Source organism: Pleurodeles waltl, chromosome 3_1, assembly GCF_031143425.1.
Source record: "Pleurodeles waltl isolate 20211129_DDA chromosome 3_1, aPleWal1.hap1.20221129, whole genome shotgun sequence".
In the NCBI taxonomy this organism is placed as follows: domain Eukaryota; kingdom Metazoa; phylum Chordata; class Amphibia; order Caudata; family Salamandridae; genus Pleurodeles; species Pleurodeles waltl.
Genome location: NC_090440.1, coordinates 975,344,955 through 975,471,690, shown reverse-complemented (window position 1 = coordinate 975,471,690; position 126,736 = coordinate 975,344,955). Strand labels below are relative to the sequence as shown.

At 45.8% G+C, this 126,736-nt stretch overlaps 1 protein-coding gene across 1 annotated transcript; it reads right to left on the bottom strand.

The window, feature by feature from the left end:
- Nucleotides 1–18,562: 18,562 nt before the first annotated feature.
- Nucleotides 18,563–68,252, bottom strand: LOC138284852 (T-box transcription factor T-A-like). Its single transcript, XM_069224056.1, has 8 exons — nt 67,664–68,252; nt 46,974–47,238; nt 41,847–41,981; nt 41,627–41,688; nt 39,150–39,205; nt 36,470–36,652; nt 21,253–21,376; nt 18,563–20,604 (listed from the first exon to the last, which is right to left on the bottom strand). Exons 1-8 carry the CDS (start codon nt 67,846–67,848, stop codon nt 20,352–20,354), a joined length of 1,263 nt encoding a protein of 420 aa, XP_069080157.1. The 5' UTR covers nt 67,849–68,252; the 3' UTR covers nt 18,563–20,351.
- Nucleotides 68,253–126,736: the final 58,484 nt, after the last annotated feature.

Here is a 126,736-nt window from a genome sequence, read left to right as displayed (position 1 = left end):
CTGCTCTGTACAGGTGTTTGAAATGTTGCAAAAAAAATGTTGCAAAGAAATCTTTTAGATTTCTTTGTGCCATTTTTTTGGCCTCCTTGCATACATTATGCTTGGCGCAGGTATAATGTCACGCAAGGGGTTACAAAGTGGCGCAATGCATGCATTACGCCACTTTGTAAATTTGGCACTGCGATTTTGGCCTTGTTGGGCCACATTAGCGTAAAAAACAAATGAGGCTTATGTGGCACAAGGAGGCGCCAGGCCCTCCTTAATCTGGGCCTAAATTTCTCCCATTTAAAAAAATGGTTCTATGTCTGAGTCATACATTTAACGGTGCCACACATGGCAAAAGGTGTGTCCTGTGCCCCAAGTACATACAACACAGATTCTCAGTCACCCATAGACATGGATCCCATTCATACGCACACATGTTCATACATCCCAAAAACTAAACTCTCACTGACACCCATGGCAGCTCTCTCTTATTTCCTCTAGTTAAAGTATTTTTTCAAATTATAGTATCTGGCTCTATGAACATTAGGCTTAAAGTCAATGAAGCTGGGCAAGAAGGTGTCTAGAACCAATGCACAAGTTACTTAACCTTTGGTAGCTCACAATGTCTTTCAGTGATCAGAAGTAGCTCTCATTACAGAAAAGGTTGGATACTCCTGATATACAGTAGCAATGTTATGCTCTCTCCCTGGAATGGTGCATCTTTGGCTACCATGCACCCGTGCACAATTCCTTGTGCCATAGTGCAAGGGTGCCTGCATTGTGTGAAGCGTAGTTTTTGTACTGCAAGGAGCCCCTTCTATTACAAAAACTATGCTTAAAGGTGTTTCCCACTTTGTAAGTGTGCTGTAGAATGTAGCACACATGTAAAGAGGGAAAAACTAAGAGAAATGAAAACATTTATCCTCATTACACCTTCTTCAAGGAGGTGCAGGATTTTGGCACAAATCCCAGTCTACAATTCTTTGTAGACAGGGATGTGCATCAAAACCCATGGGTGATTGCACAGGAACTCCAGTGCACCAGCCGTACAACACCCCCTTGATGCAAAGTAATGTTAGGCAGTGCATTGCAGTTTAGTTCTTTGGCTTACAATCCAATACAAATTGCTTTTTTTGCATTGGATTACAAATCCCACACTACACTTTGCATTGGGTTTGTGTTAGAAGTAGTACAACAAACCTGATGCAGAGTATTTGTAAATCTGGGCCAGGGTGCAATAAAATGCATCCCATTTCACAGGAGGAAGTGACAAAAGGAATGATATGTTGGCAAAGGTGTCCAAAAGCATTGGTGGGCTAGGTAATGTAGTCACAAACTGTGACAGATCAGAATTTACATCAGATTAGAAGGTGACATTTGGGCATTCTTGATGGAGAGTATGAGGAGCTACCAGGACGTAAGCCTTTTTGCCTTGCCTATGATTGAACTCTGCTGGCTAGAGATCTTAAGGTGCTCTTTGCATACCTTGGCATGTGATCTTTACTAGGGATATGTGGCTTGTATATCCCTTGATGGGTCATCATTGCGCCCCTAGGTTCAGTCAGCCTGATCTCACGGATCTGAGGGATTACCTGTGCTTTTCTTAAATACCTCTTCAATTTCGAGCCCTCCCCTCCCCAATCTGACGTCTGCTGTAGTAATTGGAGGCATATTATCTATTGCTGTTCCCAGCATGCATGGACTTGAATTACAACTGTCTTCTTAAATTGCATTTCTTGTGCAAAAGCCCCATATTAAGCCCAATTTTAGGGACAAACTCATAACTGCCCTTAATTATCACACATGGCGAATTCCAAATCTGGGGTATCAGCTTGCCGGGTGCAATAAAGTGCATCAAATCCTTCAGGACACTTATAATCGACTGCAGTTCAGAATCAAGCTAACATGTCCAGCTAGTCTGAGATGGTCACTGACCTCTTACATCTTATATTATTTAACTGAGGTTCAAAGGTCATATTCAAAATAAGAGCCTACTTCAAAGGACCATGTAGAATTCCAGCCTACGACAGAGACCGGTTGACCAATATAAGGGCTGTGGACTGTGAGCTTTCCAGGATTTGCTCCAACACTCTTCCTCCCTTACCTTCATTCCAGGGTCTGTAATGTTACTACTGGTGAGATATTTACTACTGGTGAGATATTGAAGTTGCTAAAGGCTGCATGCGTGTAGACGTTATATCAAGTAGTTGGAGAGTTGTGATGCAAGTTATATTTGCATTCTTCTGGGAGGCCAGGAGCATATTTACAATGCCCCTGTGGCACAATAACGCCGCCAGAGCAGCACTTTTCTGGCACTGTGGCGGGGCAGTGTGCCCGCACATATTTAGAAGGCCATGTAAAGCCACCTCGTGTGGCTTTTCATGGCTTTGTACATATGCCCCCCTTTCACACATAACTCTGCATGAAAGGGGCGTTCCATGGGTGTTGCTTTTGGGGTTCCCATGCAACACCCAAGAAATCTGATGCATTCCCAGATTTAAAGAGGTTTCGTAAACCTGGGAATGTGTCAGATTCCTACACCACACCAGGGGTGGCATAAAAGGGGCGCAACGAGGAGACATATCTTTATTTCTCTCTGTTTTTTGCTCTTTCTATGTGTGCTGCGTAGAAGGAGGAAAACGCCATTAATGATTGTTTATGTGCAGGAAGGTGTCCCTTCCTTCATATAATCAATCATCCCTCCAACGCAGGCACCCTTCCGCCATGGTGCAAGGGTGCCTGCATTGGCTGTAGGCAGCAAATGGTGCACCAGTGCATATTTAAAGCAATACAACGCATCTCTGTACTTTCTAATGGCGCAGTGTGGCACAGCAAGCTGACTTGTCGCACCACGCTGTGTTATTTTCTTGTAAATAAGGGTCCCAGAGTTTGCTACTTCCAGAAGCATGTTACCACTTATGTGAAGAGGGAACAAACAGCACCTGCGAAATCGGACAAAAGGAAGAATACCATGTGTGTTTTTTAAGAACGTCAGTCCTTCTTTATACACCTGCCCCTCTCATGAGCAAAAAAGTTATTTCCAGGTATCCGAAATATTCTTTAATAAAAGTCCCTCCAGTGTAATATATCAGGGGGCATATTTATGAGCCACTAGTGCCACCTTGTTCCACATTTGCAGCATTTATTTTGACGCAAATGTAGCATTAACGTGGCATTTCCCACGTGCCATATTTACAAAGTGGTGCAATGCTGCATTGCACCACTTTGTCAACCATTGCGCCACATTATGCCTGCGCCAGGTATAATGTATGCAAGGGGGGTGCTCCCCGTTAGGGGAGCTGAAAAAATGGTGCAAGGAAATCTATGAGATTTCCTTGTGCCATGTGTTTTCATCACTTTTAACGCCTGCTCAGAGTAGGCGTTAAATGGGGGCTTCAATTATTTATAATGGGCCCCTATGTACATAGCAGGAGTAGCGCCAACATTTTGGTGCTACTCCTGCAGAGTACATCAATAGCGTCACATAGAATTACGCTAGTGCCCCCTACCCTGCGCCATTGTGTGCCATTTTTTAAATACGGCGCACACATGGTGGCAGTAGAGGGGTGCTAAGGGGCGCTGCATTCGGTTCAGCGCCACTATCCATAAATCTTTCCCCAAGTTTAAGGCAGAGATTCTGAAGGCACGGCAGTATTTAAATACCAAGGGATAGATTTACAAAGATTTTGCACTAGGTTAGCATTACAAAAGTGACACTAACCAGCACAAAGGGGCATATTTATACTCAGTTTGCAACAAAACAGCGCCATTTCTTTTTTACGCTAATTCAGCATAAACGTAACCCCATATTCATACTTTGGCGCTAGACAGGTCTAGAGCCAAAGTTATGGAGCTAACGTCATTTTCTGGGCGTGGAAACCTACCTTGCATCAATGAGAAGCAAGGTAGGTGTTCCCGTGCAGAAAACAACGGTATGTCCCTTGCGCCATATTTATACCCCGTGCTAAAATCATGCACAGGGGAATGGGGGCCTTAAATAATGGCACTAAGCTTGCTTAGCACCATTATTTAGGGCCTGGGTATGGGCAGGCGTTAGGGGACCTGTGGGCCTATTTCCATGGTCAGAGACCTTGGAAAGAGCCCACAGGTGCCCTTCCCCGGCCCCAGGGACACCCCTACCCACACCCAGGTAAGTAGAGATAAGTAGAGGTGAGTATATATATATATATATATATATATATATATATATATATATATATATATATATATATATAAAAAATTAAGTGCCAAAGAGGGGCCTAACTTGGTACCCCCTACATGGCACTGTGTCCAAAGGTCATGGCCAGGGTACATAAGTCCCCTGGGCATGGCCATTGGGGTGATGGGCATTACTCCTGTCTTAACTAAGACAGGAGTCATGTCGATGGTGTTTTAACATCAGAAAATTACGCTGGCCTGTTTAGAGGCATTTTTTATGCCTCTGCCCGTACTAGCATCATCCTTAAACCCCCTGTTCCCTCTACGCCTCCCCCACCCAGCTAATGTCCTTTTTTATGATGCTAGTCAGTACTTACCGCCGGCTACCATCATACCATAAATATAACACCCGGCTGGCATCTTGGGATGGCGCTAGACGGCGATATACTTTTTTACGTTAAACTGCGTTAGCGCGGCTTAGCGTCAAAAAGTATAAATATCCCCCCAATTCTATTTACTAATTTACTTTCGCGTGAAAAACTAGTTTTGCGCTGGAAAAAGTACCCTAAAAGTAATGCAAAGCAGGGCATTACATAGCACCAAGGGGGCGTTACATGGATGGTACATGGGCGTTCCCAGACAACCACCCATTTCTTTTGACGCAAAACCCTATTTACAAACAATAGTAGACAGGATTTAGCGCCAAAAGTTAAAGCCATTGGAAAGGAGCGTTAAAAGGAGAAATGTTTTAACTTCTCCTTTCTTTTCCGACTGCATGCATGCACTGTGCAGCACACATACAAAGAACAATCATCAACAAGCCCTTAAGGAGAAAGACCCAGAAACCCTGTGATTAACCAGCATCCTATCACTGAAATGCTCGGTAATTCTATGATATCCAACTTTCCCCAAAGGTGAAAGACCTGAAATAGCTACCTATCTGTAAAAATATTTTTGATTCTTAATTTGTTGGGGAGTCACATGTTCTGCATACTCTAGTGGTTGTTCTGAAAAATACATCTTGTTTAGCGTCATGAAAAATGATGCTTTTGCCCCCTACTCTGCGCCATGGTGCGCCGTATTTTAAATACGGCGCACACATGGTGGCGGTAGAGGGGGTGCTTAGGAGCGCAGGGAAAGTGGTGCTGTACTTGGTGCAGCACCACTTTCCGTATATCTGGCCCTGAGTGTATGAGCTCTATCATCTATGGCCCAGATTTATACTCTGTTTGCGCTGAATTAGCGTCATTTTTTTATGCTAATTCAGCGCAAACTTAACTCAATATTTATATTTGGACGCTAGACTAGTCTAGCGCCAAAATATTAGAGCCATTGAGCTGCAAGGTGGTCGTTGCCATCCAAACAATGACTTTAAGGCCCTAGCGCCCTATTTATCCTCCCATGGAAAAATGGTACATAGGTGGGAGGCAGGCCTAAATAATGGTGCTAAGCCTGCTTAGCGCCATTATTTAACGCCTGGGTCTGGGCAGGTGTTAGGAGACCTGTGGACCCATTTCCATGGTGAAACACCATTGAAAGAGCCCACAGGTGCCCCCCCAAGACCAAGGAACACCCCCACCCACACCAGAGGGACACCACAGGAGGGGGACCCCATCCCAGGTAAGTATAGGTAAGTATTTAAAAAAATAGGGCCCCCCCTACATGGCACAGGGTGCACTCACCATGCCCACGGGACCAGCCTAACATCATTTTTTGGTGCAAAACACCATTCTCCCATACTACCCTCCCCACCCGGCTAACGTAAAAAAATTACACTGGCCCACCCTTTGCGCTGGATTGCGCAATTCCATTAATATGGCACCCGGCTGGCGTCCTGGAATGGCGCAAGCTGGCGCTATAATTTTTGACGCAAAACTGAGCAATCGCAAAATATTTTCTGAAGTAGCTGCTTCCGTTTGTGACATGAATCTGTTATAGATTCAGAAGCTTTGTCTGGAGTAGCTTATACATTGTACAGCAATTCGTATGTCTGATGGAGTCCCAAAGTGCTCTGATTTGTATCGAAACCTTAGGAACCTTTTCAGCAATGTGGTGCAGAAGCAACACAACTGAATAATTAGAGGTATGAAGCCATGCAAGGCTACCTTGCATGACCCTGAGTGGCTTCATAAATTTTGAGTAGTGCAACGCAGTGCAAATGACTGTGTTACATTACTCTGCACCAGGGAGGCTTTTTTATGGGTGTTGCGTGGGTGTTCCCACACAACATCCATGGATTTTGATGCATTCCCCTGCACAATGTTGCAAGGGGGCCTGCATTGGTGCTAGGCTGCCAAAAAGGCACCAGCACAGGGGAAAAGGCAGAAATTGTATGGACTTAAATATGGTGCTTTCCCTCCCTTTCCCTGTTGTGCAGTGCAGCGCAGCAAGGTAACTTGAAGTGCTGTGCTGTGCTGTACTGCGTGACTTCCCCATAAATAGGCACCTAGGTACATGGATTTTGTATTGCTGTGTGTTGGTTCCTTCCATAATCCTTAGCAACCTAGGGGTCTATTTATGAGAATGTGATGAAGTGCAGCACAGCAAGTCACATTGCAGCGCTGCACTGCATCACAGGGAAAGTGCAGGAATGTGCTGTATTTAAGGCAATACAGCGCATTCCTGCCTTTTCCCATACGCTGATACTCTTTTGGCAGCCTAGCGCCAACGCAGGCACCCTTGCACCATTGTGCAAGGGTGCCAGTGTTAAGTGCAGAACTGTTTTTGTGCAGGAAGTAACCCCTTGCTGCACAAAAACAATCCTGGGAAGCATATTCCTCTCTCCATGGGTGCTGCAGAATGCAACACATATATAAAGAGGAAGTAACAAGGAGAAATAACAATATTTCTCCTTATTACATCTCCCCTCAAAGTGTACCACTTCTGGTAAATCTGGGAATGCGTCAAAAACCATGGGAGTTGCAGGGGAACACCCACACAATGCCCATGAAACGTCTTCCCAGAGCAGATTAAGGCAATGCAGCGATTTTGCACTGCGTTGCTTTATTCCAAATTTATAGAGCCACCCAGGCCCATGCAAAGTGGCCTTGCATGGTTGTATAAATCACATGTAAAATTAGCATCACGCATCTACTAAGTTGCGAGGTACATATACGATGCAAACCAACTAATAAATATGCCCTCTAGTGGGTGTCTTCAATTACTGTGTGGCGTGATGGACATCACCTCCAACTATGAGAAACATGGTCCCATATTTACAAGGAGCTTGCGCCTCTGCTGCGTCACTTTTTTTGATGCAGCGGCAGTGCTTTCTATGCTCCATATCTACAAAGTGACGCATTCAGTCAAATTAGTCACTTTTCTCTCCTGTGCGTAATTTTTTACTTGCGCAACAACTGGCTGCATCAGGTTAAGCTTTTCATATGCAAGGTAGGCATTACCTCTTAAAATCCCTTGCAGAACTGGCAAATGTCCAAAATGCGTCAAAATTCCTATGCCTGCTTAACCCAGGTGAGAAAATGATGCATTGGCTTTTTAATAGTGATCTGACCAGCTGAAATCGCTTTACACACTGGAATATGTCTGTATTTCACTTCCCCTCTACTAGTAGCAGGCCCACACATATGCCACTCATGGTGTAGGGCCCCTTGTCCAAGCTGGGACCATGGCACCTATGATTCTGTCATCCTCTGCAGCAAGGCTATGAGACGTTGTGTATTGTTTTCAAAGGACAGGCCAGGATTGACCCATCATGGAGGAAGGGCTCCCCAAGTCCAGGTCTGCATATTCCGAAAGCACAACAAGTAAGAACACACGTAAGGTACGTAATCCATTTATTTCCACTTCACATTCCAACATATACTTGTATTCATCTACATTACACTGTCACTCCCTATGCCACAAATAATCATGTTTCTACATACACATATGTACACTATGCCCACTGTAATGTGACACACACACACTGCATGCATTCCCTCTTGCTTCCAGGGCATTGGTCCTACAACCTTAGGGAACTTGCGTCTTTAAAACTGACTCAGCACCTCTAAATTTTGAGGCATGTTGAAGGTGCATCAGTTCTGAAGCCAACTTTAGTGATGCGCTGCTTTTTGGGTGGAATCATTACATCAAAGTTTCCCCAGATGCGTCAGAATTTCTGACGCAACTTGGGTTCTTGCACCATGGTGCCCCATATTGTAAATATGAAGCAACCATGGCATCGTAACGGATTCCTGCGCATCGCAACCGTATTTGACGCATCGCTACCGCAATGCACCGTGGCGATGCGTCACTTCTTGTTGCCAGTATTGAATGTATGATTCCATGCACTCTGGGGGCTCCTTAGAGGACCCCAAAGATTGCTACTACCAACCTTCTGGGGTTTTCCTTGCAGCCCAAGCTGCTGCCACCCCTCAGACAGGTTTCTGCCCTACTGCTGCTTGAACAGCTCAAGGCCAGGAAGGCAGAACAAAGGATTTCCTTTGGGAGAGGGGGTAACACCCTGTAGGAAAATGGCTCCTTGTTGCAGTTACCCCCATTTTTTGCCTGATATTGATGCTGACTTGACTGAGAAGTGTGATGGGATCCTGCTAACCAGGCCCCAGCATCAGTGTTCTTTCATGTAAAAATGTACTAGTGTTTCCACAATTAGCACAACCCTGGCACACAGATAAGTCCCTTGTAAAAGGTACAAGTGGTACCAAGGGCCCTGTGACCAGGGAAGGTCCCTAAGGGCTGCAGCATGTGTTGTGCCACACTAAGGGACTCCTCACCTAACACATGCACACTGCCATTGCAGATTATGTGTTTGTGGGGAGAAAAAGGCAAAGTCGACATGGAATCCCCCCTCAAGATGCCATGCACACAAAATACTGCCTGTGGCATAGGTAAGTCATCCCTCTAGCAGGCCTTAAAGCCCTAAGGTAGGGTGCACTATACCACAGGTGAGGGCATAGCTGCATGAGCAATATGCCCCTACAGTGTCGAAGTCCATTCTTAGACATTGTAACTACAGTGTGGCCATATTAAGTATATGGTCTGGGAGTTTGTCAAAATGAACTCCACAGCTCCATAATGGCTAGCTACACTGAATACTGGGAAGTTTGGTATCAAACTTCTCAGAATAATAAACCCACACTGATGCCAGTGCTGGATTTATTACAACATGCACACAGAGGGCATCTTAGAGATGCCCCCTGTATTTTACCCAATCCTTCAGTGCAGGACTGACTGGTCTGTGCCAGCCTGCCACTGAGGGACAAGTTTCTGACCTCCTGGGGTGAGAGCCTTTGTGCTCTCGGAGGCCAGAAACAAAGCCTGCACTGGGTGGAGGTGCTTCACACCTCCCCCCTGCAGGAATTGTAACACCCAAGAGTGAGCCTCAAAGACTCAGGCTTTGTGTTACAATGCCCCAGGGCACTCCAGCTAGTGGAGATGCCCGCCTCCCAGACACAGCCCCCACTTTTGGCGGCAAGTCCGGGGAGATAGTGAGAAAAACAAGGAGGAGTCACCCCCTCAGCCAGGTCCACCCCTAAGGGGACCAGAGCTGAAGTGACCCCCTCCTTGGACAATCCTCCATCTTGTTTTGGAGGATTTACCCAATAGGAATAGGGATGTGCCCCCCTCCCCAAAGGGAGGAGGCACAAGGAGGGTGTAGCCACCCTCAAGGACAGTAGCCATTGGCTACTGCCCTCCAGCCCTAACACACCCCTAAATGTAGTATTTAGGGGCGACCCTGGTTCAGGACCCAGGAAATCAGATTCCTGACGACTTAACAAAAAGAAGGACTGCTGACCTGAAAACCCTGCAGAGAAGAAAGAGACGACAACTGCTTTGGCCCCACCCCTACCGGCCTGTCTCCAGATTCAAAGAACCTGCAATAGCGACGCATCGAGCGTGACCAGCGACCTCTGCTGACTCAGAGGACTGCCCTGCAAACCCAAAGGACCAAGAAACTCCTGTGAACAGCGGCTCTGTCCAAAGCAACATGGAAGAATCCATCTTTAAAGGGACTCCCACCTCACTCATGAATTATTAGTCCCCAATACTCTGCACCTGACGCCCCCAGCCCGTGTCCAGAGAAGCCAACACCGCAGAGAGGACCCCAGGTGACTGCCACCACGTGTCCACCCTGAGACAACCTCCCTGGACCCCCACGGTGATGCCTGCAGAGAGAATCCAGAGGATCCCCCTGACCGCGACTGCCTGGTAACAAAGAACCCGACGCCTGGAAGAAGCACTGCACCCCCAGCCCCCAGGCTCGAGAGGAACCAACTACCGGTGCAGGAGTGACAAGCAGGCAGCCCTCATCTTTGCCCAGTTGGTGGCTGGCCCGAGAAGCCCCCCTGTGCCCTGCCTGCATCGCCAGTGACTTCCGGGTCCATCCATTGATTCCAATACAAAACCCGACGCCTTGTTTGCACACTGCATCCAGCCGCCCCTGTGCCGCTGAGGGTGTATTTTGTGTGCCTGGTTGGGACCCCCCCAGTGCTCTACAAACCCCCCTCTGGTCTGTACCCCAAGGACGCAGGTACTTACCTGTTAGCAGACTGGAACCAGAGCACCCCTTGTCTCCATAGGCGCCTATGTTATTTGGGCCCCTCTTTGACCTCTGCACCTGACCGGCCCTGTGTTGCTTGTGCTGGGTGTTTGGGGTTGACTTGAACCTCCAACGGTGGGCTGCCTATGCCCCAGAGACTGAACTTGTAAGTGCTTTACTTACCTGACAAACTAACCTTTACTTACCTCCCCCGGGAACTGTTGAATTTTGCAGTGTCCACTTTTAAAATAGCTTATTGCCATTTTATGCCAAACTGTGTACATCACTGTTTTCATTCAAAGTTTTATATTTACCTATGCCAAGTACCTTACAATTTATGTACTTACTTGAAATCTGAATCCTGTGGTTCTAAAAATAATAAATATTTTTCTATATAAAAGTCTATTGGCCTGGAGTTAAGTAATTGAGTGTGTGTTCTCATTTATTGCCTGTGTGTATACAACAAATGCTTAACACTACCCTCTGATCAGCCTAACTGCTCGACCACACTACTACAAATAGAGCATTAGTATTATCTATTATTGCCACTATCAACCTCTAAGGGTAACCCTTGGACTCTGTGCACACTATCTCTGAGTTTGAGATAGTATATACAGAGTCAGCTTCCTACACACCCTCTCCCTTTGGAAATTGGTGTTACATGGCTTAAAAAAGGGGTAGCCTCCTCAAGCTACTGGTATGCTTTGAAGGGCACATTTGGTGCCCTTCGTGCATAAACCAGTCTACACCAGTTCAGGGACCTCCAGTCCCTGCTCTGGCATGAAACTGGCCAATAGAAAGGGGAGTGACCACTCCCCTGTCCATCACCATCCTTGGGGTGGTACCCAGAGCTCCTCCAGAGGGTCTTGTATTTTCTATCACTTTCTATGCCTATTGCTGATAACAAGTGTATATATTTATGGGCATATTTATGAGCCCCTAGTGCCACAGGATCGTTACTTTTCGTGATACTCCGGTGGTCCTAAGCACTGTGCCGTACTTACAGGGTGGTGTTAAGCCACTTTTTGTGACTTAACGCCACCTTGTAAATACAGTCCCTTCACACACAGCCCTTTGCTTGAAAGAGACGTGCAATGGGTGTTGCTGTGGGTGTGCCACAGCAACACCCATTTAATTTTGACACTGCCTCAAATTTATGAGGTTTTGTAAACCTGAGGCAGCACCACAATCTAAGGCCACTGCAGGAATACTTTTATTCCTCTTAGTTTTTTGCTTTTTCTATGTGTGCTGCATTCTGCAGCACGCATAGAAGGTGCGAAATGCCAGACATGATTGTTTATGTGCGGGAAGGTGTCCCTTCCTGCACACAAATATTCATTTCAAAATGACGTTTTGATACTTCTGTGTGTGCTGCATTCTGCAGCACACACAGAAGTGCCAAATCACCATTAGTGGTTGTTTATATGCAGGAAGGGACACCTTCCCACACATAAACAATCAAACCCTCAGGCAGAAATCCTTGCTCGATGGTGCAAGGGTGCCTGTGTTGGCAGCTCAATTTATCGCCAGCGCTGGGGAGAACACAGGGGTGCGCCGTATTCAATTAAATACAGCGCATCCCTGTGTTGTGAAAATCACGGAGCGCAGCGCTGCCAATTTTGGCACAGTGTCATGCTCTGTCATTTTCAGTTAAATATGGTCACTTGTGTGTTTACTTACCTCCTATTGGAGGGTTGCTTATCTAGTGTTTTGGTACTGTGTTACTGTAATAAAGACCCTTTATTTTCGTAACACTGAGGCCCATGTATATACTTTTTGACATAAAACTGCATTTGCGCAGTTTTTTAAAAAAAAGGTAGCACCGGCTTGCGCCATTCCAGAGCGCCAGCCGGGTGCTAAATTTATGGAATCCCACAAGCCAGCGCACTGGTTGGGCCAGCGTCAGAAACAATTACGTTAGCCAGATAGGGGTGGCGCTACAGGGAAAGGGGGTTTTGCCTCAAAAAATGACACCAATCTGGTTAGAGGCAGAAAAAATGCCTTTAGCCAGGCTAGCGTCATTTCCTGATGCAAAACCATCCATACCACATGACTCCTGTCTTATGAAAGACATCAGTCATGCCCAAGACCCCAATGGCTAGCACAGGGGACAATTGTCCCTTCGGCATGGCCATTGCACCCAGTGCCATGTAGGGGGGCCCACTTCAGGGCCCACAATGGCACTTTTAAAACATTTTTTAAATACTTACTTCTACTTACCCAGGATGGGGTCTCCCATCCTCTGGTGTGGGTGGGGGTGTTCCTGGGGCTTGGATGGGCACCTGTGGGCTCTTTCCATGGTGTGTGACCTTGGAAATGGGTCCACAGGTCCCCTAACACCTGCTCTGACCCCGGCGTTGAATAATGGTGCTAAGCAGGCTTAGTGCCATAATTTAGGCCCGCCTCCCCCATGCACCATTTTTGCACAGAAGGATAAATAAGGCGCTGTGGGCTTTGAGTCATTTTTTGGACAGGAATGCCTACCTTGCATCTCATTGACGCAAGGTGGTTTCACGCATCCAAAAATTACTTAAACTCCAATATTTTGACGTTAGACGGTCTAGTGTCAAAATATAAATATGGAGTTAAGTTTGTACTGAATTTGCGTTACAAAAATGATGCAAATTCAGCACAAACAAGAGTATAAATATGCCCCTGAGTGTTTTCTTTCATGTTTGTAAGTGCTGTTTTGACTACAGTGGTATTGCATGAGCTTTGCATGTCTCCTAGATAAGCCTTGGCTGCTCATCCACAGCTACCCCAAGAGAGCCTGGCTTCTAGACAGTGCCTACACTACACTAAGTGGGGATACCTGGACGTGGTATAAGGTGTAAGTACCTTAGGTACCTACCACACACCAGGCCAGTTTCCTACACTCATCAGTTTCCATTTCTCCATGGCTGGCTATGCCTCGGCTGCCATCTATCTCCTGTGTGCTCATCAGCTTTGCAATTGTGCTCTCTATCCGGTGAGGGATGCATCTCTTGTGATGGTCACGTGGGGGTGTGGGAGGTGTGGCTGGAAAGGTGGTAGATTTGCAATTTCTTGTGCTGTGACATGCAACCCCTTTTTATTTTCCTCTACCTCTGTCCTTTCTTGTTCTGCCTCTGAGTGCTTCTCTGTAGAGGCCGCTTTTAGGGATTTGTTTGGGCTGTGACCTGGTTTGGAGTGTGTGTGGTGGTCTTCTTATGGATGGAAACATTTGTGATGGCTTTCTTAGCTTTAGTGTCAATGCCCTATAGACTGTGCTGTGTCTGTTCCAGTCTTCATCTTTTACAGCTCATCACTCTCTTGAGTTCAAAGAAAATATATACTTTAGTTAGGTCACGGCCTGCATTACATCTTATTATAGTTCGTGGATGACATCTCTCACAGACATTTCTACCTGGTGTAATCAGAGCACGTTGATGCTGTCTGAAACATTAAGGGCCATATTTATGGCCAAGTGATGCAGGGCAGCCACTTGCTGTGCTGTGTCACAGGGAAAGGGCAGGAATGCGCTGTATTTAAAACAATACCCTGAGCTGGCGCCATTTTGGCTGCCGAGCACCAATGCAGGCATCCTTGTGCCGTGGTGCATGCATTGTAAGGATGATTGTTTTTGCACAGGATGGAGCACCTTCCCGCACAAAAACAATTGCCTGAGGCCATTTCCTCTTTGTATGTCTGCTGCAGAGTGCAGCACCCATAGAAAGAGGATAAAAAGGAGGAGAAATAAAGATATTTCTTCTTTTTGCGCCTCATTGGGGAAGCGTAGCAGTTTTGGTGCATTCCCATGTCTGCCACTTATGGTAAATCTGGGAAAGCATCAAAGTTCATGGCTGTTGTGTGGGTATACCCAGTCAACACCCATGGAATCCCTCCCTGGGGCAGAGTAGCGAAACACAGTGATTTCCGCTGCCTTGTTTTACTCCAGATTTATGAAGCCACTCAGGGCCATGCAAGGTGGCCGTGCGTGGCTTCACAAATCGCACTTTGGACTTGCGTAGCGCTTGTACCACGTTGTGTGTTGCAAGAGCAGTACAACCCCCAACATAAATATGCCCCTCTGTCCTTGCTGATTTTGCCTTGTGTTTTTGGAAGCTGAAGTAGTGACTCATGTATGTCGTTCAACTATGCACTGTTGTATCTGGTTAGTGAGGCTGTGGCCTTTGCTCATGTGTTGTATGAAGATATAGCAGCCATTTCTTCCTGGGGCCTTCATTTTCTTGCATTTCGCTTGGACCTGGCATCCTTAGGGTGGTCTTACTCCAGATTGCTAGCCTTTCTCCTCTTATTTTTCTGATCATCTTTTTTCTTGGCCTTCGGACTCCGAGGGGCATATTAATACTTTTTGATGCAAAACTGCACTAATGCAGTTTTGCATCAAAAGGTTTAGCACCAGATTGCGCCATTCCTGAGCACCAGCTGGGCGCCATATTTATGGAATGGCGCAAAGGGTGGGATGGCGTAAAAAAATGAAGTTAGCCGGGTGGGGGTGGCGGTATGGGAAAAGGGGGGTTTGCACCAAAAAATGACGGTAGGCTGGTTAGTGGCAAAAAAAATGCCTCCAGCCAGCCTTGTCATTTTCTGACGCAAAACCACCCATACCACATGACTCCTATCTTAGGAAAGACAGGAGTCATGCCCACCACCCCAATGGGCAGCACAGGGGATCAGTGTCCCCTGGGTATGGCCATTGCACCCTGTGCCATGCAAGTTGGGATCCCGATGGCATTTTAATTTAAAAAAGAAAAATACTTACCTATACTTACCTGGGATGGGGTCCCCCATCCTCTGATGTCCCTCTGGTGTGGGCAGGGGTGTTCCTGGGGCTTGAGGAGGTCACCTGTGGACCCAGTCCATGGTGTTTAATCATGGAAATGGGTCCACAGGTCCCTAACCCCTGGTCTGACCCAGGCGTTAAATAATGGTGCAAGGTAAGCTTTGCACCATTATTTAGCCCCTCATCCCACTCGTGCTTCATTTTAGCATGAGGGATAAATATGGGGGTATAGGGTTAGCACTATTTTTTAGATGGGAATGCTTACCTTGCATCTCAGTGATGCAAGGTAGGTTCATACATCTAAAAAATGGTGCAAACTCCAAGATTTTGACGTTAGACAGGTCTAACGTCAAAATATAAATATGGAGTTAGTTTTGTACTGAATTTGCATTAAAAAAATTACACAGATTTGGTGCAAATGGAGTATAAATATGTCCCTGAGGACTTTATTCATGATTTGAGAAGTAGCTGCATCATGTTTAGTACCATTGGAATGGTAGTAATAAATCCTCTTTACTGGTAAAGTCGGATTTATTATTACTATTTTAGAAAACGCCACTTTTAGAAAGTGAGCATTTCTCTGCACTCACTGCCTTGTGTGCCTACTATCTCCAATACATGTGTGGCTTGGGCTAGGTGACAGCTACACTTGTGCATTACCTTCAGAGACCCACAACACACACTCTGCTGCAAATGCATACTGATGAGTCTTCCTGGGGAGGAGGATGGGAAGGGCTCCCACTTACACCTCAAAGGGTAATGACCAGAGTCAACACAAAACTCCCACTGACAGTCTGAAGCCAAGTGGGATAAGGCGACCAGCATTTAGCAATGCATTACAAATGATTTATCTGCATGTATAAAGTTCAACACTATAACGTTTAAACTTCGAAAGCACCAACCGCCAGGACTGTCTCCCTTTTCCTCGATAGGGGATTGGACTTTAGTACTGCACTTTAGTACATCCTCTGTGAAGGGGGTACTCATGCAACCAGAGCCACTGGTGCCAAAGGAAAGGGGGAAGAGATCTTTGGTGAAGGAAACACTGAAAACTGTAGAACCAACCCACAAAAAGGAAATCACCGCCTTCCTGCAGGTTAGCCCCTTGAAAAGCTCCCAGAAGAGAAAGCAAAGGTGCAAACAAAGAGCAGAAAATACAAAAACAAAAGCAACAGCCTTTCAGAAGTTGAAGAATATGACTTAGAATAATATAATGCCTTCTGTCTCAAAAGAAAAGATTAGAGGGGTTCATACCCACTGGGATTGGTGACTGACATTTTGGCTACCAAAAATGCTTTTGTAGATGCTACAGAGTAATCAGCTTACTACATATGTTTTTAGAACCCTAAGTATTATGGAGCCTCCAACGCCCATTGTGACACCAAAGCTGGCAGCAGAAGACATTTTGGCACGCTCAGACAAGGAAATTATTTGAGGAGGCACTGGATTCGACCTCTTGTGCTACTAACTAAATGACCAGGGACAGTGAGACATCTGGGGCCAGATTTAATAGAAAAGACAGTGTGCGGCACTGCGCCAAATTTGGCAGCATTGCACATCGTCATTTTCAAAACACAGGGATGCACCGTATTTAATTGAATACGCCGCACCCCTGTTTTCCCCCCTGCGTTGGCGCTAAATTTGCTGTTGTGCGCCAACGCAGCAACCCTTGCACCACCGTGCAATGATGGCTGCGTTGAGGGGGGGATTGTTTTTGTGCAGGAAGGAACGCCTTCCTACACAAAAACAATCTTAAATGACTATTTGCTCTTTCTATTTGTGCTGCAGAACAGTAAGAGCAACAAACGAGGAGAAATGAAAGCATTTTCCCTGGGGTGGCATTAGATTATGGCGGTGCTTCGGGTTTACGAAAACTCGTAAATCTGAGGCAGCGTCAAAACGCAATGGGTGTTTCTGTGGTAAGCCCACAGCAACACCAATTGCATGCCCCTTCCACGCAAAGTGCTGCATGTGAAGGGGCCATATTTACAAGGTGGCGTTAAGCCACAAAAAGTGACTTAATGTCACCTTGTAAATGCAGCACCAAGTATATCACCCCTGGAGTGTCACGAAAAGTGACGCTCCGGTGGTGCTAGGGGCTCTTAAATATGCCCTGTAATGGATGGCACTACACCCACAGTACAAGCAAAAGACAGCTTTCATCTGAGAGAATGACAGGAAAACACCTGTGGATTGCCATGTTTATCTCAACCGAAGTTTGAAATTATGAACATTGGGGCATATTTATGAGATTTGTGGTGCAGGGCAGTGCAGCAACTCCCCTTGCTGCGCTACTCTGTGTCATATGGAAAAGGCTGGAATACATTCCTGCCCATTCCTCCTGCACAGGTGCCCTTTTGCCAGCCTAGCAACAATGCAGGCGCCCTTGCACAATGGTGCAAGGGTGCCTGCGTTGCATACAAGATTGTTTTTGTGCAGGAAAGGGCACCGTCCTGCAGTAAAACAATCCTGAGAGGCATTTTCCTCTTTCTATGTGTGCTTCAGAATGCAGCACACATAGAAAGAGGAAAATAGAGGAGAAATAAAATTATTTCCCCTCGTTACGCCTCTCCTGGGGCTCTGCTCTGTGCAGGCGTTAAAAATAGATGCTAAAAATGGCGCAGTGGAATCTCTGAGATTCCACTGCGCCATTTTTGTGATCCCCCTAATGGGAGACTGCCCCCCCCCCTTGCATACATTATCCCTGGCGCAGGCATAATGCAGCGCAAGGGGTTACAATGTGGCACAATGCATGCATTACGCCACTTTGTAAATATGGCACAGCAAATTTTGGCCGCGTTGGGCCACATTAGTGTCATAAAAAATGACACTAATGTGGAGCAAGGAGGCATGAGATCCTCTTAAATCCGGGCCCAAGTTTCCACAACAAACCATACACAGACTTTATCCATCAACATGCATGGAAAAGGCAAGTTGGGGAGCCAGCACCAGCTTCTGTTGAGATGGTAATAAAAAAAAAAAAGAAGCCTCAGCAAAGTCCCCAGTATCAGTGACAAAAAGGCAAATATACAGTCAAGAATCATGGAGGGCTTCACCACCCAATCAGAAATTAAAAACGTGCGCGCTCCACCACCACACCACACCTCTTTGAACTGAAAGAGTGACAGTGAAATTATTTCTCAGCACCAGCAAGGTCATTATTTCTTAATTTAATGGACGGTGACAGAGATGACGTTCCACGATGGCCTCAGTCCAACGTCCTCAAAATGCACTTTTGGGACTTTTAAAACTTTCTTAAATATAAATATGATTCAGACATTGTAGCTGGTGTAAATGTGCATTAGTTAAATTATATACAGGTTTCACTTGTCAAACGTATATAGGTACAGATATTTACAAATGAGGCAGATGCATGGTATAATGCACGAGTCAAATGGCGAGCACGCTAGGAGACTTTAACAAAGGATTCTGAGTAAGGTCCTTACTGCTTAATCAAGGAAATTTATACAAGTCTATACATTGAGGGAATTATGAACATACAACAGCAAACAGTGTTAAGGCATAATTTGCAAGGTGACTGATGAGTTCATGATCGCACTATGTGTAACGCAATACATGACTCCATGAAGCTAGTGTACTAATCTCTGGTTAAGGCAAATAGTGGCCCTGCGGTGCACAGAGCCTTCCAGGGACGACTACTAATATGTCCATGGTATGAAGGCACGTCGGTAAAGGCATTTAGCGAGTTCACAACAGTATGATTAAGGCACTTAGTGAGTTCACACGGATTATGTAACATAACACTACATGTGGGGCATTTAAGAAACTCACAGTGAAAATGTACCAAGACTCTAAGGCTTACACAAAAAATGAGTTTCAAACGACATTATGCCAAGACACTATCAGAAAAGTAGTTAGTGGGTTTATGAATACCAAGTAACCATGAAAAAGTCAGTATGAGAGCTCATAGGGAATCTATAAACGGTGATTGGTAAGTTCACAAGAACACACTGTCAGAGCATCAGGGGTTTAGCAACATTTGAATAAGAAACTAAAGCAAGTCATGGCTTACAAGTTTCCACTTCATTAAGTATTTGAGTTCACAAACACATTACCAAGGCGCATTGAGTAGGACCATTAGTTTGTTCACGAGGAGGATTCATGGCATGCTGCTAAGATGAATACAAAAAGACATCAAATCTAGACATAATGAAGGCAGTCATTGAGCTGAGCAGGGCAGTGTAGCAACACACAGTGGGTAGGTTCTAGGCTCACGAGGACACTGTACCAAGGAAAAAGCAAGGCAGTTTCATTTATATTGTGACCGAGTTCCCTGCACAGTGGTTGATCCTTCTTTGGTCTAGGGATGATTAACCAAATGATCAATGAATGATCCCCGTTTGAGATTGTAGCCTACATCCACAAGGTTATGAGGCTGTTGACTGAAAGTTAGATCAACCGTCTGTGTCCAAACTATTCTGCAAGTCAAAAAAGGCTCAAAATACATCAATGTGTATTTTGGGGGTTGTTTTGTGCTTCCAACCGAGTTCAGCGTCTCTCAAATTGACCACTTCTGCAGTCTCAGATGGATCTTATTAAAACAGAGCCAAAGAAGTAATCTACTTCCTTGCGAGAAAAAAATTGTCAAAACGTTTTGAAGGTTCCATGTAGACGTGCTAGATATCCGCAAGCGAAAACATGCTGAAAGGGTCTTTGCAGAGGGGCTAACCTGGGGCTTAGGTCCAACTTGATTGCAGTAGAAGCTCCTTTCAATAACTCAAGGGAGCATGATGTCTGAGGTATTCCAAGAGCTCAGTTTTCAGAGAAATGTGTTTTGGATATAGTATTTCAAGGTGGGCAAGGGATGCCTCAGACTCAGCATCTTGTGTTCAGAGTTCATTTTTCAGGTCAACATGGGTCACTCTTCCTCCATCCTGACCTGGTGTCTTACTGTTGATGGTGTTTCTCCTCCACTGGGCACCATCAGTAAGTCTGCGTGACAGTAGCCCAACTTGATGCCAGCCTAGCAATGGTGGAGTCGTACTGGCTATCACTGGAGGGCATCTCCGTCAGAGTGCCATCATAGGACGGAGAGGCTGAAGGTGTTTGCATGGTGGAGGCTAGGCTACCGTAAGAAGAGGTGGATCCTCGCAGGAACTGGGAGCCAGGTGGACTTTGAGATGGTGCAGGGCTTGGGGAGTTACTGCTGCCAAGTGACCACAGACCAGTGTACTGACTGAAAGAGACAAGAAATACAGTTGATCCCACTACAAAAAAGCACAGTCACATATTTTAGGACACTGAGCAGATGGTAGATACTAATATTCTTGAAAAGCAGACTGAGTTCACACAGTGAGGTCTATTGCTCATTTACAAACAGGCCAAAGACACTGAAAGGCCGAGGTGGCTGGCTACAGCCTCCATATCAGGTGTAACCTTTCAGAAGCTTCAAACCTCTGGTAAATACACATAGAAGCCACCGACACAGGTGCTGTTGCATACATTCACACGGTAAGGGCTAGATATGTATTTCACACCTATCGATGTTCTGAAAATGTTCGTGGACAGTTTGAATAATCTGATGACTCATTTAAACCAGTGTCTGTGCTATTCTGTTTTAACTATAGAAATGTAGTGATTTTTCAGCAGAAATTTAACTTTGTGTGCACATATTCCATATACCTAGATTAGAGTGAACTTGATTTTTGGTAAAGTCACAGGATTCCACACCTTGTTTTTTTTAATGCCTTTTATGCGTGTGACATATTTTATCAAACATATTTGAATAAGACTCTTGTGTGTGAAGACAGGAGCATCATACCTAGTGCTAAAAGTCACTCTGATACCTTGTGGGACAAGAACTAAATGTAAAGACAGCACAGACCTGGAGGCAGGGGCTGCACCCGATGGAAGGGGCAACACGCCAGTCGATGCAGAGAGTCCCAGACTGGACCAACCATCTGGTGCCGGCAGCATTGAGAAGGCAGCTGAGGTATCCATGTAAGGATCTGGGGGAACATGACAGATTGGAAGTCAGCAGGCACTGGAGACACTAAACAGAGATGGGGTTTGTGTGCAGGCGAGTGGGGGAAAGTGTACATGGAGCCACAAATAGCCAATAACAACCCTAGCACTTTGACAAATACTTCATACAATATACAAATAAAAATTAATAGAGATTTACGTTTTAGATCAGGGGGTTGGCAGAGACTAGCGTTTGAGTGAGGTGGTTCCCATTTTAATTCTAAATCCTTTTAAAATGTGTAAAACCCCTGGTCAGTGTTGTGGGATATGGCACTGCAAGCAGATTGAGAATTGTTTAGGACAGTGCAGTGCAGCAACCAGATTTACTGTGCAAGAGGAAGAAAGCAGAGCCATATTTATCAACAGGCATTGGCAAAGCCAATAGGTCTCACCTATGCAAGCACTATTGGCTCTGCCAATATGATTTAGCCATGTTGTGCAATGGCTTGGCAGCTGTTCAGCATGGCTAAAAGTGGTGTAAAGCAGAGTGGTGTGGAGTGGCGTAGAGTGCCATAGAGTAGAGTGGGCTGTTATGGTGTGGCGTAGAGAGGTGTGGTGTGGTGTGGTGTAGAGTTGAGTAGTTTCGAGTGTCATGGAGTGGCATAGTGTTGTGGAGAAAGTAGAGTGTTATAGAGTGGAAGGGCGTAGAGTGAAGTAGATGGTTGTAAAGTTTGGCATAGAGTGGAGTAGAATGGCGGAGTGGAGTTGAGTGTCATAGAGTGGAGTGGCATAGAATGCTGTTGAGTGGTATAGAGCAGAGTGGAGAGATGGAAAGCGTGTTGCGTAGAGTGGATTAGAGTGGTGTAGAGCAGAGTAGATTGTTGTGGAGTAGAGTGGCATATAGTGGATTGGTGTAGTAGAGTGGAAAGGCATACAGTGGAGAAGAGTGTCATAGAGTGGAGTGGTGTACAGTGGAGTACTGGAGTGGCGCAGAGTGGACTAGTGGAGTAGTGTGTCATATAATAGATTGAAGTAAAGTGGCATGGAATGGCGTAGAGGGATTTGCGTAGAGTGTTGTAGAGTTGAGTAGTGTCGTAGAGTGTCATACAGAGGAGTGGCATAGACTGGAGTAGAGTTTACTGGAGTAGACAGTCATAGAGTGGCCTAGAGTGAAGTTGTGTAAAGTACAGGGGTGCAGTGAAGATTGGCATAGCGTGCAGTGACTTAGAGTACTTTGGTTTTGTGAAGTGGTGTAGAGTGCACTGGCAAAGAGTAAGTAGAGTGATGTAGAGTCATAGTGCAGCGTAGATTGCAGTGGCATAGAATGCAATGGAAAAGAGTGGAGTGCTGCAGGGTGTAGAGTGCTGTACCCTAGAGTGCAGGTACATAGAGTCGATTGTTTCAGAGTAGAGTGAAGTGGTGCAGGATACAGTGCAGCGGTGTTGAGTAGAGTGGATTAGAGTGGAGTTGATTGCAACGGTGCAGAGTAGATTGAAGAAGCATAGAGTATAGTGGCATAGAGTGCAGTGGTGAAGAGATTAGTGGTGCAGAGTAGAGTGCAGTGGCAATAGAGTGCAGTGGTGCAGAGTAACGTAGAGTTCAGTGGTGGAGAGTGCAGTCTGGCAGAGAAGATTATCCTAGAGTGCAGTAGTGTGGAGTGCATTGGCGTAGAGTGCATTAGCATAGACTGCAGTGTCATAGAGTGTTGTAGAGTACTGTAGAGAGAAGTGGCATACAGTACAGTGGTGCAGAGTAGAATAGAGTGGCACAAAGTCCAGTAACAGAGACCTCAATGATGTAGAATGGTGTAGAGTGCAGTGAAAGAGCATTCTGCAGCACACACAGAAGAAGAAAAATGCCATGGAAGGTTGTTTATGCGCAAGAATGTGTCTCTTCCTGCACATAAACAATCATTCCGAAATTACGCTTGGGATTTCTATGTGTGCTGCATTTTGCAGTGGCATTAAGTGGGGTAGAGTGGTACAGTGGGACAGAGTGCAGTGGTGGAGAGTAGAGTGGTGGAGAGTTCAGTTGCCAAGAGTGCAGTGTTGCAGAGTGTTGTAGAGTGCAGTGGCACCGGGTAAAGTAGCATACAATAAAGAGGCATAGAAAGCAGTGGCATAGAGTACAATGGCATAGAGATAGAGGAAATTATATTCTTGTGTCATGTAAAAACAATTGAAACGGAAACTACTTAGCTCACACACAACCTTTACACCAGGTGCTGCCATGTAGGTGTGCCTTCTAGCAATTGATTTGCACTGGAAGTATACCCGTTCAGTACAAAATCCCATGTCTAGAAAGCACTGAAACATTCCACACATTTTATACGTACTCTGCCGTGCAGCACACATGCAATGTGTAAAGTGTTTGGAGAAATGAAAGCATTTATCTTTGTTACTATGTGCTTCAAGGAGGATCTAGTTTTAGGTGCATAGCGCAGTCAGGCTATCTTTGTAGTTTGGGGTTTGTGTCAAAAACTTTGGGAGCTTGCGCAGATCTTCTCAAATAACTCTCAAGTAGGGCCTCCTTGAGGCAAAGTTGCACCAAACACTGCAAAGCACTTTTTGCACTGAGAAAACACTTTTTAGGAGCAACATACTGTAAGGAAATGCCTCCTTGGCATGGTTACCCCCTGACTTTTTGCCTTTGCTGATGCTATGTTTACAATTGAAAGTGTGCTGAGGCCTGCTAACCAGGCCCCAGCACCAGTGTTCTTTCCCTAACCTGTACTTTTGTATCCACAATTGGCAGACCCTGGCATCCAGATAAGTCCCTTGTAACTGGTACTTCTAGTACCAAGGGCCCTGATGCCAAGGAAGGTCTCTAAGGGCTGCAGCATGTCTTATGCCACCCTGGAGACCTCTCACTCAGCACAGACACACTGCTTGCCAGCTTGTGTGTGCTAGTGAGGACAAAACGAGTAAGTCGACATGGCACTCCCCTCAGGGTGCCATGCCAGCCTCTCACTGCCTATGCAGTATAGGTAAGACACCCCTCTAGCAGGCCTTACAGCCCTAAGGCAGGGTGCACTATACCATAGGTGAGGGTACCAGTGCATGAGCATGGTACCCCTACAGTGTCTAAACAAAACCTTAGACATTGTAAGTGCAGGGTAGCCATAAGAGTATATGGTCTGGGAGTTTGTCAAACACGAACTCCACAGCACCATAATGGCTACACTGAAAACTGGGAAGTTTGGTATCAAACTTCTCAACACAATAAATGCACACTGATGCCAGTGTACATTTTATTGTAAAATACACCCCAGAGGGCACCTTAGAGGTGCCCCCTGAAACTTAACCGACTATCTGTGTAGGCTGACTAGTTTTAGCAGCCTGCCACAAACGGAGACATGTTGCTGGCCCCATGGGGAGAGTGCCTTTGTCACTCTGAGGCCAGTAACAAAGCCTGCACTGGGTGGAGATGCTAACACCTCCCCCAGGCAGGAATTGTCACACCTGGCGGTGAGCCTCAAAGGCTCACCTCCTTTGTGCCAACCCAGCAGGACACTCCAGCTAGTGGAGTTGCCCGCCCCCTCCGGCCAGGCCCCACTTTTGGCGGCAAGGCCGGAGAAAATAATGAGAAAAACAAGGAGGAGTCACTGGCCAGTCAGGACAGCCCCTAAGGTGTCCTGAGCTGAGGTGACTCTGACTTTTAGAAATCCTCCATCTTGCAGATGGAGGATTCCCCCAATAGGGTTAGGATTGTGACCCCCTCCCCTTGGGAGGAGGCACAAAGAGGGTGTACCCACCCTCAGGGCTAGTAGCCATTGGCTACTAACCCCCCAGACCTAAACACGCCCTTAAATTTAGTATTTAAGGGCTACCCTGAACCCTAGAAAATTAGATTCCTGCAACTACAAGAAGAAGGACTGCCCAGCTGAAAACCCCTGCAGCGGAAGACCAGAAGACGACAACTGCCTTGGCTCCAGAAACTCACCGGCCTGTCTCCTGCCTTCCAAAGATCCTGCTCCAGCGACGCCTTCCAAAGGGACCAGCGACCTCGACATCCTCTGAGGACTGCCCCTGCTTCGAAAAGACAAGAAACTCCCGAGGACAGCGGACCTGCTCCAAGAAAAGCTGCAACTTTGTTTCCAGCAACTTTAAAGAACCCTGCAAGCTCCCCGCAAGAAGCGTGAGACTTGCAACACTGCACCCGGCGACCCCGACTCGGCTGGTGGCGATCCAACACCTCAGGAGGGACCCCAGGACTACTCTGATACTGTGAGTACCAAAACCTGTCCCCCCTGAGCCCCCACAGCGCCGCCTGCAGAGGGAATCCCGAGGCTTCCCCTGACCGCGACTCTTTGAACCTAAAGTCCCGACGCCTGGGAGAGACCCTGCACCCGCAGCCCCCAGGACCTGAAGGACCGGACTTTCACTGGAGAAGTGACCCCCAGGAGTCCCTCTCCCTTGCCCAAGTGGAGGTTTCCCCGAGGAATCCCCCCCTTGCCTGCCTGCAGCGCTGAAGAGATCCCGAGATCTCTCATAGACTAACATTGCGAACCCGACGCTTGTTTCTACACTGCACCCGGCCGCCCCCGCGCCGCTGAGGGTGAAATTTCTGTGTGGGCTTGTGTCCCCCCCGGTGCCCTACAAAACCCCCCTGGTCTGCCCTCCGAAGACGCGGGTACTTACCTGCAAGCAGACCGGAACCGGGGCACCCCCTTCTCTCCATTCTAGCCTATGCGTTTTGGGCACCACTTTGAACTCTGCACCTGACCGGCCCTGAGCTGCTGGTGTGGTGACTTTGGGGTTGCTCTGAACCCCCAACGGTGGGCTACCTTGGACCAAGAACTAAGCCCTGTAAGTGTCTTACTTACCTGGTTAACCTAACAAATACTTACCTCCCCTAGGAACTGTGAAAATTGCACTGTGTCCACTTTTAAAACAGCTACTTGTGAATAACTTGAAAAGTATACATGCAATTTTGATGATTTGAAGTTCCTAAAGTACTTACCTGCAATACCTTTCGAATGAGATATTACATGTAGAATTTGAACCTGTGGTTCTTAAAATAAACTAAGAAAAGATATTTTTCTATACAAAAACCTATTGGCTGGATTTGTCTCTGAGTGTGTGTACCTCATTTATTGTCTATGTGTATGTACAACAAATGCTTAACACTACTCCTTGGATAAGCCTACTGCTCGACCACACTACCACAAAATAGAGCATTAGTATTATCTCTTTTTGCCACTATCTTACCTCTAAGGGGAACCCTTGGACTCTGTGCATGCTATTCCTTACTTTGAAATAGCACATACAGAGCCAACTTCCTACATTGGTGGCAGCGGTGGGATACAAGACTTTGCATTTGCTGGACTACTCAGCCAATACCTGATCACACGACAAATTCCAAAATTGTCATTAGAAATTGATTTTTGCAATTTGAAAAGTTTTCTAAATTCTTAAAAGACCTGCTAGGGCCTTGTGTTAGATCCTGTTTAGCATTTCTTTTAGAGTTTAAAAGTTTGTAAAAGTTTGAATTAGATTCTAGAACCAGTTGTAGATTCTTAAAAAGTATTCCAACTTTTAGAAGCAAAATGTCTAGCACAGATGTGACTGTGGTGGAACTCGACACCACACCTTACCTCCATCTTAAGATGAGGGAGCTAAGGTCACTCTGTAAAATAAAGAAAATAACAATGGGCCCCAAACCTACCAAAATACAGCTCCAGGAGCTTTTGGCAGAGTTTGAAAAGGCCAACCCCTCTGAGGGTGGCAACTCAGAGGAAGAGGATAGTGACTTGGAGGAAAATTCCCCCCTACCAGTCCTATCTAGGGAGGACAGGGTCCCTCAAACCCTGACTCCTAAAATAATAGTCAGAGATGCTGGTTCCCTCACAGGAGAGACCAACACCTCTGAAATCACTGAGGATAGCCCCAGTGAAGAGGACATCCAGTTAGCCAGGATGGCCAAAAGATTGGCTTTGGAAAGACAGATCCTAGCCATAGAGAGGGAAAGACAAGAGATGGGCCTAGGACCCATCAATGGTGGCAGCAACATAAATAGGGTCAGAGATTCTCCTGACATGTTGAAAATCCCTAAAGGGATTGTAACTAAATATGAAGATGGTGATGACATCACCAAATGGTTCACAGCTTTTGAGAGGGCTTGTGTAACCAGAAAAGTGAACAGATCTCACTGGGGTGCTCTCCTTTGGGAAATGTTCACAGGAAAGTGTAGGGATAGACTCCTCACACTCTCTGGACAAGATGCAGAATCTTATGACCTCATGAAGGGTACCCTGATTGAGGGCTTTGGATTCTCCACTGAGGAGTACAGGATTAGGTTCAGGGGGGCTCAAAAATCCTCGAGCCAGACCTGGGTTGACTTTGTTGACTACTCAGTGAAAACACTAGATGGTTGGATTCAAGGCAGTGGTGTAAGTAATTATGATGGGCTGTACAATTTATTTGTGAAAGAACACCTGTTAAGTAATTGTTTCAATGATAAACTGCATCAGCATCTGGTAGACCTAGGACCAATTTCTCCCCAAGAATTGGGAAAGAAGGCGGACCATTGGGTCAAGACAAGGGTGTCCAAGACTTCAACAGGGGGTGACCAAAAGAAAGGGGTCACAAAGACTCCCCAGGGGAAGGGTGATGAGAAAACCAAAACTAAAAATAGTAAAGAGTCTTCTACAGGCCCCCAAAAACCTGCACAGGAGGGTGGGCCCAGAGCCTCTTCACAAAACAATGGGTACAAGGGTAAAAACTTTGATCCCAAAAAGGCCTGGTGTCATAGCTGTAAACAGCATGGACACCAAACTGGAGACAAGGCCTGTCCCAAGAAAGGTTCCACTCCAAACCCCCATCCAGGTAACACTGGTATGGCTAGTCTCCAAGTGGGATCAACAGTGTGCCCAGAGCAAATCAGGGTCCACACTGAAGCTACTCTAGTTTCTGAGGGTGGGGTGGATTTAGCCACACTAGCTGTCTGGCCGCCTAACATGCAAAAATACAGACAGCAACTCTTAATTAATGGGACTAGAATAGAGGGCCTGAGGGATACAGGTGCCAGTGTCACCATGGTGACAGAGAAACTGGTTTCCCCTGGCCAATACCTGACTGGAAAAACTTACACAGTCACCAACGCTGACAATCAGAGAAAAGTACATCCCATGGCAATGGTTACTTTAGAATGGGGAGGGGTCAATGGCCTGAAACAGGTGGTGGTCTCCTCAAATATCCCAGTGGACTGTCTGCTTGGAAATGACCTGGAGTCCTCAGCATGGGCTGAGGTAGAACTAAAAACCCATGCAGCAATGCTGGGTATCCCTGAACTGGTGTGTGTGAAAACAAGAGCACAGTGCAAGGCACAGGGTGAACAAGTAGAGCTGGAGTCTGGAAGAATGGCCCAGCCTACCAAGAGAACAGGAAAGTCAGTTGGGAAACCAACTGCAACACAGCAAAAGAAAGGGAACCTCTCTTCTCAGGAAGAAGTTCTGCCCTCTGAGGGAACTGAGCCTTTGGAGCTTGAACCTTATCAGGTTGAGCTCTTAGGCCCAGGGGGACCCTCAAGGGAGGAGCTGTGTAAGGGACAAGAAACCTGTCCCTCTCTTGAAGGCCTTAGGCAGCAAGCTGCTGAAGAGTCCAAGGGCAAGAAAAATGGAACACATAGGGTCTATTGGGAAGATGGACTCCTGTACACTGAGGCCAGAGACCCCAAACCTGGTGCCACTAGGAGAGTGGTAGTGCCTCAGCTGTTCAGAGAGTTCATCCTAACATTGGCCCATGACATTCCCCTTGCTGGACATTTGGGACAAACCAAGACGTGGGAGAGGTTAGTCAACCACTTCTACTGGCCCAATATGTCCAACATGGTTAAGGAGTTTTGCCTCTCCTGCCCCACCTGTCAAGCCAGTGGTAAGACAGGTGGGCATCCAAAGGCCCCCCTCATTCCACTTCCAGTGGTGGGGGTTCCCTTTGAAAGAGTGGGTGTGGACATAGTTGGTCCACTAGAACCTCCCACAGCCTCAGGAAATATGTATATCCTGGTAGTAGTGGATCATGCTACCAGGTATCCTGAAGCTATTCCCCTTAGGTCGACTACTGCCCCTGCAGTAGCCAAGGCCCTCATTGGTATCTTTACCAGAGTGGGTTTCCCTAAGGAGGTGGTGTCTGACAGAGGTACCAACTTCATGTCAGCATACCTAAAGCACATGTGGAATGAGTGTGGAGTGACTTATAAATTCACTACACCATACCATCCACAAACTAATGGCTTGGTTGAGAGATTCAACAAGACATTAAAAGGCATGATCATGGGGCTCCCAGAAAAACTCAAAAGGAGATGGGATGTCCTCTTGCCATGCCTGCTTTTCGCTTACAGAGAGGTGCCACAGAAGGGAGTAGGATTCTCACCCTTTGAACTTCTGTTTGGTCATCCTGTAAGGGGACCACTTGCCCTTGTTAAAGAAGGCTGGGAGAGACCTCTCCACGAGCCTAAACAGGACATAGTGGACTATGTACTTGGCCTTCGCTCTAGAATGGCAGAGTACATGGAAAAGGCAACCAAAAACCTTGAGGCCAGCCAACAGCTCCAGAAGTTTTGGTATGACCAAAAGGCTGCACTGGTTGAGTTCCAACCAGGGCAGAAAGTCTGGGTTCTGGAGCCTGTGGCTCCCAGGGCACTCCAGGACAAATGGAGTGGCCCTTACCCAGTACTAGAAAGGAAGAGTCAGGTCACCTACCTGGTGGACCTGGGCACGAGCAGGAGCCCCAAGAGGGTGATCCATGTGAACCGCCTTAAGCTCTTCCATGACAGGGCTGATGTGAATCTGTTGATGGTAACAGATGAGGATCAGGAGGCAGAGAGTGAACCTCTCCCTGATCTTCTGTCATCAGACCCAAAAGATGGCACAGTAGATGGAGTGATCTACTCAGACACCCTCTCTGGCCAACAGCAAGCTGATTGTAGGAGAGTCCTACAACAGTTTCCTGAACTCTTCTCCTTAACCCCTGGTCAGACACACCTGTGTACCCATGATGTGGACACAGGAGACAGCATGCCTGTCAAGAACAAAATCTTTAGACAGTCTGACCATGTTAAGGAAAGCATCAAGGTGGAAGTCCACAAGATGCTGGAATTGGGAGTAATTGAGCGCTCTGACAGCCCCTGGGCTAGCCCAGTGGTCTTAGTCCCCAAACCTCACACCAAAGATGGAAAGAAAGAGATGAGGTTTTGTGTGGACTACAGAGGGCTCAATTCTGTCACCAAAACAGATGCCCATCCAATTCCAAGAGCTGATGAGCTCATTGATAAATTAGGTGCTGCCAAATTTCTAAGTACCTTTGATTTGACAGCAGGGTACTGGCAAATAAAAATGGCACCTGGAGCAAAAGAAAAGACAGCATTCTCCACACCTGATGGGCATTATCAGTTTACTGTTATGCCCTTTGGTTTAAAGAATGCCCCTGCCACCTTCCAAAGGTTGGTGAATCAAGTCCTTGCTGGCTTGGAGTCCTTTAGCACAGCTTATCTTGATGATATTGCTGTCTTTAGCTCCACCTGGCAGGATCACCTGGTCCACCTGAGAAAGGTTTTGAAGGCTCTGCAATCTGCAGGCCTCTCTATCAAGGCATCCAAATGCCAGATAGGGCAGGGAACTGTGGTTTACTTGGGACACCTTGTAGGTGGAGGCCAAGTTCAGCCACTCCAACCCAAGATCCAGACTATTCTGGACTGGGTAGCTCCAAAAACCCAGACTCAAGTCAGGGCATTCCTTGGCTTGACTGGGTACTACAGGAGGTTTGTGAAGGGATATGGATCCATTGTGACAGCCCTCACTGAACTCACCTCCAAGAAAATGCCCAAGAAAGTGAACTGGACTGTGGAATGCCAACAGGCCTTTGACACCCTGAAACAGGCAATGTGCTCAGCACCAGTTCTAAAAGCTCCAGATTATTCTAAGCAGTTCATTGTGCAGACTGATGCCTCTGAACATGGGATAGGGGCAGTTTTGTCCCAAACAAATGATGATGGCCTTGACCAGCCTGTTGCTTTCATTAGCAGGAGGTTACTCCCCAGGGAGCAGCGTTGGAGTGCCATTGAGAGGGAGGCCTTTGCTGTGGTTTGGTCCCTGAAGAAGCTGAGACCATACCTCTTTGGGACTCACTTCCTAGTTCAAACTGACCACAGACCTCTCAAATGGCTGATGCAAATGAAAGGTGAAAATCCTAAACTGTTGAGGTGGTCCATCTCCCTACAGGGAATGGACTTTATAGTGGAACACAGACCTGGGACTGCCCATGCCAATGCAGATGGCCTTTCCAGGTTCTTCCACTTAGAAAATGAAGACTCTCTTGGGAAAGGTTAGTCTCATCCTCTTTCGTTTGGGGGGGGGTTGTGTAAGGAAATGCCTCCTTGGCATGGTTACCCCCTGACTTTTTGCCTTTGCTGATGCTATGTTTACAATTGAAAGTGTGCTGAGGCCTGCTAACCAGGCCCCAGCACCAGTGTTCTTTCCCTAACCTGTACTTTTGTATCCACAATTGGCAGACCCTGGCATCCAGATAAGTCCCTTGTAACTGGTACTTCTAGTACCAAGGGCCCTGATGCCAAGGAAGGTCTCTAAGGGCTGCAGCATGTCTTATGCCACCCTGGAGACCTCTCACTCAGCACAGACACACTGCTTGCCAGCTTGTGTGTGCTAGTGAGGACAAAACGAGTAAGTCGACATGGCACTCCCCTCAGGGTGCCATGCCAGCCTCTCACTGCCTATGCAGTATAGGTAAGACACCCCTCTAGCAGGCCTTACAGCCCTAAGGCAGGGTGCACTATACCATAGGTGAGGGTACCAGTGCATGAGCATGGTACCCCTACAGTGTCTAAACAAAACCTTAGACATTGTAAGTGCAGGGTAGCCATAAGAGTATATGGTCTGGGAGTTTGTCAAACACGAACTCCACAGCACCATAATGGCTACACTGAAAACTGGGAAGTTTGGTATCAAACTTCAACACAATAAATGCACACTGATGCCAGTGTACATTTTATTGTAAAATACACCCCAGAGGGCACCTTAGAGGTGCCCCCTGAAACTTAACCGACTATCTGTGTAGGCTGACTAGTTTTAGCAGCCTGCCACAAACCGAGACATGTTGCTGGCCCCATGGGGAGAGTGCCTTTGTCACTCTGAGGCCAGTAACAAAGCCTGCACTGGGTGGAGATGCTAACACCTCCCCCAGGCAGGAATTGTCACACCTGGCGGTGAGCCTCAAAGGCTCACCTCCTTTGTGCCAACCCAGCAGGACACTCCAGCTAGTGGAGTTGCCCGCCCCCTCCGGCCAGGCCCCACTTTTGGCGGCAAGGCCGGAGAAAATAATGAGAAAAACAAGGAGGAGTCACTGGCCAGTCAGGACAGCCCCTAAGGTGTCCTGAGCTGAGGTGACTCTGACTTTTAGAAATCCTCCATCTTGCAGATGGAGGATTCCCCCAATAGGGTTAGGATTGTGACCCCCTCCCCTTGGGAGGAGGCACAAAGAGGGTGTACCCACCCTCAGGGCTAGTAGCCATTGGCTACTAACCCCCCAGACCTAAACACGCCCTTAAATTTAGTATTTAAGGGCTACCCTGAACCCTAGAAAATTAGATTCCTGCAACTACAAGAAGAAGGACTGCCCAGCTGAAAACCCCTGCAGCGGAAGACCAGAAGACGACAATTGCCTTGGCTCCAGAAACTCACCGGCCTGTCTCCTGCCTTCCAAAGATCCTGCTCCAGCGACGCCTTCCAAAGGGACCAGCGACCTCGACATCCTCTGAGGACTGCCCCTGCTTCGAAAAGACAAGAAACTCCCGAGGACAGCGGACCTGCTCCAAGAAAAGCTGCAACTTTGTTTCCAGCAACTTTAAAGAACCCTGCAAGCTCCCCGCAAGAAGCGTGAGACTTGCAACACTGCACCCGGCGACCCCGACTCGGCTGGTGGCGATCCAACACCTCAGGAGGGACCCCAGGACTACTCTGATACTGTGAGTACCAAAACCTGTCCCCCCTGAGCCCCCACAGCGCCGCCTGCAGAGGGAATCCCGAGGCTTCCCCTGACCGCGACTCTTTGAACCTAAAGTCCCGACGCCTGGGAGAGACCCTGCACCCGCAGCCCCCAGGACCTGAAGGACCGGACTTTCACTGGAGAAGTGACCCCCAGGAGTCCCTCTCCCTTGCCCAAGTGGAGGTTTCCCCGAGGAATCCCCCCCTTGCCTGCCTGCAGCGCTGAAGAGATCCCGAGATCTCTCATAGACTAACATTGCGAACCCGACGCTTGTTTCTACACTGCACCCGGCCGCCCCCGCGCCGCTGAGGGTGAAATTTCTGTGTGGGCTTGTGTCCCCCCCGGTGCCCTACAAAACCCCCCTGGTCTGCCCTCCGAAGACGCGGGTACTTACCTGCAAGCAGACCGAAACCGGGGCACCCCCTTCTCTCCATTCTAGCCTATGCGTTTTGGGCACCACTTTGAACTCTGCACCTGACCGGCCCTGAGCTGCTGGTGTGGTGACTTTGGGGTTGCTCTGAACCCCCAACGGTGGGCTACCTTGGACCAAGAACTAAGCCCTGTAAGTGTCTTACTTACCTGGTTAACCTAACAAATACTTACCTCCCCTAGGAACTGTGAAAATTGCACTGTGTCCACTTTTAAAACAGCTACTTGTGAATAACTTGAAAAGTATACATGCAATTTTGATGATTTGAAGTTCCTAAAGTACTTACCTGCAATACCTTTCGAATGAGATATTACATGTAGAATTTGAACCTGTGGTTCTTAAAATAAACTAAGAAAAGATATTTTTCTATACAAAAACCTATTGGCTGGATTTGTCTCTGAGTGTGTGTACCTCATTTATTGTCTATGTGTATGTACAACAAATGCTTAACACTACTCCTTGGATAAGCCTACTGCTCGACCACACTACCACAAAATAGAGCATTAGTATTATCTCTTTTTGCCACTATCTTACCTCTAAGGGGAACCCTTGGACTCTGTGCATGCTATTCCTTACTTTGAAATAGCACATACAGAGCCAACTTCCTACACATACATTTTGTGTAGAAAAGTAAATACCTTTGCAAGACTTTGCATCACTGTGTGACTTTGAAAAGCCTTTGTAAATCCGGGCCCATGTGTACTGGCTTCCGTTGTTTACGATGGGCCTCAATGTGCTTTGCAGGATTAGCGTCAACATTTTTGATGCTACTCCTGCAAAGCTCCGAACTAGCGTAAAAAATTGTTTTACTCCCGCCATGGTGCGCTGTGTTTTAGATACGGCGCACATATGGTGCCGTTAGGGGGCCCTAACAGGTACAAAAAAAGTGGAGCTGCACTGGGTGGAGTGCCACTTTCCTTAAATAAGGCCCTAAGTTAGACGATTATGGTGCAGCGTGCCCTACAGCCGTAAGGTGCTGAAGCAGAATGTTGCATGAGAAGAACGGTCATTGTAGGGTAGGAGGTAGGCAATATAATCCTGAAACCTTGTGGGGTTGCCACTTTTAAGAAACCTTTTTTTCACTTTTTCATATTTTGTGAAAGGGTCTAAAGCTGGAACCTAAATATTATTTTGTGTGAAACCCTGTGCATTCTTTCCTAACCTGACAATTCTGCATCTTTGGCTTTAATAATCATATAAAAATAGTTGACAACTCTATACTAATTTTGTGTGCTGTTTTAATTTTATTTTTGAAAGTGGTAGAAATATTGTTGCCGATTTTACTGTTCTTTTATTGACCTTAACATCAAAATACAGTCCATGGGCAGCCCAACTCCCATAATGTACTCACCAGATTCGCACGGTTGACTAGTATAATACACAGTACACAGTACAGTGTGGAGGAGGAGGCCAGAAAAAGGCACCTAAGCCACTGAGCTGATGCACTGAAGTTTGTAGAAAGTGCAGAGAGCCCATGATGCTGCTCTGCAGATCTCCACTACTGGCGCGTTCTTAAAGAATACAGTAGCTGATTGGCTCAAGACAGCTAAAGTCCCGGTCACCTCTATTATTCACCGGAACACCTTTTCCCAGCATTAACGACATGCCTAGCCAGGGAAGTACTGTGACCACAGGACCTACCAGATACACCCCAAAGATCCCAGATAGAAACACGTCACAGCACCTCACTTCAGAGATGACGTCACGTTATGTCACCTTGCCTGCTTCTGTGCAGCTCCTGGAATCCTAAGGGGAAGGCGGCTGCCTGTGTGACTACAGCAGGGTACGGGGATCGGTCCTTAAAGTAATCCTACAGTCTACACAACTATTGCTGGTGCTATCGGTGAGGAGTGGGGACAAGTACGATTTGAATGGGTGAAACACCGTTATGTTAAAGTCAGAATGGTGCTCTCACTATCTTTATAACACACTTCACAGCTAGTCCGATGGTCCAGCGTGTGAAACGCTCACGACGGGTCACAAGTTCCGAGCCTTACAGGTGTGACTCAGCTGTTCACACTATGGAGGTCAATTAAATTTAAATTGAGTATATTTTGTGTTCAACGATAGACATGACAAACGTTTGTTAGCAAGCACTGTATAAAAAAGAAAAGTATTACTATTATGAACATCTTCATTATTATTATTGTTATAATATACACTGGGCACCAGCCCTGGTCCCAGATTAACGACTGGAAGTTGTTTGCTGCATAAAAGCATCATCTTTGAGAGCACTAGCGGTGAAACGAGTGTAATAGGACACGGTGGCCCAATTTTATACTTTTTTAGCGCTGCATTTTGACACAAAAGCAACGCAAACTTCCAAAATACAGGCCCGTATTTATACTTTTTTTGCGCTGCATTTGCACCACTTTTGCGTAAAAAAATGACCCAAATGCGACGCTAAAAAGATATAAATAAGGGCCACACTTGTATTTTGTAAGTTTACGATGCTTTTGCATCATATGGGCCGGTATGTCCTAAACGTCCTTGCATGGATATGGATGTGTGTAGCCACTCTCTGGCTATTCTGTATTTCTGCCAGCAGAGGGCACCCCAATGAAGCATATAAATTTATAGGTGAACCACGCCAGCTTTAGGAAGCGCAGAGGAGTGTGGCACCTTCTCTGAGCCTCCTCTTTCTTTACCCATGCCACTGTTCCTCACCAGAAGCCTTCATACCCGGGTTGTTGAAAATGAGTACATACTTGGAGAGGCGTTCCTCTGTCCGTACGGGGAGGGGTAGGGAGCTGCCCGGTGGCTTCGCACACTCGAGTACCTCTCACAGTAGGAGCCGTGCCCTGCAGTCATGGCAGGACTCCCTGTGAAGGACGCACCGGCGCCGGAAGGGCAGAAGGCTCCGGAACCTGCAGGCAGAAACCAGCCACCGACTGCAGACGAGAAGACAGGCATCTTAGAAAACGAGCAATATATGTACTGCATTTAACAAAAACACAACATATACATATATATATATATTTTTTTTTTTAACTTAAAAAAACAAAGGTTACAGGAACGTTATAGTTAGGTTCTGAGTTATTCGCACAAAACCATCAAACAATTCAGCAGTTATAGTTAGAGTTATTTCAAGTTATTTTTAACTTGCGCTCTCGCCATGCAGTGTTTTCTTCAATAATTTGTCTTCTAATGTTTCATTGATATTTTTATTGATGTTATACAAGTTGTCATGAGTGCTGTAATATCTGGGGCAATTAGCAGTGCATGGCCACGACGCAAGTTATAGTTGCCTTAGGCTGTGACTTATAGTTACTTGAAATAACTCTAACTATAATTGCTTAATTTCTATGGTTTTGTATGAGTAAATTCAGAACCTAACTATAATGTCCCTGTAACCTTTGTTTTTTTTAAGTGACTTTCTATGTTTTTTAAATCATATTCCCTAACTATAACGTTCCTGTAACCTTTGTTTTTTTCACTGAATTTCTATGTTTTTTTAACACACGGTTTTTGACACCCCCCCCCCCCCCCCCTTTTCTCTGGTGGTTGAATTGTGTTGAGATGTTAACGTACCTTATTTGACTGTCTGCTTGCTTTCTTCCTCTATGGAACTATTACAAGGCATATTTACTAAAAGGGTGGGAATGCTCAGATCATTTCTGTCTTTTTCCTGCTCTGGTGCACAATTTGCTGCCTAGCACCAACGCAGGTGCATCGGTGTCTCCATCAACTACGGTGCAAGGGTGTCTGAGTTGTAAGTAGGATTGTTTTTGTGCTGGAAGGGACGCCTTTCTACACTAAAACGATCCTCTGAGGCATTTTACTATCTCTATCTGTGATGCAGAACGAGGAGAAATTAACATATCCCCAGGTGAGGCGTAACAAGGAGAAATATGTTTATTTCTCCTCATTACGCCTCACCTGGGGAGGCATAGGATTGTGACGCATGGCAAATCTGTAATGGGAAATCTGGGAATGACCCTATATCCATGGGTGGATACGTGGGAACACTCAACTTCCACCCATTGAACGCCTTCCCAGGGTCGAGTAACGCAAATCAGAGATCTGCGCAGAGTTGCAGTAATCTATATTTGTCAAGCCAGGCAAGGCTACACAAAGTGGCCTTGCGTGGTTTGATAATCTAACTTAAGAGTTGCGTTGCTGTTGCACCCTGTTGCATGGCGCAAGGGTGACGCAGCTCTTTAATAAATGTGCCCCTACATTTCTAAACACGTGAAGTCTCTTCTTGATTCCGACACCCACCAACCACGCACGCAACCTGGGATTCATCCTGGACTCATCGCTATCAGTGACCCAGCATGTCAACGCCATCTCTTCCTCCTGCTTCAAAACCCTCCGCATGCTTCGGAAGATCCACAAATGGATCCCCACTGAAACCAGAAGGATGGTCCCACAAGCCCTCGTAAGCAGCAAACTGGACTACGGCAACGCCCTCTGTGCAGGAACCACGGCCAAGCTCCAGAAAAGACTGCAACGCATACAGAACGCCTCTGCACGCCTCATCCTGGACATCCCCCGCCACAGCCACATCACAGCCCACCTGAGAGACTTGCACTGGCTCCCCATCAACAAGAGAATCATGTTCAAACTCCTCAAGCACGCTCACAAGGCATTACACAACACCGGACCAGAATACCTCAACTCGCGGCTCTCCTTCTACAGCCGACCCGACAGCTTCACTCTGCTGACCTTGCCCTCGGCACCATCCTATGCATCCACAGAACGACTGCCAACAGCAGATCTTTCTCCCACCTCACCGACAAGACATGGAACACTCTTTCCACCCACCTACGACAGACATAGGACCTAGATCCGGCTGTTCGATCAGTGCCTTGAGACCCTCACGGGTGAGTAGTGCGCTTTACAAATGCTTTGATGGATTTACAATCTCTCATCAAAATTTAATTTAAGCATCTCTTTATTTTTGTTATCGAAAATATGGCACTTTAAAAAAATGTACAGGCTTCGTTTGTTGTTTCTAATTTTAGCTTACCTAACCCTTTTTTCAATAACTCTATTTCATTCTGTAGTTTCATAGAATACGTCTTTGCATTTTCCATCAATGATATTATATAACTGAATAATCCTTGCTGATTGTTGCTATTTGATTGGGCACAGATCTGAACTCTGTAGCTGGCCTCTTCTGCTAGCTAGCTGATCTAGGATTGGACAGGGAGGTGTTTATTAATGTGGCAGAGGAATTCTGATTCTAGTCCTTGGTAGCTTCACTTCATTTGGGTGGACAGCTCACATGCGTCTAGTTGGTGTTACTGCTGTGAAACTGAGAGTAAACAGGAGCTGAGTGGGGATATTTTAAACCTGCTGTACCCACCAGATTAGCTAAAGAACAATATTGTCCCATATCTAAAAAAAAAAATGTGCACAATATGAAAAAAAGGAATCTCTTACTTTGTGAATACCCTGACTGTGGGTCACCATTGTCCAAGGCATCGCGTGAGTCACTTCTGTAAAACAACATGGAGAGTTGTCATTTACCAGCATATACACCCTGTTTGACACTTCTGTGCAGTAATGGATTTGTAAAAAAAAAGAATAAGCACATCAGCTCAATGTTTCTCCTAGGAGCCCTCTACCATTGCTGCCAAATCTCAGGGTTGCCGAGTGCTGGGTTTGCTGAATACCGGTGCTTCCTAGTTTTGATTCTACCTCATGCGTTTTCTTTTTCCATCCAACACTTCTTTTCTCTTTATCTGGTACTTCCAAGGTTCTTTTTTGTCCCCGATTTATTTATTTCCCTGTATACCAATCTTTCTCTTTCTTCTCCTTTGTTCCTTTTTTAAAAACTTTATTTATAATATAAAAACATACTACCACTAAAACAAGAATAAAGAACTGTGTGTAATACAATCAATAAATGGAAATTCATCAGAAGCTGTATCAGGACAGATAGAAGGCACATATGGTGGAATTCATACATTGCAAAATAAGCAGTATAGCACATTAAGGGCCGTAGTTATACGGCCCTAGCACCACAGAAGCGTCACCTTTTGTGACGCTCCTGTGGCGCTGAGCGCCGCGCCGTATTCACAAGGTGGCGTTAAGGCACTTTTTGTGGCTTAACGCCACCCTGTAAATACAGCCCCTTCCCACGCAGCACTGTGCGTGGAAGGGGCGTGCAATGAGTTTTGCTGTGGGTGTGCCACAGCAACACCCATTGCATTTTGACGCTGCCTCAGATTTATGAAATCGTGTAAACCTGAGGCAGCGCCAAAATCTAACGCCACCCCAAGCGGTGGCGTTAGCAGGGCGCAACAAGGAGGTATACTTTTATTCCTCCTCGTTTTTTGGTTTTTCTATGCGTGCTGAATTCTGCCGCACACATACAAAAAGCAAAATGCCAGAAATTATTGTTTATGTGTGGGAAGGTGTCCCTTCCTGCACATAAACAATCATTTGAAAATGACGCTTTAGCACTTCTGTGTGTGCTGCATTGTGCAGCACATACAGAAGTGCCAAAGCGCCATTAGTGAATGTTTATGTGCGGAAAGGGACACCTTCCCGGACATAAACAGTCACACTCCTCAACACAGACATTCTTGCACAATGGTGCAAGGATGCCTGCGTTGGCGCTGGCAGCTAAATTTAGCGGCAGCACAGGGGGAAAAGCAGGGGTGCGCCGTATTCAGTTAAATACGCGTTGCCCCACTTTTCAATAAATTTGCCCCTAACAATGAAGTTGTATCAGAAGTGCAGTTATCAGTCAAAACAGTCCACACCAGGATCAAGTTCATAAGCAGATTCATGAGTTACAGGGGCAGCTGCAGGAGCAGGAGAAGAGAGCTGTGGCTGAGTCAACAAATATAGCAGAAATGGCTCCTAGATGTCTTTAGGGATACTAGCAGAAAGAAGAATAGAATAATTCAACGCTAATTGCTCTCAACAATAAGCCATATCTAACAACAACTCTTGGCTGGTGGGGATCCTCCTGCAGCTCCACGTCCAAGCCACCCTACACTTGGCAAGCAACAAGGTCAAGGCAAGGAGTTTCTTATGATCATCTGGAATTTCTGCTGGGAGACATAGCAGCGCCAGTCCTGGCGAAGGATGGAGTGCGAAGTGCAAAATGTCAGAGAGGGTAGTGAAAACTGCAGTCCAGGTTGCAAATATTGGTGGGCAGGTCTAGGCCAGATGTATGAAGTCAACTCCACTCCCATGACATCTATCACATTCATCATTGGCTTGCAATTTGTAATGGTGAAGAAACTAGAGTGTATAAGATGCAGCCTACCACTGGGGGACAGAGACTGCATCAACCCACACACGGTGGCCCACTCCCTATAAGAGATAGTTTTGCCCAGGGCAATCTCACAGCGGTTCTTTGCCTGCTGCGAGTCCAAAGGCATCCCCAGTTGCATAGAGGTGAACAGGAGGTGCCGGGAAGAAAGCACTGTCAAGAGAAGATTGAATGTAGTACATTCTGCCATAGCTGCTGGGAACTCTGACCTGAGTATGATCCCTGGCCTCTCCTTGCCTGCCTTTGTCTTTCTTGCATGGGATCTAAATCTGATAATGAAAAATTAGTTTTGGTCCCCAAAAAGAGTGCCAGTACCCACCAACTGTAACCACCTGCACAAAATATACTCCAGTCCTTTTACTTCTGTACCATGTATCATATACTTATATGTACATTTTGGTAAAGATATTAGGTAAGCACCTCCTTCTGGTTCTAAACAGGCCACTTACACACTGACATAACCCATAACCTTACATTAATCGCCCCTTTTTCTTCTCCCAACAACACCACCGCCTTCCAAGTCCTATTCTGACACCATAAGCACGGCCTGCAGGTAGAAGGTTATTTTCATTTTCTTTAAGCGACTCCTACATGCCCAGGAATCTTTTCTCAGTTTCACAACATCACTAACCTCTCTTTGGCATCCAGGAAAGCCTTAGCAAATGGGTTGTGCTTAATCTTCAGGGCTGTGATCTGCAAGGAGAGTAGACAGTCATTCAGAGTGGAGACTGAACATCGCTGGACTAGGGACAGAGTGCGAAGGGAGGGAAGTTGTTGGCTGAGCACCAACAAGGCCATGATGAACTCTACTTCAGGGATAACAGCACTGGAAGCTGGTTATCTTTACTCACCTCTTCATTCTGATATGCTGTGACTGCAATGAACTGAGTCTCAGGAAAGGCAAAGCTGTTGATCATTTTCTGAGTCCCCCCAACCTTCATTACATGAATGCGTGGTTCGTACTTGTGAAGGGAGTTCAGCATGATCTGTGCAATAGAAGAAGAGGCACACATTAATTACACATTAAATACAGCAACTGCAGTATGAAGCCCCTCCGAAGACATCCCTTAATCCAAACACTTATCACTAAAACATGGGTTTCTTCTGTGGTGCCTGACTGCTTCTGACATGTAACAGGTACTCTTACGAACTGATGGTGCATTTTTTGGAAGACACAATAAAAGCCATCAGTCATATTTACAAGCCCCTTGCATCACAGTTGCATCACATTTTGTGATGCAACGGCAGCGCAAACCTTGAACTCATATCCATGAGGCCACGCAAGGCCACTTTGTGTGGCTTTGAAAGGCCTCATAGATATGGAGCAAGGAAAGGCAGCAACACAGTTGATAGGCTGGGGAGAGCATGCACAGGCTCCCAGTCTGCCTGGGAGCTCCCAACCAATCCTGACGCTGCTTTGAGCAGCGTCAGGATTGGCTGCAGACCCCAAAATAATAACCACTCACACCATTCAGTGTCTTTTTAAGCTCTCTTATGGCTGGAACTTTTGTTTTACAGCTGGAAGTAGTTTGTCTTTTTAAGGGCCTTGTTTGAAATAATATTCCAATAGGCCTGCTAGCCCTGAAATTGTATAATGCACTATTGTCTCTAAGGGCTGAATATACGGTTACACTGCATTACTTTGTACCATTCTGTTTTCATGTGGTTATGCTCTCTCAGGACTAACTATATGGTTGCATGTCAATATTTCTTACAAATGCTATTATTATTGTGGTGTTCTCTAGGGGCTGCTCTAAGCATTATAGTCAACATACTTCAATATTAGCGGCACTTGGAAACTCGCATAATGCTTTGCAGGGCATTTCTTTTACAAAACATTTGTGCTCTTAACTCAGCCTGTGGTGGTCCTAGGACAATGTGACCACCTTCAAAACGTTCATCACAACCTGCTCTTTCTGTCAGACCAGGTTAGTGGGGACCCCAGAATAATAACCCCTCCCACTATTCAGTGTCTTTTTAAGCTCTCTTATGGCTTGAAATTTTGTTTAATAGCTGAGAGTAGTTTGAGTTTTAAGGGCCTTGTTTGAAATAATATTCTAGTAGGTCTGCTAGCCTTTTAGTTATATGCAGGACCACTGGAATTATGTGGCAGAGGGCACCAAATTATGTGGCAAGAAAAGTCCAGTTATGCATTTACAACGCCAATAGTTCTAACTCAAGCAAATGCGAGACCTATTCCATTGCAAATGCTGGTTGATGATGGGACTGTTTCTGAAATATGGAAGTTCACAATATTTTGGTTTGGTTTATCAAAAGGACAAATGGTATATTCATGAGAAGCTTGTGCTGTTGTTGGTCATTTTTAGTGATGCAACGGTGGCGCAAACCTTTCAACCATATCTATGAGGCCACGCAAAGCCACTTTGCGTGACTTTGAATGGCCTCACAGATATGGAGTAAGGCAAGGCAGCACAAATAGCTGTGCTGCCTTACTCTGTGCAAGGGAGGTGTTCCATGGGTGTTGCGGTGGGTGTTCCCATGGAATACCATGGCTTTTGACACATCGCCAGTTTAACAAGAGCATGTAAATCTGGGGATGTGCCAAAACCTTCCCCTTCCCCAGCAGAGGCACAACAAGGAGAATTATGTTTATTTCTCCTTGTTTCTTTCCTCTTTCTGCAGCACACATAGAAAGAGGAAAAAGCCTTCAAGGATTGTTTCTGTGCAGGAAGGTGCCCCTTCCTGCACAAAAGCAATCCTGCCTGCCTACAACGCAAGACACCCTTGCACCATGGTGCAACCTGTAAACCTGGGGATACACCAAAGCCTTATGCCTCCCCAGTGGAGGCGCAAATAGGAGAACTATCTTTATGTCTCCTCATTTTTTCCACTTCCTATGTGTGTTGCATTCTGAAGCACACATAGAAAGAGACAAAAGCCTTCCAGGTTTGTTGTTGTGCAGGAAGGTGCCCCTCCTCGCACAAAAAAATCCTGCCTTCAATGCAGACACCCTTGCACCATGTTGCAAGGGTGCCTGCATTGGCGCTAGGCTTCTAAACCAGTGCTAATGCATTGGGAAAGGACAGGAATATGCTGTATGGCATAGGTACAGTGCATTACTGCCCTTTCCCTTTGACGCATGGCAGCCCAGTAAGGAGACTTCCTGTGCTGCCCTTTGTCAACAGCCCATTAATCTGGGCAAAAGTTTTTACAGTTGTATAATAGTGTGTTTTACTGTGTTCTTCGTGATTGACTCAATAGTGTCTTCGATAATGATTTAAATCAAGAGAAAAGGGGAAGTAATTATGCACTAAAATATTATTGTTTCAAAAGTTATTAAAACATTCTAATGGCTAGTGTCTGCAATAATTTATAATATACGTTAATTATACACATCTGTGATAGGAAGGATGCACAGACATTTCACTTTGATATTTACTGACAGATATTCTGTAAATTTCAACTTACCCTACATTCAAAATAATTTGACCTTTTTGTGTGTTTATTCTTACTTTATTTGTATGTAATTAAAACAATAATTTATACAGCACACATCAAAAACAGAATTGTCTCTTGGCGCTATATATTAAAAGTCACTTTCAAGTGTTTCAAAAAGCAGGGTTGGCCCTAGATACCAAAGGATGGTACAACTCCTCTATTCCAACCCGACTGCCCGATTGCAAGTGAATGGACCCTTCCCCATCCGCCGAGGGACCCACCAAAGATGCCCTCTATTACCACTCCTTTTCCCCTCGCGATTGAACCACTGGTGAAAATCATAAGGGAAGACCCATTACTCAGCGGATAGGTTTGGCCCACCGGACGAGAGGACCGCACTGCCCTGTACACTGACAACATACTTGTTTACCTGACAAACCCAGCCAGAAGCAGCCTCCGGTGTCTACAACTACTGACATTATTCTCTGAGGCCTCGGGCCTAGCGCTTAACCCCGATAAGTCTGTACTGGTCCCGTTGCACCCCGCAAGGGATTGCTATGACTGGCAAGATAATATACCAATCTGACGTAATAGCTTCCGGTATCTGGGTTTCACTGTTGCGCTATTGCCTGAGCTGGCATGGTGTCTTAACATCCTGCCACTTACCCAGAGGGTAAAGGAAGACCTTAGGAGGTGGCAAACTGTACCCCTTAATGTCCAGGGGAGAACTGCTCTATACAAGATGATGATACTGCCCCCCTTCCTTTACCTTCTTCAGAACTTTCCCTACCAGCTATCCAAGCGGTGGTTTAAGGAAGTGGACTCTGTGGCGTGGTGATTTATGTGGTATAACTCCCGCCCACGACTTGCACTACAAAAAAAACAACATGGAGCTCATGAAGGGGGCTCAGAATGTTTCACCTATACCTTTACTATTTACAACTGCTGGTACTTAATGACTGGTTGGGGGTGGGTGGTCAGACCCAGCATACCAGCTTGAAATCCTGGCAATGGGCTTCCTGAAGCTCATTGGACTGCTGTATGGTGCCCCCCTACCTAGAGAAATTCCCGAAGTGGCAAGGATGGCACATATGGGGTGGAGGGCGGCACAGCGAGAAACAGGGTGGTGGGCGCGTCTCACCTGGCAGACTCCACTGTGGCGTGGGATGTGGCCTCATGAAGTATTCGCTCTGGAGGGGTTCCACAACTGGGATCCAATAGATATTTCGCTCCTGGGAGATGTGTGGGTGGCTACTAATATGCTCTCCTTTCAGGAAATGCAACAACGTTACTCACTCTCTAAGACCTAGTTTCACAAATACCTAGAGCTTCGACATGCACTGAGCGCCCATATCACGGCTGGCACTGTCCTCCTTGAGTTTAGCCCAGCAGAGGCAAAGGTTGTAATGAGTGGTTTTTTCGCAAGGGCGGGGTCTCCCAAATATATCAAACTTTGGTCACGAACATGATGAAGCCACTCACGAGTCTCAAGAGAGAAATGGGAGGGCTGTTTGGGGTCAATGGAGGAGGAGGACTGGCAGGACACCTAGATGGCCCCGAGGAGCCTGGCCATTGCCTCTGCCTCCGTTAAGTACACACATACTACCTACATGCTGCATACCTCACCCCGATAAAATGCAGAAGGAAGGTCTCCAGCCTCAATCTGCCTGCCATCGTTGTTTACAGACTAATGCAGACTTTTCACACATGGTGTGGGTCTGCCCACGTATAGAGGCCTACCGGCGAGCAGTGACTACCGAAATATCCGCAGTGTTGGGGGTTGAGATGGAGATGGCCCCTCTACCAATCCTTTAGGATGTCCTGGAGGGAGTGGGGAACAGCAGGGCGGATCGTGCCTTTTTGGGGAGAGCATACGTTGGTCAAGCGGGACGTAGCTGCTATTTGGAGATTGGGGGCAGTGCCCACACTTACTCGGTGGAGGCGAGGGGTGGACTGGTGTGCCCACCAGGAAAAGCTAGTCTATGAAATGAGAGGATGTCCAGCCAAATACAATAAAGTGTGGGGTAAATGGAAAGAGGTCCTGTGACATTTGATGACAATGAACAATCCTTCAAGTATGGTACTGATTGCTCAACGTGAAATTCCTTGGGAGATACAATGTGTTAAGAGAATGTTTTATCAAAACCCTGTCTGGTATAATACAATGATTACATGCCAAAGGTGTAGACGTGACCTGTTATTAAGTTGTTATAACAATAAAATCAATAAAGATTTTTATTTAAAAAAGTCACTATTGCCCAAATCACTGCTACTTATTTTAATCACCGGGGATCAGTGAACAGGTAAATCATCTCTCCTGGGACTTGCCCCTATGACCGTCAAGTTTTATAGAGATCTCTGCAGCACACAATCTACAATCTGAGCTATCTCACTTTGTAAACAACTATTTTGTTTCACTGTCCATTTTTTTGTGGCTTATCTTTGCATTAGGTGACATAGCACTATATACAGAACAAGGGTCAGTTTGGATTTGTATATAAAAAATATTATTAGAAGGTGAGCAATCCCACCAGAGTCCCTCAGGACATTAGATTCCTAATCTTGAGTTTTGCAGTTACCTGGCCCCCACCGTTCATCTTGTTAGAAAGCTTCACTTTGCAGAAGGTGATATCCGCTTTCATCCAGTGGGCTCCAAAGTTAGGTGAATCAGGGTGGATGTAGACACAGCTTGGACTCTGGGGCTCTGGCTTCCCACCTGGAATCCACTCGCCGTTCACATACTTCCAGCGGTTCCCATCTGCTGCCACGAAGTCGAGGAGGACGGAATACATGGCACTGGGGTCTAAGCCTGATATCCTCACCTTCAGCACCGGGAACATCCTCCTTCAACAGAGAGATATAGGATATTAGTTTAGAATCACCACTAGAATTCTTTCTATACACTCACTAAACATTGATCGGGAAATTCCCTTTTACATAAATGTAATGAGAGCTCCCCGCTCTCTATTTAAGGTAGCAACGCATCATTGTTTGAGTGATTAACACAATTATAGTGAATGTTAGAAATTCTGGCGGTGCCTTCTCGCTTCTGAACAGTCTGATTCATTTTGCAGCTCACACCAAGGTGAACGCTTTACTTGAGAGTATGGTCAAAGAGCAGAGGAAGGCTCTCAGTTCAAAGCCACCTTAGGTAGCAAAATTCTAATCATGGCATCACCATAAATGCGTGGATTCTCTAAATATTTTGAATGAATTCACACCCTTCTAAATGTCGATTAGTAAACCGTCAATGGAGGGCTTGAGTCTTGTAGCAACCTTAAATGGTGACGTTTAGTGACAGAGCCAGCTAAAAGTATAGGGGCATAGTTATACTCAATTTGCGCCGAATTTGCGTCATTTGTTTCACGCAAATTCAGTGTAAAACTATTTCCATATTTATATTTTGACGTTAGACCCATCTAATGTCAAAATATTGGAGTTTGCACAATTTTTTAGATGTGTGAACCTACTTTGCGTCAATGAGATGCAAGGTAGGTGTTCCCATCTAAAAAAATGGTGCTAGCCCATATTCATCACCCTGTTCTAAAATGACGCACGGGTTGGAGGAGGGGCTAAATAACGGTGGAAAGCTTGCTTTGCACCATTATTTAATACCTGGGTCAGACCAGGCATTGGGGGACCTGTGGGCCCATTTCCATGGTTAAACACCATGGAATGGGTCGACAGGTACCCTCCTCAGGCCCCAGGAACACTCACACCCACACCAGAGGGACACCGGAGAATGGAGGACCCCATCCCAGGTAAGTAGGGTAAGTATAGGTAAGTATTTTTTATCTTAACTTAAAGTGCCATCAGGGGCCCAACTTGGCACAGGGTGCAATGGACATGCCCAGGCGACACTGGTCCCCTGAGCTGGCCATTGAGGTGGTGGGCATAACTTCTGTCTTTTCTAAGACAGGAGTCATGTGGTATGGATGGTTTTGCGTCATAAAATGATGCTAGACTGGTTAGAAGCATTTTTTTTGCCTCTAACCAGCCTAACATCGTTTTTTGGTGCAAATCCCCCTTCTCCCATCCCGCCATCCCCACCCAGCTAACATCATTTTTTTTTTACCCAAGCTCACCCTTTGCGCCGGCTTGCACCATTCCATAAATATAGCGCCCAGCTGGCGCTCAGGAATGGCACAAGCCAGTGCTAAACTTTTTGATGCAAAACTTTGTTAGTGCAGTTTTGCATCAAAAAGTATAAATATGCCCCATAGTTTTTAATCATTGTGCCACCTCAAATTGCCTAGTTGAATCAGAAAGCCACCTTAAATGGAAGGGCTTCATCAAGAAGCCACAATAACCTGCAGATTTAATTATGGTGCCACCATAAATTTGAGGGTTTTATTACAGAGCTACCATAAATTGCAGCGTTTAATCTCAGACCCATCTTGAATTACAAGAATACTGACATTGCCACCTTAAAACCTAGGGTTTAATCTAGAAGACACCTTAAATTGTTGACTTTAACCACAGGGATACCATTATTTGCATAGTTTAATCAGGGAGCCATCTTGGAGTACAGCATTTAATCACAGAGCTACTTTAAACTTTAAGGTTCAACCATGGAGTCACCTTCAACAGGAAGGTTTAATCAGGGAGCTACCTTACATTACAGAGTTTACTCATGCAGACACCATACTCACAATGCCACCTTGAATTGTACGATTTAATCACAGAAGAACTTTTAAATGCAAGGTTCAATCGCTGAGTCATCTTAGCAGACAGAGTTTATTCATCCAGCCACATTAAATCGCAGAGTTTAATTATAGTGCCACCATACAGAGTGGGTTTAATCACAAGGCCTTATTTAATTTAAGGGTCTAATCACAGAATCATCTTGTGTGGCAGGGCCTAACATTGCTGGATATCGCCATTTTAGATGCCACAGTATCAACCAAAGCTCCATCTTAAATAGCAGGGATCTACCTTTATTGTCACATTTTTAATCATGTGGTATTAAATAGCTGGGCTCGTGGCTAGGTGAAATCTATTGGCTTCTTTTTGGACATGAATCTGAAACTACAAGCCCACACTACCATCAATTTTATTACGCAAATGTGGTGCAATGCTTGCGTCAGGCATAATGTAAGCAAGGGGGCCGTTCCGGCAGTGGGAGGCCCGTAAAAATGGCACAGTGAAATTTACAACATTTCACTCTCCATTTTTAGCATAATTTTTAACACCTTACTTTCAATGGGCTCCATTTACTTTGCAGGATTAGCACCATTATTTATGGCACCAACCCTGCAAAGTACCACAATAGCATCATATATTCTGGCGCTATTGTCCTAACGTGCACCATACTGTGCCGTATTGTAAATACAGCGCTACCATGATGTTGCTAGGTGCCGGTAAGGGGGGGGCGCAAGAAAAGTGTTGCATCACATCTTTCTTGTAAATCTAGCCCTAAATCTTTCATCCCAGAAGTTGATTTCTAAATAGTAATCCTATCTGAATGCTATCAAGAAAGGACTATTGAAACTCCCTACTCAAAGAAATGCCTAGCCCTCATCTGAAACTCCTATAATGTGGCACTTCTCATAGTGAGCCGACAAGCACACTGGCTCAAGGAAGTTTGACCAAACCATTCCGATTTTGATGACGCTGAAATTGCTTCCCATTGATCCACAGAGCATCTATAAACTAGCCTGCATTATCCACAAGACACTCCACTGTGGAACCCCATATTGTCTTACCCAGAAACTGATGATCCTTGTACCGTTGAAAACCTGCCCCTTAAAAATCATCCTTAAGCAACCCTTCTATGGGAATCCCCTGCGGTGTGGAACACCGCCCTTTTAAACATTAGGACAACTCTCTCTTATGACACCATTGGAAAAGAAGTGAAAAGTGTGCTGTTCCAACGCTACTGCTTACTATAAAGGAATCACACCTGTGGCAATTTCTAACTATTCCAGCATTTCTAATCTGAGGCCCAAATTTATACTTTTTGACGCAAAACTGTGTTTGCACAGTTTTGCATCAAAAAGTATAGCGCTGGCTTGCACCATTCCAGGACGCCAGCCGAGCGCCAAATTTATGGAATGGCGCAATCCGGCGCAAAGGGTGGGCTAGGGTAAAATACAAGGAAGTTAGCCGGGTGGGGGTGGCAATATGGGAGAAGGGGGTTTTGCAACCGAAAATTAAGTTAGGCTGGTTAGAGGCAAAAAAACATGCCTTTAGCCAGCCTAGCGTAATTTTCTGACACAAAACCATCCATACCACATGACTCCTATCTTAGAAAAGACAGGAGTCATGCCCACCACTCCAATGGCCAGCACAGGGGACCAGGGTCCCGTGGGCATGGCCATTGCACCCTGGCCGAGCAGGGTGCCCCAAGTTGGGACCCTAATGGCACTTTAATTACAAACAAAATATACTTACCCTACTTACCTGGGATGGGGTCCCCCATCCTCCAGTGTCTCTCTGGTGTGGGTGGGGGTGTTCCTGGGGCTTGAGGAGGGCATCTGTGGACCCATTCCATAGTGGTTAATCATGGAAATGGGTCCACAGGTCCCCTAATGCCTGGTCTGACCCAGGCGTTAAATAATGGTGCAAAGCAAGCTTTGCACTGTTATTTAGCCCCTCCTCTTACCCGTGCGTCATTTTAGCATGGGGTGATAAATATGGGGCTATGGGGTCAGCACAATTTTTTAGACGAGAACGCCTACCTTGCATCTCATTGACGCAAGGTAGGTTCACGCACCTAAAAATGGTGCAAACTCCAATATTTTGACATTAGATGGGTCTAACGTCAAAATATAAATATGGAGTTTAGCTTGCACTGAATTAGCGTTAAAAAATTATGCTAATTCAATGCAAAGCAAGTATAAATCTGGGCCTGAATCTCTAAATTTTATAAATACGATGGTTTTAGTTCTCTGTCTGTACATTGTATTTTCACCTGCTTGTATATGTATTAAGTTGCTGTTTGCCACACATATTTCTCATGACATTTCGTCACACTATATTTGTCAAGTGTTTCAGTATTACAGGTAACTGCCAGTCTTGTAGTCTGGGACATGCATACACTGGGTGTTATCCTGTCTAGGTTATTTTTACCTTTATATTTTACTTACAGTGAACACCTGTAACCTAGTCCTGTGGAAAGTTCTCTGTCATTCTTTGGATGTAGTTTGCTCTCTATATAAAACATGTAGCAGATAAAAAGCATAAAATGATACCCCGTATCCCACCACCAAAATGTATCCTGAAAAGAGTCCTACTTGTCCAGTATAACCAGACTAGCAGCACTCCACAGGCAGTAAAGTTCCTCAAAATACCAGCAGCGCCTTTGGCAGGGTGGGGGCACCATACTTTATACGGGCAACAGAGGCCTCTATTAACCCACACTGCGACCGCTCATTAGAGAATCTGATCATTGTTTTAAGCAAATGTGTCTACTGGCCTAGTAAAATGTGCTGCTATTTCACTTGATATTTTGTCCCTCCTTGTTCAGTAAGGAATGTTTTTATACTTAGGCTCGGCTATAGGAGGGGAAAGAAAGAGTTTTAACTCTGGTTTGAACCAGGGTTGAAGTAGATCAGATTGGCGTGAGAGACGCTTGTGGCTGATTGTCCACGTCTTGGAGGGAGAGAGGTGTGGAGTTAGAGGGACAGAGGAGTCCGCATTAATGAGCGCATATTGGATGGAGCAAGCTCTGGAGTTGAGTGTGACGAGTTGGACGGGGATGGATTGAGTGGACCTATCTTGGACTGAGTGATGCCTGAGGTTCAAGAGAATGAGCATTTGGGAAGGAAGGCCTAAGGTTGCATAGTCACATGTTGAAGAAGAGAGGCTCTGGGAATGAGCGAATGGCTCAAGCTGAGTGAGTCGCCTGTTTTGGGTGGAGAGATGCTGATGGTTAAGAGAGTGCAGAATGAAGCCAGAGGCATGGGTTGAGAAAACACACGTTGGAGAGTCCCATGGTAGAGTGAGAGGGTGTTGGAGGGGAGAAGACTTGGGTTGGGTAGGCAAGAACTTAAGGGAGAAGGTTTAGGAAGTAAATGTTGCAAGGAGAGAGATAGGCGTAAGGAAAACATCCCCACCTCTCTACCCTCTAACCTTTTGCTTTATCCTGCAGTAAGTTGCCTGATTTGTTGTGCTTTTTGTTTGGCAGGCTCTGAACCAGTGACAACATAGGTGCTAGCACTTCCTGGTAGAAGGAGACTCCAAAGAGCTCTCACTTTCAGCCCCACAGAGTAGCCTCAAAGAAAAGAGTATGGGCCACAGGTAGCTGAGTGGTAGGGTGATTTTGTGTTTGGGTACAGCCCTTTTCTCTACCTTTGTGGGTGAGGTATTTGGTGGGATGTCTTCCAGCAGGGCAATATGCCTGAGACTATGTACCCCCTGCACAGCCGAACCTCACCTAAGGATGTACCTCCTGTATATGGCTAGATTGCCATTACTCCTGCTTCTGGGTCCCCAGTATTCGTTACCGCCTCTTTAATATACCCAATAAAGGGTTCTTTGTCTTTGCACTCTTGTCTTTTTCCACCACAGCCTGTTTGCAAAAAAAAAATTCCAGCTGTCGGCTTGGAGCTGTAATCCACATCGAGGGTAGACCCAATTCCGTGTCACAACCCTCTCATCTTTCTACTTCTATCGGAACATTGATCCATTGGCTGAGACCCTCCCATGTTGAGCTGAGAGAGATTCCCCTTCAACTGCACCCTGCAAAGGATTCAAGGTACACAACTGGTGAAAGCAATGGACCCTGAACTGGAGACTTCTATGCTCTTTTTGAAAACTCTTTTAAAAAAAAAAAAGATTTTATGAAGGGCGTACTTGAGTATGGCCAAAAGATGTCCTCGATCTTTCGTGAACCACTCATTAACCAAGCACGTCAGAACCACTAACTGTATAATCTTGTCCAGAATGCCCCAGTTTTTTTTTTACTAACTTTCCTTTTCCCGTATTTTTGACCTAACTGAACGTTTTGACCTGATAGCTACAGGAAGAACTGGTTCTTCTGAGATATCCTGCTAACCTGGAGCAAAGAGACTTGAAATCCATCCATCAAGTAATCCCCTGATAGCAACTGTGTGGTAACCCTGGAGCCTAAATCCTTCCAAAGGGCTCTTGAGCTGGACCTATAAACTTACATTTGTTTGCCGCTCTGTCCACCGTTAAACATTAGGTTGTGTCTGGATTCTATTACAGCAACTACCAGGCCTTTTTGGTTTTTAATGTTGCACTCTATCTAAGCCAACAGTGTGACTGTCTTGTTTTTAGTGGACCTGTCAGCCACATTGCCACTGCCGAACATACATTGCTTCTAAATGAGCAGTACTACACTAATAACATCAAAAGGGTGCTGAACTGGTTTACATCTTTTCTTTACGAGAGATCTCAAAATTAGTACTAGGTCCCTACTTTTCTTCCCTTAACAAAGTCTCCTGTGGTGTTCCTCTGTGCTCTGTCCTCTCCCATTACTTGTTTCACCTGTATGTTAGGCCCCTCGCTTCTTTGATCCTCTCCCACGTGCTGCAATTACACCTCAGCGCTGACGATACCCAATTGTTGCTCATGCATAAAGACTGCCCAGTCCATGTAACTTTGGGTCATATTTACAAGCCCCTAACGCAACCTTGCACCGCCCTAGTGTCATTTTTTTAATGCTAAGGCGGCGTTAGGGAGGCCTTTCTCCCATGCCATATTTACAAAGTGGCATAATGCTTGCCTTGCACCACTTTGTAACCCATTGCGCCACATTGTGCCTGTGCCACGCATAATGTATGCAAGGGGGGCGTTCAAATGCAGGGAGGCCCGAAACAAATGGCGCAGTGAAATTTACAACATTTCACTGCACCATTTTTTCCAGCATTTTTAATGCCTGCTCAGAGCAGACGTTGAAATGACGCACCCATTTTAATCAATGGGTCTCCCTGTGCTTTGCTGCTCTAGAGTCAAAAGTTTTGACCCTAATGCAGCAAAGCGCTACAATAGCATAAAAAATGTTGACGCTATTGTCCTAAAGACCATGGTGCATCGTATTGTAAATACGGCGCAACCATGGTGTCGTTAAGTGGGGCAGCGGCAACGCAAGAAAAGTGGCGCATCAGGACCGATGCGCCACTCTTTTGTAAATATGCCCCTTTGTCTTTCTGAAGTCAGAGAACAGATGAGCAAGAACCTGTTAACGCTTAACACCAACAAAACTAAAATTTTGATTGCCGGAGTAGACTTGTGCAGTACCTCTCATTAGCCAAGATCTTGTGCCTACTCAAATGCCTTCTCAATATGTAAAAGTCTTTTCATTAAAGCATATTTGCCCTTCAAATGGATTGTCAGGTTCCTGTACCTTTATTTGAGAGAAATCTGGCCTATTCTTCTTCATCACCTTAGATGGGCGCCAAGCCATAGTTGGAGCCTCAAAAAGATTTTAGGCTTGACTGTTGTGATGCTGCCTGTCTTGGCATCGAGTCTTCAATAATTAAAATACTTATAGAACTAGGATTAGATCTAAAACGTCTAATTTCATTTTGAGAAATAATTGAACACCTAAACGTCCAGTTCATACTTTGCATGATTTGGCTGTTACCGCAGCTCTGCCCCCTGACTTCTTTTAGAGTCAGGAGACCTTCAGGTGACAGCCTGATTCATTCAAGAATTATAACATAACGTAACCTAATGTAACTTAACATCTGTTTTATTTTTCTGAAAGAGTATCAATAAATTGTCCTTTTTCAAAGCAATACATTTAGCCAGACAATATTTATTATTGTGTAATAGCTAGCCATACCACAAGTTATGTGCTTACTGCTGACATCTGCAATAAACTGAAAGACGCTAGCTCACACCTGGCCCTTCCCAAGTCAGTAGGTTGAGTACTGTTAATTCGGGTAACGACAGCATATGTTTTATAGCGTATAGAAAGGGCAGAAGTGGAATACTTAGCACTACTTAAAAGGTGCTAATGTTATCACTGTTATAAGTATGTGTTATATTTTATCTCATTCAACGAATCTTGGAGTAAGCTACGATGCTTCGCCCACAGCCTGTCTCCCCAGAGAGTCAAGGAAATTGAATCTTTTCTAACTTTTTCGAGCAACAGTGCCCAGGGGCTAGGGCCCTGCGTTAGCCAATAGTAACCGCATAACCAAAGACTGCCCATGCTCGTGTGACTACAGCTAGACAAACTCTTTACTGATTACCTGTCAATTACCAGATTCACTTCCAAAGCCTTTGCATTTTACACGAATTCATATATGAAAAACCCAAACACCGCTACAGAACAAGATTCTAAAATAAAGTTCACCAAGACCACAGCTTTCATTTACTCCAGCGAGGTTCTTCAAGATGGCTACAGTGGGGGCAGCCATCTTAGCAGCCTTGGTGTGTGACTGCTGGGCACCTTCCTCGCCATTTAGAACGTTTCAAGGCTTATTTTCTAAAGCCTTCCAGCCTTCTCTCCATTCGGGCTTCCCAGCACCCAGAAACAGCTGGTTTGTGGTGGTCTACTATATGAATGTCCTTATTTATTTAATAATGTTAAATTTGTTGAAGATAAAGCAGCTCAAGAGACTGTGGATGTGTTGGGAGGAGAGCACAACTGAGTTGTGCTTACATGGAATGTCAACTTACCTCGCTTAAACACCTTTAGCATGTACATGGGAAATGTGGGCAATGTGGACACCTAGGGCCAGATGTATGAAAGGGTTTTACCCATTCTGTGTCTATGGGAAAATGCTTTAGTACATACGTACATTCATACAGAGGACATCCACTTCCAAAGCTCACAAGCATTGGCAAAGCCAATAGGTCTGGCCTTGGCTGACAGCCTTGTGGCTTTGTCAATGTGTCTTTTTGATGTGTCATGGCTTTTGCAAAACGTTATTACTGTGGAAATGGGTTGACTCATTTTCCCATGCTTTATGCTATAGTCAAGAAACGTGGAAAGTGTGAATGACAGTAACAGACCAATGGATGAAGAGGGCTGGCTCTGGCTGAAAGACACTATAAGAATATTATTCATATAAAGATAGTAAAAATAAAAAGGTCTTGTTTAGCACCAAATGTGCAAAGAGGAAAGATACATACTCGAGCACAGGTCACAGATTTCAGCACTGAGGATTTTCCCACCACAGAAATATATTCTGTGATGAGATCAAGCTTCAAATGGACCACTACCCAGAACTGTTCAATTTCGTAGATGAGCACTGGCACTTACGCAAAGAAGCGTGTTCTGTAAAACAATGAATACCAGCACATCTATTATTCCAGTTCAGAAGCTGATTTAGGTGTTGCATCACCTGACAGCCATGTTCAGTGAGATGTGACATAGTGGTTAGTTGGAGAAATGGTTTTCTGGTTTAATGAACATGTTGGCAGTAATACAGTTGAGTTGTAAAGGAAGAACAGATTTGGCTTTGTGGTCTATTTACCATTTTGCCAGAGGTTTGGTATAGTGGTAAAGTTGGAGGAGGCATGGTCTGGTGCATGGACACTTGCAAACATTTTCCCACAGGCAAAAACGTTTGGTTTGTGGTGTGCCTGATGCCTGGAGGGTGGTGGCCGGGTGGTGGAGGAGGCGTAAGGTGGGTGTGGGTAGGTGAAGCACGTATATTTTGTGGCTGCATTACATAATGTGAAACCAGAAATCCAGAATGTTTCTAAACTCATGTTCAAAAACTATCTCTTTTTTAAACAAAAACTTCTCAATGCAGCTATATAATCTGGTATACTAATTTGAAACACTTCACGTGTTAATGAAATACACTTTTTGAATTTTGAAGATGCTTTATCATATTTTTTACACTCTTATTGCAAGATGTCTTTAAAAATTAAGGTGTTCTTAAAGTTAAGTGGACATCTTTGTGGACATCTTTGTAACTCCCTTTCTTCAGTTGTAGTGAACCTGTAAATAAATGCTTGCCCAGTTACTTAACATCTTTCTGAATGTTAGTGCTCAGTCAAGTCAGTCACAGGGGTGTATGTAAAAGCCAAGAGGACTGCAAGTGTCCCCCAGGCCGTGCTTTGAGTATCACTGGTCTGGATTGCAGGCTGGAAGGGATCTAGTCATGTGTTTATGAATGAGGAAATGTGTCCTGTTGGAGCATAGGTCACCTAATGGAAAGATGAAAGATGTGGTCTTGTAGCAAGATTAGAAGATCCCTTCACCGGGTTAGATTGGAAGAATTATGCGCTAGCAACATATTGGACAAGATGTGTGATCTGGTGGATACGTTGATGGTTCTTGGCTCAAAGGAGCCATGTTCCAGTCTTGATGCTCACACCTGATCACATTATGTCCCCTGCGTGACAAAGCACTTCATTATGAGAGTTGTTAAATTTAAGCTTCCCTCATTGTTATGTATTCGACAAAATTATTAACTTGCATGGCTTTCAAACCGAACCAGTGAAACAGCTGATTTTATTTAACATTTATGTGGGCAACCATTTAAAAAGTGTCATATTTTGTTACTAATGTGGTGAAACAGCCACTGCTGCACATACAGGTGGATCAGAGGTGGTTACGTTTCTGGATGAAAACACATACTTATCATGTTTTATCCATTTTGCATATTCAATTGCACAAATATTTTGTGAAGTATGTCCTACGGTGTAGAGAGAGACAGTCATAATAATGTCCACAAGTATGGATACATGGGCAAAATATCAAGATCATATAGGGGGTTATTCTAACTTTGGAGGAGGTGTTAATCCGTCCCAAAAGTGACGGAAAAGTGACGGATTTACCACCAGCCGTATTACAAATCCATTATATCCTATGGAACTCGTAATACGGCTGGTGGTATATCCGTCACTTTACCGTCACTTTTGCGACGGATTAACACTCCTCCAAAGTTAGAAAAACCCCCATAGTGTGTTTCATAAGCCCATGGTTGTTGACATATTTTGATCATATAACAAATAAACATAGGGTGTTTCATGTATTGTCCACTCAAACCTAGTTAAAAGAACAATCCTGTTCGTGTGTTATAGAAATGTCCTCCCAAGGTGGTGCAGAGTACACACATGGATGCTGCTTTCTGCATCTTTCTTCCTGTTTGTCATAAGAAGAGGGATATGGTGCTCTAATCATTGTATCCTGTTCAGTTTTGTTTTTTTCCAGTTTTGCTCACTTTTACGTTGTTTTTTAACAAGCTTCTGCTATTAAATCACAGTGATGTATACCTGTGACATGCTACTTTACTGTTTAATTAAGGGTTCATGGCTCTACACACCTAAAATGAGAGACCCGAAAAAACACAGGGCCATAGATATGGCAGAGTTACGCAGCGCCGTGCAAAAAGTCATCTTTCTGCGCTGCTCTGCGTGACAGGAAAGGGCAGGAATGGGCCGTATATTGAAAGAATACAGCACACTGCTGCACTTGTCCCTGCGCTGGTGCACAATTGGCTGCCTAGCGCCAACGCAGGCACCCTTGCACCATGGTTCAAGGGTGCCTGCGTTGTAAGGAGGATTGTTTTTGCGTATTAAGGGGCACCTTCCTGCAAAAAAACAATACTCTGAGGCATTTCCCACACATAGAAAGAGGACAAAACGAGGAAAAAGAAAGATATCGCTCCTCATGACGCCTCACCTGGGGAGGCGTAGCATTTTTACGCATTCCCAGATCTACCACTAATGGTAAACCCGGGAATGTGCCACCCATAGAATGGCTCCCTGCCATACAGTAATGCAAGGCAGGGAATTGCGCAGCCTTGTGTTACTCTAGATGTATCAAGCCATGCAGGGCCACACGAGGTGGCCCCGGTTATGCTTGATGAATCTCACTTAGGTTTTGCATCCCCCTTGTGCCCCCTTGCATGGCGCAAGGGAGACGCAAAACCTTGATAGCTATGGACCTAAGGCCCATATTTATACTTTTTGATGAAAAACTGCGCTAACGCAGTTTTGCGTAAAAAAAATTAGCGCCGGCTAACGCCATTCTGAAGCGCCATGCGGGCGCCGTATTTATTGAATAACGTTCGCCGGCGTTAGCCGCCGGCGCCGTCTGGTGTGCGTTAAAAAAAACGACGTACACCAGGCAGCACCGGCGTAGGGGGATATGGGGCTTGGGCGTCAAGAAATGGGGCAAGTCAGGTTGAGGCAATTTTTTCGCCTCAACCCGATTTGCGCCATTTTTTTTCACTCCCAACCCCCATAGAAATGACTCCTGTCTTAGCAAAGACAGGAGTTATGCCCCCTTGCCCAATGGCCATGCCCAGGGGACTTCTGTCCCCTGGGCATGGTCATTGGGCATAGTGGCATGTAGGGGGGGCACAAATCAGGCCCCCCTATGCCACAAAAGTTTTTTTTTAAAAACTTACCTGAACTTACCTTAATGTCCCTGGGATGGGTCCCTCCAGCCTTGGGTGTCCTCCTGGGGTGGGCAAGGGTGACAGGGGGTGTCCCTGGGGGCATGGGAGGGCACCTCTGGGCTCCTTCAGAGCCCACCGGTCCCTTAACGCCTGCCTTTTGCAGGCGCTAAAAAATGGCGCAAAAGCGGCCGTACGTCATTTTTTTTGACCCGCCCACTCCCGGGCGTGAATTTTGCCCGGGAGTATAAATCCGACGCACATGCCTCGGAGTCGATTTTTTAGACGGGAACGCCTACCTTGCATATAATTAACGCAAAGTAGGTGTCCACGCTAAAAAATGACGCTAACTCCATGGACTTTGGCGCTAGACGCGTCTAACGCCAAAGTATAAATATGGAGTTAGTTTTGCGTCTAAATTGCGTCAAAAAAAAACCAACGCAATTCCGGCGCAAACGGAGTATAAATATGCCCCTAAATGTGGTGATTAATTTATCAATCTTACAGCGGCTCAGTCATTTATGTAATAAGCATCCATTAGCAATGTGCAACGAGTCGGGCACTGTAATATCTCACTGTTGCTGACACGTTCATGAATGAAATAGGTTCTAGACAAGATAGGGCTCTTGCACCGAGCAATAATGATGAAGCCGATATTACGCTAAACACTGATGCATTAAGGTCATGTCTGTTTGGCCTACCCCCATCTGTCTTTCAAGTAACCTTTCCCTAATTGACTTGTTTTCTATTGCAGTTGTTTCTTTTTCACCACTGTCTGGTTTGTTTTTTCACTCTCCCCTGCTCCTGTCCTTTCTCTCACTTCCACCACTTTCTCCCTGCTCTGTCCTCTTTCTGTCTCCTAAGTGTGCATCTTGCTCTGGCTTTACCTTCCCCGTTCTTCGCTTTCCTTTCCCACACATCCCTTCCCCTTCGGCCCTTCTCATTACTCTTGTCCTATTCCAAATCCTCCCCTAGTTTCTCCCTCTGTCTTTGGAGGTTATGCCTCTGCCCTGTATTATTTCTCTTGCATTTCCTCCTAGGGGTGGGAGGTGGAGGGATCCCTGAGTCAAGTGGCTAAGGCCCAAGGGTCAACACATTCTTGCGCAACAGTTACATTCTGCTGGATCCCCAAAACGCCAGCCTGAAACCCACCACTTGCTGGATTTCAGAATAATAACGTTTGAATATTTACTTCTGCATGCACAAAACAAGAGCAGTCCTTAAGCCAACAGGAATCTGGACAATTAGTAATTTAACATGAACAGTGCTTCTCATTGGTATCATGTGTCTACAGTTTCAATATTCAGTCAAAATTATCATATTGTGAACGCTGAACTTATTACTAATTATTTTTATGTATTACGAGTTATGAATTTGCATAGAATTAAGTAAACATAGACAATAATCTGCGACATGGGAAATGTGCCCACTTGGGTGGCCGCAATGAAATGCATAAATGCTTTTAGAAGATGCATATTAGTTATTATTCAAAGTGTATGTGTAGGGAAATTATAATAGTATGTTTTGTTAATGATTTGATGTTATGTATTTGCTTATTACATATCTCAGACCCCACAGTACCTGTCTGGGTGCCACAGTCTGTGGCCACATTTTAGGTGTCAGGGTTTCAATCGGAATCCCTGACACCTAATGGCAGTCCCCACAGTACCTGTCTGGGTGCACAAGTCCGTTGCCCCATTTTTGGTGTCAGGGATTCAATCAGAAATCAACCTTGAAAATCCAGCAACTTTTTTGCTTCCTTTTTTAATTTAAACAAACGGGTTGTCCTCTGATGGTCACCCCACTATAGCTTGGGGTTCAGAGTGTGCCTATGCTATCTCTTTGAAGGATTTTTTTGGGTAAGGGTGCTGTGCCCCCTGAAATGGCTATCATAAAAGAACTATTTCTCTTGCGGTTGCCATTCAGATCTCTCAATACTGTGGTTCCCACTTTGGAACTGTGGTTTTTAAGAGGACAATGGGAGAAAATGATCCCTCTCCACACAGACCCTTTTTACAAAAGTATTCCCCTTTCTAGCCTGCTTATAAACTTTTTTTAATCCAAATATCCCAAAAACTACTGAACAGATTTACAACAAACCAATAAAACCATGCTTCTGAGCAAGGTTCGTCTTCAATGCCAGGTTTGGTGTAAATCCGTTATGTGGATCAACTGTAGATGAGAACAAAATTTCCTAGGAGTAAATTAGGGAAACAGTTCTTTTTTCAACTCCCTGTACACTTTCCCCTGCCTGGATCTGCCCGAAAATCGATGTGCTGGATTTTTGTACTTAGCTAGCACTCTGCCAGATTTCATGCAAATCTATGCAGGTGGTCAAAAGATGTAAGCAAAGGAAAAAATGCAATTTCAGTGGAAAAGTGTGCATAAACCATAATTACACAGAGGCAACCTTACTGAGTAATATATTTGTGTATGTATTTTGAATTGAAACTTTTTGATTACAAGATTCTGGCAGAAGACCGACCCTATCAGCCCTTCCAAAAATATTCTATCAATAACTACTACAGTGCAAATCTTCAACTCGTGGGGCTTGCCAAAGATAATAATCAGCACCAAAAACTGCCTACAAAGATTATCTGTGAGAATGCATGTAACTACATACATGTCTGCAGGCTTTAACATGGTGCTGTAACAAACCACCCTTTGAGTCCTTATGCCCTCACACATGCTTTGCACTATGTGTATGTTAGGCTATTTGCTTTGTTATACCTTTTTATAATAAACAGATTTAACCTATGGAATCTGACAAAATATTTTTCCATGAACCAATAAGATTTATAAACTTTATCGCTGGACTGCCACCCACGATTGGTTTGTCATAATAACCAACCCAGGCCTTCTGAAATGTACACAAACTGGCGACCATTATGCATCCAGTTATAAATTACAAACATTATCAAACGCTGGCAAAACAACATACAATCTCTTTAAATTTTGGTTAAAGGGCCTAGCAAGGATTATCAGAGTAAAAATCTTCTACCCAGAGGTTTTGTCAGATAGGCTGACTAACACCAAAACCCTGGCCTTGTCCAGAGATTTCATGTAATAAAATACCTGCCTACAGCTTGTAACAGCGTGATAACAACCGCTATTAAAGGCTTTTTCACAAATGTTTTCCACAACAAATAACTGTGATAACATTTCATAGTCACTCATCAGCATCTTACATAACTGTTTCTACTGAAGTGATAAGGCCTATAGCCATAACCAACTCAGGCATGCTGTGCTGAGCATAAGCTTTTCCACAAGGCGACCACCACGCGTGTGTACAAAATTACACTTGGGAATGCAAACGTTTATCCTCATCAAGAGGGCCTAACAAGAATTATTACAGGGAAAAACTTTTATACCCATGGTTTTTTGAAGGGCTATTCAGCATGAATACCCTTATGTAATACAGAAATCTGTGAGATTCTGCATATCAAAATCACTCTGCAAGCTTTAATCAAGCGTAATACCAATCCACCCTTAGATGCCTACTAATGTGAGCATATGCAGTTCACGATAAGTACATCGGGCCTACTGCCTTTATTGTAACTTTTCATAGGAAACAGTTGAGGCTAATAGCCCGGACCATTGGTTGCCACCATAACCATCTCAGACCTGTAGTACCGGACATAAACTTCCCCACAAGGCAAAACTTGCAATGCGAGAAGTCTTTTTCAGAGGAAGCATAGAATTGTTGTCCTATCAAATGCTATACTTAAAAGACACCAATGTTTGGGTGGAGCCTAAAACGCTCGCTCTGTGGTAATTCCGAAAGCACTTTTCTCTTGATGACTTAAAGTCTGGTGACAGCTGTGTAGTCAAGATCGACCTAAAATGAAAAGTGTTTAGGTCTTTCCTAATGTCAAAATAATTATATATTTTTCTAATCTGCAGTGACTCCTTTAGCAAATTGTGAGGGGTCCTGAGCACCGAGAACAATGTTCTTGTTGGCAACTACTAACACAGAAGGGTGCAAGATCCGAGCCTTCATAGCCGCATAAGGACTTGGAACTCCAAATGAATGGATACAATTTTCACACAAAGGTACATAAGGACAAATGTGAAAACAAGATTAGGAATATTGAATGCGGTTTTACTCAAAACAATAAATTCTATTGGGATTGAAATTCGGTGCAGATCTTGATGAAGATGCAAACCATCTTAAAACAGGTATAGAAAAATGTACACTACATGGCCTTCCTATTGTGCCAAGTGAAGAGGTCAGATAAAATAAAATTGCAGAGTAAATTGTATTTTTCTTGTACAGTTAATGCGATCAAACCAATTTAATAGTTCAAACAGATACTTGAAGAAAGGGTATTTAAATCCCTATTAGAAGGAACTCCTGGGCTAAGTTTTAAAATTAGGGTATGCAGCGTAAACATTCGTATGCACATCTTATGCGACAAACCAGACCTTTACAAATTTTAGGGGGTCATCTCCTTGTGTAAAATGCCTCGAAAGACTAAAGCTTAAGTCTCAGTTTCATATATGGGCTGCAAAACAATTCACATGATTTTATCCTTGTGCCATCAAAGCTCTAAAATATGAAGAAATTTCCTGAAAATCTGAGCGGGCGTTTGTTCCATCTTTGGATGTAGGGGGGCTCGTGTGTTAGGGTGTGGTGGGGGAGAGAATCGAGGCTGCGTGTTCGTCCGGGGTACAGAATGCCTTATTTTGCTTTTTAAGCCAGAATGTTGCCCCAGAGAATTTTATTAAACTCTATTTTGTTAGGTTCAAATAGCAGTGGTGCCTTCATGTAACTAGTCTGTGGGGCATTTAAAAAGGTGGTGTGGTGGTGCAGTAGTTATACACATGAAAGATGTCTGGAAGCGGAGGGGTAATTTTGCCAAAACCTTAGGGCTGTTGCTTGAGAGTCTGTTTGGGTACCTCCAGGTTGATAGAACTAGGCGTTAGTAGGAGCCAGTGGTGGGCCCACAGATTTGATTTCAAGAGGTGCTGGCCGTTTTAACAACTTTCTCAGTTGGTTACAGTGAGTTGAATGTCGGCCTGGCCCCTGAATAGCCTTTAAGTGTTTGGTGGCATCAGTCAGGTTGTCAGAACCTCTTCTAAAAGTCTGTAAAGGTAGAACAGGGCCTCGCCTCCTGCTCAGATCCCAGAGGCTGGGTAGGCTGGGTCAGATAGGGCGTGGTAGCTTAACATGAACTGATGCCCCCCAGAGAATGTGAGGAGGAGCCCTTTAGTTTTACAATATCTCATAGATATTCATTGGTCTTGGGTCAGTGGGCCCCAGCCGAAGAGTTGAGGAGCCCCTTGAAGGGTTGGGGCCCCTCCCTGAACTACAGGGGCCTGGTTTATGCCCCGACACAGAGGATATTATGCTCGTCGTGAAGAGAATCAATCATGTGAGGCCAACCTCTAACAGTCCATTACTGCTGGGAAGGAGTATGCCACACGGCAGACGTGTGCCTCAAAGGATGGTATGATAGAGGGTCGTCGGTCCCCTGTCAGGCGTGCTTCGATAGCCCCATCTCATGCAATCCTGACTGACAACTTGCCTTGAGCCAAATGTGACTTTGGCCACTTCTAGCTTTTCAGCCCGTGGCAATTTGCCTGCTGAGAATATAGACCCACACTTCTCATAATAACTACAAATCCCAGAATGCAAGTGGTGTTGGGTAAGGCCAGGAGGTGGGTAGCACATGACACGAGGACCCGTGGAAGCTATGAGCTGGATGCCGGCCTGCTCTAGCCATAGACCACGTCAGCAGAGGCAGCGCCAGGCAAACACTGACTAGGGCACTGCAGCTGGGCTCATAATGCTTGGCATGGGAGACAACACACCGTGTGACAGCAAACAACCACTCTGCAGATGTCACGGAAGCGAGTGGATGGGAAATGGATACGGTTCTTCATCCAAGAAATACAACAATATATACAGGTCAGCGCTCAGGGGAGCGCACGGTGCGTCTGCAGAGTGGAAATAGCATTATACTGGTAATACACGTGGTGCAACCCGTACACGGTGTGGCGAGGAAGGGTGGCTCCCTTGTTCTGAGGGGTGTGAGTCAAGGGGCTCTCTTGTATCAGGAGACTCGGGATGGGAAGGGCTGATTCAAGGTCCCCTCCCTTGTGGTTCGGGGGTCAATGTGCGTGGGGTCCTCTCCCTAGTGCGAGGGGGCTCTGTATGTCCGAGGGGCCCCTCCACGGTACCAGGGGAGTCCGTCTGTGTGAGGGTCTCTCTCTTGTGCTACAGGGGTCGGTGAGTTTGAGGGGACCCTTCCTAGTACGGGGGGGGGGCAGTGTATTTGAAGGTCTCTCTTGTGCTAGGAGGCTCAGGGTGCTTGAGGGGCCTCCCTTATAGAGATGGCAGACGCCCCCTTGCGCTAGGGGGTCAGTGCATTTGAGGAGTCCTCTCTTACACAAGGAGCTCCTCCCAGTGTGTTCAAGGGGGCTCCCTTCTATCATAGGTGATCCTCCTTGCAGCAGAAACGCCCTACGACCGCTCCCTTGTAGAGAGGGGTCTCCCTTGTATTTGAGGCGGCTCTCCCCTGTATAAAGTCCCTCTCCCCTGACTAATACGTGCTCTTCTTTTTGGGTCTGGCTTGAAAGTAAAATTGTCTGTAGGCGCAATGTTATCAATTCTTTCAAATAAACTTAGCGTGGACTTTGGCTCCACCCAGAGAAGTGCGCCTGTCTCACCTCTTGCTGTTAGTTTTTTCTTGTATCATCCCACATGCTAGGGAGTGCGTCCTATGGAATGCACTGGGGCTATCTCACAAGTTCACGCGTGATCACGCTGTTTGTCATGCTCATATACAAGAAGCAATCCCGGGTGTAGTTTGGTAAGTAAGACTTGGGTGGGGGGAGTGGAGTTGAACCTCAGATTTTCCGACTACCACGCTGGCATATGTTGTAAAAATACATTATGCGACAATCAGTGCATGTGAGAGGGACTAAAGGGGCAGTAGAAAAGGAGACTGACACAGATTAGTAGAGGTATTAAGTGAGAGAAATAACTTTTTTTTAAACATACCCGACATTTGCGTGTGTGTGTTTGTGCATTTTTGTCCGTGTTGATGTAAGAATTCCTGATGAAATCCGATAGACACCTCACCATGCATACCCCGACTAAAAGCACCTGTACCTGACTGTTCATCAGAAAATACTTTTATTAGGGGAAGTGTAACACCCCAAACACCTCCCCTGGACTACTCCCATGACTGGGACACCAGTAGGGCCAACCTTTAGCATGATAAACAGTACTTGCACGTGAAATAGCATTTGTGCATGCAATACATGCAAGCTGCATGTATGAACGTCTGTTTTTACATGTGTTGGCAAATTAAAGCCAGACCTACAGGCTTTGCCAATTCTTCTTTTATAAAGTAATTTCTGTTGTATGTAAGAGAAGCTGTCCATTGTGGTAAATGCCCCCCATTTCATAAAAGCTTGTCCCTCCCCCACCACACACATACACACGTGTTAAGACCCCTTTTTGCACACGAGGACGTCCCTGTTGTATGAAGGGCTCTTCCTTGCACGCGAGGTTCTCTCCCCTGGAGGGAGAGCTGTCCCCTGTACTGGGGCTCTCGCGGGTATTGAGAGCGTCTCTGGTGCGGGGAGGACTGATGTTATGGAGGAGACTTTGCGAGGAGTTTAATGATACTGTTGGGGCGGTGCCTCGAGTTTTAAGGGGTTCTCACTAATGGGCTCCATTCCACTGGGGTCGTGCTTCCAGCATTACAGAGGAAGGTGTGGGCTTATACCTGATGTTCTTAGGTCTCCCCTTCTATGAATTGCCCTTTCAGGGGCGTCCCTCTTAAGTGTGTGGTGGGTCCCAATCAGTCTCCTCCAGCTACAGGGGTCTCGGTGGCGGGTGGTCTCTCTCTATGGCACGTATGAGGGGCCTAGACTCCCCGAGACGAGGGCCTGGGGGTGTCACCCTGACATTCTGGCCTCCGGGGGTCGCTCGGCGCTAGGGGGCTCCGGGGATGGGGTTTATGCTCGGCGTGAACTCTCACCTGCCGGTCTTGGTGACGATCATCTCGTTGGTGCGCTGCTGGAAGTCCTCCCACAGCTCCTTGTCCTGAAGGCTGACGCTCACCTCCCGCCCCTGGGGGGCGCCGGGATCGGGCGCCTTCATCTCCCCCTCGGCCGCGCTGAACACGTGCTCCAGGCGCTCGGGGGGCCCCGTTGGGACGCTCATCCTCCCGGCTGATATTCTCCTGTGCTCCTCTGCACCTTTCCCGTGCGCCTGGTCACCTCTTCTGTGCACCTCCCGGAGCCGTACCCACCTTATTCACCGGTGTACTCTTCTCTTGTGCACGTCTCGGCGCTGCACCTCTTTTCAAATGGCACCTTCCGGTGCACCTCTACAACTCTCCTGTGTACCTCGTCACCTCCTCTGTGTAACTCTTGCCCTCTCTTGTGCGCCTCTACCCTCCTCTGGGCGCCTCTTCACTCTCCACGTTCCATCTCCTCTATGCGCTTCTTTGGTCATCTACGTCCATGCAGCCCAGTCAGCAAGGCATCTCCTTTCCTCTCTTCGCTCTTCCACCCTCCGACCTACACTCCTGCACCCTCGGACCCTTCTCCTCTTCATATACAAGACCCCCCCCCTCTCCAACGCTCTCTTCTTCACACCTCTCCCGGGGCTTTAAACGCCACCGCCCCGCCCTTGCCTCCTTGGGCGAGATGCTGCTATTTGTCAGTGCAGAGCGAGGATGGGGGAGGCGCGGGAGACTTCGGGCAAACTCCGCAGACAAACTGGAACCTCAGACAGGGCGCCCACCAGCCAGCTGTAGACGTAAAGAGCCCCCCGACGTAGGCACTATTGACCAGTCTAAAAGGCACTGCCAGCAAACTATTACCCCGTGGTGGATAATGCGCATTTCATCCAACTGGAGGCCTAGTCACAGCCTGATTTCACCCCCTTCAGCCAATTAGTCTCCAAGTATGACCGTAGATGAGGACAGCCCCAAACCTCTTCCCAAAGTTTCACCACTGCCCTTTGTTTTAACTAGTCCCCTATTTATAAAACCTAACCAAAACCCACACATTATATTTGTAGTATTATGTTTGTGGTAGCTGAACCACGCAGCTTCAAAAATCAGACTACATCAGACAGTGGTTTTTTCTTAGAAAAGCAAAAGATGTTTTTCCCCTAAAACTAAACATTCTTAACCTACACACAAGTATTTTCCTCTTCCTTCTACTACAGGCAACCAAAGAGTATATAGTGAAGTGTTTCCCTTACTGTTTCGAATACACATTTCCCTCTTTAAAAGAGAAATAGTTTTATGCTAATTGCACCAAAATGAACATGTAATATAAAAACAATGTAACGCCTAACACATGCAATGAATTCATATATTACCATTTCGGAGTTCAGATGACATTTCAGGCTACTCGGCCTTCGACCTTGTCGTGTATGATTACACCAGAACCCCTCGACGGCAACGTTTTGCACAGTTACCCAGTATGTATCCTCTGTGCGTACATGCTCACGCCTGTATGTGTGTCTGTGCGTGTATGAGTACAAGGGCTCAGTCTCATTGAATGCTAAACAAATGCCATGTAGCCTGTGTGGCTGTAGGAAACTATGGCCCGGATTTAAAAGAAAGTGACGGAACGCGACGCTGCGCCACATTTGGCAGCGTCATTTTCAAACCGCAGGCATGCGAGATATTTAATAGAATACAGCACAACCCTGTGTAGCCCCCTGCACCGGAGCTAATTTTGCTGTCAGGTGCCATCGCAGCCACCCTTACTCCATGGTGTAAGGATGGCTGCGCTGCGGGGTGATTGTTTTTGTGCAGGAAGGACCACCTTCCTGCACAAAAACAATCTTCAATGGCAATTTGCTCTTTCTATGTGTGCTGCAGAACGCAGCACACATAGAAAGAGAACAAAACAAGGAGAAATGAAAGCATTTATCCTCGTTGTGCCATACTAATGCCACCCCCGGGGTGGCATTAGATTTTTGCACTGCCTCAGGTTTACGAAAATTCATGAATCTGGGGCAGCGTCAAAATGCAATGGGTGTTGCTATGCCACGCTGTAGGAAAGTACCATCTTGCCTGGCATGTTACCCCCATATTTCACTGTATGTATGTTGTTTTAGTCCTTGTGTCACTGGGACCCTGCCAGGCAGGGCCCCAGTGCTCATAGTATGTGCCCTGTATGTGTTCCCTGTGTGGTGCCTAACTGTATCACTGAGGCACTGCTAACCAGAACCTCAGTGTTTATGCTCTCTCTGCTTTCCAAATTTGTCACTACAGGCTAGTGACTAAATTTACCAATTCACATTGGCATACTGGTACTCCCATATAATTCCCTTGTATATGGTACTGAGGTACCCAGGGTATTGGGGTTCCAGAAGATCCCTATGGGCTGCAGCATTTCTTTTGCCACCCATAGGGAGCTCTGACAATTCTTACACAGGCCTGCCACTGCAGCCTGCGTGAAATAACATCCATGTTATTTCACAGCCATTTACCACTGCACATAAGTAACTTATAAGTCACCTATATGTCTAACTTCACCTAGTGAAGGTTGGGTGCCAAGTTACTTAGTGCGTGGGCACCCTGGCACTAGCCAAGGTGCCCCCACATCGTTCAGGGCAAATTCCCTGGACTTTCTGAGTGCGGGGACACCATTACACGCGTGCACTATACATAGGTCACTACCTATGTATAGCGTCACAATGGTAACTCCGAACATGGCCATGTAACATGTCTAAGATCATGGAATTGTCACCCCAATACCATTCTGGTATTGAGGTGATAATTCCATGATCCCCGGGTCTCTAGCACAGAAGCCGGGTACTGCCAAACTGCCTTTCCGGGGTCTCCACTGCAGCTGCTGCCAACCCCTCAGACATGTTTCTGCCCTGCTGGGGTCCAGGCAGTCCTGGCCCAGGAAGGCAGAACAAAGGATTTCCTCTGAGAGAGGGTGTTACACCCTCTCCCTTTGGAAATAGGTGTGAAGGGTTGGGGAGGAGTAGCCTCCCCCAGCCTCTGGAAATGCTTTGATGGGCACAGCTGGTGCCCATCTCTGCATAAGCCAGTCTACACCGGTTCAGGGACCCCTTAGCCCTGCTCTGGCGCGAAACTGAACAAAGGAAAGGGGAGTGACCTTTCCCCCTGACCATTACCTCCAAAGGGAGGTACCCACTGCTCTGGGTGGCCAGTGCCAGCAGGTGACATCAGAGGCTTCTTCTAATAGGCTCTTACCTCTCTTGGTAGCCAATCCTCCTATCTTGGTAGCCAGACCTCCTTTTCTGGCTATTTAGGGTCTCTGCTTTGGGGAATTCTTCAGATAACGAATGCAAGAGCTCACCAGAGTTCCTCTGCATCTCCCTCTTTGCCTTCTACCAAGGATCGACCGCTGACTGCTCCAGGACGCCTGCAAAACCGCAACAAAGTAGCAAGACGACTACCAGCAACATTGTAGCGCCTAATCCTGCCGGCCTTCTTGACTGTTTCCAGGTGGTGCATGCTCTGGGGGTAGTCTGCCTTCACTCCGCACCAGAAGCTCTGAAGAAATCTCCAGTGGGTCGACGGAATCTTCCCCCTGCTAACGCAGGCACCAAAAGACTGCATCACTGGTCCTCTGGGTCCCCTCTCATCCTGACGAGGATGGTCCCTGGAACACAACAACTCTGTCCAAGTGACTCCCACATTCCAGTGACTCTTCAGTCCAAGTTTGTTGGAGGTAAGTCCTTGCCTCCCCACGCTAGGCTGCAAATCTGTGTACTGCGTGATTTGCAGCTGCTCCGGCTCCTGTGCACTCTTCCAAGATTTTCTTCATGCACAGCCTAGCCTGGGTCCCCAGCACTCCGTCGTGCAGTGCACAACCCTCTGAGTTGGACTCCGACGTTGTGGGACCCTCTTTTGTAACTTTGCATGGACTCCGGTTCACTATTCTTCTAAGTGCCTGTTGGGGTACTTCTGCGGGTGCTGCCTGCTTCTGTGAGGGCTCTCTTCATTGCGACGTGGGACATCTGTCTTCCAAAGGAGAAGTTCCTAGTCCTCTTCTTTCTTGCAGAACTCTAAGCTTCTTCCAACCGGAGGCAGCTTCCTTGCACCTTCATCTGGGGTTTCCTGGGCTCCCGCCCCCCCTGGACTCTGTCGCGACTATTGGACTTGGTCCTCTTGCCTTGCATGTCCCCAGGTCCGGAAATCCATTGTCAGTGCACTATTGGTGTTTGTTGTTCCTGCAGAATCCCCCTATCACGACTATTGTGCTCTCTTGGGGTAGTAGGTGCACTTTACTCCTACTTTTCAGGGTCTTGGGGTGGGGTATCTTGGACACCCTGACTGTTTTCTTACAGTCCCAGCGACCCTTTACAAGCTCCCATAGGTCAGGGGTCCAATCGTGATTCGCATTCCACTTTTGGAGTATATGGTTTGTGTTGCCCCTATACCTATGCTTGCCTATTGCAACCTATTGTAATTCTATACTGTTTGCATTACTTTTCTAACTGTTACTTATCTGATTTTGGTTTGTGTACATATAACTTGTGTATGTTACTTACCTTCTTACTGAGGGTACTCACTGAGATACTTGTGGCATATTGTCATAAAAATAAAGTACCTTTATTTTTAGTAACTCTGTGTATTGTGTTTTCTTATGATATTGTGCATATGATATAAGTGGTATAGTAGGAGCTTTGCATGTCTCCTAGTTCAGCCTAAGCTGCTTCGCCATAGCTACCTTCTATCAGCCTAAGCTGCTAGAAACACCTCTATTCTACTAATAAGGGATAACTGGACCTGGCACAAGGTGTAAGTACCTTTGGTACCCACTACAAGCCAGGCCAGCCTCCTACAGACGCCCACAGCAACACCCATTGCACACCTCTTCCACGCAAAGTGGTGCATGGGAAGAGGCCGTATTTACAAGGTGGCGTTATGCCACAAAAAAGTGGCTTCACGCCAACTTGTAAATACTGCGCAGTGCATAGGGCCACCGGAGGGTCACTAAAAGTGACGCTCCGGTGGCGATAGGGCCTTTGAAATATGATCCTATGTATCATTTTTCAAATGAACCAGTAGAATACCCCAATATATGTGCACAGCACCAATGCTTTAAATGACCATATATGTGCATCATGAAACTGAATTTCTCATAATCTTGCCCAAGAGCTTAACTTTCAGGTAAATCATGAATATACTCTCTGCAACCTCTAAACCGCTATCCCACCATCACTGACAATGTCAAATCACTGGGAGTTACACCAGACAATACACTTAGGGGCATATTTACAATGAATTGGTGTATGGCAGCGCTGCAAGTCTTTTTGCTGCGCTGCCCTATGCCAATTTGAAAGGGCAGGAATGCACCGTATTTACAAGATATGATGCATTATGGTCCTTTCAGCCAGCACTGGTGCACAATTTGTTGCCTAGTGCCGACGTAGGCACCCTTGCACCATGGTTGCAGGGTGCCTACGTAGCTGGAAGGATTGTTTTTGTGCAGGAAGGGGCACCTTCCTGCACAAACACAATCCATGGATGTGTTTTTCTCTTTATATGTGTGCTGCAGAATGTAGCACACATAGAAAGAGTTAAAAACAAGAGTTAAAGATATTTTTCATTGTTACGCCTCCTCTGCGGAGGCGTATATTTTGACACATTCCCAGGTTTATAGATCCTTGTAAATCTGGGAATGCGTTACAACCCATGGGTGTTGCATGGGAAAACCCAGAGCAACACCCATGGAACGCCCCCTGACACAATGTAAGGCAACGCAGCGACTTGCTCTATGTAGCCCACACCATATTTAGGAGGGAATGAAAAGCAGCGCAAAGTGGCTTTGCGTGGCCTCATAGATTTGGGTCTGCACTCTGCTCCACCGAAGTGTCATAAAAAATGACGCACTGGCAGCACAATGGGCTTTTAATTAAGTCCCTCAAAACTCACATCACTCTGGGGTATTCAGCAGCTCATTCTTGAAAAAGATCTGAAAGTCATTGCTCCAACTCTCTTTTGCTCAAGGCTGGATTACTACAACTCACTCTTCACAGGATTACGTCGAACCACCCCGGCCCCTCTCAGAGCTGTGGTCAATGAAGCTGCTTGCCTTGTCTCTGGTGCAAAGATATTACTCTTGTGCTTGCAGCGCTCCAATGGCTTCCCACTGAATCTAGATCTCAGTTCAAGCTAGCCTGCATAGCCCACAAAGAAACCCACACTGCAACCCCTGGCTACCTTTTTAGAGAACGACTTCTTCTACGTAACTCATTGCTACTAGTAGTGTCAGCCTTCAAAGAAGAAGAGACTCTGTCCCATTCATACTCGGGCAGTGTGATGAGACTGGAACTCCCCCAGTCCTGCTCTGCGCACCTTCTTCTCCTTATCGACATTCACAAAGGAGCTGAATGCTTTCTTTTTTCCGAGACACCTCCATGTGGGGGTATTTCCAGTAGTCTCCAACGTTTTCTGTTACTTATAATCAATAAAAATCATCCTGAGCTTCTAATATGATTATTGTTGCATGCCTTTATGTGGGTAATACATAAGAGCCATAGATGAAACATCCCTGGAACCAGGGTAATAATATTAGTAATAAACCTCCCTAATGCCATATGATTTATCACTCAAATGACAGCTTTAAGCAGAATTTGGAAATTCAACTATCATCTTATCAGTTCTGAAAATACACACATTTTCGTTTTCAATACACATGTTTAGGTCGGGTGTGCAAGCACTCTGGCATGGTGAGCAAAAGAACAATGGATTAAATCCAGATCTGTGACTGGGGATGAGTGTTTGCATTGTTCAGCACTCCGTCCATCATCCTTTTGTGTTGCTAAAGTTGCCCTAAGTGGGAAGGGTATGCCCAGACATGGGACCCTTGCTCACTGTGCCACTGGATTCAAGCTAGCCTGGCTGATGAAGGGTGAAACCCTGAAACCGGTCCCAGGATGCTTGTTTCCGGTCCAGGGAGGACCTGGCTTGGCAGTTCGGGCTGGACTGTTCCCATGAGGGAACAGGTTCAAGACTGATTTGCATACAGGGAGTGCAGAATTATTAGGCAAGTTGTATTTTTGAGGATTAATTTTATTATTGAACAACAACCATGTTCTCAATTAACCCAAAAAACTCATTAATATCAAAGCTGAATATTTTTGGAAGTAGTTTTTAGTTTGTTTTTAGTTTTAGCTATGTTAGGGGGATATCTGTGTGTGCAGGTGACTATTACTGTGCATAATTATTAGGCAACTTAACAAAAATATATATATACCCATTTCAATTATTTATTATTACCAGTGAAACCAATATAACATCTCAACATTCACTAATATACATTTCTGACATTCAAAAACAAAACAAAAACAAATCAGTGACCAATATAGCCACCTTTCTTTGCAAGGACACTCAAAAGCCTGCCATCCATGGATTCTGTCAGTGTTTTGATCTGTTCACCATCAACATTGCGTGCAGCAGCAACCACAGCCTCCCAGACACTGTTCAGAGAGGTGTACTGTTTTCCCTCCTTGTAAATCTCACATTTGATGATGGACCACAGGTTCTCAATGGGGTTCAGATCAGGTGAACAAGGAGGCCATGTCATTAGATTTCCTTCTTTTATACCCTTTCTTGCCAGCCACGCTGTGGAGTACTTGGACGCGTGTGATGGAGCATTGTCCTGCATGAAAATCATGTTTTTCTTGAAGGATGCAGACTTCTTCCTGTACCACTGCTTGAAGAAGGTGTCTTCCAGGAACTGGCAGTAGGACTGGGAGTTGAGCTTGACTCCATCCTCAACCCGAAAAGGCCCCACAAGCTCATCTTTGATGATACCAGCCCAAACCAGTACTCCACCTCCACCTTGCTGGCGTCTGAGTCGGACTGGAGCTCTCTGCCCTTTACCAATCCAGCCACGGGCCCATCCATCTGGCCCATCAAGACTCACTCTCATTTCATCAGTCCATAAAACCTTAGAAAAATCAGTCTTGAGATATTTCTTGGCCCAGTCTTGACGTTTCAGCTTGTGTGTCTTGTTCAGTGGTGGTCGTCTTTCAGCCTTTCTTACCTTGGCCATGTCTCTGAGTATTGCACACCTTGTGCTTTTGGGCACTCCAGTGATGTTGCAGCTCTGAAATATGGCCAAACTGGTGGCAAGTGGCATCGTGGCAGCTGCACGCTTGACTTTTCTCAGTTCATGGGCAGTTATTTTGCGCCTTGGTTTTTCCACACGCTTCTTGCGACCCTGTTGACTATTTTGAATGAAACGCTTGATTGTTCGATGATCACGCTTCAGAAGCTTTGCAATTTTAAGAGTGCTGCATCCCTCTGCAAGATATCTCACTATTTTTGACTTTTCTGAGCCTGTCAAGTCCTTCTTTTGACCCATTTTGCCAAAGGAAAGGAAGTTGCCTAATAATTATGCACACCTGATATAGGGTGTTGATGTCATTAGACCACACCCCTTCTCATTACAGAGATGCACATCACCTAATATGCTTAATTGGTAGTAGGCTTTCAAGCCTATACAGCTTGGAGTAAGACAACATGCATAAAGAGGATGATGTGGTCAAAATACTAATTTGCCTAATAATTCTGCACTCCCTGTATGGCTGGGTCCAAACTGGGGTGGCATGGTGAGCAAAATAATGGATGGATTAAACCCAGATCTGTGACTGGGGGTGAGTGTTTGCATTGTTCAGCACTCCGTCCATCATCCTTTTGTGTAATCTATCTGTGGGCCTTTAACCACACCCATCGCACACCCAGCAATATCACTCATTCATGGGCTTGCCTTTCAAAAATCCTTTGTTATCATTGATAAATGCTTTACGTTTGGCCCTCCTTGGGGCAGTTTTGTTATCGCCTTGGCCATCGACACTGTTACATGGATATTTGCACGTCTGCCAATATATTTGACTGCGAAGGAACTTCTTTTTCCTTTTGTGTCTTTCCTTCGCACTCATGCTCTTGGCGGCCATGGCTTTTTGAATCGGCTCGCTTATGTCAACTGTTTTACTTTTCATTTTCAATTTATGTGGCAAGAAAAGTCTAGTTAGGAATTTACAACACTGATAGCTCTAACTCGAGCAAATGTGAGACCCACTGCATTGCAAATGCTTGTTCAGTTTTGGTATACATTCAATAATTTAGCCAAGCAAAAGCTTCTAATTTAGTAGGCTGGACTAGACACAGGAGAGCTACTTCTTGGTAACTGGAGATGGTCACTGACCTTCCAGCCTTCAGCTTACTTTCAATAGTCCCTCATCTTGACAGCACACCTCTTGATAGTATTTATCTTTTTACCCTGACAATTGGTATCTATGTGCTCAGCTTAAGATATTTTATTGATAGCGATCATTTTCATCCGGATTCCTTATAATCCTTATAGTTGAATTATTTACTTTCCTTGTTGTAGTCATAGTTTTCTCTTGTTTGGTACTCCCAGGTAATGTGTTCTCATTCCCGGGGCCACTTTCTCACTATAAAAAACTAAATGATTTAACTAAAAGTTATCTGAACAAATGCAATGTAGACCAATATCAAGCCATCTTACAAATGAATCAATGTTACAGATCAATATAGGCTCAATTTATAAATGGGCCCGTGTTACAAACTGATGCATATCCATGGAACAGACATATAAATACCACATAGGCAAATATGTGGAAAAAAACGTACAAAAGAACCTATAAATTAGGTCTGTATATCTTTACCCTATGAACCAATGCTGCAGATGTCTTTTTATGCATCTTGCACATTAATGCTGTAGAGCAGTAAGGGCCTGATTTAGAGTTTCGCAGATAGGATATCTATCACATTTTTTAAATCCCCATCTACATACACTAAGGATAAATATTATCGAAGTACTAACTATGAAGTTAAATATTGTAAACATATATGCTTACCTTCACAATATTTTGGTAGTTCACATTTTGATTCAGATACTTTTGCAGGATGATATTCAGTGGCATAATGCAAAATGATGGGGCCACTCTGCGGAATATGATGAAGGGCCCCCGAGTCTCCCACATTGCACAGAGCTACATCGGCCTTGGGTTGAATGGGACCCCTGAAGAATTAGGGCTTCTTGAAGGGTTGGGGGTCCCCTGAACCACAGGGGCTGCAGAGGCCTGCATTACACCCTGATGATATTATCTCTGTGATAATCTGATACCATACCCCACTGTGATGGGGCCACTGCTGTGCAGCGAGAACCACAGAAAGGGAGAGGAAAGGTTCGAACCTCCCTAAGCAATGGGAAGGCCCCCTCTGAATCTGAAATGGATCCTTCCAAATTCTTGTTTTCAAACATGAATTCAATAATAGTTATTATTATTGCAAACATTAGTAAAAAAGATAATAATTGATCCATGTAAGAGTAACTGTTCAGCAAGCATCTTCGAAGCGCTGTAGATACCAGCCACTGCCTTTGAGAGAATTGTCCAACAGTGTGCATAAGAAAGGACTAAGCATGGGTGCTGCTCGTCATGTTACATCACCCAACTCACCCAAGCAGGAGAGTTTGGTGTAGTATGTAGCCAGTTGGTGTGCATTTTGGAGTACACTGTCACAAATACATTATTAAAGCATGGGGTGCTAAACTCAAATACTCTGCACCTTAGGCAATGGCATGCAGCTTTTATCCTTGATCACATGAGCCACCCCAGATAGAACCTCTGACCCCCTCGCAGTCTTGCGTTGGAAGTGGGGGCAGGCTTTGGGGCATCCGTTGACTGCCAAAGAGTAACAGAAAGCACTCATATACCCTTGACAGGGCTCCACAAATGGCCAATTTCAACACATCCAACATAACATCCTCATATGGCCTATTTGACACCATCCAGAATGCACAGAGTGTAACCTACTTCATCACCCACCTGCCCTCGTTGCCCAGCTCCCGAGCGGATACGTTACATATGTTCTGGGACTGCCCACAGACAAGGACCTTTTGGGATGCTGTTTTCACAGCACTTCAGTGAGTAACGACCTGAACAGAGCAGATAGTTGTGTCTTGGGTAGGCCTGGGAGGAGTTCACGGAGTCTGATTCTGTGGAATTCCGTGGAGCTGAATAAAAACTCTGTGGAATTCCACGGAGGCAGAGTTCCCTGACCCGCGGAATCCTAAATGCGCCAGATCTCAGCAGTGCTAAGCAGGGTCCTGACCCTGTTTAGTGCTTCTGAGATCGGGGGGCATTCAGCAAGGTTATAGGCAGTGAAAGCTTTCTTTCGCTGCCTACGGCTTTGGCCTGAAATCAGGGCCATAGGCAGCGAAAGCTGCTGTTTCATTCCTTGTAGTTGCGCCAGTGTGCACAAACAACGACAAAAGAAAGAGATGAGGACTTACTTGGGTCTTCCAGGGGGTCCTCTTCTCCTCTTCATACGACAGTGATGAGTCCGCAGCGGCTGCCTCTGTCTGGCCTCTGCTCCCGGACTCCGTTGTATGCCGCAGCTCAGTTATGGGCTGCAGCGCGCACCAGGTGAGCTCTGCTCCGCTGGCTGGGATAGTGGATTTTTTGGGCTAACTCCATGCTCCAAGTGGATCGCGGAGTTTAAAAAACGTAGTTAGCCCCACCAGTGAAGCGGAGCTACCTACACACCCCTAGACTTGGGACCCCATAAGTGGCTGAGTGAGGGTGGGCTGCCACTCGCTTCATTGACCTGGCACTATTACTGGCTAGATGCGTGATTGTGATGTACTGAAAAGCGGTGTCTCGCCCTGGGATTGCACGTTAGCAGGCCGCAATGATTAACTGGGCAGAGGTGGAATCTATGGAGTTGGATGGGAGGCGAGGCTTGGATTGTGTAGCTCCCTATAGCGGCAGCGTGGGACGAACTCACTTATGTCCCTCAGTCTGACCAGGATGGATATACACAACCACCGTAACTTCCAATTGATACCCCTTTTAGGGTATGGGTGGGATGGGCCGAGGACCCTGAGCGGGGATGCTCCTTAGGTACTGCTCTAATTAATCACTTTCATGGGAAGCATGCCCTCACCCGGAATGCCACAGAAAACTACACATCCCAATGTTGCACAAACTCACATTAGGAATGTCGGCTCAATGGTGTTTTTATGTTATTGGCTTTTGAATTGTTGCACTGTCTCAAGTCTAAACTGAGCAGTAAGACATATACACACCATTTGCAGAGCATATGATGTACCGCTTCAGAACATGCATAATCACAATTTGCAGGTATTTAAGTGTTGTTATTTTAGAAATAAATTCATATCCTACAGCCTTTCTTTTCGGGCTCCTCTACTCCAGCAAGATTGTCACATAGTTCACTTTACAAAAATTCTCTCACGTAACCTCAGGTTTACTATGCTTTGCGCTACGGTTGCATCACTGTTGTAGGACAACCCTGATGCACAATCATTTTTGGCATTTACTAAGCCCCTTAAATCCACTTTGCGTGGCTTAGTAAATACAAAGTAAACCAACGCAATGCAGCGCTTAGCTCTGCCTTGCATTTCTTTGTGTCGGATAGGCGTTACCTGGGTGGAGCATGCGCATTCCCGTGCATCCACTGATGTATTTTGACGCAAACTCAAAATTACAAAGAACCGTAAACCAAGGTTTGCTCCAAAATGGTGCACCTACCTGACAGAGGCGTTACAAGGAGAAATATCTTGATTTCTCCCGGTTACCTCCTCTTTTTCACCATGTGCTTCATTATGTAGCACGCATGGAAAGAGGAAAAAGCCTCCTTCCTGCACAAGAAGAATCCTGCATGCAACAGAGGCAGCCTTGCACCATGGTGAAAGGGTCCCTATCCTCGTGTGAGGCAGCAGACACTGCAAGGGGCAAGGGGAGAGCGGAAGTGTTCCATATCTTTATAAATATGGAGTATTTCTGCTCCCTCCCTTCTAAGCAACGCAGCACAGGAAGTTCCCTTGCTGTGACTCTTTGCCTTAAATAATAGGAAATGTGGCCCTAAGTCAGAGAATTAAAAGTAAATAGCAATCTCCATATTAAAGGGATAAGCAGCAATTTGCCAGAAAACAAAGCCTAACATTTCACCTATGTCTTTGAAGGCACAACAAATGCGGGAGGGTAAAGACAAAATAGAATAGCTTATTCACCGTAGCTATTTCAGACGGTGCTGCAGTTCCCCGGGAACCATATTTCTAGCGCCTATGGAACTCAGCGAAGCTTGAGCGCTCCCTGTTTGATGCGGGCTCCCTGGGCGTGAGGGGGCGGGTAGTAGAGGCGCGGCCTGTTTTATGACAGCCCCTGCCCTCCCCGCTTTACAGCCAAGGGAACATAAAATATTCTAGTGACTACTCAATTCGCACCCGCACTATCGAGGCACTAGCGTACTGAAATATGTTACTTTAGTAGTACTCCTCGCGTGGAAGCAGACGAGCCCCGAAAATAAATACTGAAGCGCTCATTTTAGTTTGGGGTCGGAGATGAGGCCCAGCCCCTCCCTGCTGCTTTGCCACGCGACAGCTATTTTTGGATCGGCATGATACACCCGTAATATATTAACAGCATTCCAAATACATTTTAATTTCAGCTATTCATGGTGAACGGTGAGATCTTTGTGAGGAATTAAAGGTGCACCCTTTTTATTACTCTGAAAAGCGTATGCAAAGGAAGTAACTGCCAGATGCATGAAAAGTGTCAGGTTTGGTAGTGAGGTTACAACAGGGCCATCCTAAGAGGAAAGGTCGTGTTAAAGTGCGAGGCCTTCCACTGAATTTGCCACCTGTACACAAATGTACCATTCGCCCCCACCCCACCCCCAACACTAAATAACACATGTTCAATGTACGGTGTTTAATCCCTGAAATGTTGCTGCTTCTACGCGCTGTAACCAATAGGCTCTACTGTTACCCAGTTGAAAGGTACTCGATCTATCAACCTCGGAAGGATGAAAGCCCGAACATGCATAAATAGGATGCAAACACAGGAGGGTTAATAACGACTATATTTGTTGCAAGTGTCGTCACGTGTTCTAGAGACTTGAAAGTGCAAGGAGCAGGATTTGGGATTCACCTGATACAGATAAAATATAGTTATTCTTTATGACTAAATTGCCTTTTAATCCAAGACAGGGACATGCTATCTTGTATTTCAACAGTCTCTTTTTTAGTTTCAAAAACTTGTCTTTGTGAGGGGCACCAACCAAGTACAGATTTATTTAACTTAATTGGTGTCCGTCCACAATTATTAAATAGTACAGACTCGATCAGGTATTTGGGCGCTTTACATGAAGTAAACAACTTGTCAGGTCGTTTAGTCCTGTGTTCCTTTAAAATAACATTTGTGATTTCATTGAACTAAAATGTGTTTAATTACTGTTCCAGTACTCTCTGCTGCTTTTACACAAATTTACATTCTTTTTTTTTTGCAGCCTTACATGAGCAACTGTTACTTTATACAAGTTTGGATTTCTTTTTTTAACGCCAACTGGGAGATTAAGGGGCATATTTAAGAGCCCCTAGAGCCACCAGAGCTTCACTTTTCATGAGGCTCCAGTGGCTTAGTGCCACCTTTAAATGAGGCCCCTTCCCACACAGCTCTTTGAACGGAAGGGACGTGCAATGGGTGTTGATGTGGGCGTGCCACAGCAACACCCATTGCATTTTGACGCTGGCTCAGATTTACAAGTTTTTGTAAGCCTGAGGCAGTTCCAATATCTAACGCCACTCCAGGGGTGGCGTTAGCATGGCCCAACAAGGAGAAATGCTTTCATCAAGAGCAAATCACCATTTAAGATTGCATTGTACAGGAAGGTTTTCCATCCTGCCCAAAAACAATCTCCCTCTCAATGCCACCATACTTGCACTATGGTGCAAGGGTTGCTGCATTGGCGCACAGCAGCAAATGTAATGCCGGCGCCTGGGGAAACACAGGGGTGCGCCGTATTCTAGTAAACACGGTGCATCCCTGCATTTTGAAAATGATAGTGCGCAATGCTGCCAAATTTGGCGCAGCGCAGTGAACTGTCATTTACTATTAAATCTGACCCTAAGTGATGTGCCCAAAATCACAGACTCTTGTTGAGGTGATGCCAAGACTGGAGCCCTTTGTTACTTGGTTCAGAGGTTGGCTGCTCGGCCTGCAGCACCACATCCTTCTCCTCTCTCACCTACTCCTCCACTCAAGTTGGGCATCAAAAGCAGAGGCTTTCTCAGTGACATTTCCAACAGCACAGCATCCAGAGGGTTGACTTTAGGTCACAATAAGCAAAGCTGGGGCTGGGTGTAGGTGAAACCAGCGCACAAGCAATGATAAATAGGGCAAGTTGCAAGTTATCTCAGCTGGCTTTGTGTGTTTTTTCATGTTGCATATCACTCATCGTCGATGCTACAAGTTTGGTTGGTATTGAATAAAAAGGGTTCTTTGCACACATAAAGAGTAAATTAAACTTGTGCGATGGACACATAAAGAATAAATAAAATGTGTGTGATGAAAGCCACATTTTCGCAATTTAAAACTCCTGAAATATAAATCAGTTATTTGTAGGAGGCCAGATTGCTTTTTACTGTGTAGTTGTGTAAGGCTCTCTCTTCAAAAGACAAACATGCCCCTTCATATAAAAATGCCATTTGGTTTTCCCTTTCACCCACTGGTTTCTGACAAGCAGCTTATAAATGGAAGTAGGCAGGGCAGAGGTTTTTTGTTGCTCTTGATAGAATTCTGTCCTTGGCAACAAAGTCCAGATCATCTGAGAAAGAATTAATTAAATTGATACTCAGACTATTAGTTTATTTATGCTTTGCTTCCGTATTTGTGCACAGTCCTTTGTCTACTTAAACCTGTGTGTGTGTTAAGCTTAAACACATGCAAGATGAACCAGACCATTGTCTTATTGAAAGATTGCAAGGGCGTCTGCATTGGTGTCAGGCAGCAAATTGTGCGCCATCCTGGGGGAAAGGACAGAAATGCACCGTAACTTGTAAATACGGTGCACTTGTGCCCTTTCAAATTTGCCTTGGGCAGAGCTGCAAAAATGCTTGTGGCGCTGCCCTGCACCAATTTCTTGTAAATATGCCCCTTGGTGTGCAGGCCTGGGGCTCTTTTTCAAGGCTTAGCTGATTAATGGGTTGTACCAAGTCTGAAGGTCACTTGACATCTGATCTGGATCATTTCCTCTAGAGTAAATTATGGAGGTCTTGTAGGGTCTTAGGACTTGGTAGTGGCGCTGGAGAAGTTAATGTCATAATGGCTAATAATGCATGGACTGGTGGGGGTCAGCGTGAGTCCTTTCTTTGGGGTCAAGGTCCGCTCTGGTGCTGGAATGATAGGAGGCAGTTTTTGTACCACCTGTCCTTATAGACTCCTGGTACCGGGCTCTGGAAACGGAGAATGCGGTAGTACTCAGTATATGTACAGCACTGCGACAGATACGAGGCTCAGGAAACAGAGAGAGCGGTAATACTCTCTGTATATAGGTAAAGCCAGTCGCGGCTCACTTTGCTCATAAGAAGCAGGGCAGGTGCGGTACGCGGGGAGGTTGTCGGAGGGGGTCTAAAATAAAAAAAAAAAAACTTACCTCGCTCCTTGGCTCCTTGCCGCGCCACTCCTCTCCTCTGTCTCACTGTGGTCAATCTTGACGCTGCTCAGACTGGGAGCTGTGCACTGTCCCGGCTGCAACACAGTGCCGGGCTGGAGAGAGCCTACTGCGCACGTGTGTTTGTCTGGCCCGAGACGGAAAGCTAAACATGCATGCACACTGAAGGGAGTGCACAGTGCACTCCCCTCACTGCTCATCACCCCTTGGCCTTGCCCCTTTAACAAATGAAACGTTAATAAACATGGTTTAATATCGTTTCGTTTATTAAAGGTTTTGCAGCTTCTGCTGCTGGCTAGAGAGGCGATGCTCCCCTGCCCTAACGAAGGAGCCACCGCTGTGTAAAGCACTGCAAGAGCTGCTATGACGTGAAGGGCAGAGCAGCGTTCCTTTCAGCTAGCCAGCCTGTGAGTCCGGATGAAGTCCAAATCCCCAGCGCTACTACCAAGGAACTTATAAGGTGTTGAGGCCCTACTGGCCCTTCCAGACTACTCTGGAACCGCTGCAAAACTAAGACTCTACCTCTCTAAAGGATCCAAATATGAAATAAGATGACCTTCAGACTTGGTATGATCCACTAACCAGCTCAGCCTTGAAAAATCCCCAGGCCTGTGTGCTAAGTCGGAGCAAAACGTGTTGGCTGCAAAACTAGTAGAATGGAAACACAATAACGCACATGTCTGGAAAAATCATGTTATGTCTACAAGTAGTGTAACCTTATCTACCAGCATTTCAACACTGCTACTCTAAGAGAATGTGGGCGCAGGAATCTGTTATTCGCTGGGCTACTGAAATTATGCGGCAAGGGAGGACTAATTATGAAACAGGGACCTCATTTACAAGGCCCGGGGTACAGTCATGGGAAAGGGCAGAAATGTGCTGTATCTAAAAGATACAGTGCATTTGTGTCCTCTCTCCCTGCGCTGGTGCATACATTGCTACCATGTTCCAATGCAGGCACCATGGTGCCAGGGTGCCTGCGTTGTGGGGATGATTGTTTTTGTGCAAGTATGGAGCACCTTCCTGCACAAAAACAATCACAGGAGGTGTTTTCCTCTTTCTATGTGTGCTGTGCTAGCACACATGTTTTAATAAGAATTATTAATGAGTGTTTATGTATTTTGAATAATGAGGTTATGTAGAAAATGAAATAACGTAGAAAAATAATGCACACATTTGAAAATGTGACCTCGAAGAATGGCCACCAATGTTAACGAAGTGTACTAATCAATGATTAATACTTATGAAATATTGAATATGTGATAGACTAATGCAGTTATATGTCATATTGAGAGTTATGAAGTATGTTTTAGCTTTATTACCTGTAGGCCTTAACTTAGCGAGTCTCTTGGCCTATTTTGCCAGGCTTCATGTAGAAGCTGTATTTCTTAGCATTTAGTAAAAATGCTGGCCAAGTGAATTAAACTGTGAAATGTCTATTGTAGTGTTTAAATGTGCTCATAACTGAAGCTTTTCGTGTGAACCGACTGCTAGGAGATGAGGTTCTTTCTAATGCAACATTTTATGGGTAATGTGTGTGAGACTGACCTAACCAGGACAAGAACAATGAAGGTACTGGCTAGAGTGGAAGCTGCAACAATATTGTTACCTGAAAAGCCTGATGATGAGGACGTTGTAAGACGAACCAATCAACAATATGAGAATGGAGAAATATTAGAATTCATAGATTCATAGATTTGGTATAGTAGTTTTATTGGACACAGTGTGAACATACAATTAACTGACCAATAGGGAATTAGGGGATATTTTAGGTGACTTTGATATAACAACGCCGCAGAGGGAAAAGATTTCAGACAGAGAGATTTTAGGAGAGAAGACGGACATTCTGCCTTTGCCTTCATGCAGTCCTTCTGCCCTTATTCTTTCTGACCGAAAGGTTAATATCTTCTTGTGGGTCTTTACAAGAGACGTGCTTATCTTTAATGCTTAATGACTTTGACCATATTCCTTGAATGAGAGCCTGATGCCTTGCTGATCGACTAATGTCCTGAGGACGAAGACTGATTCTGCTTTGCTGATCCATACCGAGGATAGGTATACATCGAAATGTGAACATTATGCATATTTGCCTTACCTTTCTAGGTACCCACTGCGCTGTTTTGTCTATGACTCTACCACAGTTAGATGTTTTTCCAAATTGGTGTTACTAAATTGTTTTGCATGAAGCCCAACATGATGATGCTCATCTGATGTTAGTTAAGGATTCTCACTAATTGAATTATGATAACAGGGACTAATGCTTGATGAACTTCTCTGCTGAATTTCATGTACACCATAACGTTGACGCAGCTGACTCCACTATTGATTTGCACCGTAACTTTAGAATGTGTTATAGTTCAAGCTTTGATTAGATTGCATTTCTTCCGCCGCTTTGGACAACCAGTGTTGTTTCTGTATGTGTTTCATTTGATTTTGAGATTAATCTACATGACCTTAGCATTGTTAATATAGGGTAAAAACATTCTAAATTTTTACTAAAAGTGTGGTTATTTATGACTGAAAGGTCATGGTGCGTGATAATTTCTGACTCCATTGATTATTGATTTTATAAGATTACTAATGATCATTTATTATTGTGTATTGATTATTGATTCCTGTATTGGAGCTATGGTAAGAACTTCTTAATTGCGAGTCAAAAGGTTCATCGACCTATTCGTGTCCCCTTGTAAGTTTACTTAGTATGGTCAGGCGCGCTAACAGTTGCAGAATGCAGCACACATGCAAAGATGAAAAACGGGGAGAAATAAAGAACTTTTCGCGGTTCTGTCTCTCTTACGCCATCCATGCGGTGGTGTAGCATCTGATGCATTCCTAGACATGTGTATCTGGGAATGCGTCAGATTCCTTCAGGTTCCATGGGTGTTGCATGGGAACAACCTAAGCAACACCCATGGAATGCCCCTTTTACATAGTGTTATGTGTGAAAGGGAGACATATTTACAAGGCCATGAAAAGCCACGCAAGGTGGCTTTGTGTGGCCATGTAAATATGGGCCGGCACACTGCGGCCCCACAGCATCAAAAAAATGGCGCTCTGGTGGCGCAGTGGGCCGCTAGGGCCTCGTAGATAAGGCCCAGGATTTACTATATTATGAAGCAAGAAAGGGCAAATTATGCAGCATAATTTAGCACAATGTCTCATGGTATTCATTATTTTGTAATTTTTACACGTCTAAGCAAAGATATCACTTTATTAGCACCAGTCGTACAGCAATAAGCCATTGAAAGATTACTCGACCTTTGTGAAGCACCTTCACTTGTTCCCACATTTTAGCAACTTGTTATTGTTTGAGCTTGAAACAACATATTTTTTGTTAAAATCTTTAGATTGTGCTGAAGATGGTGGATTATTTAGCAAACAGCAAATCCATATTTATGTAGGAAAAACTGGAACCATAGACTCACATCATTCCAGTGGCCCTGACTGTAGGTAAGGCCACTGGAATTGCACAGCACTGGAGGGACACATTATGAGTCAAGGTTGACAAAGTAACGTGCCACCATAAAACAGATTATGTGGCATAATGCACCAAAATCTATGATAGTTTTATTTTGTTATTTTGTCACTTCAGCACACATAAAAACTGTATGGGAAGTGTTTTCATCTTTAGCACAATTTTAGCACCTGGATATAGCAACCACGAAGTGAAGGGTCATCAATTTACTTTCGCAAAGTGTCAGTCACAGCCATGCATAGTGCTTTGTTTTGGCGCCTTTTTAGTAACTTTTAATGGGTTTGAGGTAGAAACATTTTTGGTGACATCTGCAAATTATGGAGCAGATGGTGGAATATGTGGCAAATGAGGCAAATCCATATTTATGTTGAAAAAGCACTTATCATATAATTCTAATGGCCATGATTGTAGGTATGACGAATCATGAAGCTTGATTGTATATTGCATTTCTTTCAGACAGCCCTCACCACACAGGTGTAACGAGGAGTAATTATTTAATCGCTCCTCATTTTTTCATCTTTGTACTTGTACTGCATGCTACATCACACATACAAAGACTAAAATGCCTTAAAGCATTGTTTTTTTTACAGGAGGGAGCTCTTCCTGCACAAAAACTAAGCTGACGCAATGCAGACATCCTGGCACTAAAAAGCAACGTTGCCTGCGTTGGTGCATGGCTGCCAAAAGTGTGCCAGTGCAGGGTGAGAGCTGAACTGTGCCACTTCTTAGTAGATATGGCAAGCTTGTGCACTCTGTCGTTCACGCTACGCAGCACAGCAACATTACTAGCTGCACTGAGTTGCGTAAACTATTTATTAATCTCTTCCCAGACCTCAAGGTCTTCTGTGTTGATTGACTCAATCACCAGCCTAAAGTTACTTAAGCTGTATTTTGCTCATTTCTTGCCTGTCGGTGTAATTCCCAGGCCAGTAGTATGTGATAATATCCTTTCCCAAAACAACATTTGCGAAATAAATTACTTTTAAAAACATTTTTTACAATAACATTGTTTTCCCATTACATCATTGACCAAATTATAGCACAAAAAAATGAATTTGAGCTTAAAAATATTTATTTGTAATTTGTAAACATTTTCAAAAGTAAAATTAATTAGCTTTCACTGAAAGACATTTTGTAACTAACACTGCAAATATTTTTAGAGTGTGTGTGTGTTAATGTTAAGTGAATTTATAAGGCACACAATACCCAGGAGTGTCTAGGTGCTGAGCTGCTAACCAGAACAAGACATAGCCCCATTAACGGATGAAAAGCCATGTGCGTCTGTGTTTTTGTGTGTATGTGTCTCTGTGTGCATAGTTGGGAGTGTATGTGAGAATAGAAATAGATATGTAAATAGAAAACTATGCATACAAAAAAAGAAATTTAAATAAAAAAGATTTTAAGCAAAGGTCGAGATTTATGTAAAGTTGTAATATATTTTGGTCAAAATAATAAACATGAAAAATCCATAGAAACCCTGATATTGTTCTAAAAAGTGCTTCTGAAAAGTAATTTTTACAAAAGTTGTTTTGGAAGATGATGTCTGCCGTTATATTCCATTCTTGACCCTACTCCATGGTCACCCTCCATGTATTTTGGTGACTGTTTGTTGGTGGGATCCCATACCTAATATTGCCTGACGGAGTTTGGCCTCAGCCTCTAGTCGATAGCCCCGCATTTTGGTGACTGATTGCCTACAGGTGTTATCCAAGGTCGGCCTCTATTTGTCTTTGTGCAGCTCTGCTGCGGTCAGTCGCCTGTATTTGGTCATTATTGGTCCAAGGGGCAAATTTACAAGAGAATGGCGAATCAATGATGATGCACCATTTTTCTTGCGCCCCCTTCTACTAGCACCTAACAACACCATGGTTGTGCCATATTTACAGTACGGTGCACCCTGGCGGTCATTAGCACAATAGCATCAAAATTGTTGACGCTATTGTGGTGCTTTGCTACACTGGCGTCAAAACTGTTGACGCTAGAGCAGCAAAGCACAGGGAGGCCCATTGAATATAATGGGTGCGTCATTTTAAAGCTCTGTGCAAGCGTTAAAAATGACACAAAAAATGGCACTGTGAAATGTAAATTTCACTGCGCCTTTTTTTGGGGCCTTTCTGCATTGGAATGCCCCCTTGCATAAATTATACCTGGTGCAGGCATGTGGGGCAAAGGATCGCAAAGTGGCGCAATGAAAGCATTGCACCACTTTGTAAATGTGGCAGAGTTAAAAGCTACCTTAGTGCTGCCTTAGCATCAAAAAAATGATGCTAAGACGGCGCTAAGGTTGTGCAAGGGGCTTGTAAATATGCCCCTATGTATGGTATCTCCAAGTCTGCCCTGGTTGACTGCAGTGCTTACTTTGTAAATAAAAACGTGCCGGTGCCCAAAGGCCTCCTCTTAAACATGCGGCTGCTGCAAACAAATGTGAGAGCACGGAATACTGAGGAAGAGTAATCCTGAAGCCATCTCGGGCCTCTTCAATTCGTTTACAGCCACTCCCTGCCCCTTCAGCTTACTCTTGCAGCTTTCTACTTTCTCCCATTGTGACGCTTTTTCATTTTTCTCTTTCTCCGTCTTTCCCATATGTGTCTTTTGCTCGCAGTAAATGCTTGTGGCAGAAAAATAAGTGCCAGCCCACAAAAATAAGTGCCGGTGCTCCGCACCGGAAACAACAAGCACAAATTAAGCACTGGTTGACTGTCTCTCTCATCAGCCAGTAGTTGCTCATGCTTGTAGTTAGCCTTGTTTTCCTATAGAGGCTCCTCAAGGCCTGCTCTCTGGAGGCGCATACTTCATCCAATGCAGCGCTGGTGTTTGAGTTCTATGCGTTACGCAGAGGTATAGATCTACATGTCTGAGGTGCCTGATGGGGCGTAGCTTAGGGGCCCAGTGAACCCTGATCATTTCTGTATTTCACTGTTCAAACAGCAGCCAGTGGCCGTTTCCCTCCACTAAGGCATTTCTATTCGCAGCAAGCAGATTGAGCCGGGTGTTCCTAAAAATGGGCGGTCCTCCAGGTGGGGGTTTTAGGAGGGCCTGCGCCCTTGTGGCTGTTGCAGGTTCTGCTCTGCATCATGTCACATCTCTGTAGAATCAAGCGTCTGTTTATAGGGTGTAAGGTGCATCTGTGCTTTGGGATGTGCTGCTGGGCATGTCCCACTTCCCCGGCTGAGGGACACCAGTGCTTTTTACAGCAGGACGTGTCCAGGCCACCGTAGCGTGCCACTGCACTTGATGACTGTCGGACCTGTGCTGTTGTGAAGCGCTCTAGTGCCCATGGGCCAAGTTCACGCTATAAAAAAACGCATATAGATAACTAAACTACTGCCAGCGGGCAGTGAGTCTGGGAGTCTCCTCTCTGAGGCACAACTGGGCCGGGCACCAGGAAGCCCCCTCCCCACCTCCCTGGGCCGCTCTGCAGGCCTCCTGTTTGTGCCAGACCCCTGGGGCCCAAGACATCAATCCTGTCTGCCAGACCCTGCAGCCCAGAGGCAGTCACTGCTCACCTGGGTGTGAAATGTGGCAGCTCCCTGCAGGCTGGGCGGGAGGGGGCAGGGCAGCCTGTCACTGGATTCACACAGATTCTTGCAAACACCTGGCAGGGGTGCAGGGGCTCAGCACACAGGAGCAGACAGGGGGTGGACAGAGGTGGCCTGTCTCTGGTGTTCAACAGATGTATAAGGGACAGACCGATCAATAAAATATCTCCTGCCCTCGGATATACAGTAACCGTGATAACTCGTCTCGTCAAGGGTAGTAAGCGCTATACAACTACAATAACAGCTAAATGTCCGTTTTGGATTTAAAGAGGCCACTCGGATTTTGCTCCACAGCAGAGGACATCGGTGCGTGGGTTGGCGAAAGGCTGTGCCACAAATTCATATGACCTTCATTGTATGTCACGTTATACCAGCGTTACCAAAGTTATTATCATAAACGGAGAGAGCAACAGAAAGGACAGTTTAACGTTTGACACAATCGCTTTGTGAGACTTGTAAAGGGCCTATTTAGTGAAATGTTATAGTCGGACAACTAGCTAAAAGACAATGGGACATATTAACAAGCCCCTTGCGCCACACTAGAGTCATTTTTTTACACTAATGTGGCGTTAAGGAGGCCATTTCCCCATGCCATATTTACAAAGTGGCGCAATGCATGCATTGCACCACTTTGTGACCCCTTGCGCCAGGCATAATGTATGCAAGGGTGGCTTTCCCGCGCAGGGAAGCCCAAAAAAATGGCCCAGTCAAATTTACATTTCACTGAGCCATTTTTCAGTCATTCAGGCATTAAAATGATGCACCCACAATAACCTATGGGCCTCTCTGTGCTTTGCTGCACTAGCGTCAACATTTTTTATGCCAGTAAGCCAAAGCACCACAAAAGCATAAAAAATGTTGACGCTACTGTGCTAACGACTGCCAATGTGCGCCCTATTAGAAATATGGCGCAACCATGGTGTTGTTAGATGGTGATAGGGAGGACGCAAGAAAAGTGGCGCATCGGGACTGATGCACCACTTTTTTGTAAATCTGCCCCCATATTTGTTCCCTGTGCTTCAGTCCCCATGTCCTCCTCCACGGATTCCCTTACTACGACCCTCCGATGATTCTCCTCCATCTCTCTTTAGCTAGACTATCACATTTATTTGTTTTATAGTGTTACGTATCACAATGTAGAGTGTCAGAGCACTATCACAAACATTTTACTCAGGAAAAAATGGGTTACACAAGCGTGTAAATCAATGCCTAGGAAAGGGGACCTAAGCCAATGAAGTCTACAAGGTGTGGGAGTCACATGTCATCCATATTGAAAGGCATTGTTAGGCATATTTATTAATAGTTTACGCAACGCAGGCCAGCAAGCAAAGTTGCTGCAGTGCATTGCATGAATGGGAGAGAGCTGAGGAGCTGCATGTGTATGGAGATATTGTGCTATTCAGCGCTCTCCCTGGTCTGGCACGCTTGAGTCTGTCTAGCGTTAAAGCAAGAATCCTTGCACCATGGTGTAAGGGTACCTATGTTATTTGCAGGATTGTTTTTGCCGCAATCCTTATACACATATTCCTCTTTCTATGTGTGCTGCACAAGTAACAAGAAGAAATAAAGATATTTCTCCTTGTTACGCCTACCTCGGTTAGGCACACCATTTTGGCACAAAGCCAGGTTCACAAGTCTTTGTAAATCTGGCTTTGTGTCAAAATATGTGGGTGGATGCATGGGAACCCCCAAGCTCCACCATGTAATGTGCTGCCTTCAAAGAGGCAAGTGAATCCGGGGATGCCTGTTAGTAGTTAGTTGCCTTAGACCCAGATTTACAATGTTTTAGATTCAATGTAGTGCCACAATTTGTGATGCAACAGTGGCCAAAAATTAGGCCCTATTTACATAGTGGCACTAAATTTGTCTAGTGCCACTTTTCTGGACCTTGCGCCATTTTTTAGTAGCACCGCCTAACGCTGTGTCGTGTAACGAAAATCATATGCAGGGTGGGTGTTCTCTACTAAAAAATGGTGCTAGCCACCCAACTCCATATTTACAAGCCTGTCAAAAAATCACACAACTACCCATTAGCGCCAAAAATATAATGTCTCCTCAGACCAGGTGTTAAAATAGTGCAAAGGCATAGGTATAAAAGGAAAACACACATTAAACACTCTGGCAACCACCAGAGAAACATGGACCTGTTACTGCTCCAGCTAGGCACAAGTAGAAGACAGTGATGACCCCAAGCACTGCCAGGCTCAACTCAGGACCCTCCATCACCACTACACCAACCACAAAGGCAATGCAGGAGGAAAGAGCAAATTTACTGACAATGGATATCCATCCTTGGCCAAAGAGAGGAAACTGTTATGAGATACTCCCGGCTCAAGTCACAGTCCATTGTGCAGCTGCTTCATGACATAACACCAGCAATCACACCAAGGATGCATAGGTCAACCAACATACCAGCCATGACCAAGCGCCTGGCAGTGCTGCACATGCTGGTCTCTGGCACGTTCCAGTCAACTGTGGCAGCAATGAGCAGATTACCCCAGCCCTTCCTCACAGCCCTACTTCCAAGTGTGTTGGATGCCATCATCTGCCTCACTCCTCGCCATATGCTGTTCCCCAACATCCAGCAACTGCAGCAGGAAATCAAACAGGGATTTTATGCAGTTACAGCTTCCCACATGTGCTGGGTGCCATGAACTGCATGCATGTGCTACTTGCTCCTCCTGCCGAAACCAAATACCTGTACAGGAACAGGAAGCACATGCATTCAATCAACATGCAGGCCATTGTGGACCACAAGGGACTATTCACCAATGTGCTGGCCAAGTATCTTGGAAGTGTGTATGATGACTACATCTTCTGGCATTCCACCATCAAGCAACATTTCCAGGATGGACAATATGGCAATGGCCTACTAGTAGGTTAGCAAACAGTTATCACTTAACACCTACAACACACAACACACATGGTACAAACTATATACACACAACACTCCCCACACATGTTTAGGTACACATGGATCAAAAATCAGCAACACATAAGCAACACACATCACAGCAAACTTACAAAACACATCTCCAACACATAAGGACCACTGTGCAAGCCCCTAGTGCCACTTGAGTTGCATTTACAATGATGCTCCTGTATAGCAGTGCCTACTCTGCATTCACAAGGTGGTGTTTAGCAACTCAGTTGGCTCTTTAAGCAGCTGTGTCAACATAGCCATATCACAAGCATCCCTGAGTGTGTAAGGGCCTTACATTGTGTCATGATGTGGATGTGCCACGACATAATATATTGCATATTGCCATTGGCACACATATACAGCAATATGTACACCTGAGGCATAAATTAAGTCCACCATAGGGGTGCAAACAGTATTGTGCAAAAAGGAGCACTCCACAGTTCAACTGTTTTGGATCTCCCAATATGTACAGCAGTTTACAGCACACATAGAATTAGCAAATTTTCAATATTGATACAACATATGCAGAGAAGGAAACATTCATACACATAAGCATAGTATCAAGATGCTAGGGTGCCCATGTTGCAACTTGGCAGCTGAACAAGTGTCAGCACAGTGGCTGAGGACCTCAATGCTCCATATCTATTAGTCATGGCATACTGCTGATATGTCCCAGTGGTGTAGGGTGGGGCTGCAAGACAATACCTGTCACATCCTGTGTCACAGGGGCTACCCCAAAATCCACAAACATGCCAATACATTGCACGCTACTATGCCACACTTTGCATGATGCCCACACACACACACGTCAGGAAATATGGAAAATAGTATTTTGGGCAGGGGAAGAGTACCATGCCCAAGGAGGGTGTGGTTTGCACTCTACACACAAGGCACAACACCTGTCGTATGGCACAAAACACACACAAAGGGATCAAACTCACTCACATGGTGGGGGCGTGGCCAAGATGGAGGCCGAGACGGATGCTTAGAAAACAACTCCGCCTCGGGCCAGCAAAAACATCCTGCCAGATATCGCCAATCCACCAGCCACACATAATTGAATAGTGTCAGTAATGAAGTGAAGGAAATTTGGCCCACTCAGGGACTGAAATTACGACCCGGGGCTGTTGCCGTAGACACACAGGGGGTCATTCTGACCCTGGCGGCCGGTGGCTGCCAGGGCCACCGACCACGGGAGCACCGCCAACAGGCTGGCGGTGCTCCCACGAGCATTCTGACCGCGGCGGTTCAGCCGCGGTCAGAAGCGGAAAGTCGGCGGTCTCCCGCCGACTTTCCGCTGCTCAGGGGAATCCTCCATGGCTGCGGAGCGCGCTCCGCAGCCATGGGGATTCTGACACCCCCTACCGCCATCCTGTTCCTGGCGGGTCTCCCGCCAGGAACAGGATGGCGGTAGGGGGTGCCGCGGGGCCCCTGGGGGCCCCTGCAGTGCCCATGCCCATGGTATGGGCACTGCAGGGGCCCCCGTAAGAGGGCCCCAAAAAGAATTTCAGTGTCTGCCATGCAGACACTGAAATACGCGACGGGTGCAAACTGCACCCGTCGCACCCCTGCAACTACGCCGGCTCAATTCTGAGCCGGCGTCCTCGTTGCAGGGGCTTTTCCTCTGGGCCGGCGGGCGCTCTTTTGGAGAGCGCCCGCCGGCCCAGAGGAAATGTTAGAATGGCCGCTGCGGTCTTGTGACCGCGGTGCGGTCATTTGGCGGCGGAACCTTGGCGGACGGCCTCCGCCGTCCGCCAAGGTGAAAATCAGGCCCACAGTGTGTGCGGCCTATGTGAGGAAGGGAGCCCTGCGACCCGAGGCTGAGCGGAGGGCAGACATGAGGGCAGCTCGGCAAGGCACTGCAGCGCCCTGCGATTGAGCGGCACCCTGCTGGTGGCGGAGAGGAGATTCGGTCTGGGCTGTCAGCAAGAACCGAGACACCGCTGCTATGTTGCGGGCCTTGTGAGTCACACACTGAGTGCTCTGTCGGCTGGTTGGAGCTACCCAGAGAGGCAGGGTTGGCCTCGTGCCTGGTGGTTACATCGTGGGAGGGGCGAGGTAGAAGAATAGCATAGGGGCTCTTTTGCTGGGACCTCAGAGAACCGTGAACTAAATATAAGAGGTACCATTTGTTACTGAACTTACTCTTTACACCATGGTGTTGTCCTTCATGATGCAGCAATTGGAGGTGGCGTGGGATGCCCCCCGAGGTGCCAGCCCGGGGGAATCACACTTACTGACGTTGCGGCAGCTGGCGTAGGTGGCAGAACCTGTCGCTGAGGCTGGCAACTGCGAAGTGGGGCTGTGCAGGAGACCTAGAGTGCATACATCACGGAGGAGAACACCCAGAGCTCTGGAAGACGCCACTCCTTGATCCTATTCCTATCTGGGATCATGTCCTACAGGGCCTTGATGTCTGCCCCACTGGGAGTCTTGAGCCCACTGTGGGGGCTGATATGGTCGGACTGGACGGACTGAGCCCAGAGGGGGCGATGATTTCCTGGTCGCACCAGTGAGAACAATTGGGCAGACCGGGAGGGTGCCCCCCCCTTACTGTACCCGTGAGTCTTACTTTCGCACAACACTGCAGTGCAATAACATTGTATAAATAGGGAGAACAACTGGAATCATACCTACGATAGGTACAGCGACTACCATTTCCACGACTTGGCCGCAGTGGAGGTTGGACAGCAGGTAAAGACTGCCTACACAAGTGCGAATGTGAACTATGAGAAAGGAGTGATGGGGAAAACCAAAGGTGCCAAATCTATATCGCGGTGTGAGCAAGAAGCTCCCTCTGATACACCGCTGGGGGCATTGGCTCCAATGATTCTGCAATCATTGGAGACCACCCTGCAGATGCACTCGGGACAGTTTGAGAGTATACTTCAGGCCATTACGGACACCAGTTGTCTCTGGGGAACTGAATAGATACAGTTTCTCAGGATGTAAATTTGCTCAGAGTTGATCATCGTACCCTGACAGCAGTGGTGGCTGGCAGCTTTAGGAAGGAGGGGGGCAGGGGGAAGCACACACACACACACACACTCATTCTTTCACACACAGACATGCACGCACACATGCACATCCATTAACAACACTCATAACACTCATAATATGGGTGACGCTTTCCTCATCACCCAGGGGAGGGCCTTGAGTCACCTTTGCTGAGCCGAGGAGGTCACGCCCATAGGAGGTGTGACCTCCTCAGCCCAGCAAAGTTCAGCTCAGGCAGCCAGGAGTCTGCGCAAATCATGCATGTCTCACTCCTGGCTGTCTGAGCTGAAAATGAAGAGTGTCTGTCAGGCTGACCTTTGTTCAGCCTGACAGACACTCTTCATGAGGGGCAAAAGGTGTGGGGGGTGTGGCCCCTACGCCCTAAAGGACGGGCCGCGCTTGCCTGGCGGATAGGGTGACGGTGACGGAATCCAGCTTACAAGCCTTGGACCCCACTGTCTCAGAACTGCAGAAACAAGTGAAGAGGCTAGATCTGGAAGTGAAAACTCTGCAGCACCAAGCGGAGGATGCTGAGGGGAGATCACGCCACAACCATGTTAGGTTTCTGGGATTCCCGAAAAAGTGGAGGGGCACAACACAGAACTATTCGTGGAACAATGGCTCATGGGCACGGTGCTGAAAGGGACAATACCAAAATTTGTCTCTGTAGAACAGGCGTACAGGATTCCGGGCCGGCCGCCGGCTCCAGGATTGCCTCCTCATCCGCTTATACCACGCTTACTTAATTATAGAGATCGGGATATGATACTGCAACATTTTCGGAATAATGATCCAGAACGCTGCGAGGGGGCCTCCATAACGGCTTATCCAGATTTCACAGTGGAGGTGCAACGCCAACGCTATTCATATGCGAAAATTAAACAACGTCTCCGAGAACACAACATCAAGTATGCCCTGATGTTTCCTGCCAAACTCCGGGGGATTATGGATGACCGCACTCACATATTTCCTACACCGGCAGATGCCTGGACATGGACGCATGCTAAGGGTGTCACCGAGCCCTCAGCTGAGAACAAGGAACGCGTGGAATGGCTCACACCGTCTGCGGCCCCGGAGGAGCTCAAAGGCACAACCCGCGAAAACCCAAGCAGCCGCAGAAAGCGCGAAAGCATTGAGGTTCATGACGATCCACACTCAAAACTCTTTCACGTTACTACAAAACAACTCACAAGTACACTCGGATTCAGATTCGGGAAGCTCTGAATCGACGATCACGGGTGTGATCAAGGGACCGGATGTCACTCCCCAAACAGCGGATGACCTATAGCATATAGACATGTATTTCTTAAATCCACACTCACCTGTGATAGTGTTTTTATTATTCCTACAGACTCAAGATGTAGAATATTGACTGTGGTTGTGGGTGAATGCGGAATGTTAGAAATGTGGTCTCTAGTTGGCATACAGTTTGCACCCTGTCCAAGTAGGGACCCTCACTCTAGTCAGGATGAGGGAGGTACCCGCTCAGATAACCCCTGCTCACCCCCTTGGTAGCTTGGTACGAGCAGTCAGGCTTATCTCAGAAGCAATGTGTAAAGCATTTGCACATAACACACAGTAATAAGTGAAAACACTACAAAAGGACACCACACCAGTTTTAGAAAAATAGCCAACATTTACCTATGTAAAACAAGGCCAAATACAATAAAAATCCAACATACATTAAGAAAAAAATGTAATTCTGCAAAATGTACTCAAAACTACAGTTCCTTGAAGTCGATAGCTCCACCTGGGGCTATCACAGCGTCGTGATCTACAAAACCAACAGTTCAGGCCGGTCGCGGCATTGCCGGCCCGCTATGGTGTCGGGAAGACCTGCAACAGTACCTTGGATTTGCAGGGAATTGTGATCCTCACGGTGAGCTCCGGAGAGCGGCGTCACTGACATCGCGGTGTCGGTTACAGAGTCGGTGCAGGGGTCGTCGGGCCCTTGGGGTCACGCGCGTTGCAGATCGAACTCCAGGCTGATGAAGTCAGGTGCACCGGCGTGGATGGCGTTGGGGCTGCGGTGCAAAGCGGGACGATGCAATGTGCGGTGCCCATACGTCACGGTGCAGGCAGCAGCTCGGTGATGGAGTCCAGCAGCGTCGGTGACACTAGGGCTGTGGTGTGAAGCGGGCGGTGCGACATGCGGTGTCCACAGGTCACGGTGCAGGCAGCGGCGGCGTCGTTGCGGAAGGGCTGTCATCGGTAGGCCCAAGCCAGCGGTGCGGGATGGGACGGTGCTCCGCGACCCTCACGAGCGGTGTCCACAGGCCACGATGCAGGCAGGATGCCTGGTAACGACACAGGAGTCGATGGTGCTGGCGTCGGTGGACCGGGGCTGCGGAGCGGGACGGTGCTTTGTGTACCTCACGAGCAGTGTCCACAGGCCACGGTGCAGGCAGCGGCGCTGGTGTCAGCAGGCGCATCATCGTCGGGGATCTCCAGGCTGCAGTGTGAGCAGGCGTTGCCGGAGTGTGGGGCCCACAGGTCGCGATGCGAGAAACGGCTTGGTGAAGTTGTCCGATGACAGCTTCTGGGAGACCAGGGTAGCAGTGCGGAGCGGGGCAATGCGACTCTGTGTGGCGTCGGCAGGTCATGGTGCAGGCCAGCGGCGTCGTTGGCGGCATCGGAATTGTCTCTCCTCTTGAACAGCACAAAACGCACAGTTCCCAGTGCTGCAGGTTGAGGAAACTGAAGTCTTTGGTGTCGCTGAGACTTCCAACAGGAGGCAAGCTCTACTCCAAGCCCTTGAAGAATTTTCTCAAGCAGGACACACAGCAAAGTTCACCCTTTGCACTCTTTTCAGGCAGAAGCAGCAACTGCAGGCCAGTCCAGCAAAGTAACACAGCAAAGGGACAGTACTCCTTCAGCTCTTCAGCTCTTCTCCTGGGCAGAGGTTCCTCTTGATTCCAGAAAGATTCTAAAAGTCTGGGGTTTTGGGTCTTCTTCTTATATTCAATTCTGCCTTCAAAGCAAAATCTCAAGTGTTTGCAAGATCCTTCCTTATCCAGGCCAGGCCCCAGATGCACACAAGGGGGATGGAGACTGCATTGTGTGAGGGCAGGCACAGTCCTTTCAGGTGTGAACAACCACTCCTCCCTCCTCTCTAGCTTAAATGGCTCATATGGATATGCAGGCTACACCCCACCCCCTTTTGTGTCACTGTCTAGAGGGGTGCAAAACAGCCCAACTGTCAAACTGACCCAGACAGACAATCCACAAACAGGCAGAGTCACGGAATGGTATAAGCAAGAAAATGCCTACTTTCTAAAAGTGGTATTTTCAAACAGACAATTTAAAAACCAACTTCACTAAAAGATGTATTTTTTAATTGTGAGTTCAGAGACCCTAAACTCCACATTTTTATCTACTCTCAAAAGGAATCTGCGTTTTAAGGATATTTAAAGGCAGCCCCCATGTTAACCTATGAGAGAGATAGGCCTTGCACAGTAAAAACCGAATTTGGCAGTATTTCACTGTTAGGACATATAAAACACACTAGTATATATCCTACCTTAAACATACACTGCACCCTGCCCCTGGGGGTACCTAGGGCCTAACTTAGGGGTGCCTTACATGTAGTAAAAAAGAAGGTTGAGGCCTGGCAAGTGGGTACACTTGCCAAGTCGAATTGGCAGTTTAAAACTGCACACGCAGACACTGCAATGGCAGGTCTGAGTCATGTTTACAGGGCTACTAATGTGGGTGGCACAACCAGTGCTGCAGGCCCACTAGTAGCATTTGATTCACAGGCCCTGGGCACCTCTAGGGCACGTTACTAGGGACTTATTAGTAAATCAAATATGCCAATTATGGATAAACCAATCCACAGTACAATTTAAATTGGGAACACTTGCACTTTAGCACTGATTAGCAGTGGTAAAGTGCGCAGAGACAATTAACCAGCAAAAACAGAGTTCAAAACCAGGAGGTCAGAAGACAAAAAGACAGGGGAGACACACCAAAAAGCTGCCAGGTCTAACACGGAACAATAAGAGTCAACGGGTCCTCCGGTTAGGATCTAAAGAGGCAACAAAATTCTCAGTCCGTTTACTAACAGTGAGTCATTCATCCTAAATCGGCATATACTTTATACTTCTGATGGGGCTGTGGATGGCTTTGTCTTGGCTATTATATATCCTTAACATGGGGCCATAGCGCGGACTCCCCATGAAAGCTACCAAGCCCTCCCGGATGGTCCCCACATGGACAGCCCTTATATGCGATTGTTGTATGCTTTTTCATTTGTTACTACTAGGGGTGATTAGAGGTGTGCCTAAGTGCCACCAGTTTTGGGATTTCAGGTTACTTGTGGGAGGGAGGGGGTTTGTATACAGTATATTTCAATGGGTCACACTACATTCCAACGCAATGGTCACACATGTACACTATACAAAACTACAGATACATACCCTCTCCAGTGACGGGAACATGCCACAACACACATCACTAAAGCATCTTATACAACATGGGTACTCATAAACCGAATACTATACAGGAGTATACCATCCTAACATTGAATGTACGGGGATGGCTATGCCTGCTAAGAGACATTGCATTTACACTTTCCTTAAACGTCACAGGGTTCACTTTGCTATTCTGCAGTAAACACGCCTGCTAGACAAGGACTTGCAGACATTACGGAAGCGTTGGTGGGGTCAGATATATGGTGCCTCTTCCTCCACATACGCGAGGGGGGGTTTGATATGGATAGCACCTGGGGCACCTTATGTGAAGCACACACAGAGGGCTGACATGGGGGGACAGCATGTTGTGTTGGAAGGACAGTTCGATGGCAAACTATTAACTATTGTGGGGGTCTATGCCCCCAACGGTGCACAGGGTGAATTCTTCAAGACACTTATCCCTGCCCTGCTGACCGACCCCATGGCTCCTACCATCTGGGGAGAGGTCTTTAATTGTGTCCCTGATGTGTTACTGGACGGTTCATCCCCACCTTTAGAGGGAGCAATGAGCAGGCGAAATTCTAGCTTACTGACTGCCTGGGCCAAGGATAACGGGTTGCATGATATGTGGCGCATGGGTCACCCGACACATAGGGAGTACTCCTTTTATTCCCCGATACATGATATCCACACTAGAATAGACTTGCTCTGGGGAACCCCCTCTTTGTGCTCTATAATACATTCACATTATCTGGCTAGGACGATCTCTGACCACTCCCCACTGCTGATGACTGTACAATGAGGGAGACTGCGCTCCACTATACCCATCTGGCGACTGCAGAGTGAGGCACTGCTGGACACCCCATTTAGAGAGGAATAAGCTAATTGTATTACACAATACTTGAGACTAAATACTGGGTCCACCACAATAAGGACTATGAAGTGGGATGCTCATAAGGTAGTGGTAGGGGGTCACTGTCTATTGGCCTTGTGGGGGGTGCGCAGTTCCTTACACAAGGAAGTTATTACACTGGAAAGGGACATGTGTGCCCTGGAAGTAGCAATCGCACATCACAAAGCACCGTTTGAGTCCCTTCGTGATAAACGAAAGTTATATGACGAGGTGGATCAGCGCCTCCATTGACATGATTACAATTATCACCTAACACGATTACACGCAGAGGGCAACTGCTCTGGTCGGCTTCTGGAGTGGTTACTTCATGAGGAGCAGCAACACACCGCACTAGGGGCCATACAATTGGCAGATGGAACAATGGCTTCATCCCAGGCTGCCGTCAATGATGCCTTCAGAGAATATTACATGGGGATATACCAAACGCAATTGACATGCGATACTCAACGGTTTGAGCTGTTCCTGCATGAGACACCGCTTACAAAGCTTTCCACGCTTAATAAAGAAGCGCTTGAGGAACCCTTTAGACCAGAGGAAATTAACGTAGACATAGCACAAATAGCCACCAATAAAACACCTGGCACAGATGGGTTCCCGATAGAATATTATGCAACCTATTCAACACATCTTTCCCGCCCCTTATTATCTGTGTTCAAGGAAGCATGGACCCAAAAGCTGCTTCCGGCATCCCAAAGAGTGGCACTGATGGTGGTACTCCCCAAACCTGGTTGCGAACCCACGGACATAAATAGTATAGACCGTTATCCCTTCTCAACCTTGACTGTAAAGTCTTGGGCAAAGTGCTAAGCGAACAGACTTGCCCCTATCATTCATACCTTGGTACATGAAGACCAAAACGGGTTTATACCAAATCGAAATATGTTCCTGAACATACGAAGATTATTAAGCATCCTCAGTGATACCCCATCTGGGGCATATAGCAATGCAGCCATGTCTCTAGATATAGAGAAGGCATTTGACACCTTAAGTTGGGACTTTTTGTTTGCCACACTGAGGCATATGGGATTTGGTCAGGGATTTGTGCCCTGGGTGCAGACTCTATACGCTGATCAAATTGCTAGGGTAAAGACGGGAGGGTTGATATCTGAGAGCTTTCCAATTGGCAGAGGGACTAGAGAGGGCTGTCCATTGTCATCCCTACTGTTCGCTATTGTGATGGAACCTCTTGCTGCTCAGTTACGCATGAGGGCTGCGCAGTGGGGGATTCGCAGGATGGGGACGTATCACGTGTCGCTTTATGCGGATGATGCACTGATTTACTTGGAAAACAGGAGAGATGCATACCCGATATGATGTCATTACTGGACACCTATGGAGCAATATCAGGCCTACAGGTCAATTGGTCAAAATCCTGCTTATTCCCCCTAGTTCAACTTCCAACAGCTGCAGGGGAGGCACTCCCTCCGTGTCGGCTGAAATGGTGCTTAGACACCTTCAAATACCTGGGCATACAAATATATCATAAGGTAGATGATCTGAGGGACGGTAACCTGGGACGCACGCTTCGCTCTATGAAAGGTTCGCTCCAATTCTGGAGCTCACTGCCTCTCTCTACCTTGGGTAGGGTGGCTATAACGAATATGCTGATTCTACCAAGGCTCTTATACTACTTCGCAGCATTGCCCATAACTGTCCCTAAGGGTTTCTTTCGTGAATTCAATAGCTTACTACTGGGGCTCATCTGGGGACGAGACAGACAACGAGTTGCACTCACAATCCTGCAACGCCCGCTACAGAAGGGGGGACTGGGTGCCCCATACTTTGAATACTATTATGCTGCAGCACAATTACAGTGGCTGTTGGATAAGAATGCCTGAGAAACTTGAGGCATCATGGAAAAGGACGTACCTGGGAGATACCCCCTTGTATACAGGGTTATGTGAACATACACCAAAACGAATTGGGGACAACCTTTTACTGACTGCAGCGCACACCAACTGGCAAAGATATATACAGGGTGGGAAATATAACCCCCTATATTCATTCCTCATCCCGATAGGCCAAATACCGGGAGGTGCACACTTATTCAGATCTCACTCCACTACTCCCTGGGTAGAGGCAGGGATAGAGACTGTGGGGGACTGCTTCGAGGATGGCGTCTTGATGTAATTCTAAGCTATTATGGATCTTACTTCATTGGGACCGGGACATTTTATCACTTACCACGCTATATGTCATCTAATTAAAACTGCATGGACTCAAGGGGACCACGAGCCCAGGAGCTCTCCCGCCTTACATATACTGTTGTCAGACAGTGGTTAAAAAAAGTCATCACTAACTTATGCAGAGCATTGTCGAGCACTGATGACACACAACCTGAGGCAGCATTCCACAAATGGAATTCGGACCTTCCCGAACCTCTGACGCCCGAACAGTGGACTGAGTCTCTCCAGCAAGTGCAGAAAGTGTCTCGGAATCCTAGATTTCGCTACACACAATTTAACTTTGTTCACCCGATGTAGCTGAGAGAGTGTAGTTTGAAAATGTTAATTATGCTTATATAACTGTCTAACAAATGCTGCATAGAAAAACGACAATGAATAGTAATTTGCTTAATGTGCATTTGAATTATGTCAATGAAACGTAGAAATACTATTGCGTGCACAAACTAATGTGGATTATGAAAATGATTGCTTGCATCACAATTAATTGAGCTTATATTTGCGTTTATAATATTGCATTTAAAACTCATAGGCCTTAAGTTAGCGTGAGCTTCGGATTTAGCTGCCTAGCACTCATATTAAAGTTTTTTTCTCTGTTTTTCAGTATGCTGATTCGTAAAGGGCCATGACCCAGCATTTGTTCTTTTCCTTCGTTTTGTGTAGCTAACTTCATCCTGTTCCCATCCGCATGCTAGCTGCCTTAGTATAAGTTTTATACAGATTTTGAAACAAAAGTATACGAAAGAAATATTCAAGGACATTTAACCGTGGATAAAGAAGCTCATGACCCGAAAGACGTGCCAAAGGATGAAGTAACCCCCGGATGTGCCACCTACGAAGACGTGAATTGTGAAGACCAATCAAAGTGTTGTAAATTATCGTGGGGTGACAATTGGGATTACCTAATGTAAAATTTGATAGGTCAAAGATAGCGAGGTATAGAAAATTACCAATAGAATTTTGGGGGAAGGGGATACGAAAAAAGGATAAAAACTCATGTCACAAAGGGACAAAAGGAATTAGGTAGGGAATGCTATTGATTATATCCAGAAACTCTGTCACTCTGTTTGGTGATTTGAGGCTTAAATAACCATCCTTGTCCTTAGACTGCCCTTATACTTCTCCTCCTTAAGAGGGAAGTGTCCCCTGCCTTTAGATGAAATATACTGACGGTGATCCAGCTGATGTCCTGAAGACGAAGACTGATCCTGTGTGCTGACCTAATCTTTGGAGGGTAATTATGACAATGCTACTGTAATTTGTCTGTTTGCTTTTCCTTTCTAGGTACCAACTGCTGTATTTTGAATAGAGACTATAGTTAGATGTTTTCTAAATTGATGTTACAAATTATTTTTGCATGAAGCCCAACATGCTGATTCTAATTAGTGGTTAGGTTAGGTGACTACCCTGACTGACAAATAGACGAGACTGACATGGTGCTATGCTGAACTGAGGCTTACGATATTCTTGTATTCTGATCTATGTTTACTCTATGTTATATTCTCATGTTTATGATTCTGGCATTAATAAAATCTTATTACGGTTACCATGTTATAACAATGCTTTTATGCTTTTTGGTTTGAGATTAACACTCCTGCCAGTAGATTGTAATCAATAGGGAATAAAATTCATAAAAATTCTATCAAAGGGTGTGGTTATTCATGACTGAAAGGTCATGGTCGCGTCGACAGCCTGATTAATGTCTTATTCCAAAGTAAAATATATTGTGGTGATAAATATTGATGACGTCATTGATATATTGCTTGACATATTGATCAGTTATCTTGTCCTGCGGTGTCTCACCACTGGGTCCAAAGATTCATTGGCCTAAAACGAGTCCTAATGTGTATAAAATTGACATAAAGGGACGCGTTACCAGTTCTGGTAGCAGAGCGACGGTTTGGCCCTTGAGGGCCCTAGGACGGAGATTCATTGTTTAAATTGTTTTTCTCTGATAATGCAAATTGGAGGTATGATGGGTTTCTAAGTTCACCATGACTTTCCCGGGATCTCGGAGCACGCCTAAGTGAGTTGGGAATGTTCTCGGCGCCATAATGTATGTGGATTAGGGATTTTGCGCTTGCTTAGCTTATGCCTTTGCAGAAGATTGTCAGGATTTGTGTGTATCTAGGTCAAATTAAGTGTTGTTTAGTAGGAGTGGGCGTACTCCACGGTATGAGAGTAGGGAAGTCAGCGTACTTCATGTGAGTGTGGCGCCTAATGCTCAAAATTATCCACGTGGTTGGTAGTTGTGTACGGACCTGTCGAGGTCTAAGACTCCGGAGTACAAGTATGGTTTATGTTGTAATCTGTGCGGTTTAATAGGTCAATCGGGCGTGGTTGACAAGTCAAGTTTGAGTTGTATTGTATGTATGAAACCTTTGGTGGAGATTTGACAAATTCTAAAGTGCACTAGAAGGAGTCATTGACAAGTCGAGAGTAGGATTTGCGGGTCAAATTCTGCTTGCGTATGCGGGAACTGATAAGGAGAAAGTAGCGGCCGAGGCTTCAAGTGAAATCTCTGTAAAGTTCTGAAGCGAATGTGTTACCCTTCCTGTAGTAAACCGCCAGATTTGTGTTGTCATTTAAGGTGCTCGCAATAATTTGCATTAGTTTGTGTGAGTTTCTATGGGTTCAGTGAGGAGTGGACAAGCCGCAAGACTTTGTCAGCTGCAGTGTGTATGTGAGTGTGACGTCAGTGGTGCCGCGCTGAGATAGGTCAGTTGCCGAGAGGGGTCGCGCACAGATTGGCTGCCGTCCGTGAGAGGCAATAGGTTGAGAAAGGAGGGTGAAGAGTGTCCTGGGAACTAAGTCACTTCTGATTAAATACAAAACTAACAGAGAATCGCAAAAATTAATTTTATTATAGCATTCAAGAGTGCTCTAAAAGGAGACGTGTATATTGTAGCGACGGATGGGGAGCCTACCCCACCTGAGGGGACTCCGGCTTATATAGTCATGGAAGAGAAAGGTGTTGCTCCTTGTTTATGGATGAAACAGTGGAGCAAATTAACAGAGAAAGGGGGATGTCTAGCGTTCCCAGAACATGGGACATTCAAACCAAAGGTACTAGAGAATTTGAGGTGGATGTTAAGTTCGCAGAAACCACCTCCGGGACCAGCTCAGTATGAGGCGTTAGCAATCTGGGATTTGATGGCACTTAACCATAGACAAGAAAGGTTTCAGAGAAGATTGCGAAGAGCAGAAAAATCTTATGCAGAGGCTAGATGGGATAACGAGAACAAAATGTGGAGACGGGGAATTGTAGACGGATTAAAATTGTTTCCAGCAATAGCACAGGGAGAAGAGCCGCCAGGAAAGAAAGCTTCTTGTGAAACAGATAAGGATTCGAACAAATCTAAAGAAAATAAAAGATCTTGGGAGGAGGAAGATGATTCAGACGATGAGGAATTTATGGACAGATTATTACATGATCGTCCGCCACCTTATGCAGTGAGCGACAATGCTCCGAGTACTAGCATGGATCCTGGGAACCAGACGCAGGAAAAGGGAGTTACTGATACGGTGCAGACTAGTGATACGGTTTCGATACAGAATGGTGTCAGTGTACCCACTGCACCAGACATACCGATACAGTTGCCGCCTCCACCGCAGATACAGAGAATCTACCCAGATGTCCCAGTACTTGAGACGACTAAAAATCTGATAGTGCCGCCAGACCCGACTTACACAAAGCCCAAGCTAATACAGATTGAATCAACTCCGAAATTGCTATCCCAGCCACTGCCACAGCTGATACCAGGGTACAACCCTGTAGCTGGTCCGCCATTAGTGCCAGTTCCAGGTACTTTAGAACAGACCTATGGAGTCACTGCTCCACGGAGTTTGGGTCCAGGTCAAACACCTGCTGCCATATCGTTACCAATTACTGTTGGTCCACCGGTACCATTGTATGCACAGGGCAAAACAGGCATGTGTGATCAGGGAGTAATGACTCAAGATGTGATAAGAGGAGGGTCTATGGGAACTCCACAGATTTTGGCTTCAGGAGAGCAAACAGTTGAACAGCCGAGGTCCTTAATGGACCTTAGTCCGGTGGGAGCACCCCTCAAAGCCATGCGTCAAGCAGGATTGGGAGTTCTAACTCCTCAAACAATGAGCACAAATACCTCACATACCCCAATGATGCATGCAGTGAACATTTTGTTGCAGGGCTTTACAGTCCAACAGTTAAACGAATGGTTAGAAAAGACTTATACTTCACAGAAGAGTGCAGTAGTAACAGCCGAGCCAGAAAAAGAAAAACAAGATGAATATCTGAACTTTGTAAGATTAGGGGCAGAAGCTACTGAGTTAGTGGAAGGTACAATGGGAATAAATAGATTGGAGTCATACACAGAGGCAGACTGAGATACCTATGCCCTAATATTACCAAGGAAGTGGGCAGGGTGCATCAGAGATTAGCACATCTGGCAGATAAATACAATATTGATATTGGAAACACTAAACATTTGAAAAGAAGTTACAGATTAGACTTTGATTCAAAAGATTTTGAACACATGAGGTCTGCGGGAATGAAGGCACATTAGAGAGAATTGTTGCAAAGCGCACAAATTTGGGGGGCACTGGAAAAATGGGAAGGCAGGTGGGCAAAGAAAAGAAACAAGGGAAAAGGAGATAGTCCAGGGTCTAATCAAGCTAAGGCTTCACCTGATTTGGAATCAGTAAAAATATTACCTATGAGAGAAACAGCTGGTGGTGTCCTAGTTCATGTGCCATGGACCAGAGGAGATATTCTATCCTTTACTAACGATTATCCCAGATTAAGAGAGAAACTGATCGAGTGGTACCAGCAAACAGACAGGTTCGTGAAACTTGCGAAGTGTCTTTGGGAAGACTTGAATACCTTATTTGAAATCATTGTTCCGCCTGATTTGTGGCTTGAGTGCAAGAGAGGAGTTGATTGGCCGACGAAGGAGCCGGCAAGGGACAAGGTGACCGGGGCACCTTCTGAAGAAGTAATGAAGTATTATCATAAGGTGATCGAGTTTTTGAAACAAAAGGTGTCGCCAAAAGTGACTGATTGGCAGAAAATCGACCGGACCTCTCAAGAGGTTAAAGAGTTAATACATGCGTATTATGAAAGATTGTTAAAGGCGTTCAAACACTATAGTGGTACTGAGACAATTGAACCAAAGGATATGAACCATCTCGTGTTTAGATTTGTTGAAGGGTTGCGACCGGAAGTCAGCCAGATGATTAAGAATCATTTGATTTGTTGGCAAGCAAAACCGATTGATGAGGTGTTGCAATATGCAAAATACTGTAGCGACGAGATTGAGTTGAAGCAGAAAAAGTTTAAAGAAAAGGTGATGGTGATGCAGATAAGGGCTGCACAGGCAGGAATACAGGGAAATGGAGTTCAACAGATGATACAGCAGCAACCGCAAATGAACGGTATGTTTCAGACCCAACCGAGGGGTCGAGATCGAGGGTTTGTGAACCGTGGTTCAGACATGAATACTGTTGTAATTCAAAATGACGTGCAAGGGGTAAAGAAGATGTCACACGTGCGGGGCGTGGAGCACTGGAAACGGGAGTGCCCAAATATGATGCAGGATGGTGTCGTTCAGCAAAGTACTAATGTCAGTACATTACAAAATTCACGAGGTCCAAAAATAAGACATCAAAACCCGAACTTTCAGAACAATCTGGTACAAATGCAAGGGGTACAGCCCATGCAGCAGACGCAAATTCCGCGTTTCCAGTCAGTACAAATGCAACCAGTGCAGCAGCAGATTCCTATGGTGCCTAGACAGCAAATGCAATTACCAATAGCTCCGATGGGACAGCAACAGGTGATGCTTCCTCAGCAGGTCATAGGCCAGGTAACAAGTCAAAATAATACTGTACAACAGTTCCCATTACGAGGAGAAAATGGCATGAATGAGGATTGGTCAGATGATAGCTCAGAAAGTGAGGAATGCAGGCTTGCAGCGTCCTTAGAGGTGGATCAAAGAGGCCCATATGTAGAAGGAAAGGTGATGGGTTACAAGGTTTCATTCCTGGTCGACACAGGAGCCACCCGTTCTACAGTTAGAAGCGCAGAGGTTCCAAGATTGCCTCTCTCAGGGCGTACCATAAGAGTGGTTGGCGTAGCAAATCAGTACCTGACTAACCCGATTACAGATCCAGTACAGGTTGAGATTGGTAACTTCCAGGGGCTACATAGATTCGTAGTTTGCGACTCGAGTCCAGTATCCCTACTGGGAAGAGACTTAGGGGCATATTTATACTCTGTTTGCGCCGGAATTGCGTCGTTTTTTTTTACGCAATTCCGACGCAAAACTAACTCCATATTTATACTTTGGCGTTAGACACGTCTAGCGCCAAAGTCCATGGAGTTTGCGTCATTTTTTTGTGTGGATACCTACTTTGCGTTAATGATATGCAAGGTAGGCGTTCCCGTCTAAAAAAAGTGACTCCGAGGCATGTGCGCCGTATTTACACTCCCGGGCAAAAATGTTGCCCGGGAGTGGGCGGGTCAAAAAAATGACGTCCAGCCGCTTTTGCGTCGTTTTTTAGCGCCTGGTCAGGGCAGGCATTAAGGGACCTGTGGGCTCGGAAGGAGCCCAGAGGTGCCCTCCCATGCCCCCAGGGACCCACCCTGTCACCCTTGCCCACCCCAGGAGGACGCCTAAGGATGGAGGGACCCATCCCAGGGAACATAAGGTAAGTTCAGGTAAATATTATTATTATTTTTTTTTTTGGCATAGGTGGGCCTGTTTTGTGCCCCCCTACATGCCACTATGCCCAATGACCATGCCCAGGGGACAGAAGTCCCCTGGGCATGTCCATTGGGCAAGGGGGCATGACTCCTGTCTTTGCTAAGACAGGAGTCATTTCAATGGGGGTTGGGAGTCGAAATAAATGGCGCAAATCGGGTTGAGGCGCTAATTTTGCCTCAGCCTGACTTGCCCCATTTTTTGGCGCCCAAGCTCCATATTCCCCTACGCCGGCGCTGCCTGGTGTACGTCATTTTTTTTTACGCACACCAGGCAGCGCCGCCGGCTAACGTCATTGAATAAATACGGCGCCCGCATGGCGCTTCAGAATGGCGTTAGCCGGCGTTAGATTTTTTGACGCACAACTGCGTTGGCGCAGTTGTGCGTCAAAAAGTATAAATATGGCCCCAACTGTGTAAAACAAAATGTTCAATTACCTGTTCCAATGATGGAATTGAAGTACAGACGAATAGTGATGATGAGGAAGATTAAAGTCAGTTTTTAGAGGAAGAGACAGGGACAAATGAAGACTACCCTCTGATTACTTTATTCCCGATGCATACCTTGATTGATTTGCCTGTCGAACTACAGGGAACGGTAACGGAGAAGGTATGGGACCTGACTGGAAAGGAAGTAGGACTAATAAAAGGGTTAAACCAGTTAAAGTCCAAATAAAGCCAGACGCGGTATTCCCTCAAGTACCACAGTACCACATGACACATGACGTTCTCATCGAAGTATCACAAATAATTGCAGATTTTCTCAGACAAGGGGTTTTAAAGGAGGTTTTGAGCAGTCCATGTAACTCTCTAATAATGGGTTTGAAGAAACCCTGTGGAAAGGTCCGAATTGTACAAGATTTGAGAAAAATAAATGAAATTGTGATAAAATGTTGTCCTGTGGTACCCAACCCAGCAGTGATAATGTTTCAGGTCCCCTGTGACGCTGAATGGTTCACCGTAGTAGCCTATCACAAGCCTTTTTTTCGATACCTCTTCATGAGGACAGCCAATTTTTGTTCAGTTTCAAATTCTTGGATAAGGTGTACAGTTGGTGCAGAATTCCTCAAGGGTTCTCAGAGTCACCGTCCATCTTCAATCAGATATTGAAGAAGGATTTGGAACCACTGGTGCTGCCTTTTAATTCAACTCTTGTGCAGTACATTGATGATTTGCTCATTGCATCCAAAACCAGAGACAGTTGTAAATACGATACCATTGCATTACTGAATCATCTGGGAAAGAATGGGCATAAGGTGTCACCCAGAAAGCTACAATACTGTTAAAAGGAGGTGAAATATGTAGGGCATTTGATTGAAAAGGGTTCCAGGAGAATATCAAAGGAAAGAATAACAGCTGTTTTGCCAATGAACCCTCCAACAACAAAAAGAGATGTCAGGATGTTTTTGGGAATGGTGGGCTACTGTCGCCAGTGGATACCCAACTTCTCGATCATTTCAAAACCATTGATAAGACTAACAGGCAAAGAAATCAAGGATGAGCCATATACTATAACTTTGTCTAAGGAAGAACTTGAGTCCTTTATGGAGTTAAGAGAATGTATGTGCAGGGCACCAGCGTTAGGAATGCCAGACTATGAGAAACCCTTTCTGTTGTTTTGTCATGAACGTGATGCTTGTTCTTTGTCTGTCTTAACACAGGTCCATGGAGATGCGAATCGCCCTGTAGCATATTTCTCAGCTACCTTGGACCCTGTCGCAGCAGCCTTACCGGGTTGTTTGCGCGCAGTTGCAGCAGTTGGTCAGAGCCTCACACAATGTGAAGGCATTGTCATGGGATATCCCCTAACAGTAATGGTTCCACATTCAGTTGAAATTCTGTTGACTCGAACTAAAACTCAACACATGACAAATGCACGTCTCACTAGGTATGAGATGATCATACTGGGGTCACCAAATGTCACGCTCAAGCGGTGCAGTGTATTGAACCCGGCAACTTTACTTCCTGTTGAAAACACTGAGATTAAAAATGAGGAAGAATTTGAACATGATTGTCTTGAGGTGACTGAACTGTGTACCAAACCTCGTCCAGATATTCAGGACACCCAATTGAAAGAAAATGACTGCATCATGTTTGTTGATGGATCTTGTCTAAGAGATTCTGGGGGAACGCTGAGAGCTGGTTACGCGGTATGTACTATAACCGGCATTGTTGAAGCTTCCTGGCTTGAAAAAGTGTTTTCCGCACAAGTGGCAGAACTAATTGCCCTTACAACGGCATGCCACGCAGCTTTAAATTTGAAAGTCACTATTTATACCGATAGCAGATACGGATTTGGAATCGTGCATGATTTTGGCCAACTTTGGTCCCACAGAGGTTTCATGACCTCATCCGGTTCACCTGTGAAAAATGGTGAATACATAAAAGATTTGTTACATGCAATTCAGTTACCTCTTGAAATTGCCGTGGTGAAATGCAGTGCTCATACTAGATCGCAAGACTTTGTGTCCATGGGAAACGGTTATGCAGATCAAGTCGCAAGGTTTTGTGCATTGAACTGCATATCGTTCAAGGAGCAATGGGAACTATTACCGCAGACTGAAAATGAAACATGTTTGAATCTTGCATTGAGAGTAGTTGATACCTTAGATGAGTTAAAGACATTACAGAGTCGTGCAAGTAAAGAAGAAAAACGTTCTTGGCAAAAAATGCAATGTACCCAGAGAGCTGATGATATATGGGTTTCAGAGGAAGGAAAATTAGTTCTACCAAATTGCCTTTTGTCTCAATTTGCCCGATTATATCATGGACAGGCTCACCTTGGAAGGGATGCAATAATTAGGTCATTTAAAATTGATTGGTTCAATCCAAAATTCAGACATGCTGCCGAAGTCATATGTCACAGGTGCATCATCTGTCAACAGATGAATGCAGGAAAAGGGACAGTGGTAACTTTGAGCCACATTGGGAGAGCTGGAGGTCCATTTAGCAAGATGCAAATGGATTTCATTGAGATGCCTGTTTGCGGAGGATTGAAATATGTGTTGGTGATTGTGTGTGTTTTCAGTCACTGGATTGAGGCATACCCTACACGAAGAAATGACAGTCTCACAGTTGCAAAATTACTACTCAGGGAACTAATACCAAGATTCGGGTTTCCGGTCTCTATAGAGTCAGATAGGGGCAGACACTTCGACAATGAGGTGATCAAACTTCTGTGTGCTGCACTTGACATCGAACAGAAGCTGCATTGTAGCTACCGCCCCGAAGCATCAGGACTAGTAGAGCAAATGAATGGCACCCTGAAATCGAGAATGGCAAAAATGTGTGCAGCTACCAATATGAAGTGGCCAGACGCATTACCCCTAGTGTTGATGTCGATGAGAAACACCCCAGATAAGAAAACGGGATTGTCCCCCCATGAAATCCTCATGGGTAGAGCTATGAGGTTACCAGCAGTACCTGCAAATGCTCTAGTGAATATTACAGATGATATGGTGTTGGATTACTGCAAAGGTTTGGCTGATGTGATTCGCTCTTTCTCTCACCAGGTGGAAGCTAACACTTTGCCACCGATTGGGGATCCAGGCCACTCTCTGCAAGCTGGTGACTGGGTGGTTGTAAAAAAGCATGTAAGAAAGTCGTGTCTGGAGCCACGCTGGAAAGGGCCCTATCAAGTGATCTTGACAACTACCACTGCTGTAAAGTGTGCCGGAATTCCAAACTGGATACATGCCAGCCACACCAAAAGAGTAACGTGTCCAGATGAAGAAGAATTCGGAGTTACCAGAACGCCTGTTTCAGAAGGAGAAGTCTCAGGTTTAGAAAACAGTCAAGAAAGAACTGAGACTGCTGGGGAACTCACTGAGAACAGCCTCGTCCCTCAAACAGTCAATGAGTTCGAGAGAGGTGACAGAGAGCCTATCTCAGTAGAAACGATAAGAGGACAAAATCAAGAAGAAGTTTTCCCAGAAATAGACAGATACGGACTAGAACTTGAACCTGGCACAGACCCAGAAGAAGAAGAAGAAGGAGAAATAGTAGAGAGAGGTCAGAGTGAGCCGAAATCTCCCGAGCCAATTGCAGGTCCATCAAGCGAAAACACCATAGTACAAGAGGAGGGTGCTGTCCAGAGTCCTGAAAAGACACATCAGACGCGTAAGGGTGATGACAGACTAAACAAACCGCTTTCTAAAATAAGAGGTGTACCAAGAGACACAGTAACAGAAGAAAATGATACATCTCGAGTAGAAGACTTAAGCGAGGAGAACAGCAAGGTGAACGAAAGTTGAAAAGAAAAAGAATTGCAAACAGGAGATATACAGGCCCCGAATGGGGGTATGCTACAACATCTGAATGGCAACAAGAATTCCTGGCATTTTGTTTTGATCGAGAAGTACCAGGCCAATACTACGGTACTTGAGCAAATCTGAGGAAAGATCGGTTAAAATCTGAAACTGAAAATTTGAAAGAAAAAAAAAAAGAGACTTTGTGAATTTCCTATAGTGACACTGGAACCAGATTTGATTATTGAAAAACTTGATTACGACAAGCTGCTAACCTGATTTGACAAAGGGGTCCTGGAGTGAGTGAAGACGCTGTAAATACACGCAGAAAGCCAGAGAGTTTGAACCATCCTCTAGTTGATTGTTGCTCTACTATCTGATTCTACACAGACATGGCTAATAATAAAATTAGTAGCAAGGGAAGTAAAGTGTGTGGTTTGCTAGGACTTTTTAATAGGTGTTGTGTGTGCAGTGATAATTGTGGGAGTGATTGTAGGAATGCCATGGATAGAGAAAGAAACCATTAATGCTACTTTAAAACCTGAAACTACCACATTAACACCTTGGGAAAAATTCGAGCAGGATGCAAGACACATGCATGAGGGAACTAATGCAAAGGGCGAACTTTCTACTAATGTCTTCTATCGCTTACTAAATGAGTATGTGGAAACCATGGATGCGAAAGATTGTTATGTGTGTACTAAAATTCCTTCATCTGTACAGGAGGGAGTTACTTACCATAGTCTCCCTCTTGCTTACGGAATTAGCTGCAGCTTGCTACTAACAAGGTTCTACAATCAAGAGCATGGGCAATACTTTTATTCAAACTTAGATGTTGTGTTTTCTTTTGTGCCTGTGATTGAATTTTTAAATAAATTAGCTAAAGAACATGATATAAAAATAGTTAGAGGATTCTTTGAACCAATGCTTACATTTGGGACAGCCTATGCACATCGCAATAATTTGACTTGCTTATTATCGCCTGTTGAGAAAAGCTTTTTAGATCACACTGATGATAGACGCAAAGCATTGAAAGAAAGATTAGAAAAAGGGTTAGAGAAACGCACATATGCAAATGATTATGCTTACACCGCAATCAAGACACAAGGAAAATTAGCTATAGATGCATTACACGTAGGTAGGCTATGTATATATAGGCCAAAATCCTAGCAAGACAACTTGTTTGTAGGAACGAGTGAGTGCAGGCATGTGTTTTTGTTTCAGAGTAAATGGACCTTTATGCTGAATGGACAAGATCCAGCGATCCCTGGGATCTATTACATCTGTGGGCTAAATGCATACTACCATCTCCCTAAGGGATGGTATGGGACATGTTATTTGGGAATAGTATTCCCAAAGATTTACCAGATTGATGACTTAAAACAGATACCTAAGACGTCTGAATTACAACATCCTAGACAAAAACGAGAATCAGTGGCGGCTGTCATTGGTGACATATTTGGAGCTATAATCCCTTCAGTAGGGGTTCTCTTAAATTCTATGAAGATACAGAAGTTGTCTACTATTGTGGATAACATGTTGACAAATTTCACAGGGGCTATACTCCTGATGGATACTGAACTTGCTGCAGAAAGAGCTATGACTCTTCAAAATCGGCTTGCCTTAGACATTCTTTTAGCTAAGAGTGGAGGGGTTTGCAAGATGCTCAACAAGCGTCATTGTTGTTCATTTATAACAGATAACAGTAAAAAGATTAGAAGTATGCTTACTAACCTTACTAGAGATAGTACAGATTTGAAAGATTTGAAAGAACTTGGTGTTTGGGAGAAACTTGGAAAAGGGATTGCCAGAGTTGGGAGCTGGTTTACCAACATTTGGAATGGGGTACTTGCAAAATTTTTGATGGGTCTATTAATTGTTCTGATTTGCTATTAGGATTATGGGGGGCATGCAAAATTAATGACAAAATTAAGAGAAATTGGACTAAAAGAACAAGAAGAAATGAAGAAAGTGAAAGAGAGAAAATATTCAATGAAATTTGGGAAAGCTCACATAAAGGGCAAAATGTCGAAATGCGCATTATGCGCAAGGCAAGAAATTGAAAAGGTTTGTGTGATGACGAACGTCATCAGAGGAGGGACTGAGAGAGCGTAGTTTGAAAATGTTAATTATGCTTATATAACTGTCTAACAAATGCGGCATAGAAAAACGACAATGAATAGTAATTTGCTTAATGTGCATTTGAATTATGTCAATGAAACGTAGAAATACTATTGCGTGCACAAACTAATGTGGATTATGAAAATGATTGCTTGCATCACAATTAATTGAGCTTATATTTGCGTTTATAATATTGCATTTAAAACTCATAGGCCTTAAGTTAGCGTGAGCTTCGGATTTAGCTGCCTAGCACTCATATTAAAGTATTTTTCTCTGTTTTTCAGTATGCTGATTCGTAAAGGGCCATGACCCAGCATTTGTTCTTTTCCTTCGTTTTGTGTAGCTAACTTCATCCTGTTCCCATCCGCATGCTAGCTGCCTTAGTATAAGTTTTATACAGATTTTGAAACAAAAGTATACGAAAGAAATATTCAAGGACATTTAACCGTGGATAAAGAAGCTCATGACCCGAAAGACGTGCCAAAGGATGAAGTAACCCCCGGATGTGCCACCTACGAAGACGTCAATTGTGAAGACCAATCAAAGTGTTGTAAATTATCGTGAGGTGACAATTGGGATTACCTAATGTATAATTTGATAGGTCAAAGATAGCGAGGTATAGAAAATGACCAATAGAATTTTGGGGGAAGGGGATACGAAAAAAGGATAAAAACTCATGTCACAAAGGGACGAGAGGAATTAGGTAGGGAATGCTATCGATTATATCCAGAAACTCTGTCACTCTGTTTGGTGATTTGAGGCTTAAATAAACCATCCTTGTCCTTAGACTGCCCTTATACTTCTCCTCTTTAAGAGGGAAGTGTCCCCTGCCTTTAGATGAAATATACTGACGGTGATCCAGCTGATGTCCTGAAGACGAAGACTTTTGGCTGTCCGAGCATTAGACTGGGTTGCAGGGACGAACAGTGAGGGAACTAATAAAATCATCACTAGAAATGTCTTACAGTGAACAGGAATGTTGAAGGTGGTAAGCAATATATGTAGCACACATACTGCAACTAGGGCGATGTGATGTAATGTAATAGTTCTGCATGCACATACTGCTTGGTGTCATGTGTTAGCCTCCATGCTAGAATAAATAAACAGTGTTTATGGAATGTGGTGTATAACAACCCAGTTTTGCAATTGTTATCGGCAACGTGTGTTGAAATTAATAAAACTGATAAAATAAAAAAAACATGCCTCTTTGGTAGGTCACGTGTTACAAGAAAATTCATCTAAATAAATTTAAATCACACACATCCTGCATAGGTGAACTGTAACTCCATTTAAATAACACAATCAACATGCCCCTGAGGCTGCATACTCCACTGGAAGGAATGCCACAACACACCAATATAATCATGTATGCAAACAGGAACTCACACAACGTGAAAAGTAAGTCTGATCCCCTAATTCATGCACCAATACTGTGCCAGGCCAGTTGAAAAGATACACAAAGGCAAGTCTAACACTGTCTCTCCTCTCCCACTGCAGCGGGCCAGGGATATGGCATCCACCCGTGGGTGATGATCCCATTTGCCAACCCACAAACAGAGTCTGAGAAGGCGTATAATGAGGCACACAAAGACCAGGAACATGGTGGAGAGGCCATTTGCCATTCCAAGCTTCAGATGCCTAGATTTATCTGAAGACAAACTGTTGTACTCACCACCACTTGTGTGCAAAATTATAGTTGTGTGTGCCATATTGCACATTATATGTGTGAGGACCAATGTCACCTTGGACGAACAGGTGGAGGTCCCCAGGGAGAAGGACGAGGAAAATTATGCCCCACCACAAGAAAGAGGACTACTTAATACTGCTGCTTGGGCACGCAGAAGGGCAGTATTAGTGCAAAATATTTTTCATGAATACTGTCAACATATAGCAACCATGCAGAACTGATATAAATAAATCACTTTTCCTCACAACTGTCTTGGAGTAATTTTAGACATTAATATGCAACAGTAAATCATCCACAAATCTGAAACCATGAATAGCCCATTTATGGAAATGCACAGCTCCATTTCTATGTACATAGGCCCACATTATTTTAGTGTCACATGATGCATTCTGTTCAAATAGTTTCAACCTCAGACACAGATTGACACAGATCATGTGTAACATGCATTTATTTACATGTGCTACTGTGAGTTATTGATTCAATTCATTGCACAGGAGATAGATCCCACAAGAGATCCCAAATCATTGGATGCCCAATGAGATACAAGAGGCAGGGGAACATGTAACCAGATGTGTGGAAAAGGAGTGCTTCAGTAAGGAGGTGGTCACATTGCCATTATGTAGGATGAGGCACATTGACAGACCATAGGTCTGATTGGTCAACACTGGGTAAGAGAAGTGGGGACGTAGATTGTTCTAGCAACACTGGCATGATCTTAAACACAGAGCTAAGGAAAAAATGTTAATGGGCCACTGACTTCAGCTACCGGGAAGTTTTATGAGTGAGATTTGTTTCTTCCACATCTTCATCCTCTGATGTGTGCAGTGCCCCCTGTGCCAGGGATTGTGCTGGAGTTGGGGTTGAGGGAGGCACACACACATCGGGGGCAGAAGAAGTTGAATCATAGGTCCCAGTAGCTGTCATCTATAGGAAGATGTGAGGCATCACTGCAGCAAGGAGAAACTGCTTGTTTCTCAACACAGCAGCAAAGTCACGGTGGTAGTCAGCCAAGTACTCCTTGAGGTGTACCAGCTCCTGCATGACAGTGAGCATTTCCCTCAGCCTGTTGGCAACCTCGCTGGCGCCACTTTGGTAGTGAATTTGTTTGTGCCTTTGCCTAAGGACGCCAGTGATTTCAGCCAGGGACTGCTTCAGTCCATGCAGCGGGAGTGGGTGCCTCTGATGGCAGCAGGGTTGTCCTTATTAGGACTGAGGCACCTTCAGCTAAGCTGCCTGCCATGGTCTCCATCCCCACCCACACATTTTGTGCCAGCTCCCGTTGGACTCCTACCGCTTGACTTTGGAAAACAATGTCTGGGTCCTGGAAGTCCAGAGCTCTGTGTGAGCTGGCAGGTGGTGTGTGTGCTCTATTGGGTGAGTCATCTGGAGACCCCGCAACGCTGTGTGTCCTCCCTGCAACCGGAGATGATAACCGGATGGAACCCAGGATCTGCTGGATGGTGTCTGGATTGATGGTTGCTAGCTGGTCATCAGGATTGTCTTGGAAGTCCAGGACAGGCAAGTGGCCAAGAGGGATTTCTTCAGTGTCTTCAATGAGATGGATATATGTCACTGTTGTCCTCTACTAGCTATTCTATTTAGTCCTAAACTTGAATTTTTTTTTTGCCTAATTTTAATGGCACAGAAACACAGATCAAGTCCTCCATTCACGGGCCCCTGGCTGCACACCGCCCCACCAGGACATGCATCTGGATAACCCTCTGTTGACACATTGCGCAAGTCTACATGTCAAAGTCATGTCAACTCTCAGTTACACAGCTTTTCATTTGTAGCTGCATGTGACCTATTTCTTGGTCTACATTAAATAGCAGTTGGATGCCATGGGTGTTGTTTGTGGTGACCCCATGCAAGGCGCATGGAGTGATGCAAGGGGGGTAACAGTCAACTTGCATCCTTCATGTGATCTCTTGTTTGTGTGCATTATCCTGCACAATCCATAGTAAGATGCATCCACATTGTGTGTATGTGTCCATATAAGGAGGTGTATCTTCATGCCCAAAGGGGATCACCCCTTCAACACAGGCCCCCTTGTAGTATGGTGCAGATTTGTCTTCATACGCATGTGGCAGCAAAGTGTGCAGCAGCCCAAGTGGTGGGGACAGTGGAGCCCCATCTGTTGTGTGCAAGTTACATTAGTGCCTTTTCCCAGTGGTACAGGCAGGCCTTTCCCAGCCCTTGGTGCCCTCCCCATGCACAACATGCCTGGTCCTTGTTACCCTTTCTGAGTCAGAAATGGCTAGATGGGACAGTTGACACAGTGAAGGTAGTGGAGTGAAGGTAGTGAAGTGGTCTGTGCATATAGGGGGGGCGGTGGTTAGTGGACATTACATGCATCAGATGTTTAGCCACTAGTGTGCCCCCATGCAACCCTTTAGCATGGATAAAGTGCCTCCACAGTCCCTCCCCCTTATGTCATTTGTGGGATACAACATTGCCACCCACTGCACCTTATCCTGTGTTTGTTGTAGCTTCTCAATTGCCGCAGTGTCCTGTCCCTGGACTCCTTCCACCACCTCATCCGTGATGAACTCTGCCACCATCTCCTCCAGCTCATCCAGCTGTTCCTGGAGTGTGAGGCTCCCCCCTCCAATCTGCAGTGCTGCCTTTCTGTTGCTGGCCAGTTTCTCTTTAGTTCTTCGCTTGCAATTATGCCAGCGCTTCTTACAATCAACCTCAGTTTTCCTGACCTCTGCCACATTGACATTAGCTACTGTGGTCTGCCATATGGCCTCCTTCCTACCTATTGACAATTTAGAGTTGACATAGAGCTGGTGTTGGTGCTCTGTCACTTCTGTGATCAGTTTTTTATTTTCCTCCTGACTGAATCTGCACTTCCTCTTCCTTCTCCCCTTATCCTGTGACTCTGCATGGGCATCCTGGCTGGTACCTGGCTTCCCTGGGGTCTCTCTGGGGTTTCTCCTGTCCAGATGTCTCAATTTTTGATTTGTAGGCTTCTGTTTGGTGTTTTTGCAAGCTTTTTCTGGACACTTTTTGCTGAAAAGTGACGCTATTATGATTAGCGTCACGTAATGTGCCACTAATCAGGTTAGGGCCACTTTTCTGATAACAGCACCAATTACTTCTGTGACACACGCTTATGTTAGTGCCTTTTTTGTAGCACTAAACTTTCTTTACCGCCATGTTGCGCCATATGTGAATATAGTGCTTACATGGCACAAGGAAATGTCGTAGCGTGGGAGCGCAGTTTTGCGCCATGTCTTGTAAATCTGGGCTTTAGCTCTTTGACACTAAGTAGTACATAGTTCTACTTTGTTTTTATTTTAGGGGTACTTTCCAACACAATTCAGAATTTTTCTTGGAGGGTTAACCACAAAACAACACCTTGCACAAGGTTTGCATCACTTTAGTTATGCGAACCAAGCACAAAGGGGCAGATTTAAGAGCCCCTAGTGCCTCCTTGCGCCACATTAGCGTACATTTTTTACACTAATGTGGCCCGAGGCCAAAATCGCTGCGGCAAATTCACAAAGTTACACAATGTATGCATTGTGCCACTTTGTAACCCTTTGCACTACATTATGCCTGCACCAGGAATAATGTATGCAATGGGGGCGTACCACCGTTAGGGTGGCCAAAAATATGGCGCCAAGAAATCTATGAGATTTCTTTGCATCATTATTTTGGCACTTTTAACACCTGCTCAGTGCAGGAGTTAAAAGGAGACACATCATTGTTTACAATAGGCCTCAATAGGCTTTGCAGAATTAGCGTCAACATTATTCCTACTAATCCTGCAAAGCTCCAAACTAGCATCAAAAAGTTTGATGCTCACGCCATGGAGAGTGAGGCGATCGACAAAGAGTGGAGCGGCATCATCCAACTCTAAGCATAGTCAGGCCACGGTTTTCCAGAACTGAGACAGAAGGAAAAGCTCGGCTCCGGGAATAATGGTAATGGCCCCGGGTATGGATACTGGGACGATATCTGGGTCTCTCCATCCATTGGTGGCGGCTATTAATTGACTAGGAACTGAGGAAGAGATTCTTGGGGCAGAGGGAGGCCTCCAGACTGGGGAGGTGGCACAGTAACAAGGGGCCAAAGGAGACTGAGATGACTGCGCTCGCACCATCCCGTGTAAGAACGAGGAGCAGAAGGTGGTGCTGGAGCGCTCTCTAGACATTACGTAACTTTTCCTGTTCTGAGGGTTGAGTTGGGGAGTCTTCCTCTTGTGGAGGTGACTCATAAATTGTATTTTGGTGTTGAAGTGGTGGGGTGGGGTGAAGGGGGCTACAGAGCTCTCGACTCCTGGTGAGCTGTAGTATGGGGGTTAATACTCACAGGGGCCCATGGGACGTGGGGTGGGGGGAGGGTTAGAAGCTTGCTTTGCTGGGGGTTGTTTCTTGCCTGTTTATGTTGACTTTAGATAAACCACAGACATATATGCATGTTAGGTCTCTTCTTACAAATTACTGGCACCTAGGTGTCCAGCCCACACGCCCGGAACTCAGGGACGGGAGGGCCTCCCCCCGCTTGCCACGGTCCCCTTTGAATACAATGACTCCCACAAGTGATCTGGGGCCCCCCAGAGTAAATACTCGGGCCTTTTCTGTGCTATTGTCGACTGTAAATGGACTTGGGGACAGGGCCAAATGAGGTCTGGTGTCTCAGTAAATAAAGAGAATGCATCCAGATTTAGTTTTTTTACAGGAGACACATCTTAGGGGCACCAAGTGTACATTTCTGGGTAGAGGGCCCTATGTTACATTGGTGCACGCAGGCTACACCTCTGGTTCCAGGGCAGTATCAATATTGACCCGTAAATGCCCCCCCTTTCATATCACTAGACAGTGGACAGACCCTGTGGGTAGGTACGTGGGGGTACAACAGCTATGGGGTGGGCAAAAAGTATTGTTAGTAAGTGTTTATGCCCCACCCAGACTTCAGGATCCTGTGTTGGACAAGCTTGCAGAGATTCTATTGGCAGCGGACTCCATGACCCACATGGTGGGAGGTAATTTTAATGATGTAAAAGATATGGAACGGGATCGGTCAGAGATGTCTGGGAGAACGGGCCCATATGCTTCATTGTACCACTTTGCGTCAACACTGGGACTGTCTGATCTGTGGCGTCGTGCCCATCCTACCGATAGGAAATACTCCTACTTTTCTGGGGCCCACAAGGTCTTTTCTAGACTGGATTACATTTTCGCCTCTGTAGGGGAAGTGGGGGTTGTCTGCCAGGCGGACTTTTTGGCCTCGGGTTTGTAAGACCATTTGCTTCTGATTGTATGGATTGGGAGACCAGATGGGGGATCACAAAGATGGAAGCTTGGGGCTTGGGACCTGCAGGACCACGAGGTGGCACATGGGCTTCGAGTAGACACTGAACTATAAATCCGGGGTCAGTTGAATCCCCAGTGGTACTCTGGGAGGCATACAAAACAGTGATACTGGATAGTGTGCAGAATGTAGTGGCACGGAATAGAAAAAAGGCATCTGAAACGCTGGAAAAATATGAGCAGCAACTCCTAGATTCAAAGGGTCACTGGCATGAGTTCCAGCCTCTCCTGCCATTCATCAATTGGAGTTCGTTAGGGCAGAATACAGAGAAGTGGCAGAGTCGGAAAGTAGAGCTTGATTGCGTACCCAACACAGACTATATGAAACGGGCGATAAAGCAGGGAAACTCCTAGCCTGATTGGGTAGGATGAAATTGGAAGTGAGGTGGGTAGATGAGGTAGAGAATCAGGATGGGGTTCGGGTTTCCGGAACACAGAAATTGCGGGGGCATTTGCTGATTATTATTGGGCTTTGTACCAGGCTCGCCAGTTACAGGATTCACACCACATAAGGGAGTACTTACAAGGCACAGTGGTCCCAGTCTTAGACGCCAAACCCCGGGCGACTTTAGAAGGGGATATCACCTTAGAAGAGGTCAAAACAGCCATGGCAGAGCTGCGCTCAGGAAAAGCCACAGGCCCTAATGGGTTTCTAGCAGAGCATTTCAAGAGGCTGAGTGATCTTTTAGCCCCGCCATCTTCTTGTTATGTTCCTGGAGGCAAGAAGCCAGGGCACACTTCCCCTGGGCGTGAGGAAAGCGGAAATGATGGTCATTCATAAGGAGGGCCAACCTAGAGCCTTCTGTGCATCCTATAGACCGATTTCTCTCCTTATTGTAGAGGTGAAAGTGCTGGCCACAATACTAGCAATGCGCCTTCAGGGAGTCATCACCCCTTTAGTTCGCAGGGACCAATCTGGCTTCATGCCGGGACGGTCCACAAGATATAATTTGAGGCGCACACATAACTGGAAACATACCGTCCTGCAATGCTCAAACCCACAGATATTTTTGGCTCTGAATGCTGAAAAAGCATTTGATGCGGTGCATTGGCCCTTCAAGAGTGTACTTTTGAGCGATTCGGGGTGGGCCTCAGATACCAGGAATGGGTGCGGCTGCTCTACTGTAAACTGGTGGCAGCGGTTAAGGTTAATGGGACCCTCTTGCCCGAGTTTTCTATCGCAAGAGGCACCAGACAAGGATGTACCTTGCCCCCTTGCTATTCGCCCTCACAACAGAATCCCTAGCGTGTAGGATCCGTGTCCACCCCGAGCTGTATGGGTTCAGGCTGACAGGTGAGGGAAGGGAGGAGGAATGTATCTCCTTATACGCAGATGATATACTTCTCTATGTGGCGAAACCCTTAGACTCTATGCCGAGACTCTTTCAGATATTTGCAGTAAATGGGAGTTATTCTGGGTACCATATTACCTGGGATAAATCGGTGTTGTACGCCCCACAGGGGAGCACGGTTCTCCACTCCCTTCCATGTCAACTAAAGTATTCAAATGAGGGATTCAAGTACCTTGGTATATTCATGACACATAAGGTAGACCTCTGTCATGTCCGTAATCTGGGGAGGGTGACTAGACTGTACTGAGCTGATATGGAGCGTTGGGGGGGTCTCCCACTTACCCTGATGGGTAGAGTGGCCATGTCTAAGAAAATCCCCCTACCGAACTTACTACGGTGGTCATTATGACCCTGGCGGTCTTCTGACAGGGTTAACATGGCAGTATCACTGCCAACAGGCTGGCAGTGATGAACGCCAAATTATGACCATGGTGGTGATCCCTCCCATAGACAGCCAATGTACCACACCAACCGCCAGCACAATACAAACACAGGACATGGCGGTAGCCACCTACAGGCAGGCAGAAGACAAGGATCCGCCCATCATATTATGACGTAGCACACTGCCATGATTTCCGGGGCGGTAGCAACGACACCAAAAGCATGGCGGAAACACATCACTGAAAAGGAGACACTCATCTCCAGGGACACACAGGAGTCCGTGTCAGCCATGAAACCT

Excerpts from the sequence above, each read along its gene's own strand:
- LOC138284852 (XM_069224056.1), bottom strand. The coding sequence starts at position 67,848 with ATGAGCGTCCCAACGGGGCCCCCCGAGCGCCTGGAGCACGTGTTCAGC. Across the intron at positions 41,982-46,973 it reads AGATGAACGGTGGGGGCCAG|ATCATGCTGAACTCCCTTCA; the intron begins GTAACTGCAAAA and ends TCTATTGCACAG. Across the intron at positions 20,605-21,252 it reads GGTGCAGCCCCTGCCTCCAG|TCAGTACACTGGTCTGTGGT; the intron begins GTCTGTGCTGTC and ends TGTCTCTTTCAG.